Below are 122,223 nucleotides of genomic sequence, written 5' to 3'. Positions count from 1 at the left end.
GCAGCCTCTGTCTGCTTTGGGTGGGGGTGGCCAGGGCCAGTGCCTTGCTCTGCCGTGCCCCAGAACCCAGGGGACACTGGTATCAGGGCTGGGGGGAATGGGGTACCATCGCTACCAGGATTTGGGAGTGAATGAAGCAGAGGAAGAGGTGCTAGTTGGGAAACAGAGTTACAAGACACACCTCCTTCCCTGAAGCCTTTCCGACCCCCGGCACCTACCCCCACTCCACCCTTCTGTCTACCCTGCAATAGATTCAGGGCAGAGCACCAGAGACATGGTCAGATTAGGGTCTGCCTCTCCTCATGGGGACTCCTGAGACCTGCTTCTCTAATGGCTGGCACAAAGTGCCGCCAGAGAGAGGGGTAGGGGCCCTCTTTGGAGCGTTCATTGGGTTAGAACTCCCCTTGGAAATCAGAGCCAGAGAAAGGTCCATGTGGCCCCAGGAGGAAGAGGAAATGTCCTTCCCTCGTTGACCGTGTCCACCCTGGGGACAGGACATCCAGGGTTGGGGGAGGGGTCAGTGCGTGTGACCCAGCCAGGTTTGTCATCTTTCCCCGTGTAAGTCTGCATGTCCACGCATGGAGCACGTCCACGTCTGTTGATAGGTGTGTGCCTTAGTGACCACGTGTGCCGGGCAGTCTCCTGTGTAGACGTCTGATGTCAGGGTTATGTCTGTGTATCCCATACTAGGGGAAAACATGCCTACCCGTATGTTAGTATCCAGGTGACTAGTTGGAAGGGGTGTGTGTGTGTGTGTGTGTGTGTGTGTGTGTGTGGAGGGAAATCTGTATCTTAGCAGATGTGTCTCCAGGCTATAGAATGTCTGGGTGTCGGGACATTGTGTGTCCTGTGCCCCCTGTGTTTATGTTAGGGGGTCACTGGGTATCATGGTGTATTGTGGATCTGGAAACCAGCATCATTGTGTCTCTGTGTCTCCAGACTCCCGTGGTCAGTTTCTGCCTCTGCATTACCATGTGTCTGGTTGCTGTGTGGGCACATGTGTCAGGGTGTTGTTGTGACCCATGTGTTTCCTATGTTAGGGCATTACCCTGTGTCAGGGGCTTAATGGGGGCCCTCCAAAGATTGCCATGTCAAATCCCTGGAACCCACGAATGGGGCCTTATTTGGAGAAAAGGTCTTTGCAGATCTTAAGTTAAGGGTCTTGAGGTGAGAAGATCATCTGGGATTATCCAGGTGGCCCTTAAATCCAGCGACAAGTTTCCTTGTAAGAGGAAGGTAGGACACAGAAGGTGATTTGACCACGACGGGCTGAGATGGGAGTGATGTGCCCAGGGATCCCCGCAGCAGCCGCGAGAAGCTGGGAGAGGTGAGGAAGGGTTCTGTCCTGTGCTCCGGGAGGGACTGTGGTCCTGCTGGTTTTCAGACTGGTAGCCTGCATTACTGTGATGAAATCAGTTTCTGTTGTGTTAAGCTTCCCAGCTGTCATTCGTTATGGAGGCCCCAGGAAAGTAACTCACCTGCGTCCGTGCATCTGGCTGCAGTCCACAGGGCTGAGCCCAGGATTCCCCACCCGGCTCTGGGGTAAACAGGTGTGCTGTCAAGATGCGACACCACTGCCCCCTAGTGGCCCTGTGGAGGCACCTGAACTGGGCACCGGGCACCGCCTCCTCCCACAGCCAGGGGCCCTCCATCCAGGACTCTTCCCACTCTCAGACACCCAGTTGGCCCGAGCCAAACACCACACTGGGGCAGTTGAGAACCAGGTTTATTTCTGGTCTTTGTCAGAATATAAAAAAGCGCAAAACAAAGAAGACAAGACAAGCATGGCAGGGTGGGGGGCAAGACAAAGGAGGGAGAAGACTGCGGCAGTGATAGGAAGGGCCCCCTGGAGAAGACAACGTTGTGATGGCACAAGGCAGGCTGTGGCAATCAGGGTGGCCAGAAGGGACGAGGGGGCTTCCTACTGGGGCCCGCGGGATAGGGGGCACCAGGCCAGTTATCCAAATCCCACTCGGGACCTGCAACAAAGCCACTTCCCATCTGGAGGCTGGCTTGGGGCACAGAGAGGAGGCTGGAGGCTCAGCCTCAATCCCTGAGATTTTCAGGGCTCCCTAGGGGAGTGGGCAAGCAGAGGAGCAAGAAGGTGGGGGCTACCAGGACTGCCCTCACTGTCCCTCTGCTGGGCAGCACCCGTCCCAAACCTTGGGCCCTCTGGCTCACAGAGTGGTTGCTCAGGTGCTGGCTGGGTCTCTGGGGGGCAGGGGTCGGGGGCACAGCCCTCAGGACAGTCTCTTGTGTGAATTCAGATTTTCTTGGGAGAGGAGCAGTGAGAATACATGCCCACAACTGTCCCTCAGAGGCAGCCTCTGCAACCGTGGGAGGAGGGGGGACACCCAAACCCAAGGCCAGGAGACAGCTGGGTCTGATCCCCGTCATAGGGTGCTCATGGTGCTGGGTTAGGTCTTGGGCGCCTGAGCAACCCCCAGACCTCTCTTGCCACAGTTCCCGGGAACAGATGGGGGCGTGGCAAGGGTTTCAGAAATCACGAGGGCACGCACTTGGCATGGTGTGCGTGGGGATGCGGCTGCTGCTGATTATCTGGGTGGGGCAGGGGAGGGCACTCGCCAGAGGGAGCTTCCACAGCTTATTCCGCCTGTCCTCTAGATGCTGGGTGAGGGTGTAGAACTGGACAAATGGGCAGACAGACAGACCTCTTGCCCTGGGGGAGGGCAGGATGCCCAAAGGAAGCGTGATTCAGCAGGCAACAGGGGCACAGACATCAGTGTGGGTGAAGGGAATATAAATAAACGGACTCCCCGGGAGTCTAGGGGGATAACCAGACCCTGCTCTGGCTCCAAGTAGCTGCCCCACACGCTGCCAGCAGCACCAGAGGGTGCATTTGGGCTCAGGTCCTGCAAGGAAGGGCCACACCCAAGCAGCCCGCACCTGCTCAACGGCCCGGAATGCACAGCCAGAGATGGCAATCCTGGTCCCACCTGTCCATCGGGCTGGGCTCAGCCCCTGGGGCCTCCTGCAGGGTCCGAGAGGGGCTGTGTGCCAGCTATGCATCATCCTTGCCACAGGCTCCGGTCACAGTGCTGGGGTCTGGGGTTCAAGCCTCAGGCAGCAGCTAGGACATGTTTCCAAAGGAGGCTACGGGGGTGGGTAGGGGTGAGGAGGGGTGGAGATCTCTGGCGTCTTCCACTCTGCCAGGCACAGGATGGCCCTTACCAGCGTCCTACAGCCGCCCCCCTGAGGTCAACTCACCCACCCTCCTCTTGGCCCCATGGCCCAGCCTCTCCCCCTGCCCCCCCCCCCAAGACTCTCAGGCCCCCCGGCTCCTCCCACTGACCTTGGCTCAGCAGCTGCAGGCTCCGCCCCTCCTCGCGCACCTGCAGGCGCAGCACCTGCTGCAGCACCTCCTGCCGCTGCGCCTCCTGTGCCAGCCCCATCCGCTGCAGTTTCTCCCCATTCAGCCTCAGCAGCGCCCGGCCTGGGAGAGAGGGGAGGAGGGGTCAAGCCAAGGTCAACACGCAAGGAGCATTAAGAGCCAAGGCAGAAGTGGGGGGAGAAGAGGGGGACATAGACTTAAAGAGAAAGAGAGGCAGAGACAGAGAAATAAGGAGAGGAAAGAGGGAGATAGGCAGAGGAAAGGCAAGGACGGACAGAGCCGGGGCAGAGAAAAGCCAGAAAAAGGTAGAAATGCACTGGGGAGGCAATGGCAGATTCTGCAAAGAGACAAACCTAGAAGGAGAGGTTGACTAGAAGGAAACAGAAGACAGGAAGAAATGATAGCAAAAGAAACTGAGGCAGGCTGAGGGGGGCTCTCCAGGGGATCCTTATGCCCCTCACACCCCCAGCAACTGAGGGTACCTGTGATGGCGTGCTGGGAGAAGGCCTCCACGTAGACGAGGTAGTTGTGGGGACAGTGCTTCTTGAGCCACTTGCAGACGTCCTGCTGACTCCACAGAACCACAGGCCTCGTCAGGCCACCCAGTGAGGGACTTGTGTGGTACAGACCATAGTGGTCGGAGTATAGCCGGCCCTGCAGGGGAGATGGGTGGCAGGTGGAGTGAGGTGATGGGGAGGGCAGGGGCTGAGGTGGGGATGCTGGGTGCGTACCTGGGGGGCCTCTGTGCCAGGCTGCTGCAGGAGCTTGACTGGCCGGCCGCCAGCGGCCCTCTGGCTACGGGAGTCGTGCCACGTGAGGCTGGTGCCTGGCGTCCGAGGCAGGTGACAAGGGATGCTCTCAGTGGACACTGTGTGATCCAGGAGGGTTCGGCAGAAGCTGAAGTGTGCCGTGGCTGTAGAGCACGGGTGCCTGGTCAGAGTGGTCAGGGACAGGGCCAGAGGACCCTCTCTCTGCAAACCAGCTCCCTGCCCAGCCCATCTTCCCTCCCAACACAGAGAGCCACCTTCCCAGTTAGAGGTTCCCAACCCCCCAAAAGCAGAAAGGAAGTACACAAGAGCTGTCTTGAGCACCCACCCAGCCCAAGGATGACGACCTAGAAACACCTTTCCTTTTCTGAGTACACAGTTCATACTCTGGGGAACAGGACTGTGCTTAGATTAGAGAGGAAATGTGCCCACCAGGGAGCCTAGGACTTATAGCCTGGCGAGGGGCTATCCTGAGTCGGGCCTGATCTTACCCTTGCCTTGGGCTGACACGTGCTGAACCAGAGTGGGGCAGGGCACAAAGACAGGACCTGCTTGTGAGGGAGCACTGGCCCCTATGTCCTGGGAGAGCCTGCATGGTGGGAACCCCCTGAGTATGCTGCCTGCCCCTCACCAGTGAGGGCACCCAGTCTCTGCAGCCATACCTAGCATCTGAGACTTGGCTCCTGCCCTGTTGTGCTCTGCTCATCTGCTGACCCACCAACAAGAGGCCTGAATGAACTCTGGGTCAGCCAATAACCAGGATGGCTCTCCTCCACCTGCCGCAGAGCCCTTGGCCCAGGACAGCTCCTGGGGGTAGTGGGCTTCCAGAGGGCATGGGCTGCTCAGCATAGTTGTGCAGGGTCCAGCCGTATGCTCAGAGGGTCCAGTGACACCTTGCGCCCTCTATTCCCCACACAGACTTCATTTTACTCTTGAAGTTTCAGTTTCACTCTCATTTCTGGGCTTGTTGCTGACATAGGTCATCGGAGGGCAGACACCCCGATGAGCTCCTCCCAACACCTTGCACAGGTCTGGGCACAAAGGAGGTGCCCAGAAATACTGTGGATTAATGGATGGATGGGTGGGTGGACCAAGGCTCTGTGTGGTATCCACAAGTCAACAGAACCCTAGGGAGAGATAGGGCCCAGGTGTGCCCTCATCTTTACAGCATCCAGGCCCCAACTCAGCAGGCAGAATCAGGTTCTTGGCCAGGGCGCTTGCCCCACTGGCTCTCAGCAGTAGAATGAGAGACCCTGCCTCCCATGGACACAACCTCGCAGCCACAACTGAGGGCAGGGTTTGGCGATGTGCCCAAGAGGTCTCGGTATCGGGGGAAACCCATTACTTCCCCTCCTTCTACCCCTTAAGATTCCTCCGACTTAACATCCCCCCTTCATTCTTACAACGTTCTGGAATTGGATGACACCAGGTGACTCTAAAATTGAGGTCCAGGTGTGGTGTGGCTGCCCCGTTGTGGCTTCTAGTATCGTGGAAAAAGATTAATAAATCTTTCAGGACACAGGTGCCTGTGCCGCTCGGCCTCGCGTCTCAGGGCCTCGCGAGCGGAGCCGTGCAGGGCCGGGGCCCCAGAGCTAAGCTCTGGGCGAACCAGTCGGACGCCACCGAGCGCGCTGCACCTGTCAGGGTACAGCCGGGCCCCGCCCATTTCCTGCCCAGCACCAGGAGGGATCTCCATCTTTCCGTCCGTCTGCCCGTCGTTCCGTCCCCTCCCTCTTAGCCCCAGCGTCAGAATTCCAGCATAAAATGGGGCGGGGGCGCCCAAGCCCGACTGTGGCCTCGGCTCCCTCTCGGCCCCACTGCAAGAGCTGGGGAAGGAAGGGGAGCTCGCGCGAGGGAAAAGGTGACCGCAGGATGGTGCGAGCCTGAGGACAGGAGCCCCAGCCCATAACCTCCTTCCAGCCAAGGGTGCGCTGATCCCCGAGGCCTGAGGCTACCCGTCCCGCCGCCCCAGCTCAGGACAAAGACACCGGAGACCCCGTTCGGCCAGGACGCGCCCCCCAGTCCGCGCCAAGCCGCCACTTGGAGTCCGCCAGTTCCCGCCCCCGTTCCTCTCGGTTCCTCTCGAGCCCCCAACCTGCGATATCCCCGAAGCCCTGCTCACCGTCCACATCCCGGCGCTCCCCGAAGCCGGCGCGCACAGCCCCGGCGCGGCCTCGCGGGGGGCTCAGCTTGGTCCTTAGCTCCGTGAACATGGGGCCCAAGGATCCCGGGCCCGTGCACACGCCCCTCGCCGGGCGCAAGGCGGCCCGTGTGGCCGGCGGGGAACGCGCGCCGCTGCCCCGCCCCAGCCGGCCCCGCGCCCGAGCCGGTCCCCGCGCCCGGCGAGTCTGCGCGGCGAGGCACCTGCCTCTGAGCCCTGAGTGCTGGGCGCGCTCCGGGAGCTCCGAGGTGTGTCGGCGGCGCGCAGGTCTGCGTATGCAAAGGGTGTCTGCCAGGGTAAGGGACGACCTTACGCACCTGGGCATGGCTTCAAGGAACAGTGATTCTGTGCACCTATACGGGATCCCGACGTCTGAAGGGGCTTCTGAGGCAGGGAAATAAAGATGCGATCTTTCGCGCGGGGAAGGAAGGGGTAGGAGGGGAGTATCCTACCTGCTCCTGGGATCTTCTGTCCACCGGAGCCCAGGTCAAAGGCCAGACCGATGCCTTGCAACCACTTCCCTTCATTCTCCTACCTCAGATTACCGACTCACTCCTTTTTTTACGCATTCTTCACACCTATCCAGAGATCTCTCCTCAAATGGGCACTTGCTTCCCTAGACCCTCTCTTAACCCCCACCACAATGTGAACTCCAGGAAGACAGCCAGGGTCTCTCCCCTTCCCTCTGTAGCCCCAGAAGCTGACTCGGTGCTCAGGATGTGGCACCAAAAGGGGGTTGGCTGGGAATGGGGAGGAGAGAGAAGCTCCAAGGAGGCTGCAGCAGGCAGGAGGGATGTGTTTGTTCCAGGACCCCGCTGAGAAGTGCCAGGGTGGGCTGGGGGCTGCCCTGTCCAGAGGCTACCCACTGAGTTTCGCTTGCTCTGCCAAGTCTGAGCACTCTCCCCAGGTATATGTGGGCTGCTGGAGGATGTCCCACAGAATGAGCAAAGGTACACGCGGAGATACAGAAACGTATGCAGAGTCATCATGTATGTCCACCTGAAACACGAGCACAGGTGATCTGACTGGTACCCATGTCCACCAACACACGCAAGTAGAGATCTGCACCGAATTCATCCACATGCTGTGGCCACGCATGCCCACATACCGAATTGTTCCCAACATATCTACTGCCTTTACTTATTTTCGCCAATTGGCCCTGTAGGGGCTGCGCTTCTGCCCTCACTGCCATGTTCAAGGTGTGGTGGGGGTGGGAGTGGAGCCTGTACAGGGACTGGTGCCTGAACTGGAGCCCGGGGAACCTGAGCGCTGAGAGCTAGAACAGCAGCCTGCACCCTGGGGCACGAGCAGACAGGTGTGCCCACGATCAGGACACATACACCGCACACAAGCTGTCCACAACTAGTCAGGTGCAGCCCCGCTCAGATGTGTTAGTTAAGGCCTGCCCCAGGGCCAGGACGATTCTGAAGGGAAAGGTGAATGGCTAGGCCTGATTATGAGCGGTCCCCGGCGGTCAGGCGGACTCGGGGAGGGGACCCATGGGTCCCGCTCATGCAGGCAGGTCTCCTCGGAAATGCGTCGAAAACACGCAGTAAGTAAAGATGCCCCAGGCTGAGTTTTGAGGTCCTGCAGGTTTTTTTCCAGGATGATGTCGCTCCAGGAGGTCTTCAGCTGGGCGATTCGCACGCCTCCCCACTATCAGGCGCCCCGCGCGTGCGCCTGCCACATCCCCGCCCCTTCGCCGGTGCCGGAAGTCGGTTTTCAGGAACTTCCGCCAGAGGAATGCGGAGTGGGCGGGGCTTCGTGCGGCCGGCGACCATTGCTTCCGGGGCGCGGGTGACGCAGGGCCCGGGAGCTCTTCCTGCTGAGGAGTCTGGGACGTCTGTGGTCTTTCTCCTGCGGTCGCGGCCTCCGTCCCCTCTTCCTCTCCGGCGGTGGTCGTCACCGGCGCCATGAACAAGAAGAAGAAGCCGTTCTTGGGCATGCCCGCTCCTCTCGGCTATGTGCCGGGGCTGGGCCGGGGGTAAGGCTGGGGGCGAGCCGCGGCGCTTGAGGGGAGGGAGCCGGCGGCGCGGGCCCCGGGGCCCGGCGAGCAGAGCGGGCCGCGCGCGCTTGGGGAAGAGGGGCTGGGGGCCGGCCCGGGCCCGGACAAGACCGTCCTCACTACCCGACGCTTCTCCTCTGGAATCAGTCGGATTTGGGGAGCTTGGCGACGGGGAAGATTTCTCGAGAGGGATGACAGATTAGGATCTGTGGCCACACTGTTTGCAAGACGTCCCTGGGCTTGGTTTAATCCATGTAGAAGAATGATGCTTTGGGGTGGACCAGAGCTGAGTACCACTTCTGCTTGCTCCCTAGACGACGCGAGGCTTGGGCTCCCTAGACGACGCGAGCCCGTGTTTGGATCTGTTAGATGATCTGTGAGCAGGTCTGCAGTGAGGATTACGGGAATCTTTGGCGGGTGGTAGGAACACCGCGGCTACTCTCCCCAGGCCAGGCAGACCCCACACCCTTGTCGAAAGCATAAGTGATCCTTTCCCGGCCAGATTCCTCTGTGGGGCGGCTCCCAGTGCCCCCTTCTTTCCCCGTGGTGTTGGTCGTCATACACTGGGTGTTGGAACTCTCAGCTCAGGCAGGCAGGGCATCTGTGAGGCTTGTGACTGGGTCTCCCGCGCCTGTCACACGGATTACTGTCACAAGAGGTTGAATAAATGAGCAGTCATCATCATTCTGTTTGTTTGGTTATTCATTTGTTCAGGGAAGCTATCAGGTTGCCCTGTGGGGGGTTAAGGTTGGAGTGGGGAACACACAAGTCTCACTGGCATCATCTTCAGAAGACCTCCTACCAGGAGAGGTGAGGTCTTTGCATTACTAAATATATAAAGAGGAACAGATTCGTTTTTTAAGCCTTTTTTCCCTAAAGTTTATTTGTTTTGAGAGAGACAGAGACAGAGAGAGAGCGTGCATGTACATGAGGGGAAGGGCAGAAGGAGAGGGAGGGAGAGAGTCCCAAGCAGTCTCCACGCTGTCAGTGAGGCATTGGATGTGGGGCTTGATTGAACTCACAGACTGTGATCAGCAGTCAACGCAGGGATGCCTGGGGGGCTCAGTCAGTTGAGTGTCCGACTTCGGCTCAGGTCACGATCTCACGGTTCGTGGGTTCGAGCCCCATGTTGGGTTCTGTGCTGACAGCCCAGAGCCTGGAGCCTGCTTCGGATTCTGTGTCTCCCTCTCTCTCTGCCCCTTCCCTGCTCACACTCTGTCTCTCTCTCTCAAATATAAATAAACATTAAAAAAAAGAGTCGATGCTTAACCCACTGAGCCATGCAGGTGCCCCTAAAAAGGAACAGATTTGGAACTCTTGGGTCCCAGCGGTCAGGGAATGCTCTATCGAGTGGTAGCATTTGAGCCCTATTTGGTAGAAGATTGGGATTTAGGGATGTAGAAATGTGTGTGACTGACACTGTGTGTTGGGTGGTGAAGAAAAAAGGCCTGGTGTGGAGGAAGCTGAGGGACTCTCAAGGGGTCTGTTGGGTGGAAGGTGCAGGGGTGGAGGGGCCAGAGTTCCTGTAGGAGAGACAGAGCCGTCAGAGCGCCATGGTCAGACTGTGCTGAAACGAGAAGAAGGCTAGAGGCAGGGGTAGCGAAGTTGGTTCCCGGCTGTGATGGGAGTCAAGGTTTGGGGAGGAGGGGTTTCAGAGGTAGACTCAGTGGAACTTGGTACTGATGGGATGGAGAAGAAGGCACGGAGGTGAGGCCGGTGGTCTGGTGCCCGCCTGGTACTTGGAAACACCCCAGGGCGGCTGCAGGATAAGCACAGAAAAGGAATTCTGGTTGGGTCACATTGGGGTTGAGGGCCTCCTTGGATGTGTGGGGGACGCGATCAGCAGGTTATTGGAAATGGGAGGCGGGAACCTGGGCAGAGGGAGGTCCGATGCTCTGGTGAGTCTCTCAAGGAGAATGTGGGGCCTTGGTAACCTCCTCAGGGTAGGTCGGAAGCTTTCTGTCCTGAAGAGAACAGACTAGTAACGTTGGCGAGCACAGCGTGCTTGGTTCCTTCCTGCCTGGCGCTTTGGTGCCTTCCCAGAGATGCGAGAAAAAGAGGGGTTATTAAGCGGGGACCGTGGAGGGAGAACAAAGGAACAAGTTCGCCTGGATAAATGGGTGTCTTGGGGTCTCCTGCAGTGCCACTGGCTTCACCACCCGGTCAGACATTGGGCCCGCCCGGGACGCAAATGACCCTGTGGATGACCGCCACGCGCCCCCGGGCAAGAGGACCGTCGGGGACCAGATGAAGAAAAGCCAAGCTGCGGATGATGACGATGAGGATCTGAATGACACCAACTACGATGAGGTGACTCGTGGCGCGCTCCCAGCCGGTCCCCAGAAGGGCCGACCAGCTTCTTGACCCCGTGTGCCCTTGGCATCTCTGGCGACGGGCTCAGAGAGGCCAGTACAGCTAGCGCCTCTGCTGTGCCCAGGGTACTCTCAGCAGAGGGCAGGAAGGGAGCAGGACAGACAAAGATACGTGCACTGTTGTATCTTCAGAAGAGATGTACTAGCCCTGGGGTTTTGTCTTGGCTTGTTTTTTTTTTTTTTTTTTTTTTTTTTCAACGTTTATTCATTTTTGGGACAGAGAGAGACAGAGCATGAACAGGGGAGGGGCAGAGAGAGAGGGAGACACAGAATCGGAAACAGGCTCCAGGCTCTGAGCCATCAGCCCAGAGCCTGATGCGGGGCTCGATCGTGACCTGGCTGAAGTCGGACGCCTAACCGACTGCGCCACCCAGGCGCCCCTTGGCTTGTTTTCAATAATGAAAATTCCAGGTGGAATTGACGATGATTGTCTATTTTGTTTCAGTGCATACTCTCTTAGTTAGTTAGTATTTGGCCAGTTGAGGTTTTCTTCACGTGTGTTCTAACAGGTGGCATTTTTACTCAGGAAAAGATTTTAAAATTTTCAATTCTGAAATGATTTAAAAAAAAAACTTTTTTTTTTTAACGTTTATTCATTTTTGAGAGAGAGAGAGAGAGAGCGTGAGCAGGGGAGGGGCAGAGAGAGAGGGAGACACAGAATCCGAAGCAGGCTCCAGCCTCTGAGCTGTCAGCACAGAGCCCGACATGGGGCTCGAACCCACAGACCGCGAGATCATGACCTGAGCTGAAGCCGGATGCTCAACCGACTGAGCCACCCAGGCGCCCCAATTCTGAAATGATTTTAAACTTCCAGGGAACTTGCAAAAATCACGTGGAAAATGCCTTCACTAGCTTCTCCTCGTCTCATGTGACCTTAGTACAGTTCTTGAAACCAGGAAACTAACATTGACACAACACTGTTGGCTGTGTACCTAACCCGTAGGCCTCATTTGCGTTCCATCCGTTTTCCCCTGGTGTCTTGTTTCTGGTGCACCCAGTCCAGGACCCTGCACTGCACTGGCTGTGTCTCTTGGTCCCTTCCCATCTGGGTAGCTCCTTTATCTTTCATGCCCATGATACTTGTGAGCAGTACAGATGACTGACTTTATTTTCCCTCAGTTTGGGATTGTCGGATTGAGAAAAATTGTTTAACAAACGTTTTACAGCTAGAGGTGTTCTCTGTTTCTGCTTGTGGGGATTGTGTTGGGGGTAAAGCTGACCCTCTAAGTGTGTTGTTGTGTCCTTAGTTTAATGGTTATGCTGGGAGCCTCTTCTCCAGTGGGCCCTACGAAAAAGATGACGAGGAAGCGGATGCTATCTATGCCGCTCTGGATAAAAGGATGGATGAGAGAAGGAAAGAAAGGAGGTAATGTAAATTTCTGCCCTTTACACTGTATTTACCCAACTCTCTTTCTCCTTCCTTTTTTCTTTCTCTTGCTTTTAATTCTATTTATTTATTTTAATAGTTTATTTATTTTGAGAGATAGAGAGAATGTGCATGCGTGAATTGGGAGAATGACAGAGAGAGGGGGGAGAGAGAATCCCTGGCAGGCTCTGAACTGTCAAGAGCAGAGCCTAATGCAGGGCTCGGACCCATGAACCGTGAGATTATGACCTGAGCCAAAGTTGGACGCTCCACCAACTGAGCCTCCCAGGTGCTGCATTAAGATTGTATTGTATTTATTTTTTGACGTTTGTTTATTTTTGAGAGAGAGAGAGTGCAAGTGGAGGAAGGGCAGAGAGGGAGACACAGCATCCAAAGCGGGCTCCAGGCTCCCTGCTGTCAGCACAGCTGGAGCCCACAAACTGGGAGATCATGACCTGAGCTGAAGTTGGATGCTTAACCGACTGAGCCACCCAGGCACTAATCTCTGTACCCGTGGGGTTTGAACTCACACCCAAAATCAGGAGTCATATGCTCACTGATTGAGCCAGTCAGGTGCCCCTGTATTTACCTAACTTTAAAAGAGATATTTGCTTTGACTTACTTCAGATGTGGAGAAAAGTTGCAAGAGCAATGCACGTGTCTGCTCAGCTCTGAGGCCACCTGGATCTTAATTTATGGCAGCCACACTTGGATAAGTGCCAGGCTGTTGGAGAGTAGCGTTAGGGCTGGGGACTGGAGTGGAGAGCTTAAGAACTCTATTGTTTTCCAGAAATCTACAGAATTTGAGGGATTGTTTTGATCACACGTCAGGATTACTGTCTTTGAGAGGGGTGTAGTGATGTTAGTTGATACTTATTAAGTAATTTGGAAGTTAGCTGAAGATGACAGATGAATATGTAAGTCCTTGTAGGCAGGGGCTGTGGCTTGAGAATCTTGGTCCCCACGACAGCACTGGGACTGCGTTGGGACTGTGGGGAGTCAGGCTGGGCAGGTGGGGATAGATGACAGTGAGCCTGGAGGGAGCAGGTGCACTCTGTCCTTGGGGGCCTGTTCAAGAGAAGATGTGGTTTCTCTGTGGGTTCTCAGGTGGGTGTCTTGCCCTGAACTTTGGTTTAGCAAATCTGTTCATTGATGTTACTTCAGTCTCCATTTGATATGGCAGCTTTCTGAATTCCCCGACCTTGTTTCTGGGGAAATTAAAACAAAGCGAACACATAATCTTTTAAACCATAATAAGTTATATTGTTCTGTAAGTTTTTTTATGATTTGTAAAACAAATTTTAAAAATGAAACAAGTTACAAATAAGAAAGCTGTAATTTTTTTTTTACTACTGAAAGAATGTGTTTTCGTTATAGAATATTGGGACAGTGAGACCAAGTATAGATAAAAGGGTTATGTTTGGTCATAAGTCCAGAAAGTGATAGTTAACATTGCTTCTTACACATGCAATTTAGTAACTTCCCATGATGTGTGTAGAGTTTTTATTTTGGAAGGGCGAAATACAGTTGTTCAGGGCTTTTTGTAACGCTTGTTATTTGTTATTACATAGACGTGCGTTATTTTATATACATCTAGTTATTAAGTATATGTGGTTTTGCATATTAAAGAAGGTTGAATTTCAGTCTTCTAGAATTCACTTCAAAAACTGGGGGACATGGATACGTGTAGAAAGTCATCTCATTAAGTGGTTTTGGAAAAATGCTTGACTTTGAAAACTTCTGTTAGGAGTACTTTTTACGATACAAACCAGTGGGACAGTGCAGCCGACCGTGCCCTCGTGTAGTCTCAGCCCTGGCTACACAGCTGGTACATTTGCTTCTCCCACATCCGCTGGTGGTCTTTGCTGGGTCGTGTCAGGGTCAGTTTATCCTCTGCACTGGTGCAGCACCTTTATTGCCCCCAGCAGCATGAACCCCAAAGCTTTATTCCAATGACTACCTGACAGCCAGTCCATATCCGTATTTTCTTAAGAAAAAAAGTTTTTTAATGTTTATTCATTTACTTATTATTTTTAACATTTATTCATTTTCGAGAGTCAGAGGGAGAGCATGAGCAGGGGAGGGGGAGAGAGAGAGAGAGAGAGAGAGAGAGAGAGAATCTGAAGCAGGCTGCAGGCTCTGAGCTGTTTGTTAGCACAGAGCCCGATGCAGGGCTCAAACCCACAAATTGCGAGACCATTACCTGAGCTAAAGTCAGATGCTCAACCGACTGAGCCACCCAGGCGCCCCAATGTTTATTTATTTATTTATTTATTTTTTAAATTTTTTTTTTTAACGTTTATTTATTTTTGAGACAGAGAGAGACAGAGCATGAAGGGGGGAGGGGCAGAGAGAGAAGGAGACACAGAATCGGAAACAGGCTCCAGGCTCTGAGCCGTCAGCCCAGAGCCTGACGCGGGGCTCGAACTCACGGACCGCAAGATCGTGACCTGAGCTGAAGTCGGACACTTAACCGACTGCGCCACCCAGGCGCCCCTATTTATTTTTGATAGAGACAGAGTGTGAGCAGGGGAGGGGCAGAGAGAGGGAGAGACACAGAATCCGAAGCAGGCTCCAGGCTCCAAGCTGTCGGCAAGCACAGAGCCTGACTCGGGGCTCAAACTCAACAACCGTGAGATCTTGAGCTGAGCTGAAGTCGGACGCTTAACTAACTGAGCCATCCAGGCACCCGCATATTTTTCTGCTGGTCTCCAGAACATAGTAGAACTGCTCTTTTCCAAACCAAGATACAATCAAAACCACTCCTCGTTTCCTGTCTCTTAAGTCTGTCCCCTTACCCTGCCTTTTTAAAGTTTTTGTGCCATTGGCTTTTTGAAGAGATCAGTTGTTTGCTGGCAGGGCGTGAGTTATGGAGTGGTTGCCCATCTCCTCGGGTGCCCTTAACCTGCTCACAGTATTCCCTGTGGAGTGGGAATTGGATCCTGAGGCTGCATTAAAATCAGGTAAAACGAGTTTGACCAGAAAAGCTGATAGGGGCAGCTTCTCCCCTATGTGTGTTGCTTTTCATTAGGAGCCATGAGGACTAACTGTCTCCAGCTTCTGGGGAGGTGCTGGTCTTTTCCAATCGCGTCATTTGTCATAACACATTCCCGTGCCTGCTGTTTTCCTCTTTACCTTATGAAGAAAACGTAAATCTCAATGTTAGGAAGTATTAGTTACATGGGTCACATTAACTCTTGTTTAACTTGGTTGATGCTTTGTTACAGTAACCCATAAATTTCTTCCCAGTGCCTAGACCTGGTCCTAAACCACCAGAACCCGGTAGCTCTCTGTCCCTGAAGGCCAGTTGCATGGATTGATGAGACAGCCCATTAGTTCTGGCACATGGAGCAGAAGGCTGTCTTTAGAGGTGCACTGGCTGCTCGGAAGGGAGGGAAGCAGTGACAGGCTGAGAGTCAGGTGAGCAACTAGGACAGTGGTTCAGTTTTCACGGGATGGATCTACCTTTGGGATTTTGTAGAATTTTAAAGGTGTAAATGCACTCATATTCAAATGCAAGTATTTTTATCAGGGTAAGATAACCTGCCCCCTACCCCCCTTTTTTTTAAGTTTATTTATTTTGAGAGAGAGAGTGGGGAGAGAGCATGTACACTTGAACTCATGGGGGAGGGACAGTGAGAGAGAGAGAGAGAGAGAGAGAGAGAATCCTAAGCAGGCTTTGTGCTGTCAATGCAAAGCCTGATGTGGGGTCGGATCTCATGAACCACGCATGGGATCATGACCTGAGCTGAAATCAAGAGTTGGATGCTTAACCGAATCATCCAGGCACCCCAGCTTACTTTTATTTTAGTGAATTTCTGCCTGTTTTCATTTGGTAAATAATTGAGTCAATATAATTATGGATGTATCCATTGATACTTTAAAGTATATTTGATTGAGCTGCTGAGTGTGTGGAATTATTCTTTTGGTGACTTAATGAAGAATAATAAAATGATTTCGTTTCAGAATTGACGTCCAGTATTTCTCTTTTTTTGAGAGGGAGTGTGCATGTGTGAACGTGGGGGAAGGGGCAGAGGGAGAGGGAGAGAGAGAATCTTAATCAGACTCCATACCCAGCACAGAGCCTTATGCAGGCCTCAATCTCATGATCCTGGGATCATGACCTGAGCTGAAATCAAGAGTAGGATGCTTAACCAACTGAGCCACCCAGGTGCCCTGACGTCGAGTATTTCTAATGGATGCACACATTTTACTTTCTAGGGAGCAAAGAGAGAAAGAAGAAATTGAGAAGTACCGAATGGAACGGCCCAAAATCCAACAACAGTTCTCAGATCTGAAAGTAAGTGGATGGATGGCATGCACTTTCTCATGCATCTAAGTTACCCAGCAGAGAATGGGGTAGGATTGATGAGACTTTACTAACTTTGCTCTTTTTTAATTTTTTATCTTTTTAAATATTTACTTATTTATTTTGAAAGAGTGCGAGTGAGCATGAGCAGGCGAGGGGGAGAGAGTGGGGGAGAGAAAATCCTAAGCAGGCTCTGTGCTCAGTGAGGAGTCCGACACGGGGCTCCGTCCCACAACCATGGGATCGTGACCTGAGCCAAAATCGAGAGTTGAATGCTCAACTGACTGAGCCGCCCAGGTGCCCCAGCTTGCTCCTTATTGAATTCATGTGATAGCAGAAGGTCCCTGCTTTAGTGTTTAATTTTATGTATATGTGTGCAAAGAAAAAGTTCTTTCTCCCTCTGCTGAAAAAAATGGGACTTGTGAGCTTATTTTCTTAGTAACTTTAATTCTGTTTGTGCATAAGGTTCTCCACACAGTCCTCTGGGCTTTGACAGAACAATTTACATTTGAGTGAAGTGGAGTAGATCCAAGACATTGAATTTTCTGAGTGAAGTAGATAATTTCTGCATCAGAATTCTTTCTAAACCACGATGAGTTGGGGACCAGGGGTCAGGGAGAACATAGGTTTTCAGGTGCACATGAAAGTCTACCAGAGAATTCATGTTTCTCGGGGGTCGAATGTTTCCAGAGGAAGTTGGCAGAAGTCACAGAAGAAGAGTGGCTGAGCATTCCCGAGGTTGGTGATGCCAGAAACAAACGCCAGCGGAACCCGCGCTATGAGAAGCTGACTCCCGTTCCCGACAGTTTCTTCGCCAAACATTTACAGACTGGAGAGAACCATACTTCAGTGGATCCTCGACAAACTGTGAGCATCTGAAAAGAAGGCGACTAGGTCTTTAGCCTCATTAGAGAGATCAGTAGTGGGAGCCATGGGTGGTGTTAGAGTAAGTGCTTCTGTGGTTCAGAAGCTGAACTGTGGCTGAGTCTGTATAGCTGCATGTATATCAGGCTACCCTGGAAAGATTTCAGAGTGATGGGATTCTTGCGCATGAAAATGCAACCCAGTGTTTTTTGTCCTCTCCCCCTCCTCCCCCAGCAATTTGGAGGTCTTAACACACCCTATCCAGGTGGACTGAACACCCCATACCCAGGTGGAATGACACCTGGATTGATGACACCTGGCACAGGTGAGCTGGACATGAGGAAGATCGGCCAAGCGAGGAATACTTTGATGGACATGAGGCTGAGCCAGGTGAGTCTGTGTTGCGTGGCGTCTTCCTACGATGTAGAAATTGCTTTCTGGTGATCAAACTAACATATGTTAGTGAAAAGTGCATATTTTGAAGTGCTTTGTCACAGGATGCGCAGACCTGTGACGAAGTAGTGTCCTGGCAGGACCCTGCGTCCAGGCGGCCTGTGCATCTGCCTACAGGGCATGCACAGGTGTGGTGCAGTCAGCGCCAGCGGCAGAGGCCGGGCCGCGCGGCGCTCCTGTTCCCTCTCGGGGAGCTGAGGGTGGTCGCAGGTGGCAGAGGGCTGCCTGACAGACTGAATGAAGGCACTCTGTCAAGCTGCGCGCTCTCTGTCAGTGCGGCTCGGTCCTTCCACCTTTATGCAGAAATTAAGTGCGGGTGTATATCCGCGGTGGAATATCACTCAGCCATACTAAAGAGGGAGAGCTGGTCATTTACAGCAACGTGGGTAGGCTCAGAAGATACTATGCTAAAAGAAGTAAGTCAGACAGAAAAGGACAAATACCAGATGATCTCATTTATACGTGGAATTGAAAAAACAACCAACCAAAAAATAGACTCTTCAATACAGAGAACAAACTGGTGGTTGCCAGAGGGAGGAGGGAGGGTAGGTGAAATAGATAAATGGGGCTCAAGAGGTACAAACCTCCTATTGTAAAACAGGTCACCATGATGAAAAGTACAGCGTAGGGAATCGTCAGTAAAGTCGAGGTAGCGTTGTACGGTGGGTGACTGCATTGTGGTGAGCCCCGGGTGACGTATGGAGTTGTCGAATCAGCATTATACACCTGTTATACTTCGTATGGTAATTCTACTTCAATAAAAAAAAAAGTTAAATGTGCATATTTTCTGTCTGCGCTTGAGTAAATTTGTCAGTGCTCTAGAAAACCCAGGTGAGGTGCAAAAACCTTTCTAATTATGACATGCACATCGGAAACCATGAAGGGAGATATTTCCAATTTGATTACGTACCAATGATAAACTTTTGCATGATAGAAAGCACTGTAAATTCACAAGAATGCACAATGTGGGAAGAAGAATCCTCACGTGCTCGACTGCCTGTGTTGCATGTATGACCTTCCACGGTGTAGCCTCACACGGATGCACCTGCACATTCAACGTTTATTTATTTTTGGGACAGAGAGAGACAGAGCATGAACGGGGGAGGGGCGGAGAGAGAGGGAGACACAGAATCGGAAACAGGCTCCAGGCTCTGAGCCATCAGCCCAGAGCCCGACGCGGGGCTCGAACTCACGGACCGCGAGATCGTGACCTGGCTGAAGTCGGACGCTTAACCGACTGCGCCACCCAGGCGCCCCGCACCTGCACATTCTTAGGAGGCGTCCGGGCCTACACCCTCACACCACCAGTGGATGACGTGGGCTGTGCAGCGGGAGCTACTTGTGACTAGAAGTGGCAAAACAGTGTAGTGAACATCTCAACCGTGACTGTTTGATGCAGCGAGAAACTTTCAGGTTTTCAGGGAACTTTTACTGTACTTGAGCTTTTTCTGGTGAGCAAGTATTTTATAATACAAATCAGCTTACAAATCTAAAAAATTACACATTTTTATGTTCCTGGATGTGTACCTACTCTATACTTCATAAATTGGGAAGTAGTTCACTGTTTATGGGTATCGTGATTGAGTCTTTGAGGGACTTTGTGGGCTTTCATTATTATTATTATTTTTTTGCTGTTACAAACCACGCTTTGGTGAGCTTGTTTGTGTATCTTTAAAATGGACTTGTGGGTTTTTTTCACCTAAGTGCTAAGCCGTCTCTCCAGCACACGGCATTTGAGAGCCCACGGCAGAGGCAGAGCTTTTGTGACCAGAGGCTTGCTGCGCTGGCTGAGGGCGGGGCATGCATCGCCTCTGTGGTCACTGTCACCGACTGGGGAGGCAAACCCCCTGCGGCCAGCCAGCCTCCGTCTCGCTTCCATTCTTGCCGGTGGCGTGGCTGCATCTTCTCCTGCGCGTCTCCTGTCCCAGCAGTGCCGTCAGTGCTGCTTCTGGCGCCTGCTTTGTCCGTTTCCCTCTTGTCTCCACACTGCTCTGACGTAAATCGTCATTCCTGTTGTGTGCGTCTTCAGGAGTTGTTTCTCTTCTAGGGTTTTTTATGGAATACAGAATAATTTCTTAAAAATCCTTGATGGTAACTTTTTTGTGGTAAAATATATGTGATAACATTTACCATTTTAATGATTTTTCTTAATGTTTATTTTTGAAGGAGAGAGAGACAGAGTGAGCAGGGGAGGGGCAGAGAGAGAGGGAGGCACAGAATCCGAAGCAGGCTCCAGGCCCCGAGCCATCAGCACAGAGCCCGAGGTGGGACTCGAACCCACAAACTGTGAGATCATGACCTGAGCCGAAGTCGGACGCTTAACCGACGGAGCCCCCCAGGCGCCCCCGTACTTAAGTGTACAGACAGTGGTGTCGAGTGCGTTCATGTTGTTACGTGACTGTCACTGCCGCCCGACTCCAGAACTTCTTCGTCTTCCCAAACTGAAGCTCTGTCCGCATCGATGCTGATTTCCCAGTTTCCACCTCCAGCCCCTCTTAACTTCTTTTCTTTCTGTCTCTACGGATTTGACTCGACTCTTGCACCTACCCTCACGTGAGTGGCTTCGCACAGCATCTGTCCTCTTGTGACTGGCTTTATTTCCATTCGAGTGATGTTCTCAAGGCTCATCCCAACTGTGGCGTGTGTCGGTGCCTCTTTCCTTTTTCGAGCTGAAAAACACTCTGTCGTGTGTGTGTATCGGTCCCGCTTTGTCTGTTCTTTCGACAGACGCTTGGGTTGCTTCCACCTTTCGGCCATTGTGACTCGTGCTGCTGCGGACACGGGTGTGCAGGTAGCCGTTGGAGTCCCTGCTTCCGAGTTCCTTTGGGTGTGAACCCAGAAGTGGGTTGGTGGATCGTGTGGCGACTCTCTGTTTACTTCTTCGAGCAGCTCTGCCTAAGGGTTGCAGTTTCTCCCTATCCTGGACATTTGTTATTTTCGGAAATCCCGGTAGCAGCCGTCGCCGTCGTAGCAGGTGTGAAGGACTGTCTCGTCGCTGTGGTTTTCCCTTGTGTTTCTCTGATGAATGCTGAGGGTCTTTCCATGTGGAGAAATGTCTTTTCATGTCTTTTCCTTGGAGCAAAGTCTACTCAAGTCCTTTACTCATGTTTTTGGTGTTAGGGTTTTATTGACGCAAATGCAGCGTGCACATAAGCTGTCTGTTCCTTTTGTTGGCGGCACAGCCTGGCTTGAGATTGGTGAGTCTCATGGCCGGCGGGGCTGCGCTTTCCACAGCGGTTTTGTGGTTCCTGGAGGGACCCCGTGAGCGGTCTCTGCATCGTAAGATCTGCTGCACGTCAGCAACACTTCGGGCTCCTTGACATCGTGGACGAGGAACTTCCGGAAGCCACTGGGGAGCGTGTGCTTTGTTTTCTTGTTGCTCCCGTAACCGGTGCTGGCCATCGGGATCTGGCCCTTGAACCTTCTGTGCACTCTATTTTCCGTGCCTCTGGGTTTCTGCCAGTTGAGTTTAATTTGACACATGGGTCTGACTGGTGCTGGATGAACTTTTTGGTTCCCTTTCTGACAGTACCGTGCTTCACCTGAGGTCTGAAGGCGGCCACGATGCCGGGGAGTGACAGCACCGAGGACGAGCTGCCCGTTTTTTTTCAAGAGCAGTTTTAGATTCACACCAGAGTTGCGAGAAAAAGACAGATTTCCCGTATGCCCTCTGCCCCCACACGTGCGTAGCCTCTTCTATTGCCAGCATTCCCATCTGAGCGGGCCAGTCTTTCAAATTAATGAACCTACATTTACAAATCATCATCCAAACCTGTAGTTGGTATTAGGGTTCACTCTTGGTGTTGTGCATTTTATGGATTCGGACAAACGTATAATAACGTGTATCCACCATTGCATAGTCGACTCTTGAACAACGCAAGGGTTAGAGGCAGTGACTCCCTGCTCAATTGGAAATCCGTGTGTAACTTTTTACTCCCCAGAAACTTAACTGCTAAAGCCTATTGTTGACTGGAAGCCTTACTGATCACTAACTGTTGATTAACGCCTATTTTCTACATTGTATGTATCATGAACCGTATCCTCACAATAAAGGGAGCTCAAGAAAAAACATTATTTAGAAAGTCGTAAGAGAAAATACATTTACAGTATTATCCTGTATTGAAGAAAATCCATGTAGACCCATGTAGTTCAGCCATGTTGTTCAAGGGTCAGTTATTATATCACTAAAAAGAGGTTCACTGCCTTTTAAGAGATTTAAAAATTCCCCTGATAAGCTCTGCCAGCTCGTCCCTCCCTGCCTCTCCACCTCTAGCAATCACTGAACTTTTTACTGTCTTCATAGTTCTGCCTTTTCCAGATTGGAACCATTCAGGGCGTAGCTTTCTCAGATTGGCTTCTTTCAGTTAGTAACATGCATTTAAGTCTCTTCCATGTCCTTTCTGTTGTTTTTTTTTTAATTCACATTAGCTTAAAAACATTTTTTTGATGTTTTGTTTATTTTTGGGAGTGAGAGTACAAGCGGGGGAGGGGCAGAGGGAGGGGGACAGAAGATCTGAAGCGGGCTCTACGCTGACAGCAGCAAGCTTGATGTGGGGCTTGACTCATGTGAGGTCATGACCTGAGCCAATGTCGGGCATCGCACCAACTGAGCCACCAAGCCACCCAGGCACCCCTCACGTTAGCTTTAATTGTAATAAGATTTGGCATCTTTTTGCATGCTTAGTGGCTATTTCTTTTTAAAAAATGTTTTTAATTGAAGTGTAGCTGACACACAATGTTACATTAATTTCAAGTGTGCTTCTTTATGTCCTTTCATGGCTTCGCAGCTCATTTCTTTCTGTCACTGAGCACTGCTCGTTTTCTGGATCTATTTTATCCATCATCTACTGAAGGACATCTTGATTGCATCTAAGTTTTGGCAGTTTTTTTTGTTTTGTTTTGTTTTAATTTTTTTTTAACGTTTATTTTTGAGACAGGGAGAGACACAGCATGAACAGGGGAGGGTCAGAGAGAGGGAGACACAGAATCTGAAGCAGGCTCCAGGCTCTGAGCTGTCAGCACAGAGCCCGACGCGGGGCTAGAACTCACGGACCGCGAGATCATGACCTGAGCCGAAGTCGGACGCTTAACCGACTGAGCCACCCAGGCGCCCCAGTTTTGGCAGTTTTGAATAAAGCTGCTGTAAACGTTCGTGTGCAGTTTTGTGTGTGTGTACGTGTAATTTTTTAACTCTGGGTAAATACCAAAAAGTGTGACTATTGGATTATATGGTAAGAATATGTTTAGTTTTGTAAGAGACCAACGAACTGTCTCCCAAAGTGGCTGCACCGTTTGGCATGCCCGCCGGCAACGAATGAGAGCTCCCGCCGCCCCACACCCTCACCGGCGTGTGGTGTCAGTGTTCTGGAAATGGCTCGTTCTAAGAGGTGTGTAGTGGTATCTTGTTTTCATTTGCATTTTTCTCTGGTGACATATGATGTGGAGCATCTTTTCATATTTATATTTGTCATCTGTATATCTTTGGTGAAGGGTCTGTTAGGGTCTTTGGCCCAGTTTTTAATTGGATTCTTTTCAGATTATTGAGTTTCAATTGTTCTTTCTATGTTTTGGATACACATCCTTTATCAGATTTGTCTTTTTGAGTATTTGTTCCCAGTCTGCGGCTTGTTTTTTTATTCCCTTGACAATGCCTTTTTATTAAATTTATTTATTTTTTTTTTTTTTTTAATTTTTTTTTTTTTTTTTTTTTTTTTTCAACGTTTATTTATTTTTGGGACAGAGAGAGACAGAGCATGAACGGGGGAGGGGCAGAGAGAGAGGGAGACAGAATCGGAAACAGGCTCCAGGCTCTGAGCCATCAGCCCAGAGCCCGACGCGGGGCTCGAACTCACGGACCGCGAGATCGTGACCTGGCTGAAGTCGGACGCTCAACCGACTGCGCCACCCAGGCGCCCCTTAAATTTATTTTTAAAATTTACATCCAGGGGCGCCTGGGTGGCGCAGTCGGTTAAGCGTCCGACTTCAGCCAGGTCACGATCTCACGGTCTGTGAGTTCGAGCCCCGCGTCGGGCTCTGGGCTGATGGCTCAGAGCCTGGAGCCTGTTTCCGATTCTGTGTCTCCCTCTCTCTCTGCCCCTCCCCCGTTCATGCTCTGTTTCTCTCTGTCCCAAAAATAAATAAACGTTGGAAAAAAAAAAATAAAAAAAAATAAAATTTACATCCAAGTTAGCATCTAGTGCAACAGTGATTTCAGGAGTAGATTCCTTAGTGCCCCTGACCCATTTAGCCCATCCCCCCTCCCTCCCCCCCCCCCCCCCCCAGTAACCCTCAGTTTGTTCTCCATATTTGTGAGTCTCTTCTGTTTTGTCCCCCTCCCTGTTTCTATATTATTTTTGTTTCCCTCCCTTATGTTCATCTGTTTTTTCTCTTAAAGTCCTCATGTGAGTGAAGTCATATGATTTTTGTCTTTCTCTGACTGATTTCGCTTAGCATAATCCCCTCCAGTTCCATCCACGTAGTTGCAAATGGCAAGATTTCATTCTTTTTGATTGCCGAGTAATACTCCATTGCATGTATACACCATGTCTTTATCCATTCATCCATTGATGGACATTTGGGCTCTTTCCATACTTGGGCTGTTGTCGATAGTGCTGCTATAAACATTAGGGTGCATTGTCCCGTCAAAATAGCACAGCTGTATCCCTTGGATAAATACCTAGTAGTGCGATTGCTGGGTCGTAGGGTAGTTCTGTTTTTTATTTTTTGAGGAACCGCCACACTGTTTTCCAGAGTGGCTGCACCAGCTTGCATTCCCACCAGCAGTGCAAGAGAGATCCCCTTTCTCCGCATCCTCACCAACATCTGTTGTTACCTGAGTTGTTAATGTTAGTCATTCTGACAGGGGTGAGGTGGTATCTCATTACGGTTTTGATTTGTATTTCCCTGATGATAAATGACGTTGAGCATCTTCTCATGTGTCTGTTGGCCATCTGGATGTCTTCTTTGGAGAAGTGTCTGTTCATGTCTTTTGCCCATTTCTCCACTGGATTATTTGTGTTTTGGGTGTTGAGTTTGATAAGTTCTTTATAGATTTTGGATACTAACTCTTTATCTGATATGTCGTTTGCAAATATCTTCTCCCATTCTGTCAGTTGCCTTTTAGTTTTGCTGATTGTTTCCTTCCCTGTGCAGAAGCTTTTTATCTTGATGAGGTCCCAGTAGTTCATTTTTGCTTTTGTTTCCCTTGCCTCCGGAGACGTGTTGAGTAAGAAGTTGCTGCAGCCAAGGTCAAAGAGGTTTTTGCCTGCTTTCTCCTCGAGGATTCTGATGGCTTCCTGTCTTACGTTTGGGTCTTTCATCCATTTTGAGTTTATTTTTGTGTCTGGTGTAAGAAAGCGGTCCAGATTCATTCTTCTGCATGTCGCCGTCCAGTTTTCCCAGCCCCACTTGCCGAAGAGACTGTATTCCATGGGATATTCTTTCCTGCTTTGTCAAAGATCAGTTGGCCGTACGTTTGTGGATCCATTTCTGGGTTCTCTATTCTGTTCCATTGGTCTGAGTGTCTGTTTTTGTGCCAGACAATGCCTTTCACAGACAGAAATTTTTTTTTTTTTAATTTTTTTTTTTTTAAATTTTTTTTTTCAACGTTTATTTATTTTTGGGACAGAGAGAGACAGAGCATGAACGGGGGAGGGGCAGAGAGAGAGGGAGACACAGAATCGGAAACAGGCTCCAGGCTCTGAGCCATCAGCCCAGAGCCTGATGCGGGGCTCGAACTCACGGACCGCGAGATCGTGACCTGGCTGAAGTAGGACGCTTAACCGACTGCGCCACCCAGGCGCCCCGAGACAGAAATTTTTTAATATAAGGAAGTCTAATTTATCAGTTATTTCATGGATGGTGCCTTTGGTGTGGTGTCTAAAAAGTCCTCACCAAGCCCCAGATCATCTACATCTTCTCCTATGCTAGCATGTAAGAGTTTTATAGTTTCGTGTTTTATATTTAGGTTTGTATTCCATTTTGAACTAATTTTTGTGAGGGGTATAGAGTCTGTGTCTAGATTCATTTCTTTCCAGTGGGGTTAGTGCCGTTTGTTGAGGAGACTGTTCTTGCTCCGTTGTGTTGCCTTTGCTCCTCTGTCAAAGATGAGTTGACTGTATTTCTGGGCTCTGTGCTCGCCCCCCACCCCCGCCCCAAAGTAAGCTCCACGCCCGACATGTGGCTTGAACTCAACAACCCTGAGATCAAGAGTCCCATGCTTTACAGACTGAACTAGCCCCCTGGGCCCTGTTCTCTACCACTGATCCATTTGTCCATGTTTTCGACAGTACACACTGTCTTGGTTACTGTGGCTTTGCAGTGAGTCTGAAAGTTGGGTAGTATCAGCCCTCTGACCTCTTCCTTCTGCTTCAATATTGTGTCGGCCACTGCAGGCCTTTGTCTTTCTACATAAGCATTAGAATCAATGTGTTGATACCCATGGAATAACTGGTTGGGATTTTGATTGGGATTGTATTGAATCTATAGATCAAGGTGGGAAGAACTGATATCTTAATGATATTGTCTTTTTTTCAGGAACATGGACAGTAGATGATACTTTTTTGTTTTGTTTTTTTAGAATTAAAAAAATTATTTTTAGCATTTTTTTTTTTTTTTGAGAGAGAGAGAGAGAGGGCACAAGCGAGTGAGGGGCAGAGAGAAAGAGAAAGAGAGAGAAAGAGAGAGAAGTGGGGCTCACCTGAAGCGAGGCTCGTGCTCACCCCAAGCAGGGCTCAAGCTCAGGAACCATGAGAGCCAAAGTCAGAAGCTTAATAGACTGAGCCACCCAGGCACCCGATACTTTGTTTTTAATTTCAGATTCCTTTTGTTCACTGCTGATATATGGGAAAGTGATTGACTTTTGTATGCAACCTTGTATCCTACACCCTTGCTATAATTGCTTATTAGGTCTGGGAATTTTTATGTTGATTCTTTGGATTTTCTACATACACAGTCATCTGCAAACAGAGCCTTATCTTTTCCATTCCAGTCTAGACCACTTTCCTCTTTCTCTTGTCTTGCTGAATTCACTTAGGACCCTCTGTCCACATTTCTTTTTTGTTGTTGTTGTTGTTGTTACTGTTTATCATGGTAATTTTAAGGTTCACAGAGAGAATTGTATAATGAACTGCTATTTGCTAATTTAAAGAAAGTTATTGAAATAATCTTTTTACTTTATAATTTCTAGGTTTTACTCATTCATAGGTGGACCTTATGTTTAGCTAGGTTTTTTCCCCCTGGGGCTTTTATGATTTTTTTTTTTATATAACTCTGTTTTATATATATGTGTGTGTGTGATCATCACAAACTGTTGTTTTGAGTTAGTGTTGTTTTTCTACCTTTATAGTGTCCGTATTCACTGGTGGTCAGGATTGTGGGAGGGGTCCTGGGGCTTCTGGGTACTTTGTTTTGGCGTCTTTGACTCCCCTCCAGTTCCTGTTTGACTTGTCCTGCCTTGCAGGTGTCTGACTCAGTGAGTGGGCAGACTGTGGTTGACCCCAAAGGCTATCTGACGGATTTAAACTCCATGATTCCAACCCACGGAGGGGACATCAAGTGAGTGCTCTGTGGAACTGGTGGGAAGGAGTGGGACTCAGGTTGCCTAGAGTGTTTTAGATTTTATTTGAAAAGTATGCAGCCAAAATAGGACGTGGACATTCTAAAAAACGTGTGGTGAAATAGGTTGATTTTTATCTGTACGGTTAAATATGTTGTGGATATGAAATACGTTACAAATCATATTCAAAATTGGTGGGCATGCTGAACTAGAAGGCACCTTGCTAACTGTGTCCCTCACGAGGACCCTCAAGCTCAGTGCCTGCCTGGCGCCTGGAGAGGTCTTACAGCCTGTTTGCACGGGTGCTCCGCAGCCGTCTCAGAAGGGTGCTGGTCGGCGCTTTGAGCGGGTTTTGCCCCTCGGGACATCAGATTTGACAGTTCCTGCACTGGCGTCTTCGTTCTGGGCCTGGGCATCCCCTCGGCCTGACCCTGTGTGCCTTCTGACCCTTGCAGTGACATCAAGAAGGCACGGCTGCTCCTCAAGTCTGTGCGGGAGACAAACCCTCACCACCCACCAGCCTGGATTGCATCCGCCCGCCTGGAAGAAGTCACCGGGAAGCTGCAAGTAGCACGAAACCTCATTATGAAGGGGACGGAGATGTGCCCCAAGGTAAGGCTCGGGTTAGGGTTTTCCTGGAAGGCTGCACGATGCCAGCCGCGGAGGGACCCTGGGTGTCTGTAGCACGCGGGGCGTCTGGGAGAGGTAGACTTGAGGTAGAATGAACCTGCCTGCCTCTTGGTGTCGAGACTCCACACAGCTGGACAGGCCAGGGGGAGGAGGCAAAAAGTGTGAAAGGGCTTTTTCCTGCTTATTTTCACTTAGAGTTTAAGGCTCATCTATGGTTAGTTTAATGGCAGGATAACCTTAACCAGACAGCTAAATTGGTCAGCTTTTCCACCCCACCTAATATAAGAGACATAAAGATTAATTCTCACTCTTAGGAGACTATTCCAGTACTTTTTTGAGAGGTGGGGAGACTAGACAAGCTTTAAAAAGTCCTTTGAGGGGCGCCTGGGTCGCGCAGTCGGTTAAGCGTCCGACTTCAGCCAGGTCACGATCTCGTGGTCCGGGAGTTCGAGCCCCGCGTCAGGCTCTGGGCTGATGGCTCGGAGCCTGGAGCCTGTTTCCTTCTGTGTCTCCCTCTCTCTTTGCCCCTCCCCCGTTCATGCTCTGTCTCTCTCTGTCCCAAAAAATAAATAAACGTTGAAAAAAAAATAATTAAAAAAATAAAAAAAAAAAATAAAAAAAATAAGTCCTTTGAGACCCTCTAACGCACCATACATTTATTGTGCAGATGGGGTGCCCTTGGCAGTGAAAGATACCCTCTCTGAACCCTTAACACAGGACATCAGGCATAAATTAGAACTTCCCAGGCAATCCCACAGCCACATGCTGATACGTCTCCATTTTGTCTGTCGATTGACTCATCATCCCAAAGGGCAGGCTGTTCGTCTCTCGTAGTGTTGTGTGTTTCCCCGACTTGGACACAGAGGTGCTGTAGTGACATTCCCAGGCGTTGGCATTACGGGGCCCCCGGTGCAGGCGTGTTTGAGACCAAGCTCACGGACTTAGGTTTGATTGTAAAACCTGGGGCCATGGGTCTGATGAGCCCAGCCCCTCCTGTTCCTGAGGCTTTCGGGGTCGCCTGCTGCTCTGCCTCAGCTTACTGCCTGCACGGACACTTCTGTTGTTTTGTTTTGCCTCACAGAGTGAAGATGTCTGGCTAGAAGCAGCCAGGCTGCAGCCTGGGGACACAGCCAAAGCTGTGGTGGCCCAAGCTGTCCGTCACCTCCCTCAGTCTGTCAGGATTTACATCAGAGCAGCGGAGCTGGAAACAGACATTCGCGCCAAGAAGCGGGTTCTTCGCAAAGGTGAGCCTCCCTGGGGCTGCCGTCACCAGCGGATGCATCTGGGGCTGTGACCCACGTGCGGCGGGCGCCACCTTCTCCACTCCTGGTGCCCGTGTTCTCCCTCGGAAAGCAGACTCTTCACTGCTTTGCTCAGGCTTTTGGTGGAAACGGGTAGGGAATGGGTGATGTTTTCAGGCCTTTTTCTGGGCTGGGTTGCCTCTGCTCTTGGACCCTCTTGGATCGGGGGGTAGTTTCCACTCTGGATGAGGCACTCGGGTTTATATCCCACACCTGCCTTTTCCCGTTGTGGGACCTCGAGCACGGTAAGCAGTCACGCTGTGGCCCAGGTTTTCCCATCTGTAAGAACAGTGCTCATCCGGAACCTGCTTCTTGGGGCTTGATGTGGTGGTGTCTGTGGGGGGCAAGCCGGGCCAGCCCAGGGCAGGCTTTGGGGTGCCCGTCTTCTCCGCTGTCAGGAGCCTGACGCTGTGGCAGGTAGCATGTCATGGTTTTAAGGCTGGACCAACTGGGTGGTCAGAGCAGAGCTGTGTGTTAATGGGGTCCTTCCCGTCTCCTGAAACCCTTGCTGGGTCACGGGATAGCACCTGTCTTCTCGCCTGGTGCTTCAAGCAGGGTGGCATGTGCCATCGGCTCCTGTCACGGTGAATGGTTTGTATGGCGAGGAGGCTGTCCCCACCCAGGAGTCACTGCCCAGATGGAGCCTGTGTGGTGAACTGTCGTTGTTGCAGAGCTCGCGTTAAGAGCAGCGTTTCTCCCTGCACAGCCTGTGAAGTGGATGCTGCTTCTGGTCTCTGTTCCAGAGCAGATGCGCATGAGAGGGCTGGTCCGGAGTAAACCTGTGTCAGTGGCATAGCTCTACTTGAATTGGTGGTGTGGGGAAAACGAGGTATGTTTTGTAGAATTGAGGGCAGTGTTCGGTGAGAGGTTCCCAGCTCTTGTTTTTAAGGTGGGTGTTTGAATGAGATGTTCAGAGGTGTGTGACCTCAGGCCATGCGAGTGTTCTCACACGGTTTCTGACTGTTGGTTCTCTGTGTTTGATTGAGGCCGGGCAGAGTCCCCCTTGTGCCTGTGTGTGTTCATGCGTGTTTTCCTCTCTTGGGTCTGGTTCTTGATTGCAGCCCTACGACCCGTTAAGTGCTCGGCCAGTCTTTTAAAACGAGGCCAGGAGCAGAAAGTTAGCACCTGTCTTGGTTTATAGAAATCAGCTTGTCTTCTTTTAGCCAGAAAATTAGTTCTTTAATGACAAACATATTGAACTGTGGGTAATTAGCGTTATTTATTTAGGAAAGCTCTACTGAATCTCGCCTGCCACAACTCATGATGAATGGTCAAAATGTCTTTGTGGCCACTCCTTTTTCACCACCACATTACCTGGATTCATTTCCATCTGGCTTCAGATTTGGAGAGGGGAGCGGGCATGGAGGTGGGGCCTGCAGAGCAGTGTTGACTGATGGCTTTTCCAAGCTGTGCTGGATCTCTGGAGCAACGGCTCTCCTGCCTCTGCTTCTCTCAGAGAGCTGTGCTAAGGTAGAAAGAACATGGAGTCCCCAAGCTGGCCTCTGCCCCTAATCCCTGCTCTTGGTCCTGGCCTGCCCCTGGCCTCAGAGTATTTCCAAGAACAGCATTCTTTTTTCAGATGCCTGGGGCAGAGCTGGGTGCTGCTTCAGTTAGCTCTTGGTGAGAATCAAGGTGACAGCTACTTCCATCAGTGACTTAGGACACCTCTCCAGCCCTTAGTTGCTGGCATGGGAGCTCTGGGTCTCAGTTGAATGCAGCTGACCTCTTAGTCCGGTTGTTGGGAGGATTTGAACTTGGAATGCTAGTCTGACACCTGAGTGACCTTGAGCGTGGTATTAGACCTTTGAGCTGGTGTCCTTGTCTGTATAAGGGCAACATGTGGGCCTGAGGCTAGGCTATTGGCTGCCTCCTGTCAACTCGGCTCACTATGATAGACGTGAAGGTCTATGTTACTCTGCGATTAATACAGTCATAAAAGTGGAGTTATTTTACCCTGAAACCGTATATTTTGGTGCATAAGTCATGGCAGCCTCCAGTGGCCGTCACTGTCGGGTCACTGTGAGCAGAGGGATAGCACCTGAGTGTCCTCCCTGCAGGGCCACGGCTGGAGATCATGTTGGCCTCTGTGTGATCCCATCTTCTGCTTGCGGCCATGTCTATTCCAGACTGCTCTTTTCCTACCTAGGCTGCCCCTTGTATACCGGCTGGCTGCAGCCTCTCAACATGGTAGCTGGCCTCTGGGAAGAGCTCTGGCAAGAGCCGAACCGGCCAGCAACAGCTGGCTTTAGCTTTAGTGCTCCAGGCTGCTGACGAGACAGCGGTGGAGGAGTTCCCACTGTCTTCCCAAAAAGCGGACACACACCAGCCCTGGGCGTCGTACCCATCTCTTGGTGAAGGTAACGACCCTGTGAGTTCAGTCCCACTGGAAAGTTCCAGATGCTAGAGACTGAATGATGAAGTTTACTTCCACTGATCTGCAGTGTAATGCGGAGAAGGGAAGCAGGGGCAGAGTAGCTAACGTGTGCCTGCAGGGGTGTACTTGTGTGTCCTCGTGTTTCTGGCTGGTCACTTGGCTGGAGGATAGGACTTTCTTCCTCCACTGCTTGTGCCCTCTGCTAGCACCTTACCTGGTCAGGGTCCTTTCCTGGACTGGGGACTCAAACTGTGAACTCCTGAAGTGGCTAGGTCCTCAGCGGTCTTGCTTTCTTGGGCTGCCACGCTTCCGTTAACTAACTTTGGAAGTGGAAATCCTAAGCCAGGCCTTAGCACTCCCTGGGCTCTGGTCATGGGTTGTCCTTCCGCAGTACACAGTGCCACTCAGTCTCCCCTTGCGGGTGAGAGTTCCCCTCTCCAGCCAGGGCTGGTGCACTGGCCTCCGAGGGCTCGTCTTTCAGTGTGGTAGAGCTGTGGCTCTGAGGCCTCCTGCAGAGTTCACAGGTGGGAACCAAGCTTTCCCAGTGGGTTGTGACCTGTAGTCTGGGGAGCTGCTTGGATGTCACTGCTTCTTCCTAGACCTGTGCGTTTTGGCTGCGTGAGAAGCACCCGTGTAGGCGGTTGCATCCCATGATGTTGAGGCCTGTTGCTTCGGGGTGTTTCTCCCAGCCACATTCGAAATGCTCACTAGTGTCCCATTGTTCTGCTAGGCCTTTGCTGCAAATGATGGGGATGTGGTAAGGCCAAGGGATCCCGCAGTCTGAGCCCTTTGCTGCACGTTTTTCTCTGTGAAATCGGTTTCTTGAGTACGCGGTGGATGTGTGGTGCTGGAAGGGCTCTGGAGTCAGGGAAGGCACTTCCAACCCAGAGAGAACCAGTCCCTGCCGCTCCCAATGGAATGGGTCCAGGGTGTTGGCCCAATCCAGGGGCTGGCTAGGGAATGGTTCCGGGTGAGGAGACTCAGCTCAGCAGTGGGCATCGTCAGGCCACCCTTGGGAGGGATTCCGCGAGCTCCGAATGGCCCTCTGTGATCCCGCTCCGTGTCGCTGGTACGCAGCCCCGTGGATTGGGTGGGGGCGGCACGTCCCCTGAAGAGGAGGCCTGCCAATTGCTTCTGCTGGTGAGGGAGGCTCAGCTCCATTGGCAGGGAGGCCTGCCAATTCATCTGCTGGTGCCCCCAGAAGGCCCCAGTCTGTGCCCTGATTTCAGCGTTTATTTATTTTTGGGACAGAGAGAGACAGAGCATGAATGGGGGAGGGGCAGAGAGAGAGGGAGACACAGAATCGGAAACAGGCTCCAGGCTCTGAGCCATCAGCCCAGAGCCCGACGCGGGGCTCGAACTCACGGACCGCGAGATCGTGACCTGGCTGAAGTCGGACGCTTAACCGACTGCGCCACCCAGGCGCCCCTGTGCCCTGATTTCAGATGAAACCAGAGAGCTGCCTCAGAAGTGCTGTGCTTTCCTGGCTAGTGACCTGAGCTGTGCTGTTCTCCGTCAGCCCACCCCTGCCGGGGGCCTCCCGGAGGGCCTGGCCTCGCCCTCCCCTAGTACTCACGCTGCAGGGCTCTGTGTTGGTCTGCCTTCTGATTTGGACTTTTTGGTAAATTGTGTATGAAGAAAGGGTTCTGTTGCTTAAACAGAGGTTTGGAAGTTTCTGGACTGCACAAAGTTGTAGCCTCTTCTGGGAGTCCGTCCCCCTTCTCTGATGTCACTCCATATGCTGGCTGCCGTGGGCCACCAAAGGAGCCCACCTGCTGCAGAACCAGTCTGTCTGCGTCAGCGCACAGCGCTCCTCAGGGGCCAAGAAGGAGCCCACACCCAGCTGGCCCTCAGATGCACACCAGCCTGGGGAGATGTGTATCCCAGGGCCACTTCTCTTTTCTTTCCCCCGATTTCTGCACACTCACTCACGTGCAACCCGCCCGGCCAGCCCCTCACACGTGGGTGATTGCCTTCTTGTGGTTCTTAACATTGGTTTTCAGGCCTGGGTGGGAGCAGAGATGGCACACAGCTCCCTGTGCCTCCCTCAGTTGTCTGCTGTGTCCTGGCCTTGCTTGTGATTGAAGATGTTCTGCCCTGGGCTTGGCTGTATCTGCCCCAGACTCGAGAGGACCCACATAAAGGGCTGCTCCGCGATCCTGGCCACCAAGGGAGGGATCTTTTGGCCCTGCTGGTGGCAGCGCTCTTTGTGACACAAGCATCCTGCTTCTGTTTCTGCTTTTCTGTGACCTGATTTCTCGTCTGACCTTTCTCAGCCCTTGAACATGTTCCAAACTCGGTTCGCTTGTGGAAGGCGGCCGTTGAACTGGAAGAGCCTGAAGATGCCAGAATCATGCTCAGCCGAGCTGTGGAGTGCTGCCCCACCAGCGTGGAGGTGAGTCTGGCAGGCTCTGCCTGAGTCCAAGCGCAGCGTCTGGAAGTGGCATCAGCTGAGCTTCAGCTGTGATTGCTGGGGCCGTAAGGCAGGGTGAAGTCATACGAGGCCACCTCGTAACATGGCTGCTGGGCAGAATGGCCAGCCTGGCCGTGGTCACTCGTGCTCCTAATGGAAGTGCAGAATGGAATCTTAGCTCGCCTCTGGCCCCTACAGAGAATTCTGTTTTGAGCACTCTTTTGCAAGGGCCTGTCCTTCTCATTCAGCCCAGAGTTTGTAAATGGGACCTGCACAGTGGAGGGTGGTAGAAAATGCTAATGGCGTCTTTCTCTCGGCCCAGCATGAGAGGTTCGTTGCCTCAAACTGGTTGGGTTTCTTTAGTTTCAAACATTCTGGTTCACAGCATTCTGTGCAACGATTTTTAGTGTTGGTTTTATGATATCCAACATGTCCTTAATTATCCTAAGGGGTATTGTGAAATTCTCCAAGCAAAATTAATCTTCATTTATGTAAAAGTAAATAGAGCCCTACACATCTTTGGTGATGAAATGCTGCAGAATGAACAGCCAGGATGTGAGAACCCCAGAAGGCTGAACAGCCGGGTGTCCTTTGTGAAGTCCGCAGTCGCGTCCTGCTCATCTTCTGTGCCACACCTGGAATGAGTCTGGCACAGTGTGTGTACATTTAACTGGTGTTTGAAATGTTTGAGAATCTGTCAACTTCTCGTGTTCACCAGAGTCACTAAATAAGTCAGAAGCAGAACTGCACGGTTAATCAGATCAGGTGAAAAATGTTGCTGTATACGTTCACGGGCCCTGTTTAAAGGATCCTTGAGAGCTGTTAGAAAGAAGTTTGTGCAAGTGCTGCGGCCTGTGAAGGTTGGCTCAACGTTTGACCTGGCGGGTTGCACTGAATGCTGTCCTCTTGTTTGCTGGTGTTGTCTCCCCACAGCTCTGGCTTGCTCTGGCAAGGCTAGAGACCTATGAAAACGCCCGCAAGGTCTTAAATAAGGCCCGGGAGAACATCCCTACAGACCGGCACATCTGGATCACGGCTGCCAAGCTGGAGGAAGCCAATGGCAACACGCAGATGGTGGAGAAGATCATTGACCGAGCCATCACCTCGCTGCGGGCTAACGGTGTGGAGATCAACCGCGAACAATGGATCCAGGTGAGGTCAGCAGGTAGGACTCTCCTCCGTAAGCAGCTGTGTCTCGGTGTCTGCTTTAAACATGTACATTGGGGGGCGTCTAGGTGGCTCAGGTCATGATCTCATGGTTCGTGGGTTCGAGCCCCGCGTCGGGCTCTGTGCTGACAGCTTAGAGCCTGTATCGGATCCTCTGAACCCCTCTCTCTCTGCCCCTCCCCTGCTCTCTCTCTCTTTCAAAAATAAATAAACATTAAAAAAATAAATACAAATAAAAATGCATGTTGGGGGGGTGCCTGGGTGGCTTAGTCAGTCAAACCAAGGCCTGACTCTTGGTTTCTGCTCAGGTCATGATCTCATGGTTCGTGAGTTCAAGCCCTGCCTCGGGCTCTGTGGTGAAAGTGTGGAGCCTGTTTGGGATTTTCTCTCTCTCTCTCTCTCTCTCTCTCTCTCTCTCTCTCTCTCTCCCCCCCCCCCACCTTGCCCCTCTCCCGCTTGCATGTGCTTTTTCTCTCTCTCAAAATAAATAAATAAATAAACTTAAAAAAAAAAAAACCACGTTGGAGTCTCTCATAGGGTAGGGGCTGGTGGATGCTAACTGAGGGTCGTCACGCTGGCAGGAAAGCAGGCATGTGTGGCTTTTCCTTAGTTTTTGTAGAGTTGACACCCTGAGGACACCTGTGGGTTGGATACTCTGAAGAACTTTCTGCACCCAGACACTAGTGAACGGTACCACTTTTCGAGGAGAAATAACACGATCTAAAGAGAACGGTAGGCCTGGGGCTGGTGAAGTCTCTGAAGATCTTCTGGCCCAGCTTCCAGGATGGGTGACCTCTCCTGCCTTCCACTTTCACCACGTGAGCTCTGTGGGCGAGGACGCCCCGTCTCCTGGGGGCCCTGCCTGTGGTGGAGTCGGCCTGGGGCGGGGAGTGCTTCTTTACCACCATCTGCTCCCCACCAAGGGCCCTGTGCAGGCGGCCCTCTTGTTTCGCCTACTGCCCTTGGCATTAGAAGGTGGGAAGGTGGCCTCAGGCCTCCCGCCTCTTCCTTCTTGTGTTCCTGCTGCCACAGGTCTGCTGATAGCTCCAGTTGTCCGCCCGGGGGCCTCTCCCCTCCTGAGGAGGTGGCCCCAGGGATCCCCTCTTGATCAGTACCGCTGCCCTGTGTGGGTGTCATGCCATGTGGCCTCTCTGTGTTTGGGCATTTTTTTTTCTTTTTTTTTTAAATCCTGGCTGCAAGGTCTCACATGTCCCTCTAAAATTCAACCGTTGAGATTCAGCCCCTTTATTTCCTTGGTGTTTTTAGCCACGTTGTTACTTTTCGATGCCTCCTTCCTTTGTGGAGACCCATGGAGACCCACGTTTCCAACTTGTGTCTTCTTCCTTCTGCCTGAAGGGCTGTAACAGTTTCTTATGTAAATTCTTCCAGTTTTTACGTGTCTGGAAACTATTTGATCTGTTTTTGAAAGCTGTTTTCCCTTGGTATAGAATTTAGGTTGACAGTCTTGTTCCGCAGTACTTTCAAGATACAACTTTACTCTCTTCTCTTGTGTGTTATTTCCCATAAGGAATTTGTCATCTTTATCTTTGTTTCTTCATACATATTATCTTCTCTTTCTTTTTAAAACAATTAATGACTTAAATTTTTTTTTTTTTTTTTTAAATTTTTTTTTCAACGTTTATTTATTTTTGGGACAGAGAGAGACAGAGCATGAACGGGGGAGGGTCAGAGAGAGGGAGACACAGAATCGGAAACAGGCTCCAGGCTCTGAGCCATCAGCCCAGAGCCCGACGCGGGGCTCGAACTCACGGACCGCGAGATCGTGACCTGGCTGAAGTCGGACGCTTCACCGACTGCGCCACCCAGGCGCCCCAACTTAAATTTTTTTTTAACGTTTGTTTATTTTTGAGAGAGCGTGCGCGCGCACGTGAGTGGGGGAGGGGGAGGGACAGAGAGAGAGGGCGACCCAGAATCTGAAGCAGACTCCAGGCTCTGAACTCTCCTCACAGAGCCTGATGTGGGGCTCAAACTTAGAAGCTGTGACCTAAGCTGAAGTCGGATGCTTAACCGACTGAGCCATCCAGGTGCCCCTGTTGTAACTCTTACATTTAGATTTATGATCCATTTGAGTTCGTTTTTGGGTGTGGTGTGAAGGAAGGCTTTAACTTCATTCTCCGCGTGCATGGCCGGTGGTCATCGGTGTGAGAGTTTATTTCTGAACTCAGTCCTAGTCCTTGGACTGTATGTCTTTATGCCAGCACTGTGGTATTCGGATGGCTGTAGCTTTGTAGAAAGCTTTGAAATCAGGAAGTGACAAAGTGTCCTTTGTCGTCTACAAGATTATTTTAGGTGTGCTTGATTCTTTGTGTTTCCATATGAATTTTAGGATCAGCTTGTCAGTTCCTGCAAAAGAGAAACTTGGGGGGCGCCTGGGTGGCTCAGTCGGTTGAGCGTCCGACTTCGGCTCAGGTCATGATCTCGCGGTCCGTGAGTTCGAGCCCCGCGTCGGGCTCTGTGCTGACAGCTCGGAGCCTGGAGCCTGCTTCGGATTCTGTGTCTCCCTCTGTCTCTGCCCCTCCCCTGTTCATGCTCTGTCTCTCCCTCTCTCAAAAATAAATAAAAACATTAAAAAAATTTTTTAAAACAATAAAAGAAACTTGGACCAGCTGGGATTTTGATAGAGATGTCATGGGACCTGCAGATTGCCTTGGGGACTGTTGGCGTCCTGACAGTATTAAGTCTTCTGATCCATGAACATGGGGTGTCTTTCCATTGATTTAGGTCTTCAGCTTTTTCAGCAATGTCAGTGTACTAGTATTGCACTTCTTTTGTTTTATTCCAAATATGTTGTTATTTTTGATGCTGTTGTAAGTGGAATTTTCGTGTCATTTTCAGGTGGTTCATTATTTGTGTATAGAAATACAGCAGACTTCTGAATATTGAGCTTGTGTGACCTTGCTGAAATCATTTATTCAATTGTAGTAGATTTAATGGGCTCTGTAGGGTTTTCGGTATGCTAGATCATGCCATCTGCTTATACAATTTTACTTCTTTTTTTTCCCCCCTTCTGGATACTTTTTATTTCTTGTCTAATTGCCCTGATTAGAACCTCTAGTGAAATGTTGACTAGAGGTGGGGAGAACCAACATCTTTGTCTTCCTCCTGATCTTAGGGCGAAGTATCTAGGTTTTCCTGTTGAGTGTGGTGTTTGCTCTGTAGCTCATTGGCGCCTTAGTTATATTTTAAAGAACTTTTCTTCTTTTCTTTCCATTTCGTTTTGGATAACTTGTATGGCTTTGTCCTCAAAGTTTGTTCTTCTGTAACATCTGATCTGCTGTTTATCTCATCTAGGGGATTTTCCACTTCAGATCTTGTAGTTTTCATTTCTGTGAATTTAATTTTGGTCTTTTAAAAATGTCTCACATCTGTACAACCTTTTTTTTTTTTTTTTTTTTTTTTTTTTTTTTAAGAGAGAGTGTATATACGAGTGGAGGAGGGGCAGAGAGGGAGAGAGAGAATCCCAAGCAGGCTCCACATTCAGTGCAGAGCCCAGTGCAGGGCTTGATCATGATCTGAGCTGAAAGCAAGAGTTGGACGCTCAACCAACAGAGCCACCCAGACACCCTTGTGCTGGTATTTTGGACACACAGACTCAATATAACGACTGTTTTAGTGCCCTTGTCTCCTAACTCTGATGTCTTTGTCCATTTGGGATTAATTTTGATAGATTTGTTAATCCTCTCGTTACAAGTTGCATATTCTTGTTTCTTTGCGTGGCTGGTAATGTTCAACTTGTTGCCAGATACCGTGAATTTCCCCTTGCTGGGTGCTGGGCAGTTTTGCATTCCTGTACGTCCTCTAGGCTTTCCTGCTGGACCAGCTGGTGCTTTGGTCCTTTGGACCTTGCTTCAATGCTTTGCTAGGTTGGACCCCAGCAGTAGTGGGTTTGGGACAGTTCAGGGCTAATCCCCCTGTGGAGGTGAGACCTCTCAGTGACCTGTGTCTCTTGGGGGTTTCCCGTCTGGCCATGGAAAGAGGCACTGTTCCTAGCCCCATGTGAGCTCTGAGGAGTGCTCTAACCATCGTGGATGGTCCTTTTCAAACACTCATGCTTTGTTTGGTGCTCAGTGAAGATCCCCAGGTGGCTCTCTGCAGAGCACATCGCCAGGGTTGTCTCCCCACTGCATTTTTCTTCTCTTGTGCTTGATCCTGTGTACTGTATCCTTCTTCATCTTCTGGGGCTCAGCACCGCCTCCTCCAGCATTCCCACCTGGGTCCCCCTCCCTGTTCTGCGGCCTGGAAACTCTCCAGGCGGTGAGCTGGGCTAACATGGGGCTCCCCTTGACTGCTTCTGCGTCTCAGTCCTCACAGCCCTTTGTTACCCGTGTCCAGTGTCTTGACATCGGCTGCTTCACAGGTGTTGTCTGGATTTCTCGTTGTCTCCGGAGCGGGGGCAGGGGGGTTCCGGCTCAGTCAGCAGCTTCTCTGGTTCTCTGAGGGCTTTTTGGAGGCTGACTGTGCACCTGGCAGGCCTTACCTGCTCCAGCTCTCTGCCTTCTCGGTCTCCCTGGAGCCCTGTTTTGCACAGAGTAGGGGCGAGCGCCCTCTGCCCCCGGAAATGCCCACGCACGTCAATTACCATTCCCAACCCCCCTTTTGGGGCACACTGGCTTGGCCACAGTGAGTCCCGTTTCTTCTGCCAGCCTGTGTTTCCATCTTGTCAGGAAGGATTACTGCAGGAGGGGATGGTAGGTGTCCTGTCTCCTTGCTGGTTCTCAGACCAGCTTCCTGTAAACCCTCCATTAAGACACTGGTTTTGTGCAGAAAAATACACAGCACGAGCTAGAAGTTTTTAAAATTTTCCTCAAAATTTGGGGCACCTGGGTGGCTCAGTCAGTTAAGCATCAGACTCTTGATTTCAGCTCAGGTCATGATCTCACGGTTTGTGTGTTCGAGCCCCGTGTTGGGCTCTGTGCTGGCAGCTTGGAGCCTGCTTGGGGTCCTCTCTCTCCCGTCTGCCCCTCTGCCCCTCCCCTGCTCATGCTCTTTCTCTCTTTCTCTCTCAAAAATAAGTAAACATTTAAAATTAAGTAAAAAATAAGCTTTCCTCAAAATTTGTGTTTTGCTGCTGTTTGCTTCTATTTGAATGTGATGAAGGGATCTGAAAGCACACGAGTCTTGCCTGGTCTTTTTAAGGCTAGCACATAAAACGTGTCTTTGTGGTGTCCTGCAAAGAGTGCTACGGCTGAGGGGTTTTGCCCTCTGAGCAGTCACCATTGACTGAGCACCAGACTCTGCCGAATGGGTTTTCTCCTTGCCTTCTTACTTCCTACTTCCCATTCTTTGTGGAACCCAGTCCCGGCCCTGACCCCGGGCCCCGCTGGACACCTCAGGAGCCTCTGCGACAGGCCTGGCTCCACCAGCCATGCCCTCGAACCGTGTCTGCATGTACTCACATGTTTTTCCTTTCGTCCTGCTGGTGCCACTTCCCCTCCTTTGCTGGTTCTCCTTCTCTCCTCTATTTTTTTTTAAATTTATTTATTTATTTATTTATTTATTTTTAGACATTTTATTTATTTTTGAGACAGAGACAGAGCATGAACAGGGGAGGGTCAGCGAGAGGGAGACACAGAATCCGAAGCAGGCTCCAGGCTCTGAGCTGTCAGCACAGAGCCCGACGCGGGGCCCGAACTCACGGACCGCGAGACCATGACCTGAGCTGAAGTCGGCCGCTTAACCGACTGAGCCACCCGGGCGCCCCTCTCCTTCTCTCCTCTAAATCGCTTGGTGGTTTGGCCCTCAGCCCCCTTCTGAGACTTGTCTGTGCTTCTGTGAGGGTCTTGTCTCACCACATTGCCAAGCAAGAATGGCACTTACAGGACAGGAACCCCCAAATGTGGACTCTGCTCTGGGTGCTCCCCACGTCCTGGATTGCACCCCTGCTACCCTGCGTCCCCCAGCGACATGGGGCAGTACCAGGGCCTGATGTGTCCAGCGTGCATCTCCTGGTTTGCCCACAAAACGTGCTAGTCCTCAGCCTTGCTCACCTCAGTATGAAGCACCACCATTTATGCCTCGTGAGTCACTCCTGACTCCTTTTTCTCATACCCCTCGTCCGGCAAGCAGTTTGAGCCTACCTTCCCATCTCTCCCTGGTCCGGGTGGCCTGCCTTGCCGTCTGTCCCTGGTCCGGGTGGCGTGTCTTGCCGTCTGTCCCTGGTCCGGGTGCACCTTGTCACCCAGTTGTGGCAGTCCTTGGCCAGACCACAGCTTCCCCCAGACATGGCAGTGTGTCCTGTTGTGTTTCCCTGCTAATGCTCCACACAGTGGTTAGGGCTGTCCTTTTAAAATGAGACTGATTATGGGACTCCTCCTCTAGTTTAAAAACCTCGTGCCTGCCTGCCCCACAGCAGTAAAACCCAGAGCTCTTGCTGTGGCCTGCAAGGCCCTGGGATCCAGTTAGAGTATTTCCTCCTTTTGTCCATTTTGAATCCTGAGTTCTAGACCAACAGATGCAAATGTTTGTGAGCTTGTCTTGGTTCTTACTCCTTTGGGAGTGTGTTCCATGCAGAGCCTCGTGTGGCCACTGAGCTGTCTCCCACCGTGCTGTGCACACAGAGCTGCTTGTGCAGTGCTTGGAAGTGCATAGATGCAGCCTTGTTAAGTCCTTAGGTATTTGTCAAGCATTCATCTGCTGGGTGGAAAGGAGGGTTACCTCGCCGGGTGGGCTGCAGGAGGGCTCGATGGGCATCAGCGCCTTGGCTGCGCACCGACCTGCAGTGCAGGGGCTGTCCGTCCTCTTCATGTGGGCGTAGCGTGCCCCTGTCGGGCACCTGCAGCTCTGGACTATAGTTTTGTGTCCCTCTTGCAGGATGCTGAGGAGTGCGACAAGGCTGGGAGCGTGGCCACCTGCCAGGCCGTCATGCGTGCTGTGATTGGCATTGGGATCGAGGAGGAAGATCGGAAGCACACCTGGATGGAAGATGCTGACAGTGTAAGTCCGGCTACGTGGGCCTGAAGCACCTGTGGGGAACTAGCTGCAGACGTGAAAGTCGTCTTGATCTGCTGAGTTTTTCAAATGTATTTATTTTGAGAGAGAGCATGCGTGAGCTGGAGGGTCGGAGAGAGAGGAGAGAGAATCCCAGGCAGGCTCCATGCTGTCATTACAGAGCCCGACGTGGGGCTCGAACCCACAAACTTGCAAGATCATGACCTGAGCCAAGATCAAGATTTTCAAGAGTCAGAGCCACCCAGGGGCCCCTGATCTGCTGACTTGCTTAAACATAGTTGTAGCTGTAAGGAGTACAGATTTCTCCTAACCCAGGTTTACCTGGAGAGCCACTCCTTGCAGACCTCCTGATCTGCAGTGCTCTGTGCTCTGTGTGGGCTGACTATGTGCTGTGGACCAGGAGCCAGCAGAGTGGGAGCCCACAGAGCTCTCTCGGCTGTTTTTTACCTCCCCACATCTACCCCCTGGGTTCTTTTATACGTTGCACTTCAGAAGGCATTTTGTATACAAAGCTTTTGCCTACTTTGAAATTATTTCCTTGGAATAGGCTTCCAGAGAAGAGAGCATGGGGGTCAAAATCAGTATGTATTTTAGGTATTCAGTGCCTTAAAGGTGGCTCTCTTTTTTTTTTTTTTAGCTTATTTTGAAATAATTTTAGATTTACAGATGTTGCAAACTGTATGAAGGCTTCTTATATGCCCTTCACCCAGATTCCTCCGAATTTGACCGTTTCACCACATTTGCCTTTCCCCTTCCACTCACACATGCACACACATGCACACACACCCCTTACTGTTTCTTCTGAATAGTTGCGAGTAAATTGCAGAGGTCACGGCCCCTTTCCTCCAAGTACTGCAGCGTTTCTTTAAAAGACGATGTTTTCTTACACAGTCACAACATAGCTATCAAAATGAGGAAATAATGTTGACACAGTGCCATTATGTAATTTGCAGGCCAAATTCCACCAGTTGCCTCCCTAAGTGTCCGTTTCACAGGAAGGAAAAACACAGCTGGTTCTGGTGCAGCGGCCGCCCCCGGTCACAGCCTCAGGTTTCCGCGGCCCTGATAGTCTAGAGAGGGCTTTGGTCTGTCGTCGTTTTTCAGGAGTCTGACTTCTGGCCCCTGATTGACTTTGTGACTTTGTGGCCCCCTGATTTGGGTCTCCATGATGTGTCCCCACATTGGGGTTGGGGTTCTGCATCTTTGTGGGATGTTGTGTCCTGGCAGGTTGTGGTGGTGGGTGCCTGTGCCCGTTCAACTCTGAGCAGCTCAAGTGGCATCCATCAGGTTTCTCCACTGGAAGGTTACTCTTTTTCTCCTTTCTAATTAATAAGTGCCTTGTGGGGAGGCACTCTGAGATTAAACATCCTGTTTCTCGCCAAACTTTGACCTACTAGTTTGCAGGCCCATTAATGATGTTTTTGTCCTGTATCAGTTACTATGGTATTTGCCAAATAGTGCTTTTCTTTCTTTCTTTCTTTCTCTTTTCTTTTCTTTTCTTTTCTTTTCTTTTCTTTTCTTTTCTTTTCTTTCTTAATGTTTATTTTTGAGAGAGAGAGTCAGAGCATGAACGGGAGAGTGGCAGAGAGACCAGGAGACAGAATTCAAAGCAGGCTCCAGGCTCTGAGGTGTCCTCACAGAGCCCAACGTGGGGCTCGAACTCACAAACTGTGAGATCATGACCTGAGCCGAAGTCGGACACTTAACTGACTGAGCCCCCCAGGTGCCAAATAGTGCTTTTCTCAACACCGTTTCTTCTGTATTTTATTAGAGTTTATTAGTTGGAATTCTACAGTAATGACTTTTCCCTTATTCACGTGGGTATTTGTTTCTTTCTGTTAGGAGAGGCCAAGGATCCCTACTCCATTCTGGGAGATTATAGCCCCTGATGGCATCACCGGTGTGGAGCTCACATAACCTCTTGAGCGCCACATGTGCTGTGACCCAGGGCACAGGGGCTGGCCATGCCATGCACTTCCAGGGGCCTGTGGCCTGCCGATGGTCTAGTGCACACCAAATATACCTTGGTTCTTTAGGCGAGTCGAGACACAGGCCAACCATGATGGTTGTTAAAAGCTTTTCATTATGTAACATTTAAGACACAAAGAAGTATAAAGAGTAACAAATATGCTCAGTGTCTGTATCGAAAGGAAATTCCCAAATATGCCAAAGAATCCTAGTTTCTTGTTGTCGAGCCCCTTTTTATTCTGCATATGGAGTTAAACACTTCATTTTATTTTCCTTATTGCTTTGACAGCATAGGAGGCCTGGCGAGGGGAGGAGCGGAGGGGGGATAGACCTTGCCCTATGGATGACAGATTGTGGGAGCAGAAGCCCACGAACCATTGCAGATTTTCTTTTTCTTTTTTATTGTCTCTTGCACGTGTCGTAGAACAACACGGCTGTCTTTCACAAAGCTGTGCAATTCTGGAGTAAGAGCTCGAGTCTCTGTGCTCAGAAGAGCGAAGTGTTTTCGTAATACTCCCACCCCACGGGGCCCTGCCTGGCTCACCCACACCTGAGACCCCTGGTGGGCTGTCACTTGATCCAGTGGGGCCACGGATGCCCGAAAGTCTTTGTAACCGGCCTCCAGGACCTTGGTCAAAAGTCACAAAGAGTACAGACCAGTTTGTATGGGGTCTAATCCTCATCTGGCATCTTCTGTCACTTTTTCAGTCACTACTGGTCAGGACACGCCCGAGGCGGGGCCCTTCTTGGTTTCTGTGGTGCTTGAGTCAGATTGAGGCCACGTGACCAAGAAGGAACCCAGTCTGAACAAGGAGGTCGAAGCTGCATCCCTGTTTTTTAACTCCACACCCATTTCCACATGGTGGTCTTTGTGCAGCAGGAGGCTTATAGCCGTTCTCTTGGAGAATGCAGCTGTCAGTCTGGGAAGTGGCCTTGGCTGGCTCTGCGAGGTGCCTGTCTGGTTCCATCCGTGACATTTTGATGATCGTTGCTGCAAAACTTTGTTTCTGACACAGTTCCTAGTGGCTTTTCACTTACCTCAGAATACAAAACCTCTTTCTTGGTATGAGAACGCTTCCTGCGTGTGCAGAGTGTTTAGGGCGGCACAATTCTCAGGTGGTCCGCGAGCATCTGGTGTTGAGTATGGGAGGCACTGGCCTTTCCCCTGGGTCAGCCCGTTCCAGTGAGCGTCCCTGGCTTGTGACCTTCTCAAGAGATGGCTTTCACAGAGCGACTGGCTTTCTTGTGTTGCTTGATTCCAACCAGGGAATAAAGTCATTCTTTCTGTCTTTTTTTTTTTTTTTTCAATGCTTATTTATGTTTGAGAGTGAGAGCGAGAGAGAGAGAGAGAGAGAGAGCATGAGTGGGGAAGGGGCAGAGAGAGAGGGAGACACAGATTGCAAAGCAGGCTCCAGGCTCCAAGCTGTCAGCACAGAGCCTGACGTGGGGCTCAAACCCACGAACCATGAGACCATGACCTGAGCCGAAGTCGGATGCCTAACCGACTGAGCCACCCAGGCCCCCCTAAAGTCATTCTTCAATAAGGAAAAAAAACATCCAGAGAAAGTAGCAGCAAGTGTTTATGGAAGTTCTGTTTGAGTGGATGGGTTCTTTCTTTCTCTTTTTTAAGCTGCATTTTTTTTTTTTTTTTTTTTTTTTAAGAAGGAAAGCTAGGGCACCTGGGTGGCTCAGTCAGTTCAGCGTCTGACTTTGGCTCAGGTCATGATCTCACGGTTCGTGAGTTCAAGTCCCGCATCAGGCTCTGTGCTGACAGCTCAGAGCCTGGAGCCTGCTTCAGATTCTGTGTCTCCCTCTCTCTATGCCCCTCCCTAGCTTTCTCTCTCCCTCTCTCCCTCTCTCTCTCTCTCTCTCAAAAATAAATAAAACATTAAAAAAAAAAAAGAAAACTGTTTTTCTTCCTTCCTTTCTCTCTCTTTCTTTCTTTCTTTCTTTCTTTCTTTCTTTCTTTCTTTCTTTCTTTCTTTCTTTCAAGTTCATTTATCTTTGAGAGACAGTGCTCTCTGTCTGTGAGGGAGGGGTGGAGAGAGAGAACCCCAAGCGGGCTTCACACTGTGAGTGCGGAGCCTGAACATGGGACTCGATCTCACGAACTCGTGAGATCATGATCTGAGCCAAACTCAAGAGTCGGATGCTTAACCAACTGAGCCACCCAGGTGCCCCGTAAGCTACATTTTTTATTGTGGTAAAATACACATGTCATAAAGTTTGCCATTCTTGCCACTTGGAAGCATGTGATTCCATGGCGTCTAGCACACTCACGGTGTTGTGCGGCCATCGCCGCGGTCTCAGACTCCAGAGTTTTTCTGTTCCCCGCATCAGAGCCCACACCCGTTCACAGCCATTCAGGTGGATAGATGCTTTCTTTCTCTTTGTGCTCATCTGTGTTTTACAGGTTTCTAACGAGCATGGCTTTTATAAGGGAGAACATACACTTAACCCTGAGTTCAGAGAGGAACCAACGTGTGTGGTGTGTGGTCAGCTCTCCCCTGCGGCTGGCGGCTGCTCTTCCCCTGCACCAGCTCCTGCTGTGTATGAGGGCTGGCAGACAGCCCCATGCCGGGCCCCGTGTGTTTTACTCCCCATCCTCCTGGGGTTTCGCTCTCCCGGGTCGTGTTTCCCACGGTGTGGTTCTGAGCAGACGGGCCGTCGTGCCTCCTGCTCTGAGGCCAGGGCTGGGCTGCCCACTCTCACCCTTATCTTTCTGCTCTAGTGTGTGGCCCACAATGCCCTGGAGTGTGCGCGAGCTATCTATGCCTACGCCCTGCAAGTGTTCCCCAGCAAGAAGAGTGTGTGGCTGAGAGCTGCGTACTTCGAGAAGAACCATGGCACCAGGTATGTGCTTGGGCCCCAGGTGCCTGGTGGCGCGCTCCACTCCGTGTGCCCATTGGCCTCCTGACTCCAGGTTGGGCAGAGCTGAGTTGAAACCTCCCCTCCCCATAGGTGGGCAAGGACCTAAACTTGAGGTCCAGTCCTCTGCAACGAGGGACAGAATCTTCTGCTGCACTTGAGACTTTGAGATCTGTCTTTATGGCTCCTTCTGTACCAGATGGGATTATCACTCTTTTATAGTTGAGAAGCTGAGACGCCGAGGGCATTTCTGCAGAAGTGCCTACAGCTGCGTTGGCAGACGCCTGGTGGCCCAAGGGTGCCTGGGGCGAGGCAGGGTTCTAAAGCTCCACGTCTGTGCCAGCGCTGGATTTAGCGGTGTGGGCGGTGCGGCATCTGGGCCCAGGCAGGCATGGTTTTCATTTAAGCTCTGCTGACTTTGGGTTTAGGCTAGTTTTTGTGCTCTGAGGAGGTCCTTGACAATTTTCTCTAATTGTATTCTTTAATTGAAAAAACCTTTTGGGTCTGCCTTATTGGCTGTAACTGCTGATTGAATTAGGTGTTGCAATTTCTGGTGTTCCAGGGGTGCCTCTCCAGGGTATCAGCCTCATGTTGTGCACTCTCCATCCAGGCCCTCTGCTGCTCTTTCCTGTGCTGGGGCGGGGGGACAGGCCTTGCTCATTCCAGCAGGGCTTTTGCTGGGAGCATCCAGCCCCTTTCTCTTTCCTTTCCCGGCATTGTTGAATCTCAGTCCAGTCAGGGTGTTTTCCCATGTGTGTTGCTGAGGCTTTTGTCTCCTCCCCACTCTCACCATCTGGTTTAGTGTTTTGGAGTGGACTCATCTGAGGCTGCTTTGAGATGACCGTGCTGGCTCACCCTGTACAAGTTCACCCGTGACAGTCCCAAGTCCCGAGCAGGGCCTCTCCTGCTGGCTGTGGTCTGTGGACGTGCCTCACTGGCACTGCTCCTCTTGGGTCCTGGGCGTGGGGCAGCCCCCTCCCCGGCTCTGGCACCCTTCCTGTCCGGCTGACTCGTGGCATGGAATGGCACGAAGGGCTCAGGGTCTGGGGTCCTGGCTCTGGTGTCATCTGGGAAGCATGCTGCAGACTCTCTTGGGCTTCTCTCCACACAGAGTGAGTCCTTCGTCTTGCTGCCGAGGCCCAGAGAGCTTGTGTGCCAGGCGGTGCAACAGGGGTGGTGGCCGCCTGAGGGTTGGGGGCTTCCCCCCTGATACCCAGGCTCCGGTATTCTTGCTCGGTAGTGACCAAAATAAGTTTCTTCCAATAAGACCATTTCTTTGGATGCCAGAGAACAGATTCTGGGTCATAATCTTTATCAGCAGATCTGTGGTTAAAGATGAAAAGAGCTCTCCTGTCACCCAGACTGTGAAGTTGTCACTCCCCTCAGGACCCATGGCTATGAAAGGGTCCCTTGAGAAGTTCCTCCATCAGGCTTAGCTATTTAACAATGCATGCTTTGTAGCACCCTCCTCGGTAGTTGATTTTAGAACCTTTATGAAGAGAAAAGATTTCCCCACACTCTCCCCATCGTAAAATTTGGTAAATCATTTATAGCACCGAACTTTGGAGCAGTAACTGTCTTTTCGGCACCCAGGCTGACGCTGTGAGCACCCTGCATGCTCTGGTGGTGACTGTGGCCTTCTGTCTTTCAGGGAGTCCTTGGAGGCACTCCTGCAGAGGGCTGTGGCCCATTGCCCCAAAGCGGAGGTGCTGTGGCTTATGGGCGCCAAGTCCAAGTGGCTGGCGGGGGATGTGCCTGCGGCAAGGAGCATCCTGGCTCTGGCCTTCCAGGTGGGTTGAGGGGTCCGCTGGGCTGCCAGGGGGCGTGTGCACTTGAACCCCCACCTCAGTGCCTGTCGAGGCCCGAGGGCTGCAGCGTGCATGTGCCCTTGAGCCCTCCCCCTGCTCATTGACGGGAGCTGACCCGAGAGAGGAGAAGTGAGTTGGTCCTGACGCACCAGACTCGGCTGCTCTGCGGGCAGCTGGGGTCCTGAGGGGGCCCAAGAGTAGGAGGATGGCCAGCTGGCAGACCTACCTCTTGGTCATGGCCATTCAGTGTAACCGTGGGCCAAATATTCCAGGACACAGAGCACGGGGCAAGCAGGCGACATTCCCCAGGTGAGTGGAGCAGTAGCCAGATACAGCCATTTCTCACAGGAGAGCACATGTGAGAGTTGGATTGTTCCGTCCCTGTACTCTGAACACAGGATGCGCACAGAGGCCACTCGTGGGCCTCCTGGTGCTGCTGGGCCCTTAGGTGGTTGGGATTACATTCAGACGGCTACACCTAGCCAGGCTTCTCTTTGGGCTGGTGTCATGACCCGGGCAGCGTGCGGTTAGCAGTTAGCATGCTTAATGTATTTTAACTTTCGTTCCAGCAGAGCTAACCCACGGTGTTTTTGGTTTTTGGTTTTTTTTTAATGTTTATTTATTATTGAGAGACAGAGAGAGACAGAACATTAGCGTAGGAGGGGCAGAGAGAGGGGGAGACACAGGATCCAAAGCAGGCTCCAGGCTCCGAGCTGTCAGCACAGAGCCCAACGTGGGGCTCAAACCCACAAACCACGAGACCATGACCTGAACCAAAGTCGGACACGTAACCAACTGAGCCCCCCAGGTGCCCCCCCACGGTGTTATGTTAGTTTTGGGAAGTGTGCAGTACAGCGATTCAGCACTTCTCATGTTATTCAGTGCTCGTAGCAGCCATGTTTATAAACTGTTGAGTGCTGTGTAAACATCAGTGTGTTGTTGTAACCCTGACTAGCGTAATTAAGTTTGTCCTTCCCTGAGTAAATGCCACGAGAGGAGCCTGGCTGGTATCTGGCCTTTTGCTTTTTCCTGTCCGTTGGAGGACAGTCACATGTTCAGGACGCTCCTTCTGTCTGAGCCATCACCCGCCAAGCATTCTCCCGCCATCTGCCTGGGCACCGCTGCCAGTCCCCAGCACCACCCTCCAGGTGCCCTGTCCTTTCCCTGCTGGTCACTCTGGGGCTGTTGATGAGGTCTGTGATGCAGCCAGGCGAGTGTGCTTTCAGAAGGCCGCGAGTGTAGCACCTGTGTGTCTGCTGGATTCTGGTTGGTACGTGGCCCAGTCCTAGCCCTTGGGAGCCTTCCACGCCATCAGTGATCCCCTGGGCATCATTCTTTCCTGCTCACACAGACACACCGAGATGGCCAGTCCCTTGTCACCAGGCTTGGGAACAGGGTTGGGTATGGCAGATCCACATGGGTAGAACGTGAGTGAGCCGTTCCGGCTTTGAGAGGCCACTCAGGGAGGCCTGCAACCAGGGGGTGAGCTGGTGCCCCTGGCTGCAGCTCAGGGTGGGTCCTGGAGAAGACGGCTCTCCAGCTGCTGGTGGTGTTGCCTGAGTGCCTAGAAAATGGGCTGGCTTGTTTTCAGGTGGGTCAGCACTCTTGGGCCGGACCCTGCTCTGTCATCTGTTAGCTCTGGAATCGGACTGCCCTGCAGCAGAGTGAGGCCCGGCCTGGTGCCCAGGCTAGCTGCTCTTGATTAAGTATAATCTAGCCCTGGCCACTTTGTTCTGATCCCATCTCTCCCTCCAGGCCAACCCCAACAGCGAGGAGATCTGGCTGGCCGCTGTGAAGCTGGAATCCGAGAACAATGAGTACGAGCGTGCCCGGCGGCTACTGGCCAAAGCGCGGAGCAGCGCACCCACCGCCCGGGTGAGCGGGGCGTTGGGGCCATCCTGGGTCCCTGGGGCCTGTGGTGTCCGGAAGGTGCGAGGTGCCACCTAAAGCTGTGGTACTCTTGGCTTATTGGTTCATACTTGACTGCGAGGTGTATTTGTGTTTTTAATGTTTATTTTTGAGAGAGACAGAGACGGAACGCGAGTGGGTTGGGACAGAGAGGGAGGCACAGAATCGGAAGTAGGCTCCAGGCTCCGAGCTCTCAGCACAGAGCCCAACACGGGGCTCGAATCCACGAGCTGTGAGATCATGACCTGAGTCAAAGTCGGATGCTCAACCAGCTGAGCCACCCAGGCGCCCCGTATTTGTGGTTTTCGACGCCCACCTTGTTCCAAAGGATGTGAAACAGCTTACAGAGGTCCATAAAACACAGCAGGATGAGTGGCATTTAAGGGGAGCTGCAGTGTAAAGCGTGGATTGGGAAGGCGCCGTCCTTCCAGGGCACAGTGCTAGACGTCGCCGTGCCGTCCAGACCGGTGGTCAGGGCCGGAGCAGGGGCTGCTTAACAGCGTGTCTGGTTGTCTTGCAGGTGTTCATGAAGTCTGTGAAGCTGGAGTGGGTGCTGGGGAACATTGCGGCTGCCCAGGAGCTGTGTGAGGAGGCCCTGAAGCACTATGAGGACTTCCCTAAGCTGTGGATGATGAAGGGGCAGATCGAGGAGCAGGAGGAGTTGGTGGAGAAGGCTCGGGAAGCCTACAGCCAGGGGGTGAGCTGGTGCCCCTGGCTGCAGCTACGAGCTGACTCTTGTAGACTGGACGCCTGGCCTCAGGGTGTCGTTACGCCTCGCCTTGCTCAGGAATCGGAGGCCCAGCGGGCAGTGATTCACTTGGGCCCCAGCTGGTAGCGTGGTAGCAGGGCCAGACCCTGGTCCCCTTGCTCAGACCCGTGTTTTTCCTTCCACAGAGCTGTGTGCCCCACATTGAGTCAAGTGCGGGTCATAGCACAGTTAACGTACAGGCGGCCGTGTGTGCGCCCCACACGCATGCACGTGTGCACAGCCACATAGTAAACATACGCTTGTACACAGCACTACCGTGCACCTGAAACCCCACACCCAGACCTGAAATGGGCAGGTGGCTGTGGACATCGGCATCCCTGACTCCTGGCCCAGGAGCCTGCCACAGCTGTCACAGCCCCTCCCTGACACCAGCCAATCCCTCTCTTCTTTGTTGCTGCAGTTGAAAAAATGTCCCCACTCCACCCCTCTGTGGCTTTTGCTTTCTCGGCTGGAGGAGAAGGTTGGGCAGCTGACCCGCGCTCGGGCCATTTTGGAGAAGTCTCGCCTGAAGAACCCAAAGAACCCCGGCCTGTGGTGAGTCCCGGCGAGCCGGGCTGGCCCCTCGGAGGGGCTGTGCTCCCTCAGTCGCTCATGCAGACTCATGCAGACTCATTTGTGCAGCGTTCCCAGCTCAGGCTCCGTGAGAAGGGTGGCAGGTGCTGGCTGGGAGGAAGCACAGTCCCTGTCTTGGGAGGGTCCAGCTCGGATGGGCTCCATTTACAAACAGGCCTGCACATAGTGGGGTGCAGTTTCATTTGTGCTCTAGTAGCAGGCGCCCAGGGGAGCCAGGAGCTAACGATGGGGGATCAGGGATGGATGAGGCCGAGGAAGTGCATCCCACAGCAGAGGCGGCATCTGGACAGGGCTTTAAGGGTGAACAGGAAGTTGTCAGGCGAGGATGGCATTCTGTCTGTAGGAAACAGCGTCGCAGGGCTGCAGTGTAGCTGTTGCCAAAGGAGACCCCAGAGAGTTGGGCAGGTCCTGGATGCCGCTGCTGTGGTGCCCAGCCATCCTGGGAGCACCAGCATGCCCTCGCCCTCCGTGTCTGCTTGTGCCTACATGATGTCAGGGTCCAGGCCTCGGCTAGGGTGGCTGCTGGCAGGCCTGATGGCGGGGTGGGCACGAGTGCCTTGCGTCTCTGGTGGACGAGCTCTGCTTGGCAGGGCAGGTGGCTCTGGCCACGGTGGCTTCCCAGGAGCTTCGAGAACTGTTAGGCTTGCCAGTGGGCTTCAGTGGATGGGGTCTGACTTGTCCTTTGGGCCTCTCTCCTCAGGTTGGAGTCTGTCAGGCTGGAGTACCGCGCAGGGCTGAAGAACATCGCCAACACGCTCATGGCCAAGGCGCTCCAGGAGTGCCCCAACTCCGGTAAGGGACTTCCCGGCTTCCCAGACTTGCCAGGCAGCAGCAGTTCCTGGGGGAGTGGGTCTCGGGGTTCAGACACCCTATTAAAGTGTTTTGTTTGTCGGAGTTTCAGCTGCACCTGATCTTTCAGACATTTGAACTAAATCCCCAGTCCCAGTTGTTGTGGGTTTGACTTCGTGTTCTGGTTCACTACCATTACTTTTTCTTCTGAAACTTAACTTCTGTTATCTTACTTTGCATTTAAATATACGTGCACTGTGAACAGATTTGGGGTAAAAAAAAAAAAAAAAGATATTAAAACTCACCTTTAAGTCACTTTTGACTTATTTGTATTGTCATAACTTGTGTTCCTGCACAAAACCCAAGTCCTGTGTGTTTAGTGTTGTCCCTTGTTTTATTTTGAGAGAGAGAGAGAGAGAGAGAGAGAGAGAGAAAGTGGGGGAGGGGCAGAGAGCAAGAGGGAGAGAGAGAGAATCTCAGGCAGGCTCCACACTGTCATTGCAGAGCCCGACGTAGGGCTCGAACCCACAAACCGTGAGATCACGACCTGAGCTGAAATCAAGAGTCGGACGCTTAACCGACTGAGCTGCCTGGGCGCCCCGGGACTTGTTTTAAAGTTGAAAGTGCCGGGGCGCCTGGGTGGCGCAGTCGGTTAAGCGTCCGACTTCAGCCAGGTCACGATCTCGCGGTCCGTGAGTTCGAGCCCCGCGTCAGGCTCTGGGCTGATGGCTCGGAGCCTGGAGCCTGTTTCCGATTCTGTGTCTCCCTCTCTCTCTCTGCCCCTCCCCCGTTCATACTCTGTCTCTCTCTGTCCCAAAAATAAATAAACGTTGAAAAAAAATTTTTTTTAAAGTTGAAAGTGCCTGTGTAGATGTATACCAGAAATCTACGATGCACCTATTGGTCAATTTGAATCTTTGTTAGTATTTCTGATTTTTTTGTTGTAATAAATCCTTAGATATGAAATTATGGAGTCAGTGGGAGTGAACCTTGAAGGTTTTGGGTACTGCCTACCTAGTCACTGCCAGAACTTTGTCTGGCCTGTGCCATCAGAGCTGCTGTGGGGCAGGTGGTCAGTGCAGCCTTTGCGACTCTCCCCCAGACGTGGGAGGCCGTAGCCGTGGTCTGAGGACACCCCGGGTTAGAATGTTGGCAGGCCCATCTCGGGGCAGCATATGCACGGATGGGCCGTGCCTGAAAGCAGAGGTGGGGGTCTGAGTTGTGGCCTCCTTGTGTCTGAATTTTAGGTGTCCTGTGGTCTGAAGCCATTTTTCTTGAGGCAAGGCCCCAGAGGAAGACCAAGAGTGTCGACGCCCTGAAGAAGTGTGAGCACGACCCCCACGTGCTCCTGGCTGTGGCCAAGTGAGTGAGGGGCCCTTGTGGGGTCGCTGACCATTCGGGACCTGATGGGATCTCTTAGGGTCCTTGGCCACCAGCATTCCACAATGAAGCACTTCTGCTTTGACCCAAGGCAGGCACATCTCCAGGCAGAGGCCATGTGGATAGGTGCCGTCCCAATGGTCTGCGCTGCCCCTGACCCACAGATAGGCTGCTTCCTCTGAGCCCCGCCCTCCTTCCCTCTGTCCTGGGCTCCTTCTGACGGGACTGCTCTCAGTCTGGGCACTTCTTGGTTTACACGTACACGTGTCCTACGTCGAAAGACAGAGACAAACTTGCTGACATTGGTCCACATGGAATTTAGTAAGCAAGACTCCTTTGGCTCAAAGGGCTATAAGCAAGGAAATTATCTTTCTCGTGTTATCGTGAGAAAGCAGACACTTTCACCTTGGTGACCTTGGGGACAATCCAGGGTCCATCAGTCAGGCCCAAACAGTGTGCCTGCAGGTGTGGAGATGGCCATGCCAGAGACCATCTTTCCTTTGGGTTGCATGGTCTCAAGGGCAACAGGAGGTCAGCGAGTGACCTCACACCATCAGCTCATACGTTGGGTGCTGGGTCAGAGGCTCCCTGGGGTGGCCTGCGGTGTGGGAGGTGTGGGAGGGAGTTCGGGGCCTCGGCAAGATTAAGTGAGGTTACGGCCGACGCGTGGGGGCCCTGCGAGCAGGGTGGGGGCTGCGTATGCTCAGAGGAGGCCGGGAGGTGACTGCGTTTGCGGTGGGGGGCATCAGAAGGAGCCTTGGCTGGGCTCCCGGGACTGCTGCTCAGGCCTCCCCTTGCGGAGGTGGCATATGTGCCCAGGAGCCCCTGCGTGCTGTTGCTGCCCGAGCGGGAGTCTGGCCCATCCCGAGGCATGCGCAGGTGGTGTCGGCCCCACTTCCTCAGGTCCTCCCGGGCACCTCCCCTCCAGCTGCTTTGAGGCTGAGGACGCTGCACGTGGAGGCTTCCCTCCGGCTCCTGAGGCCCGGCTTGGGCCCGCCCGGGGCCCCCTTCTGCCCTGGGCTTCCGCCGCCCAGAAGAGCTGCTCTGTTTGATGCTCTGATAGGGCAGCCGTAAAACCTCATAAAAGGCTTTGCTAAAGCAAATAAGTCACTCCTTGCTGTTCCCAGGTTGGTGTCCTGTGAACCTGCTATCTGAGTTTGTGCTCTTTAAGTCATAGTTTATCTAACACCCAGCAATTAAGAATACCACAGGGCTTAAAAAACAATCAAGCTATCAGAGCATGAAATTACTCCGTTTTGTAACTGAGACCAGCCCACACAGCCACCCTGAATGGCGTGTCAGTGGTGTGGCGGTCTGCTTTTGTGCCTGTGGCCACAGAGGGCACTGGGACTGGGCGGATGGTGGAAGCCACTCAGGGTCTCAGCCGTCAAAGAGTGCTGCCCCAGTGTCCTTCCCCACTCTTGCCTTCCGCCTTCCCTGACGTGTGGGGGAGGGTGCTCACAGGTCCTTCAGTGGGTTTCTGGTGTCCTCGCTTGAAGCTTCCAGCGTGGGCCTGGTTTGCAGGTGTCTGCGTCTGCTGTGGGCCCGAGTTCTGGTGCTGAGCCGAGGCCCAGCTTGTCTGTGCTGGCTGGGTCCCTGCCAGGGACTGCATCGTGGGGCAGATGCTCCAGAAGGAATCTATTGAGGAGCTGACTTCACTGAACTTTCCCTAACCAAAGTCTTAACTTTTTGTAAGGTTTCCTTTCATCTTCTTGTATTTTACCCAGAGGAAACTAATAACTTAAAGGAGCTTGAAATTCTTGCTCTGTGTGGACTTTTTTAAGAAACAGTCCGATTAGACCCTTGAAGGACAGTTGCAGGTTAGTGGTGGGAGCGATACCCAGGTAGCCAGGCCCCATTCCTCAGCTCTCCTGTTGGGAGCTCAGGGGCTCGCCAGGGAGAGGATCGACCTGATGTTGCCAGAGCTGGCTCCCCACCACCCCTCAGGCACCATCAGACGTGGCCACTTACGCTGGGTCCCTGAACTTATGCTTGCGGACAGGCTGTTCTGGAGTGAGCGGAAGATCACCAAGGCCAGGGAGTGGTTCCACCGCACGGTGAAGATCGACTCGGACCTGGGGGACGCCTGGGCGTTCTTCTACAAGTTTGAGCTGCAGCATGGCACAGAGGTGAGGTGCTGCTGTGGCTGCCTGCTGCTCTCCACCCCCACCTCTGGGCAACGGGTGGGTGGAGGCGAGAGGCACAGGGGTCCCTCCTGACGGTATTTGCTTCTGCGTCTGCTTTCTCGTTACAGCCTTTAGCCTCTTAACCTGAAATGTAGATGTTTGGGTGGTTTTAGGTGGTCTGTTAGCATCTCTGATGAGTTGGTTGGTGACTGGGGCGTGGGGTCACAGTAGAAACGGGGATGGGATTCAAGCCCTGATGATTGTCCTGCCTGGGCGAGTTCTGTCCTACTGGACATGAGCCTGGGGGGGCCTGGGCAGCAGCACCCCCCCCCCCCCCACACACACACACACAATGCTTAGTGTTGGCCCAGCTGTCCTGGAGTCCCCATGGGAAGTGGAAGCCGTGCCCCATGGGGTCTGGGAAGCTGCTCGGGGTACTTGTGTGAGGCACACACTTGGTCTCGACTGGGCTCAGCACCTGCGTGCCATCAGCGCTGCAGCGGGGCACCTCAGACACCACTTGTGCCCCACTGCCCTCCAGGTCCAGGGCCGTGGGGCTGGGCGAGCGTGGTGGGGCGCGTGTGAGGGGCAGCCTGGGAGGAGCCCCGTCTCAAGTGCCCTGTGGTCCTTGCCCAGGAGCAGCGGGAGGAGGTGAGGAGGCGCTGTGAGAACGCGGAGCCACGGCACGGGGAGCTGTGGTGTGCTGTGTCCAAGGACATCGCCAACTGGCAGAGGAAGATTGGGGAGATCCTAGTGCTGGTGGCAGCCCACATCAAGAACACCTTCTGACCCTCCGGTGCCTGTAGGGGGCGGCCCTCAGGACAGCGCGCAGGGGAGCGTGTGGTAGTGACAAGGGGGTGGAAGGGGCCCTGAGCCACCCATCCTGCTCTTTAATTAAAGGTTTTCCAGATAGCCTGTCGGGGTTGGTGACCTGCTGGTTTTGTCTGCGCCATTCTCCCCTGCCTTCCCGTAGGTGCTTTGGCTGCCCCCGTGTGCTCTCAGGCCGCGTCCTGGGCTCACTAGGGCTCTTGGAGACAGCCTGAACCCTGCAGGGGAAGCCGTGGGACCCCCTGAGATTCTGTGGGAAGGGAGGGGCGGTGCACGTTCTGGGAACAGCTGGGGCTCCCCCGGGCATCTCCCAGGTCTGCCTGCCAGGGTAAGTGACCGTCCTGCGTGAGTGCAGACAGCGGGCCCAACTGCCTAAAGTGGCTCCCAAGTGTGTTGTTAGGGGCTCACGGGGAGGCCCCTCGGGTGTGTGTCGGAAAGAAATGTTACCGCTAAGAGCTTTTCTCATGTTTGCTCGTGGCATTATTTTTATAATCAATAATGTATAATCCATTTTGTTCTAAAGCACCTGTAAGTCCTCGTCTCTGGATTGAAAAATGCATAACCTGGGAGACTTAGCATATTTGCACTGTTTATGCTGTGTGAGGATAAAGGACTTCCTCATACTTTGGACCCCTGTGTGTGTGTTCAACTGGAAACCAGCAGATTCTCTTCGAAGGGGTGTGTCAGCCATGGCTGCAGACATCTGGCCAGAGGTCGTGGGTTGTCCAGAGGCTGTGGGCCAAGGAGAGGAGATGCTACTTGTTACGTATGGTGACGAGGGGAGTAGCTGGCAGCCGTTCCCACACGCTCATGTTAGAGAAGATTCCAGACAGGCTGCTTCGTGCCTCTTGGTTCCTGGTGACACCGATGAGGAGACTGCTGTGGGCATCAGTCACTGACCCACGGCTCAGCCCCCTCAAGGCAGCCAAGGTTAGGGAACACATGCCTCGATGTCAGCACCTGAGGCACAGGCAGCTGTGCCTAGAGAGTCAGGCCCTGCTGGGTCCGCCTCTGGTGTTCTGGGAGCCACAAGGACACTGCCATCCCAGAGCAGGGGAGGGACCACCCCCGTGGCCTGGATCCTACTCCCAGACTCTGAATCTGGAAATGCTGCTTCTGCTTCTCACTTGAGGTGGGCCAGGCCTGAGGAGCAGAGCAGGGCGGTTCACAGGGTCTTTGGGGTTTCCTTCTGTCTCATGGAGGAGGCGGGAGGGATCCGGCCCGGTACATTTATCACATCGAAGAGATACTCCTGGAGTTTTAGGAGGTTGAAAGCCAGCCTATTCCTGTACAGACCTAGAAACCGAGGCCCAGGGAGGAACGGTGACTTGACTGTAGTCACAGGGGCTGCTGGCAAGCCTTCTGTGCTCTGAGTTGGATGTGGCTTCTCCTGGACACATTTCTGAACTCAGTGTCGGGTGCGGCCTTCTGCAGAGCCCTTGGAATGTTCCAGAGCACCTGGATCATCCAGTGTGGATATCTCCTCCTTTGCGTGGGGGTTGTTTGCTTTGAGGTGGTTAAACGACTTTTCTCCCTGGGACAGATGTACCTCAGCTTGTCTCCAGCTGGGATTTCTTGAGCTCCAGCTCAAGGCAAGTCGGGTTCTGCACACTGCCCTTGTTCTGAGGTGGTGCTTGCAGGGTTGAGAGCCCGTTTGGGCGAGTGGCCGTGACCTCCCCCAGCGAAAGACCCCCTCGGCCCAGGAGGGATGAGCCTGGGAAGCCCCTCACCAGGACCAGCTGGGGCAGGACCCGCCCCCCACCCCCCCCCCCCCCCGGGACATCAGGGTGTGGGGGCTGGTGGCTGTGGCGAGTTAGGTCCAGCTCACCTGGTTCTGCTGGCAGCCGGGCTCCTGGGAGAGGCAGCACCTGCTGACCGCTGAGGAAGGCCCCAGTGGAGGGTGCAGACAGGCCCCTGGCCTCTTCTGGCTCCCCTACCCCAGCGGGCCCAGCATTGCTCGCTGGACACCCTCCCCCCCCCCCCCCCCCGCCCCTCGACAGTACAGACCTTCTTGGGCCAATGGCTCAATCCAAGACCCGCTGGATGGGAAGAGAGCCCGCAGCTGCCGGGCTCCAGGGTCAGGTTAATTGAAGAAGCAATTGGATAGGAGGTGGGGAGAGGGAGGGGGTAGGGCTGGGGTTGTGGGGCCTCCCTCCCGCTCCCTCCCTCCTCTGCTCGGAGGAGCCAACTTCAAAAGCCTTGTCTGCCTGCCGCCAGCCTTCCCTGCTGTGTCCTGTCCTGGGAAGCCTGTTGGCCAGGCTTGGAGCAGGACTTGGAGTGGCAGCCACACTCCCTACCTGAGGACCCAGGATCATGTGCAAGGCCCACTGGCAGGAGTGAGGGAGGGCCTCACCCTCAGAGGCCCATGGTGAGCAGCGTGGGGCCAGTGGGGAAGGGGCTCACTCTGGTCGAGGGTTTGGGACCGAGCATAGTCCAGGGGAGGCTGCTTGAGCGTCTGTCCCCTACTGGGAAACCTCCCTTGATTCCCGTCACCTTGGCCTGGAGGGCCTGGCAGGCCTGGCCCTGGGTGTTCTTGCCTGTCCTTCCGGCAGTGGGTGGGTGGGGGGGGGGGTGGGGAGGAGAAGGGAGGGGGTCTGCCCGGTGGTGCCAGGGCTGCTCGGTTCTCACTGGCTGGGGTGGGGGACAGGCAGGCCTTCCTAGAGCTGGGCAGCCAATCTCCCCCATGTGCACGGCTCTCCACACCCACAACTCTTGTTCTTGCTGTGACCTCTGACCCCACCCCCAGCATGCCTGGGGGCAGATTTGAGGAGGGGTCACAGCTAAAGGCACCCACTCCTCCTGCCAGCGCTGCACCCCAGGTCTCCAGCTCGGTCAGGCTCCCCTCCCAGGGCTGGGAAGCCGAGTCGAGTCCTGCGTCTCGCTGGGTTCACATGATTAATTTTCCAGTCGCTGTTTGGGAACTAGCCGGTCTTTCTCTTTGATGTTTGGGCTTCTAGGGGGAGGGTGGTGGTGGGTTTCTCCCCAAGCCAGCCCCTTCTGGAGGGGGAGGCTCGTGAAAGGGATGCCTGGTGGGGCACAATGTGGCCCCTTTCTCCCTTGCCTCTGGGGGATTCCCCAAGACTTCCCCCCCCCCCTCAGAGGGGTGTGGCCTTGAGCTCTGAGCCCTCACCCCTGTCCTGGTTGGGCTGGAGGTGCAAGGGCACCCCACTTCCCATGGCTGTGGGGGTGGGTTAGTTCTGCCCCTGCTCTGGGGACCCAGAGGTGAGCAACGTTCTGGGGATCAGGGGGTGCTCATCAGGAGGAGAGAGCCTGGCTGTCTGGTTGGGACTGATGTCTGGGAGGTGTGGGGTTGAGTTAGGGGATAGCCAGGGGTGTAGCCATACCGGCAGGTAGCGTTTCCCGCTGGACCCCTAGACCTAGGGGTCAGCCCTGCCCTCCAGTCTTGTGAGCCCCTAGTTCCCATGCACACAGAGCACCGGGTGTTCCTGCTCTGGAGCCCTCTGTCTCCTTCTTGGCCCCTCAGGGCTCAGTGGGCCTGCCTTCCCAGCCCGCCTCCCCCCCACCCTCACCCTCACCCCTGGCCATCCTCCAGCCCGCCAGTCTATGCATCAAGCATTGAGCTGTCTGGTTCGCAGGCCTACTGTCCTTCCCTCAGACTTGAAACAGGAAGGCATTTGTCCTGCTAGACCCATGCTTGGGTGATGAATGGCACGGTGACCTTTCGTTTTCTGCTGTAGTTCAGAGAGTCCCTGGTGGCTGTGGTAGGGGGCCGTCCAAAGCAAATTGCCTGGGGGTTGCTGTAGGGAAGGTCTCCCCTGCCCGCCGGGGCACCCCACCCTGACCCCGTGTCCCTTCCAGGTGCCTCCCAAGCCTGCACTCTGGGCGCTCCTGCTGGCTCTGCTGGGGCTCGCACCGGGTCAGGCAGGGCTCCGCACCTGCAGCATCCCTGACGTGCTCCGCCACTACCGTGTGGTCATCTTTGAGGACCTGCAGGCTGCTGTGAGGCAGGTCGGGCCAGGCTCCCGACCCCTCCATTTCATCCAGAAAAACCTGACTGGAGCTGCAGTCCTCGGATGGCGGGATCGGGATCGGGTGGGAGCTTCCTGCGGTGCCCAGAAGGTACGGGGCCGGGGGGGGGGGGGGGGGGGGAGACTCACTCTGTTCCCCTCCGGGGCCTCCCCGTTGAGCTCCTCTCCTCAGCCCCCAGTTTCCTCCCTTCCTGTCCCAGGAGCACGATATCCTGCTGTCCATTGCATCCCTGGGTCGGACCCTGCGCAGGGTAGTGGCCCGGGGCCACCGCCGCGGGGCACTGGAGAAAGCCGCGTGGACTGTAGCCCTGCGCACCGAAGCAGTGATGCGGCGCCACTGCTGGATGATGCGCCAGGTGTGTGGGGCCAGACCCGGGTCCCTCCCCTTCCACAGGTCCCCTGAGCCTTCCACCGTCCCGCGGTGTCCCCATCTGGGAGGGGGAGGGGAGGGCGCAGAGACCGTGGTCACTCGCTAACCTTTCTGCCCCTGACAGCGGAGGAGGAGCCGGTGGCCCAGGAGGCACCCTCCTCGGAGTCGCCGCAGCCACAGCCGGAGGCGGCTCCTCCTGCGTGTCCTGGACACCGTCGCCACCTGCTGGGAGAAGCTCTTCGCGCTGCGTGCAGCAGCCTCCAAGGACTCCTAGCGCGTCCTGCGCAGGCCAGAGAAGAGCCATCGGGTCCGCGGGGCCTGGGAACGAGCTTCATTTGGTGACGACTGCCTCCTCTCCCTCTTGTTGGCTTACTGCTGGGCCCAGGCCCCTCCTTGTCATGGCCCTGGACGTGCTCCAGGCACCTAGCCAGGACTCAATAAACTGCTGGTGCTGCGGTCTGGTCTTCTCTTCGCCTGCTGGGGTGGGGCCCACCACCCCTGGATCTGGGCCTGGGCCAGGAGCGGGCGCTGGGGGCAACAGGCCGCTTGGTAGGGGAACCAGGACTACCCGCCACACCTGGATGAGGCCGGCCCCCACCCCACCCCACCCCCACCCCCCTTCCAGCTGCGCTCCCAGCCTCAGGCAGCAGGGGGCGAGTGGGGACGCGGGATGGGACTCCCCTAGGCTTGGGGGGTGGATGGGGAGGGGCCCTGAAATGTCCGGTTTCCGTCCTGCTCCTCTCTGGAATGGGGGAAGGGGTGGAAATGGAGGGGAAGGGAAGGCTGAGCTTTGTGAACTCAGAGCAAAACAACCGGATAAAGGAAACGGGCCTGAAGGGAAGCCAGAGTCGCTGGCCCTGGCTGCAAGTGGGGCCAGGCCGTTTCCTGCGGCCCTGGGAGGGGTGGCCACGGCCCCCTCTGTGGGCCTGGACAGGCCGGTCAGGGATCCGCCGTCTTGTGCTCTGGGACCGTATGTTTGCTCGGCAGGGAGAGGGTCCTGATCCTGAACTCCCCTGCCCACAGCTGCATAGATAGCCAGGTGTCTGTGACCCCCTCCCCAATCACAGTCTGTGGAGGAGTGGAAGTAGGGCCCGCAGAGTGGCCAACAAGGTGCCTGTTGGGCTCCGCCTCACATACTCCTTTCTGACAGGCAGATGGACCGAGGAGACCCCAGAGCAGGCCTTGCCCCTGGGGTACCCTGGCAGAACAGACAGGGAGGGGATGCGGAAAGGCCTTCATGGTGGGGCAGTCGGCATTAGCACAGAATGAGAACCGGCCCCTGGCCCAGCACCCCGCTGTACGTGTGCAGCAGGGCCTGCTGTCCCTGTTTTGTAGATGAGACTGAGGCACAGCCGGGAAGCGTGAGGGCTGGGGTGGGACCCAGGCCTTGAGCGTGGCTACACCCCGTGTGTGCCCTGTGCGCGGGCCACAGTGTGCGGCTGCCCTGGGGGCCCTGTTGTGGCGATGCAGGGACCGCCTGCAGCGTGGTGGGCCATTCCACCCATCTGTCAGCACCCCCTCCCTGCGGTGGAGAGCAGTCAGGCTGTCCTGGGTGGAGGGGGCAGGTAGGAGGGGGAGCACAGGCCTCAGAGTCCTAGGGACACAATCCCTGAGCCCTGGACCATGACCACGCAAATGGGCAAGGTGCTCTTGTACTCTGACCCCGTTCTTCCTCCCTGGACGCTCCTGTCAGAGCCCATCTGGTAGTGTGTATGTGTGCATGAGCACGCGCACAGGTGTGCTGAGGGGTTGCCCATGAGAATGTGCACACAGCTGTGCGTGCACTCTCCTGTGCATGTGGGGGGGTGTGTCTGTGCATGGGGTCCCTTGGGGTCTGTGCCTGTGTGTCTTGCCCTCCCCCTGCCTGGAAGAGCTCCCCACTTGCGGGTGGCCCTCCTGGAGTCTAACTCTGGTCCTTCCTGGCAAATTCAGCACGTTGAGTCAGGGACTGGAGGAGGCCTGTGGCCTGAGCCAGCAGAACCGAAGTTGTTCTTGGTAGGAGACCCCACTGCACCCTGTCTGCCCGCTGCCCCTTCTCTTCAGACCTCAGACAGAATGAGTGGCCTCCACACTGGGCGGAGGCCCTGCACATCTTTCCGGGTCCTGCCTCTGCCAACATGCTGATGGCAGGCCAGCATTCGGGGCACAGGGACCTGGGCCCTCGTCCCCATATCTCAGACACCATCTGTATGGGTTTCCTACGACTGCTGTAACAAGTGATCACAAGCCATGTGGCTTAACACAATAGAAGTTTCTTTCCCCACAGTTCTGGAGATCAGAAGTCCAAGATCATTATCACGGGCTCGAAGTCAAGGTGTTGTATGTTGTAGGGCTGACCTCCCTCCAGGACAAACCCATCCTGGCTTCTTGCAGCGTCCGGAGGCTCCAGGTGCCCTGGGGCCACATTGCTCCAGCCTGCTGCTGCTTCACGTGGCTTTCTCTTTCTTACGAGGATCTTTGCCCTGGGCTTAGGGCCCCTGGATAACCCAGGCTGATCTCATCTCAAGATCCTTCGTCCTATCTGCCAAGACCCTTTTCCTAAATAAGAATCCCACTCCCAGGTTCTGGGAGGTGGGCATCTCGTTCTTGGGGCCACCATTCAACACACTGTCGAGTCTTTCCTCACATAGGATGGCAGCAAGTGGGGCTTCTGGCTTCTGGGACGAAGTTCACTTGTCCAGCATGGGGATAGCCCAACCAGACCTGGTCTGGGGACAGGTGTACAGCCACACTGACCAGCCAAGACAGACCAGAGGGAGAGCCACGGATGCCCTGCGCAGAACCCAAGATGTTCGCTTTTGTGTTCAGCACCAGGACCCCTTCTGTGGCTTGCGCAGGAACTGCTGGCTGGAACAGACTGGAACCAGTGACGATGGGGTGCTCAACCAGGGACAGAGCCTTTGGCCTCTCCTGCATGAGGCACTGCCCTCCTTGCCGAGGTCCAGGGCGTGTGGCCTGAGCCTGGTTCTTCCCCTGCAAAAAACGTTGTTTCTGGGGCACATGCGTGGTCGGGTTGGGTCCTGCACCCGGTGGTGTCCTGTCCCATACACGAGCCTTCTCAACTGCTTCCAGGGAGGTGGGGGCTGGGTCCCAGAAGGAGGGGCTGTGCCAGGGTGGTAGATGGGGCCGCAGGGCACTGGCCAGGGTTGTGTAACTTCCTGAAACCAGGGAGCCAGACCCCGCCATGTGCAGCACCAGAAGAAGGGGGGGGCAGGCTGACTTTGAAGGGTAGCCTGTGTCCCACGGCCTCCCCAGACTGGGAGCCTTTGAAAGAACATCTGGAACATGGGCGACTGGCAAACTGGTCTCTGGATTTGAAAACCAAAAAGTTAATCCCGACTTTGCCACTTGTGTGTTTCCCACCCCCGCCCACACGCTCCTCTCTCCCCACCCCCTCTTCCCACCTCTGCTGCTTTGCAGGCGGGGGCGGGGCCGTACCAGCCCAGGGTGCTGATCCTTCCGAGGGCGACTGCGGCTCGGGGCTCGCCTGTGCCCTGCCCAGCGCCACCCTCCATGACCCCTCCCTTACCGGTGCGGCCTGATTGAGCAAAGGGAGGTAGTGGGAAAGACCCGGACCCTGGACAGATGCAGCTCCGGTGTCCATGGAGCCACGGCTGGCTGCGGGACAGGATGTGAGTTAGCCAGCCCCTGCATCTGGCGCTGGGTGCTGAGAAGGCATGGGGCCACGCTCAGCCTGGGAGGAAACACCTGCACCCAGACCTGAAGGGTGCGCTGGCCCCGCCTGGCACTTGGCCTTTGCATCTGAGCCTGAGTGTGGGGTCCCCCAACCTGCAGGTGTGCAAGGAGGCTGCCTGATCCATCTGTGGTTGGTGTGGAAACAAACAAGGGCCCCCACTCCAGGAAGCAAAGCACATACTCCGGGGGGTGGGGGGGGGGGGGGCGGTGCCAGGTGCTGCAGCCCATTGTCCCTGCCAGTGGCCTGCAGGACCCTGGGGGGCTCTCAGGGACAGTCCCCATCCTGTCTCCTCCCTAGGAAAAGACCCAGCTTCGTAAACACAGGAGCAAACAACAACCACCATCCCCCCAACCCCAACTAACCCCCACCTCCACAGCCTCCCTCCTGAAGAACCGGCAGGGATCCCACACTTGCTAGGGGAAGTGAGCCCTTTTCTTTTTGGCGGGGGTGGGGGTGGGGGGGAAGGTCAGGACCTTGAGGGGCATGTATTGTGGGGGAGGGCCAGCCTGGGGTTGGATACTGGCCCCTGGGTCACCTCTGTGCGGTGTGTGTGTTTACATTTATTTTTTTAGTAATCTCTCCACCCCAACATGGGGCTCAAACTCACAGCCTTGGGATTAAGAGACGCACGCTCTTTCCACTGAGCCACGCAGGTGGCCGTGGGCTGTGTCTTAACGGGGCTTCTGCTCACATCTGTGGATGGCCACAGCCTGGCTCAGTCAAATCCTGTCACTGGCCTCGTCGCCTCCCTCCACAGCCCGGTTGTGACCTTCGTATCTTGGGGGTGAGGTGGCCGGGGCTCCCCGCCAGGTGAGCGGGCCCTGTCCTCCGGTCGCGCCCTGCGTCCCCTGCCGGGCCTGTGCCGGGGCGTGAGGCCAGGGGTCCCGGCTGTGGCCCAAGATAAGCGCCGCACCCGGCGGCCGCTTCCTGCATTTCCTCCCTGCGCCGCCGCTGCGCGCCCCTTCCTGTTTTCTCGGGTGCGCAGGCTGGCAGGAGCGTGGGATACGGGGCGGGGTCATGGGGTATGGGGCGGGGCCGTGGCGCACAGGGTTGGGTCGTGGGGCACAGGCTGGGTAATGAGGGTCGGGGACAGGGTCGCTGGGCACGAGGCAGGATCGCGGAGACAGGACTGGGTCGTGGGGGCCAAGTGGGGTCGTGGGGTCGCAGGAAACATGGTGGTGGACGGGGAGCCCCTACGATGCTGAGCCCGCCCCGTTGCACCCTGCCTGGCTTCCGTGCGAGGCTGGAGGTGAGGAGGGAGCCCGAGAGGAGGAGGAGCCTCGGCGTTCACACCCCCGTCTCTCCGTCTCTCCAGGTCCGGGGCCAGGAGTTCCCACACACCTGGTCCCTGGGGCCCCTCCGCAGCCTGGGGCAGGAGTGGGGGTGGCTGGGTGGAAGGCTGAGCCTTGGGATACGTGGCTCTAACATGCTGAACCTACTTGCTCGGTCATTAGAGATACAAATCTGTGTAATTTTAATGAAAATGCACGCCACGCAAAACCGTGGTACACCAACGTTCACTGCGGCATTATTCGCTATCGCAGTGGGTGGAAACAATCTAAGCGTCCACCGGTGGGTGAACAGATAAAACGTGGTCCGGTCAGACGGTGGAATGGTACTCCGCCTTACAAAGGAATGAAGTTCACACGCTACAACACGGAAGAACCCAGGAAAGCTGATGCTCAGTGAACAAAGCCGGCCTCAAACCCACTTCTGGTGCGATCCCATTTATGTGAAATGTCCAGAACAGGCAGACCCACAGACACGGAAAGTAGGTGATGTTTCCCTGGGGGCTGGGGAGTCACTGCTAACAAGTGAGGGTTTCTTTTTGAAGAGGTGGGAAGACACTGAAATGAGAGGCATGGTGGCCGCCCAGTCCTGGGACTGTACTAAAACCACTGACTTAGCTGCCAGAAAACCTATGCAGCTTGGGTAGAATGTGGGCTGACACCCTTGGGTCGTTGAGAGCGTTTGTCTGGCCGAGTGGAGGGTGACTTAGGTCCATCCTTGCCTGCCCAGCATGGCCTCGTTGGGATCGGGCATATGAGTGAGCAGAGCCTTGGCCCCGATGTATCTCTTGGTAGGCTATGTGACTAGTTGTCTAGTTGTGTGTGTGTGTGTGTGTGTGTGTGTGTGTGTGTGTGTGTGTTGTGTTCCCAAAGGTGTCCAGGGGATGACCTGAGAGGGAGAGGGTGCCCCTAACCTGCCCCCAGCCCCACCCTCCCTGACCCTCCTCCCCTGGGCTGCTTGCTGGGGAAGGTTCAACACCCCGGCCCAGGTCCCTCCAGGGCCCAGCTGAGTCCTGGGCGTGGGAGCTGTGGCTTGTGCCAGGCAGGGCTGCTAGAACTTCCCGCCAGGAGCTAGGCCACCAGGGTCTGTTCCTGGCCAGCCTGACTCAGCGGGAGCTGGGGGTGGGGACTTCCCTTTTCTGACCCTCGGGGAAGCAGGTAGGTGGAGCCAGGAGGGGGAACGGTGGGAAACCTGACCCAGGGCTGGAGCCGCCCAGGCCAGGGAGGGGGGGGACAGGCTGTGGTTCTGCCTGGGACAGCTGTTCTGTCCAGGCAGGGCAGAGCCAGTCCCCTTGGATAGCTCCCCAGGCAGGGCCCTGGGCAGAGGGTCCTTTGAAGAGACCCCTCGCCACCCTCCTGCGCTGGCCCACCACTGAGGGCAATAGCTGAGGAGCTGCTATTGGAAACAGCTGCGCTCTGTGGGAGGCCCTCTCATGTCCTCGTTCAGATCCTGCTCCTGGAGTCCCCCAGCCCCTGGCGCTGGGGACTGGCTCCAAATTGGGCCCCCCCCCCCCCGGCCTCCTGCCTTGCCACCGTGGGAGGGGCTTCTAGGGGTCCAGCTGCTCTGCTTTTCCCTACCGGGGCAATGGTGTGTGCTGCCCCCCAGAAGCACCCTTGTGGCTCCCCATCCTACTGACCTCAAGGGGCCCTCTGGGTGGCATGGGGGTGGGGTGAGGAGCCCAGAACGGAGGGTGGGAGAATATCGCCCCGGCCTGTGCCAGAAAGCAGGAAAGAGAGACACAACCGGCTGTGTCCGCTTGTCTGGCATCTTCTTCTGTGTGTCCCCGGGTGTCTCTGGGGCGGGGGCCCAGGTGGGACCATGGACAGTGCCTCAGCCCGGGCAGGGAGGCCCTTAGTGGGGCTGTTCACGGTGGCTCCCACCTGCCCTGGCCTCCCTCCCTCCTACCTGCCTCCTCCTACCTGCCCTGGCCAGTGGGTGGAGTGAGGGGACAGGAGGGTCCGCGCCTGGGGTAGAGGCTCCTGGACTCTGGCTGCTCTGGGTCCCCGCAGTGGGGCACGCTTTGGTCCGGCTGACCCAGGGCTCGAGGGGGCGGGCAACCTGACCCCCCACCAGGGGGCAGGCCCAGAGCAGATCAGGAGTTGGAGGACCACGACGGCTGATGAGGTACACTCTTGGGTCACGTGCCCCTCTCCAGGCATGAGTCTGGGACTCAGCACTGGGGCCTCTGAGCAGTCCCACTCCAAACCCGTCACAAACGTGGCTGAACCGGACCACCCTTTTCCCTTTGTGCCTCAGCATCCCTGCCGTGCAGCATGCCCGTGTCCACTTGGAGGGGGCAGAGGGTGTCCTTGTTGTCCTGTGGGCTATTTCTGCCCCTCTACCCACCCAGCGTGTGTCTCTCTCCACCTCTGGGTCCAAATCCTGTCCTGTTCAGCTTGTCTGTCTCTGTCTCAGTTTTTTTGAGCCTTGTTGCTGACGAGGCAGGGATAGGGGACCCAGGTGAAGAGTGTAGCCCGTGCCACTTAATATAGGGGTGGTGTCGGTCTGCCTCTGAGAAGCAGGACACCTACAGAAACAGCCCCACCGCCCGTTTGCCTCCCCACACACACTCAGGCAGCAGCCCCGTGTGTGTGGACACCTAGGTTTACACACTGACACATGCACATGCAGCCCCAGGGTTATGGCACCGTGTGCACACAGACACAGTGAGCACGGATGGTCCCAGTGTCACAGCGTCGCACCCCTGCTCAGAGCCTCACGTACACACACATGCTTGCACACACTGGCTCACACGTGTGCGGTGAGAGCCGGGCTCAGCTGCACTCAGCATCGTACAGAACCCACTTGACTCACAGACGCCCGTGCTCCCAGATGCATGGGAGACTGAGCTAGGACTGACTTTTGCACGTCAGCTCGCCAGGGAGGGGGGCAGAGAAAGGGGCTAGGAGACCAGGAAGTGTGGAAAGAGGAGGCCCAGTTCTGTTGGGTGGGGAGAAGGGCTGGCTGAGAGCTCCAGAATCGGGGCCTGAGCCTCCCTGCTCGGGTCGTTGACCTGTCACCGGGAAGCAGCATGGGTGTGACGTGGGGCTGCCCACTCCGGGGACACTGGTTTAAGAATGACAGGGCCCGGCGGCGGGGGTGGGGGGGTGGGCATATAGGTGTCCACCCTGCCAGCCTCCTTTGGAGAGGAGCACAGTCCTGAGAAGTAGTCCCCAGGTGTGAAGGAAGTTGTATTGATGTATTTATTTTTAATTTAACTTAATTTATTTATGTTGAAGAAAGTTTTAAAAGAGCTGAGGATAATGAAACACAGGTGGAGGTGTGGGGGCATCGCCAACCCCTATTACGCTCGAATTAAAAAGGGGGGTTGGGAGAGGAGGGGAATGGAAGGGGGGGGTGGGGAGTGCCTGCACCTCATGCCTCCCACCAACTCTGTCGCGCATCCTGGAAGGATGGAGAGGTGGGTGTTTTGGGGGCCAAGCTGGGTGGCAGTCTCCCAGGAGGCTCTGGGGAACGGCACGGCCAGGGTCCATTCCCCCTTCCCCCAACAACCACAGACTCGGGTGTGCAGAGGAAAGAGCGAGTCACTTTATTGTGGCCTCGCCTGGCCCGGGGTGGGGTGGGGTGGGGTGGGGGGGGTGCAGATCCTGCGCCTCCTTTAAAGCAAACAAATACTGGTATTCCTCATATTGCTACATTGGTGCTTTTGGTCAGTGAAACCCCTTGGAAGAAAAAGTTTAAAAGTTTAATTAAAAATTAAATATGTTGTATTACGTGTATAAAAAAGGCAAAGCGAAAAATACAGCCTGATTCTAGAAAATACACTGCAAGGAAAGCATTAGACGCTTCAAAGAGTTAACCCTAGCAGGGCCAGCCAACAGGTCCCAGGCCTGGGATTCCGGGAAAGGCCCCAGGGCACGTGGGAGGCACCCCCGCAGGGCGCCCGGGAGTAGCCGAAACGCGCGCGCCCTGGAGAGATGCCGGGCGGGCACGCGCGGCGGCGGCGGCGGCCGCTCAACCCGAGATGCAGGCGCTGTAGTAGACGGCGCTGCTGGCGTCGGACAGCGCGGCGATCAGGCTGCTCTCCTCGGGGCAGGACATGGCGCGCGGGCCCAGCTTGGCCAGCGCCACGTGGTACGGGAGCCCGGCGGCGTCGGGCCGAGTCCGGCCGCAGTTGAGGTACTGGTCGAACTCGGTGAGGTCCACGTCGGCCCACAGGTCGGCGCTGGGCCCCAGCGTCTCGGCGCCCTCGGGCGGGGGGCCCTCGGGGGGCGGCGACAGCGGGCCGGGGAACGGGCCGGCTGCGGGCGCGGCCAGGGCGCCGTAGTAGAGGCCGGCGAGCGGCGCGGCGGGAGCGGGCGCGGTCCTGAGCGCCTCGGCCGCGGGCGCCCCGTAGCCGCCGCCGGGGTCCCGGGGCAGCTCGGCGGGCGCGTAGGGCGCGCGGAAGGCTCGGAGCGCGCAGTCCTCGGGCGCCGCGGGCGGCGGGAAGAAGGCGGCCTCGCCGGGCTCCAGGCCGTCCAGCGGCGAGCGCTCGGGCGTGGGCAGCCCCAGGCCGTCGAACTCGGCGCCCAGCGGGGGCAGCTCGCGGAAGGCGCGGGCCGCGCCGGGCGCCGCGGAGAAGGGCTCGGGGGGCGGCGGCGGCGGCGGCGGCGGCGGCGGCGGCGGGGCGGGGGGCGCCAGGCCCGGGAGCAGGAGGCCGGGCTCCAGCCGCCGGGCCTTGCGCGCCTGCTTCTTGCGGCGCGGCCGATACTTGTAGTTGGGGTGGTCCCGCAGGTGCTGCACGCGCAGCCGCTCCGCCTCCTCCACGAAGGGCCGCTTCTCCGCCGCGCTCAGCTCCTTCCACGCCTTGCCTGCGGACCGTGGGTGCGGGTCAGCGGGCCCCGCCCGGCCCCCGCCCGGCCCGGCCCCGGGTCCCTCCCCCCACCCCCCACCCCCCACCCCCGCCCCGCGCCCTTCCCCGCCCGCCCGCGCCCCTCACCCAGCATCTTGCTGAGCACCGCGTTGTGGAGGTCCGGGTTCTGCTGCGCCAGCCGCTTGCGCTCGTCCTTCGCCCACACCATGAAGGCGTTCATGGGCCGCCGGATGCGCGACTCGTCGGCAGCCTGGCGCTCCCCGCGGCCGGCCGGGCTGAGGCCATAGCGCCCCGGCTCGGGGCTTCGCGTCGGGCTGCGCTGCGGGCTGGGCGGCGAGGCGGGAGCGGCGGGCGCGGCGAGGGCGGCGGGGGCGGCGGGGAGGCCGCGCGGCTCAGCGGCGGCCCCGGGTCCCGGGGCCCATGCACAGTCGCGGCGGGCTGGCGGGTCGTCCTGTGCGCCGTAGCCGGGCGGCGATCTCTGCATTCCAGCTGGGCGCGGCCTGGGCGGAACGGAGCGCGGGAGCGCGGAGGGTGGGAGAGCGGGCACTTCGGGAGCCGGGCGCGGAGGGCAGGGCGGACGGCGGTGGAGACGGCGGTGGCCTCGGGCCGGGTGGGCGCCCAGATATAGCGGCGCGGGGCCAATAGGCGGCGGGGCGGGGCGGGGCGGGCTGGGGCCGCCCCCTCCCCGGGGGCTCCCTTTCTTCTCCGGCCCTCCGGATTCCACCGCAGCCTCCTTCGCGCGGCTGCCCCCGCACCCTCTCTGAAGGAGGGACCGCCACCCGCCCCCCTCCCGACACACACACACACAGTGGGAACGGGCCGCCGATGTGGGCTGGAGCTTGGAAGGGGGCGTCCTCGCGGGGACTGTCAGACTTTCAGAGACGAGGTGCCGTCCCCACCCACGGAGTCAGACCCCCGGACGGCAACGGGGGGAGGCTGGCTGCCCACCCCCACTCCCCCCCGTGAGTGGGTCATATTTTAACCCCACGTTCCTGGGAAGCGTCCCAAGAACGCTTCCTGGGGTCTAGCTCAAAAGTACCGGGCACTTTGGGAAAAGCGCCCTGTGTCTCGGGAGAGCGTGTTCCGGATAACCCCGGGGTATCGTGGCCGCCACCCCTCCCGTACGTGTGGAGTCTTCACGACTGGGGGCTTCGAGCTCCTCCTGCCTGTCCATGGAGTTAAAAGAGTCGGTCTTCGTGCCCCCTCCATCACTCCCAAACCCACTGCCAACAGGTCAAACCTCAGCAGTAGGCGCCCCGGACGCTTCCCGCAGTGGGAGGGAGCCCAGAGGGCAGAGGAGCCTCCGGGGAAGGCGCTGAGCCCGCAGCCTTGTTCCTTGCTCCTCCTCCCCTCCGGGACCCGTTGGGGTCAGGGGGTGGGACCAGTGGTAACTGGTTGCCCTGCCCGGCTGGGGCCACCGCTGCCACCTTAGAGTGAAGCTGGATCCAGGGCTGGGGCAGGTGGGGGGGAGCGGGGGAGCCCCTCCCCTGGGCCGCCAGGCCTGCGAGCGTTTCCAGAGGAGCTTCCTGGCAGTCCAGGAGGGGCTTGGGCTCCAGAAGCTGAGGAGTCGGAGGGGTCTCCCTGAGGGCTGTTTCCCTACCCTGCTGCTGAGGGGCGTTCTCTTGGGGGTGGGAGGAAGTGTGCTTTCCAGCTCTGGGGTGGGATCTGAGTTTTCGCTCCTGCACGACTGTTTGCAGCCTGGGAGCTCGGCAGCCCTCCTTCCCGTGTCGCGGAGCCTCTGCCCCAGGTGCTGGCAGCTCCGTGGCTCAGGGCCACGGGTGTCAGCGACCCTGGGCTAGGGCACGTAGGCAGTGCTTGTGAGTGGGATGGCTCCCCCCATTGCCTGCTCCTGAGCTTTCCCCCCCGTGGGAAAGGCCCACAGCCCGACAGGGGTCCCTCAGCCCGAGGGCTGTCGGATGTCCGTCCTGTCCCCTCATCGGGTTCTGTCGTGTAGGGTCTTGTCCGCTGGCCGGAGGACTGGAGCGTCGTGCGTCCCAGACTGTTTTCCGGATGCCCCGGGCCCCAGAGCTTAATCCGCAACGTGGAGCCTGTGCTGGCGTGTACTGGGAGCAGTCAAGGCGCCAGAAGTGGGTTCTCTGGGTCGAGGAGGAAGGTTAGCAGGAAAGAACATGGGGTCCTGGGGTGGCCCCACAGGCCTCCCCAGCCTGGGAGCCCACAGGCCCACAGGCCTCTCCCGGCAGGGCCAGCTCCCGTCCGGCCAGTGTAAGAGGGTGGACTGGGCATCCTGACGGGAGCGGCGATGCGCGAGGAAGACTGTGGGTGGAAGGATGGGTCCCGGGAGCCGGCACCCGGCAGAGACTACCTTTGCCCTGCTGGGTGTGGTCCGGGCTTCCCAGGGCCTGGCTTGGCGCGGGCAGCAGCTCTCTGGGATGACGGCCACCGGGGCTCCGGGAGGAGGCCCACTGGGTCCTCCACTGCGGCCTCCCCCCACATCGGGATGGATTTTCAGTCCCCCCACCCCCACCCCGGGCCCTGCCTGGCCCTCTGCAGCTCCCGAAAGCCCAGGTTTGATGGAGCTGCTCCAGAAGCGGTTACCCAACAGCGGTTGCAGCGCCCAGCGAGCGCTACCTCGCCAAGGCAGTGCCCCGCATCCCCCAGGGCTGCCGCCTCATCTGGCGCCAGCCGAGGACCCTCCCTCTTGGCCGAGTAGCACCTTGTGCTGCTCAGGGGGTGCCAGCTGTCGTGTCCTGTGGGCCGGGGCTGGGTGGGGCAGGAGGAGAGCCTCTCAGGGTGCCCCCTACCTCTTTGGGGTCAGGCTACCCTCCTGTGTGTGCTGTCTGGCAGGGGTGAGGACCGTGGCTCTGGCCCACGGTCCGGACGAAGACAGGGGCGGAGGTGGGGGTGGGGACTGCAGTCGGGGTGGCCCTGACCTCGGAGGAACAGGGCTGGGGGACTCCCCCAGCGCTGTACAAGGGCTGGTGTGGGTGTGGTCAGCTGTTCTGGGGGGAGGGGCATCAGCTGTGCGTGCTTGTGTGTTTGTGTGTGGTCTCTGTGTCTGCGTGGTGGTGAAGGTCTGTGTGTCTGTCTGCCTGAGTGGGGAGTGAGGTTGGCTCTAGTGTTGGAGTCTGCCCAAGGCCTTAGGAGCCAGACAGAGGCTGGACCCTGCCGTGAGATGGGGTCCCACCGGGTGTGGAATAGGGGTCCTGCTCAGTGAAGGCCTCACCCTCAACACCTACCAAGGGAGGGGTCCCCAAGACTTCTCCGGAGTGGCCCCAGCTCTGTCCGAGGTGGGGGTGAGTCGTGAGTCCGGGGCATTCCTCTGCCTCCAGAACCCATCTCTGTCTGACCTGGCCCAGCTTGGCTTCTGCTCACCCTTGTGGGGGCCTTGTCTGCAGCCCCCAGCTCCCCAGACAGAAAGGGGGAGTAGAGGGGCAAGCTTTCCCTGCAAGCGTGGGGCTGGCCCGAGGGCCGAGTGGACACTGCCCTCCCCGCCCTCCACCCACTTCCTCTCTCAGCCAGGACCAGAGAATGCTGGGCAGTCCCCCTCCGTGCTGGGTGGGGGGTTGGCTGGGCTCTGGGAGTGGCAGACCTCCCAGGCGCTGCCCGGGGCACAGACCTCACAGGCTCCCACCCACCCAGCCCTGGCTGCTGCAGGAGCAGGGAGGCTGGGACCAATTACCCAGTCCCTTGGGGCCGGACCCTCCTTCTCCTGGAGGGTGGGGGTGGGGGTCCCTGTTAGACACAGGTCCAGGTAGAAGGGACTCTCTTGTCTTCTGAGACCTTGGCTTTACAGCCAGGCCGCTCGCTTCAGATCCCACCCTGTGGTCGTTGAGACCAGGGCTCTGGGCCCGGCCCTCGTCCCCGTCCTCCTTGAGGCCGCTCCAGGGGCTGGGGCGGGGGCGGGGGGTGGGGGAGGCAAGGCGCAGGATCAGCCTCAACCTTGGTGCAGGGCTCAGGGCTTCTGAGGAGGCTGCCCGATGGCCTAGTACCAAGCGGGCACGTGCATGTGCACGGGGATCCCTCGCCCAGCGACAGGCCTGGTTCAGGTGGACATGGGAGCTCATGGCTGAGGACAGCTGGCTTGCCCCGCCCCGTGCCTTCTTGCTCTCGGCCCTGGGATGCTGGGCCTGCTGTGCACAGAGCCACGGGGGTTCTGAACTTTGGGCCTTGCCCCTGGGAGAAGGTGGGGGTGGGGGTGAGGAAGCAGGTCTGGGTGCTCAGGCTCATAGGCAGCAGCCCTCGAGAGTGTCGGCTTTGGCGTCACAGTTGGCCGCAGTCGTGTGGACCTGACTCCACAGGCTGGGCTGGGTGTTGTGGGAACGAGGGTGGCAGCGTGCTCTGGGGGGTGTCGGACCGGCTGAGGGTCTCGAGCCTTTTGGATGAGCAGAGGGGGTGGACGTGATGGTGTCACTGTGGGCCCTTCAGGTGCTTGGGGAGGGTCTGCCCCTGAGTGCTGGGGAGGGGGGGGGGGCTGGCAGGGCTGAGCAGGTGGGGGGGGGGCGCTTCTCTGGGTTGAGAGGCACAGGGCCTTGTGGGTGTCTGGAGGGCGACAGATGAGCCTTGGGTCCCACGTGGGAGGAGTGACTTCCGTAGACGGTCAAGGTGCCCAGGCTGGGGTGTTGCGCCGAGTTGGGGTGTTGGGCTGTGTGAGCCCTGGGGGGGGGGGGCGTTGTGTGGCCATGTGTGTCCTGGGGGTTTCTGCGAGCTGTGTGGGCCCCACTCAGGCTCAGCAGGGGCTCCATGGGAACCGGGCTCTAGGTTTCCGTGGCAACAGCAGGGAGGAGCCAGGAAACGCCAGCTCAGGAAGGAAGGCCACAGCTGTGAGGAGGGAGCCGAGGGCCAGGCTGCCTGAGCAGGCGCCAGACACTCTGTCTGTCCGGTCGTCCGGCGGGCCAGGCCTGGAGCTTCTGTCCCACTGTGCCCCCAGTGCCCCCCAGTGAGGGCACAGGGCAGCTGCTGGCATGGCTGTCTTTATTCACATCAGCGTGGCCTGGGCCTGGGTCTGCTGGTGTCCTAGCCCTATAGGACTTGTGCCCTGCACCCCCCCGGCCCCCCAGGGGCTCTTGGAGAAGCAGAGGGGGTTGCTGTCTGTGTGTCCCGCGTGGGGAGGGGGGCTGCGGGTATCCTGGGCAGTGCCCACCCTGACCTCTCTGCCCTCGGATGGCTGGGCCTCTCTCCTGCCAGGGTCTGGTGACAGTCCTCAGCTGTCCTGGGAATGGCGGAGAGAAGGCGCAGAGCCCCCCGAGGGCCCTGCAGCTATACGTCTTTGCTGCTGCCGCCCCAGCTTTGCTGACAAGTGGCTTTGACAAGTGGCCCTCACTCAAGGGCAAGGATCATTCATTCATGCATTCATTCGTTTGTTGCTATGTGCCTGCTACGAACCCAGCTCTGTTCTATGAGATGGGGGTCTGGCAGTGGACGAAACAGACCCAGGTCCTTGCCCAGGGCTGGGGGTGCGGTTTCCTGTTCCGACAGAGAGGGACAGACCGTCAACAAATCCACGAGCAGGTTAGAATATGGGGTGCCAGGCTGTGATGTGCGAGAAGGGTGCTGGCAGATGTGGAAGAGGAAGGAGGGGCTGTGTCGGGGGGGCTTGCGACCTGTTGTTCCATGAGGTCACTTTTGAGCCAACCCCAGAAGGAAACATGTGAAAGAGATGAGGGGATGCACAGAGAAGAGTGTTTTACACAGCATGAGCAGCACGTGCAAAGGCCCTGGGTCACAGAGGTGTGCCGGTATGTAGGATAAGTGGGGAGTGCAGAAGGGAGGGGACAGGTTGCTGTGTGGGGCCTGGGAGGGTCTCTCTCTCTTTTTCCTCTGAAGGAGAGTTGGTCACTTTAGGAGGGTTTTGAGCAGAGGAGGGGTGTGATGTGACTTAGTTCTCACAGCCTCAGCTCAGCTGCTGTGTGGAGATGTGCGGCTCAGGAAGGATGGACTTAGCATCGGGAGAGAAGGGGAGGGGGGCGGCTCCTGAAGCAGGCCTCGCTCCTCAGCTGAAAAGTGCCTCCCTGGGGAGTTTCCTTGGTCCCCCTCCAGGAGGGCAGGATTGGTGTGCCTGGACCCCTGGGAGAAGCTACCTTGGGGCCCCCCGGGTTTGGTGCCCTGGGAGTGAGACTGCCTCCTTTCGCCCATGGCCCGTGACCACCCCCGACACCCCCACCCCCCACCCCCCGCCTGGGGCCCCTGGGGATGGGGAGGGTGGAGTGGCCGCCAGGCTGGCTGGCAGGGCAGGGAGGCTGCGTTTCTGGGAATTGTGTGGGGGGAAGCACATTGTTAGAGCCTGGAGCAGGCCGCCAGGACTGCATGTGGCCTCTGGGGGATGCCTTCTGCCTCCCCCAAGTGCTGCCTCTGGGGGAGGGAGCTGGGCCTGGGCCAAGGTTATGGGCTGGACTGGGGACTTTCCTATAGATGCTACCCTGGGTGGGCAGCTCTTCCCATTCTGCAGACCGGGAGACTGAGGTCCAGAGAGAGGGCTGCTGCAGCGGCAGAGCCGAGATATCTGCTGGTGCACGGGATGAGGCCTCTTGCTGGGCATGAGTCTCTGGTCACTGCCCTGCCCGACCTCAGAGGCCAGGAACTGAGGGAAGCCCTGCTGGGGTTGGCTGGGGTCACGGCCCCGCAGTGACACCGTGGTGGCCGCCCTGGCGGCCTGGGGGTCTGGTGGATGTAGAAACAGCTGGTCACCTAGGCCCGGGGAGAGCTGCCTAAGGGTAGTGGACAACGTGTGGGGGCTTCTGGGGCTGCAAGATGCCCCCACACCCCGTGGCCATGGGAAGCAAGAGGTGGGGCTTGATGTGAGTTCAGTTGGTTGGGCCTTCCCACTGAGGCCCCTGCCTCAGCCAGAAAGGAAGCACGGATGCGACCTGCTTGGGTCATGGCCGGCTTTGGGCGAGCAGGGGGCGGGGGACACGAATAGAAAAATAAATGGCCTGAGCTTCCGATGTTTCCGGACTGAGGATGGGGGAGGGGCAGGCCTCTGGGCCAAAGGTGTGGTCCAGCCTATGTGTGGTGGACCCTGGGGGTGTCGCTGGGGTGTCCCCAGGTCCCTGTCAGGGCTGTGCCTCCCCCCGAGCCCCCAGGGTAGGGCCGGGCCCCACACAGAGGAGGGCTCCTGAGGGCGGGCCCGTGCATCTGTCTTCTCTGGGGGCTGCCCCATGGCGCCGTCTTGGGTACCATCACTTCCAGGCGGCCTGCGGAGGGTCCGGGAGGGCCTTCTGGAGTAAGACAGGCAGGGTGGGTCTGGGAAGGAGTGCACGCTGCCTTCCATCCCTTGGGGGCTCCTCTCTGCTTCTTGCTGGTTCCCCTTCACCTCTGACCTCCGATCGGGAGCTGCTGGACCTCCACCCACACGTCTACGTTTTCACGGCTCATGGTCTCCTAACCCAGCCCAGCCCGGACCTGCCTTGGCTCAGCTCTCAACTCTCTGCCCCCACACCCCCTCCCCTGCTTCAGCCCATCTTAGCAGGAGATGCTGGGAGTCCTGGAGGGAGGGCCCCATCTGGTTCTAGATCTGTGGGTCAGGCCTTCAGCCTAAAGCAGCAGGAGACATGAGCCCTGAGCTGGCCCACCAGCCCTGAGCTGGTGGGGGTGGGGCCTGCCTTTAGGGCTCCCTTGCTGGGTGGTGGCTGGTAAGTGTGGGTCTCCTACTGCCCACCCACTGCGGGTTATTGTTTTTTCCTTCCTTCACGAAACACGTGTTTACTGAGCAGCTATTAGGTGTCTTGGGCTGAAGATGCGGGTGGAACGAAGGCCTGGTTTTCCCAGCTGACGGTCCTTGGGAGCCAGCGCGTGGACAGTCCCAGGGGGTTTGGAGTGTCTGTGCACGTGCGCCCTCAGGTATGGCCAGCGTGTGCACACGTGAGCAACTGTCTCCCCTGTTGCGTGTGGCTCTACGGGGGAAATGAAGTCCTTCGTTTGCAGAGGGGTCAGGGTAGGAGGCCTGGACCAGGAAGGGGACCACGAAGGCCCCCGCCCTGGAGTCCCCTAGTAGGGGTACCCCCCTGGTAGGGATACAGCGAGCTTTACATACCACTCCCCCCGGGAGAACCCCGTGGTTGTGACGCTGCCCTCTTTGACCAGTTTTCTGAGGGTGCTGGATGGCCCCAGGGGCTCAGGCGGCTTGTTGGGGAGTAAGTTCCCAAGGTTGAAGAGGGTCCACGAGGGGTCTGCGGTGGGCTGTGATCATCCTAAGCAAGGTTCCAAAGGTCGTGAACTCGTGAGGGGCCCCGTGACCAGGAACTTCTGAAGTGGAATACTGAGAATTTTGGGGTTGGTGGGTGCTGCCCTAGCGAGGGTGGGATCCACCTACAGGCCCCACAGGTGAGGGTCTCTCTCCACCACTAAGCACAGCCCCACTCTGGCCACTTCTCAGTTGTGGCCAGAATTGGCCTCCGAAGGGGTAGGGTGGTGGGTAGCTGGCTGGCCTGCTGGTCTGTGGCTCCCTCCCGCCACCTAGAGGCCGCTGCTCGTTCCTCAAGGGCCACAGAGGCCTCCGGGCAGGATCACCCTACTTGGTCCCTGGGCACTCATGCATGCAGCATGGGGCCATACCCTGGACTGCACCATGGCTCAGGGCTCCTGTCACAGGGGAAGGGCTGTGGCCTCCAGGTCTCCAGCTTGGGAGCACCCTGCCTTCTCTGCCACCCGGCCCCACCTAGTCTGTCCTCCTCCCCAACACCTGCCCCACCCTGGGCCACCCCACTGCAGCCTTGCAGCCCAGTCTTTTGCTGGAGACCACCTGGCTTCTCGTGGGGGAGAAAGGGCCCAAGGCAGGAGGTCCAGGATTCCCACTGTGGCTGCGTAGCGGAAGGGCCCTAGTTCTCAGCTGACAGCCTCTTCTCGGGTCCATGACCTTACTCTGGTGCCATGTAATGGGGCCCGAGCAGAAAGTAAAATGCATAGGGTTACAAAGGAAACCAGGTACAGTGCAACACAGCTACCAAAAGATTTCCTAAAACGTGTGATACAGAAACCTAAGCGCTTCTTTACTGCTGCAGATTCCGGCAGCGGTGACCACCTGGGGCATCGGCAGGATGGCCGTGGAGGGAAGTGGCTCCCATCTTGTGCTGTGGCCAGTCCTGGCACTGCTGTGAGATGTGGGCCATCGCTTCATTCAAAACCAAAGGGACAATGCGCTTCCACTAGAGGTCAGCGGGAAGGACGTGAAGATTCCTTCCCACCTGGTTTCTTCCTGACAGGGTGTTGGTCCCTGAGCCCCAGGTTGAGACTGCGTCCTGCTCTCCCTGCCACCCCACCAAGTCCGCCTCTTCAGCTCCGAGACCTGCCCCGTCTCCCCCTAACCCCCCACAGTCCCTGTCCTGTGACTGCCTCTGTTCTTCTCAGCAGCGTGGACAAGGTCACGGAGCTGGGCACAAACTCCAGACCACCAGCCACCTCCCAGTCACGGCTCCTCTGCACCATCTGCACACTTGGAACCCAGCCCCCCGGCCTCCTGAGCCCCTGCCCGCCTCTGGGTGCCCACTGTTCAGAGTCCACCCTGGTTGGCCACAGTTCTGTGCTTCTGCCCCTGTGGACAGAGGGCAAAGACCTCAGGGCCCCACCCTTGGGTTACAAGAAGCAAAGGTCTTCATTCTTCACCAGCTCCCTAGGTCACGCGTTAGAGTCACATTTTTTTTAAGGTTTATTCATTTTTTGAGAGAGAGAGACAGAGCACGTGCAAACGAGCAGGGGAGAGGCGGAGAGAGAGGGAGAGACAGAATCCCAAGCAGGCTCCACACTCACCATGGAGCCGGACGCAGGGCTTGATCTGACAACAGAGGGACACCATGACCTGAGCTGAAATCAAGAGTCAGAAGGTTAACCGACTGAGTCACCCAGGCACCTGGTCTCGCAATTACTTGGCCTGAAATTTAGCGAATGTGGGGCCCACAACGCTACAGACGTCAGTTCTCTGGCTTCTACCCTCTCCCTAGAACTGTGCCCTGTCCAGCAAACCACTCAGCATCTGCATCACTGAGGAAGGGGCAGACATCTGGAGGGGATGCGAGCTCTGCCCCTCCCCAGCCCTCTCACGGCCAGCGCCATCCCTCCGACTTGAGTACCGTGTGGCCACTCCCAGGGACCTCCAGCAGCAAAGGTGACCACTGAACTGCTCACGCTGTGTCCCCTGATCTGTTGTTCTCAACGCATGATTTGTATCAACTCACATCGTCCTGAGAGCAGCCCTCTGAGGCAGACAATGTTACCATCTTCGTTTCACAGATGGGAAGACCGAGGCGCACAGCGGTTAACGACTGGTCTCAAGGGCAGAGCCCGGGATTCACAAGCCGGTAGCTGACTCCTGAGGCAGGAGCCTTGCCCAAGCGGCCTCTCCAAGTCCCCCGGCACCTTCTGAACCGCAGCCCCGGCTTCTTCCAAATCCTGCATCCGGCTACTGCTCCCTCCCACCTCCGGGCGCCCCGCACCAGGGCTCAGGGGCCAGAATCCAGGCCAGAGAGCGCAGGGGGTCCGCGCAGGCTTGGGGGTGGGGTGGGGTCGGGGGGGGGGGGGTCTCCCGCCGGGCCCGGCTGTCCCCGGACGGCCGAAGGTGGAAGAGGAGCGTTCGAAGCGGATGGAGATAGGGGACGGACCCCAAGGTGCCTTTGTGGGTCCCACGTATCTGGACCCCGGGCAGCTCCCGGGCGGAGGGCCGGGGTGGGACTTTCTCGGGGTCGCGCAGGGGCCGGGACTCACGTTCCGGCCTCGCGCTACCGCAGCGCCCTCCGCCGGCTAACCGCCTCGCGCGGGGGCTCGTGGGATTGTGAGTCCTTCGGCCCCGTCGTCCTCCGGCGACGGCCCGCGTCAGGACTACACTCCCCAGGAAGCCATGCAGAGCCGCATGGTTTCTGGGAGTTGTGGTTCAGCGCGTGGCGAGCGCGCGCGAGGCGGGCGGCCGCGAGAACTACATGTCCCAGGACGCAGCGCGGCGGCCGCGGGGGCCGGGGGTTTGAACGGAGGGTCTCCCGCCCGCGGCTGGGCTGCGTCGGCTGCGACGGGTGCGGGAGGCGGCGACGGCCGGGGCAGGGGGTCTAGGCCCGGAGGCTGAGGCTGGCGCGGCGGGCGCTGGGGGCCCTGCCCCCGTGTCGATGATGGGCAAAGAAGAGGAGATTGCGCGGATCGCCCGGAGGCTGGACAAGATGGTGACCAAGAAGAGTGCGGTGAGGGGCGCGGGCCGCCAGGACCCCGGGACCCCCGCCCCGCCGACCCCTGCCGAGCCTGCCGAGCCCCCTTCAGGGTCGGGGAGACCATCCGAGGGGCAGGACGAGACCCCGCCCCAGCAGAGACTCCCGGGACGCGGGGAGACCCCCGTCGGTGGCCGAGACCCCTGCCCTGGGCCAGCCCTGCCCTTCACTCCCGCACCCACGGCAGAGGCCGCAGTCGGGCCTGGACCTTGTCCCTGGAGCCGCCCTCTCTGGACTCAGACCCCAGCTACCAGGCTGAGATCCCGCAGACCTGAGACCCGTCTCCTTACTTGCCCCCTAACTCCGGACTCCCCCACCCCACCCCTACCGGGGCCGGCCAGCGGAAGCATTCCTCGGTCCCGCCCCTCAGGCCTTGCGGAGTCCCCAGCCCGTTCAGACCTTTCTTATTGGCTGCCCCGCCCCCCCTTGCCTTCCTCCTTCTCAGCCTGGGCATCCTCGCAGTTTCCCTCTCGCTCTCAGGACTCTCCGCAGACAGCTCCCCCCGCCCCCCCCCCCCCCCATCCCGACTCAGAGCCCTCTGCCCCACCCTAGGTCTCCCACATCCTTTCTCAGTGTGCAAGAGTTTGGAGTGTGAGATTGGACCCCCTTTTCTCCTGGAGCTACAGCGCTTAACTCTGTTGGGCCTGGGGTTGTGGCCCTCATACCCCTTCACAAGCGGGCCAGAGGCCTTTCCTGGTGGAGAGGCCCCCCTTTTCCTCTGTATCTGTCCCTGCCCTACAAGAACCAGATTTCCCTAATAAATTCTTTCCCTTCCTTAGCCAGGACTCAGCCAGCAGCAACTGGGGAGTGGGTAGATATGTAGAGACCCCTGCTTAAGACCCTTGGGAGGTCTGGTGAGCCTGGCCTGGGAGTGCTTTGGTGCTAGAGCCCCCCGCCCCCGCCAGCTGTGCTCGCTATGCTGCCTGGCCTCTGTTGTCCTGTGGTCAGTGAGCCTTTGTAGGAGGCTGTGTCATGATCCCTAAGAGGAAGCAGGTAGATGGGGTTCCAACTGCAGCCCCTCTTCAGCTTTGAGATTTTGGCAACCTGTGTACCGTCACATGGACGCATCCTTAGTGGGTGGCACCTGCCTTTAGGATGTTGGGAGGGGTCCTGGCTGGCTTCCCGAGAGGCTGAATAAACACAACCTGCCCTCCCCTGCAGACTAAGAATAGGGAGGTGGTGGAGGAGGCTCAGTCACGGGCCTGAGATGCCTGCACAGCCGCCCCAGGGCTGTCTGCCTGCACTGGTGCTTCGGGTGGTTTTTGGGATTAAGCAGGCTCGTCCTGGGTCCCCGGTGACCAGGTTCTGGACAGGGGTCTACACTGGGGCCAGAGGGGTGGCTGGCTCCTACTCATTCATTCATCCAGCAGGCAGCACCCCCTCCACACACATTGTCTTCATACCCCTGGGAGGCCGTGGGCAGCACAGAGCAAGGGTGTGGGAACAATCTTTAGCTGTTTCCAGAGATGACCAGAGAAAGAAGCTGCTTCCTCTCTTGGAAGGAGACAGCACCCCCCAGGTGGGGACAGAGATGGGTTATAGAACCCATGGAGGGCTGGTTGGGGCCAGGTAGAGCTGGGAGGAGGGTGTATCCAGGTCGGAAGCACAGCCACAGCTTGAATAGAAGCTCCAGGGGAGATTGAGGAGGGGGCGTCGACCACCCTCTAGACTGGGAAGGCAGTCTAAGGGGTTTGGGGGTGCTGTGGCATGGGCAGTGAGAGCCAGCGGCGGTTCTAGTCCCTGTGAGGCTTCTTGGGGATTTGGGAGCCATGATGGGAATTGTGTTTATGCCTCTGGTCTGGAGCCCACGACAAACTGACCTTACACAGCCCAAGGCTCTGTCTCAGGGAAAAAGATCAGTGAGCAGCACTGTGTCCTTGGCTCTGACAACCATCTTCCTTCCCTGAGGAGATCACCTCAGGGCTGGACTCTGCACAGGCTGAGGGGCAGAGCCTGCTGGGGGTGACAGGGAGGGGGCTGCAGAACAGAGGTGCCACCCAGATTGTGGGCGGGTGGGGGGGCCGGGGGCGGCTGGCAGTGGGGCCAGCCCTTCCCACGGCCTGTGCTGCAGGACATGGGGCTCTCACAATCTTGGGTGGCTGGTCAGGTTACTTCTGTCCCCTTCATGTCAAGGGAGAGACCCATACATTAAAACACACCGGTGTGTTAAAAAGTGAAGCATCTGTGGAAGAGAGCAAAGCAGGGGAGGAGGATGGGGGTGTTGCATGGGTTGTGATTTCAGTTTTAAGTAGAAGAGGTCTTGCCAGGAAGGTGTCATCTGAACAAACTTTTGAAGGTGGGAGAGTACAAACCTGTAGATATTTGGGAGGGATTTCTATGGCAGTGGGGGCAGCAGGTGCAAAGGTCCTGGGGCAAGCAACTTGGCACACTTGAACATTAAGCTGAGCCTCGAGTGGAGAGAATGGCCCATTTGGGCATGGCATTGGCATGGGAGAGAGCTTTGAAGAAACAAAAAGCTGTGGGGTGGGAGGGGCAAGGTGGAAAGGTGGCTGGCCTGAGGGTTCAGGGAAGGCCTGGAGGGCTTGATGAAGGGCGAGGCCACAGGACTTGAACCTGGACATGGTGTCGGTGTGGGAGTAGAGCGTTTGGCCTCAGCAGGGGCCACTGATCCTGCTTGGGTCGCCCCCTCTGAGCAGGTAGGGGGGCCACCTCAGGGTATGCTGCCAATCCACCTGTCCTGAGACCGGACAGGACAGCGGGTACCCCTGGGGCCCCACACCGGCACCTGGGTGTGGCACTGCTGCCAGAGAGGGGCTGAGGTCCTTGACGGTGTTTCCCAAGGCCGTGGTTTGGTCAGTGACCCAAAGTGCTGGGATTGAGTGTACAAAGACGCTTTCCTTCTCGTCCTGGCCCTCCCTGGGCACCTGACCACAGGTGGATCTCCGTTGTCACTGTTTGTGCCCCCCCCACCCTTGTGTGTGGGAGGAGGTGGGATCATCCCACCAAGACCTCGAAGCCATTTATGAAGGTCCCCTTCTCCTTCCAGGAGGGAGCCATGGACCTGCTGCGGGAGCTGAAGGCCATGCCCGTCACGCTGCACCTACTGCAGGTAGGGCCCTGCCCGGGACAGCTCCTGGGCACCTGGCAGGGCTTCCTGGCCCGTGCCCTGGGCCTTGGTTGGCACAGGCGTCTGTCCCGGAAGAGACCGTCCCTGCCTTTGTTGCTGAGGAAGACGAAGGGGAGTCCACAGATAACCCACCCTGTTCCTTGCCGAGGCTCCTGGGTTCCCCATGGGACAGTAGCCCTCGGAAAGGCCGTCCACCTCACAAGCTGGTCCCCGCCCCCTGCCCTGTGGGAGCCTAGGAGGGTCTGCGAGAAGGGTCTGACTGCTGCCGCTCAGCCCAGGCTGCTTGCCTTGCAGTCTACGCGCGTCGGCATGTCCGTCAACGCCCTGCGGAAGCAGAGTTCTGATGAGGGGGTCATCGCGCTGGCCAAGTCGCTCATCAAGTCCTGGAAGAAGCTCCTGGGTGCGGGTCCAGCAGCAAGGCTGAGAGCTGGGGCGAGGGGAACCCTGAGAAGCGCCGGTCAGCACTGTGTAGGGTGCTGGCAGTGCTGTCCCTGAGCCAGGGCCACCTGGGAGCGGGGGTGTGACAGAACAGGTCCAGGAAGGCTTGGGGCTTGGGGGGAGAGGTGTTCCACGTAGAGCAAGGAGAAAAGAAAGTTCAAGATAGGAGCAGGACTGCATTGAGGGTGGCTGGGGGGCCCTGCAGGGGCCTGGCACAGGCAGGTGGTCACACTGAGCGGTGTCAGGGCGGCTAGAGGGCAGGGAGCTGGAGGAGATGTGGGGGGAGAGGAAGAGGGGAGAAGGTTTAGGGGGCAAGGGAGAGAGGAGAGGGGGCACAGCCACTCCGCACAGGGTGACTGGGGGTTGCAGAGATGCCGACTTTGGGACCCTGAGGCCCCCCCCTCCACCCCCCACCTTCCCAGCCTCTCCTGGGCTCTATCCCAACCCTTGCGAAATAGGGCTTTGTGTCCTGGGTCTCTTCTACTCCCGCGTGGCCATTAGCCCACGTGTTGGACAAGTGTGTTTCTCCTGGTGGTGTGGGGGCTGCTCCTTATCCCGTGGGCCGGTCCCCAGCACAGGCTAGGGTTTCAGGAACCTTGTGGGGGCGTGCTCAGTGGATGGCAGTTCTCTGTGACCCCCAAGGCCCAGTTGAGGAATGACCATGCCTCATCATGCTTCATCTGTGGGGGCTGTCACTCGGGGGGCTCCATACTCAAGGGTCACTTTGGGCAGATGGCAGTCCTCCCTGCCTGGATGGGCAGTGGGGTAGACCCCAGAGAAACCTTACAGGTGGTCTGTTTGAGGAGGGGGGTAGGAAAGAGGGGGGTGGGGGCTGTCTTGGGACCTTCTGAGCGGGGAGAACAGAGGGCCCCAGTTGTGGAAGACTCAGCAGCTAGGGGCCCCGGTGGGGTTCGGGTTGGTGGCCTAGGGCTGGTGGTCTGGCTAAGGCTATGTCTTCGTGGTGATCCGCTCCCTTCCCTGGCCTGGGACTCCCCTCTGGCTCTGCCTCTCCCTAGCCAGCCTCCCCCTTTCCTGGCACCTGCAGATGCTTCAGACGCCAAAGCCAGGGAGCAGAGGAGGGGCGGACCTCTGCCCGCATCGTCCTCGAAGGAGGCCCCTGAGGCCCAGGATCCCAGGTAGCGTGCATCTGGAAGGCAGGTGCACACCCTCCTGCCCCCTGGGTGCCCCGTGCTCGGCAGATGAAGGTGCTGGTTTCCCTGTGCCCTGGGTCTGCTGAGGCCATACGAAGGCATCAGCCCTTTCGGTTCCTTGGAAGGGAAGGGACTTTCCCCAGGGAACCTGGCCTGGTCGGCCTCTTGCTGCACACTTCTCTTCCAAAGCTCCTCTGGAACTTTCTAGCCCCAAGCGTCTGAGAGGTGAGGCTGTGTCCACCTGGCTGCATGGAGCTCCTACGTGTCCTGAACAGGCCTGTGTGTGTGTGTGGGGGGGGGGGGGGGTGCTGTGCCACCCCTCTGCCCCAGCTGCACATCCACGTCCTGGGTCTGGTTCTCACTGGCCCGCTCTGGCCAATCCCCCTCAGCCTGGTGTCACTTTGCTTCTGGACTCTTTTTCCCTTGGGTGCCCCAGCCTGCAGCATGATGCGAGTTCTGGGGGCACTGAGGTCTCGCTGCTGCCACCCCAGAGAGGGCAGCCATGGAGACTGGGGGTCCTCTGGGGGTGGGCTGTGGCCAATAGGCTGCTTTGCGTCTGACCCCACTGGGCAGAAGGGGCGGGGGGCCAGGAAGGGCTGAGCCCTGGATTTATAGCGTGGTTGCAGGGCCGTGGGTTCGTCTGCTCCCCCTGCACGTGTTGTTATTCGTCCAGGAGGCCCCTGCTCCCACTGACTTAACCTGGGGGCCGCAGGGTCACTCACAAGATGTAGGGCTGTGAGGAGAGAGGGCTTGGTGGATGCAACCTGGTCGTCAGGTAGCTCGTAGGGAGTGCCCAGCGCCTCGAGGGGCATCTGCGCTGGGCACGGCCATCCGTGGTCTCGGGCAGCCACCAACACCCTCTGCCTCTCCCTGAAATGGCAGCTGGTCTTGAGCAGCGTGGCCCTGCGTCCGGCCTCCTGGAGGGTGGAGACCGTTACAGGTGATGCGGCCCCAATCGTGCCCTCGTTGGGAGAGTACACCCCACCCGGTTGGCTTTACCGCCTCTGACCAACTAGGCAGAGGGCATGGGGGCATGGGGGGCTGGACTGCAGGCGGGAAGGACCGTGGGCTGCTGTCAAGGTAGAGCGACCAGGATGGGGGGGATTGCGGCCGTATTGCTGGCTTTCCTGGTGGGGACCGGAGTGTCATGGGGGTATGCGTGGCCCGAGCGGGCCTGTCTTTCTCCAGCCGCAAGAGGCCAGAACTGCCCAGGATGCCATCGGCCCCGAGGATCACCACGTTTCCCCCGGTGCCGGTCACCTGTGATGCCGTGCGCAACAAGTGCCGTGAGCTGTTGACCGCCGCCCTGCAGACGGACCGTGAGTGCCCTGGCGGGCGCCGCACAGCCTGCCTGGGGGTCCTGACTCCTAATGCGCACCCAGACTTCCGGGGTGGCCCGGACTCTGCCTGCCCCCAGCGGCCTGCGTTTAGAGGGACCGTTGAAGCTGGCCCCGGGTGGGGGGAGGCAGGGGGTCTCTGGGGTCACCAGAGCAGCCGGATCCTGGGCGTCAGGTGCGGGGCAGGCTGGAGGTGGTGGAGCCAGGGGGGCGGCTAGTCAGGGCTGCTTCTTGCAGATGATCACATGGCTGTCGGTGCAGACTGCGAGGGCCTGTCGGCCCAGATCGAGGAATATATCCTTTGCGCAGGGGTTTGGGATCTGGGGCTTTCTGGTCGAGCTGTGAGGCCAGCCAGGCCCTGCTTCCCCTGGGGGCCACCACCCCAGTGTCCTCACCGGGTGGTCGGTCAGTTGGGTGGGCTCACCCCTCTTGACCAGGAGGGCCCTCCCCAGACCTGCTGAGGGATGGATTCTGCCTGCTGGTGGGGCAGGGGTCACTGGGGCTTTGAACCTGCAGCTGGGCCTTAGCCACGGGGCGGGGAGGGGGTCTGGTGGCGGCCCCGCCCGGCAGCCCTTCCCCTCACTGCCCGGCGTGGGTGGGTACTGAGTTGCTGGGCTCCCCTTCCCCTCCCAGCCCCTACCCCGACAGGGCCCCCACGAGGAGGCCCTCACTGGCCTCCTTCGGCTGGCCCAAGGGGGTGGGTGGAAGGCAGAAGCACTGGCCTCTGGATAGGTCCTTAAACACCTGCACGTATCTTCCGGGACGTGGGGAACACGGACATGAAGTATAAAAACCGTGTGCGGAGCCGCATCTCCAACCTCAAGGACGCTAAGAACCCCGACCTGCGGCGGAACGTGTTGTGCGGCGCCATAACGCCCCAGCAGATCGCTGTGATGACGTCAGAGGTGAGTCCTGCGGGAGGGGTGCGGGGGCCGCCCCTGTGAGCAGCGGGTACGTACACGGCTTCTTGCCCAGGAGATGGCCAGCGACGAGCTAAAGGAAATTCGGAAGGCGATGACCAAGGAGGCCATCCGAGAGCACCAGATGGCCCGCACGGGGGGCACGCAGACAGACCTCTTCACCTGTGGGAAGTGCAAGAAGAAGAACTGTACTTACACGCAGGTGAGCTGCCGCTGGCCATCCTCCCGGGGTCCCAGGGACCTGAGGGCAGCAAGAGGGGTGCCCGCACCTGCCCCCGGTTCTGTGGGGCGGGGACTGCGCTTGGGTCCGGACACATGCGCTGTGAATGTGTACTGACCGGGCCGGGGAGAGGGATAGCCAGCTTTGGGACCTCCTCCTTGCCAGCACCCTTGGTCCCCAGTAAGCAGTGTCTCAGGCGGTGGTTTGCTCTGGGCACTAAAGTTGGGCGGGGGCGGGGGGGGCTGGCCTCAGCCAGCACGGAGGGGCCGTGAGGAACGTTGCACTGGCAAGGGAGTGGGTGTGGTAGGCTGCCTGGCGGTGGCCACAGGACTGTGCTCAGGCCCGTGGAGGTGGACACTGATGTGGACCTCGGGACATGTCAGGGGTCCCTGGTAACGGGAGAAGGGTTGGGGTGGCTGGAGGGTTGGAGTTACTGGCGCAGCCTCAGCACAGGTCACCCACAGGGGCCTGGGGGCTGCGATACCGCCCCTACCCCAGGGCATGGGTAGCCTCCCCAAGTTGTCACTTGATGGAAGGCTTGCTTCTTGGGGCTTCTTGCTATGAGTGACTGACCCCTGGGCCTGGGGTGGGGGGGCTCTCACAGGTGCAGACCCGCAGCTCTGATGAGCCCATGACCACCTTTGTCGTCTGTAATGAGTGTGGAAACCGCTGGAAGGTAGGTGGGTGAGCCTTCTCCGGACGCGGGTGTCTCCAGCCTGTGTGGGATCTGTGTGATGTGAAATGGGGGACAGCTATGCCCAGCCAGCCTCCCGGGACTTGAGAGGCGGTGGCTGGAGACCCCAGCCCTGACTCTCGCCCTGCGGGGGTCACGGGGGCTGCGTGGTTGATGCCTCTCCCGTCTGCTGCAGTTCTGCTGAGCCCTCGTTGACATGTCTGAAGCCTTGGGCCGTGCCCAGTGTTGGCCATGGCCTTCCCTGCGTCCTCTGTCGACAGACATAGCTTCTGGAGACCTGCCCTGTGCCTACCTGAACTTCCTCAGAGGGCTGTGCACCCTGCCTCCCACCCTGCCTGCAATACACCTTTCTTCCTCTTTCCCCCAAATTATTAAATGTTTCTTTTTGCCATGGTGTTGTTCCTGGCCCTTGGTTCTGGTGGGCCATGCACGGTCTTGGGCTGTGACCTGGGCCGCCCTTGCCCCCCCACCACTGGGGACAGCCCTCCTCCCTGGGATCAGGTGACACTGAGGTTTGGCCCTAGTGGAACAGAGGTGGAGGGAAGAGCCCGCTGGCCTTCGGAGGGGCCTGGTGATCCCGGGAGGGACCCAGATTCCTGCCTGTGTGTGCCCATGGAGGAGGGACAGGTGCAGGGGCGCACAGCATAAGCATGTGCAGGTGGGAGGGGGCCTTAGGACACAGAGGATCCAGGGTCTCATGAGCCTCCCCAGCCACTGTAGCTCAGGGCCCAGGGCTCGTGGGCAGGAGGCTAAGTCTGGGTCTCCAAGCCATCCACGATCGTCTGCTCCAATCCGATGGAGCGGATTGGGTGGACTCCGGGCCAGAGTCTGTTTCCTGGATCTGCTGCAGGTTTGAAATGTTCTGCCTCCCAGAAATGTAGGGAACAGGTTGGCAAGCACGTGCCTTGCCCAACCCTAGCTTTGGTGAGACACTGTGGGGGTCGCCCTTGCCAGGGGGCATGGCACCCTCCCAAGGGCAAGGCTGAGCACAGCTGCCCCCCGGGGCCAGGTGTCCTTGGAGCCCGCTGCTCCCTGCTCTAGGTTTGGGACAATTCCTTCTCTAATCTCCCACCCCCAAATGTGGAAAGAAAGGAGAGACTTTTGTTTTAAAAATATCTTCAATAAAAGATCCTATTTTGGATGGAGAAGGAACGGAGATAAATATGAAAACATCTTTTTCATTTTTTTGATAAAATACAGTAAGGACATGTTTCCAGGTTTAAAATTAATGAAAATATAAAAAAGAAACTGGCTCCTGTTGCCTCGAGCCTAGTTCTGAGGTTCTGGGTCTGATCCGGGCGCAGACAGCTTGAATTAGAGGGTCTGTCTCCTCCTGTCACAACTAGACACACAGAGGCTCTACTGCCCACCAAAGGCATTTCTCAAGGTCCCTGGCTGCTTGGGGAGGAGGCCTAAGTGAGGCCGGTGGGTCCACCAGACCCCGTGGGAGGTCTCCCTCTCCCCCACGCAGGAGCCCAGCGGGGAGCTTTTTGGGGAGAGACTGCCTGGTGTCAAGAGGCCCTCACGCCTCCCCTCAGCAGGACCTCCGGGTCCCAGGTCCCCGGGGTAGAGAGGGGCTCCTGTCTGGGACTGCCCTCGGGGGTGCTGGGCCCCGCTGGTGTGCGGGACATCCGCGGACGCACACTGGTGCCGGTAACCGAGTCTGTGCCCACCACAGGGGTCCCACGTCTGTGCCGCTGCGGTGGGCAGCCTAGGCCTCGTTGGAGGACTGGGAGCTTCCCTGGAACAGCAGGGCACGGTAGGTGGGGGAGCTGAGGAAGCGCGGGTAGGAGTCCCGGTGCATGAGGGTGTAGATCTGCAGCTGCGCATCGTCGAACGTGTGCGCCGAAGGCTCCTGCATCTTCTTGTTAATGCCTTCCCGCACTCGGGAGTCCAGGCTCACCTGTGGGACAGGATGCCACCGTCAGGGGCTCAGGAGGCGCCCCCCCCACCCCCGCCCCCGCCCCCGCCCCCAGCCCTGGTCCACAAGGCGGTGCACCTCCTTGGGGGACAGGATGGACACGTAGTCCTCATAGATGAGCCTGGCTTTCTCGTCCACCACGTGCTGGTTGGCCTCGGCCTTGAGCTCCTCGCAGGCCAGCCAGAAGAGCATGTTCTCCTCGCTGTACTCGGTGCGCAGGAACTCCCGGAACACGCTTCGGCCCGCCGGGCTGTGCATCAGCTTGTCGAACGACTGCGCCCAGCTCCGCACCTCCTCCGGGCTTGGCGTGGCGCTGTGGGCATTCCCCGCCAGGCCAGGTCAGGCGCGCGCCCCCGCCCCCCGGACACGCGCGCGCGCACGGCTGGCCACACCTACCACGCCTCGCAGCTGGGGAGGGGCTGCAGCTTGTTCTCCCGGGAGGCCCGCCACGCTCGCCGCCGCTCTTCGTTCCTAACCGCAGAGGGAAAGGTGGCGCTGGCCTCCTTGGCACACGTGGTCTTGGCGCGCGCGCGCGCGCGCGCGCGCACACACACACACACACACAGATGTGTTCCACACGAACGTGTGGCCTGGGGGCTCTCGGCCCGGGTGTAAACCCCCTGCAGGTAGGCAGCCCTGGAGTCTGCTCCCTTCACACCCTCCAGGGAAGGAGTGTCTGCACGGGCTGCCCTTCGCCCCTCCCTCCGGTCTCTCCCCTGGGGCCAAGGCAGTGTCACCGGTGCTGGGGAGACCTTTACCGTCTTGTAGCCTTTGGGACTTCACAGATTCCTGGTGTGCCCCTCCCTTCCTGGCCCGACCTCAGCCCCGACTCCTTTCTCCCAGAGGCCCCAGCTGATGCAGTAGGAAAGCCCCAGCCTGCGAGTGTGACTGCAGATTCTCCCCAGGGAGCCTTCTCCCCTCCCTTGGCTCCTCACTGCGTCAGTGCTGGCTCCCATAGCCATGCCTCCAGCCAGATCTCTGTAGGGCCAGTGAAATGTCTAACGGACATCTCAAACCCAAACATCCAGACAGACCTGCCCTCTTCCCTTCCCCTGCCTGCTAGACCCCAAACTCTCCCTTGACCCCCGCAGCCCAATTCTCAGTGCGTCCTAATTCTTCATGGCCTCCCACCTCTGCCCTCAGGCCGCCCCTCTCCCGCCTCGGGCCGGAATTGCTCACTGGTCAGCAGATCCCCCCCTTTGGGTCCACGGCGCTGGCCACTCAACAGCCACGAGCTGGAAGCCTGAATAGGACCAGGCCTCTGCAAGGTGTGAAAACTCCCACGAGCTTCTCTACACTAGCGAAGCCCGTTAGCACGGGGAGGCCCCACAGCTGCCCTCTGGCATGGCCGCTCTGGAAGCCTGTCCCTGTCATCCCTGGGCCGGGTCTCTGCCCAGTGTCCCCCCCGCCTAACAGTCTGTAGGACCTGCTTCTGTCTTGTTCTTCTGTAAGTGCCCAGGGCCAGCTTAGGCTGGATCACAGCGGCCTCAATAAGCATGTGCTGAGTAAGCGGACAAATGAGTGCACACACATGTGGGTCGGCCAGGTGCTTGCACATGGACACACCCTCAGGCACACACCAGGCACGAAAGTCACACGTACAGAGGGGTTGGGGCATCGGTGACGGGTCACCAGGGCCCAACAACCCCTATAGAGAGCTGTGGGCAGCAGAGGCGTCCTGCCTTCAGGTGACCCCTCAGAACCCATCCGAGGGTCCAGCGGCAGGACCCCGGGCCTTATGTCTGCTCAGCCCACCTTCCTTGCTCAGTCCCCTCCTGTATTACTCCCCCTGCCCCCCCCCCCCCCGCCCCCATCCCCACGTACCAGGAACAGCCGCAACAGCAACACCAGCACAAGCAGCAGGGGTTGCGGCTGGGGGCAGCCGGGGGGGCCGCGTCATGACTGGACATCGAGGGGGGCTGGTCTGCCTCCTCTGGCCCTATGTGCTGGTGAGATGGGGGCTTCCTCAGCTCCAGGCCAGAACCCAGGGCCCCGCACACACCTCCTCCCTGACTCCCCTCGGTGGTCGCCCTCCCGGCCTCCCAGGTGTTCAAGGGTCTCCCCCGCCCCCGATCCCACAAAGGGGGGCAGAGACAGGGGTGTAGGTGGTGCACCTGCTTCTCAGTCTCATGCGGGGTGGGCATGGGTGGGTGGTGGAGGCTGCCCCGGCTCCGTGGTGCTGGCTCCGGGACCCTCTCACCACAGCCTGAGAGTCTGAGAAGAGAGGTGGAGGTTCTCCCTGAGAACCTGTCCCCTAGAAGGGGTCCTGAGAGTCTCTCCCTCCTTCCAGGAGTCCTGGGGGGAGCAGCCGCCCGCTTTAGACCACTCTGTTCAGGCTCCTACCTCTGCCCCCAGCCTACAGCAGGGCTGTGAGAAGGGGCAGGGGCAGTGAGGGGGGGCCCCAGACGAGATCTCCACAGAAGGTTCCGGGACACCCCCATTTGCTCTGTCCCTGGGAAGCCGGAAGTCTGGGTTCCTCTTTCTTGGTTTCCGGCTCCTGGCCCCTCCCAAGGGGCTGGGGGCCCCCAAGAGTCTGGGGCTGTCAGGTTAACGCAGAAGGGTAGCGGTCAGACATTCAGACCCCCTTCCTCAGCTCCCTCTGTTCTGGGTTTTCTGCAGGAGGATTGCTCCCCACTAGGAGTCCAGATTTGCCAGGTGGCCCCGGGGGGGTTCCGACATGTCTGCAGCTGACTAGGCCTCCAGCGTGAAGGATCTGACTGGGGCAGGATTTTCTGAGGGTGTGGGAATGCAGCGGGGCATGGGTGAGGAGGGCCTGGGGGCCTGTGGCTCCTTGGTCCTGGGCGCTGCCCCTGGCACCCCAACCCTAGCTGGCACCTTACCACACCCAGGGTCTCCCGGCCTCCCTTCCCCGTCCCCTGCCAGGCTGCCGAGGCCAACCGGGCCTGGTGTGCCGGTGGGGGAGGGGAGCGGGGGGGGGGGGACAGCAATGGGCTGGGCTGTCAGAGATGCAGGGTCCCTGGAGGGGGTGAGGGCCAGCCTCCATGTCAGCGTCCACACCCGTGTTTCATGGGGGAGGCGCGCAGGGGGCACTGGGCACCAAAGCCTCAAGTCAGGGTTAGGAGTCTGATCCCCCCCACCCCCACCCCAGGGGAGGCCAACCATAGATCCCAGCATCAGTGCCCTTGGGGAGCAGTCTTAAATGCCTTTCCACCACTGCATTTGCCTGTGTCCTTCTTGGCCTAGGAGAGGACCCCCAGGGCCTGGGGTGCTCCCCGGCACAGCTGCCAAGGGCCCTCTTGAGCCGTCCGGTCCCACCCCCACACCCCCATCTTGGTGGCCAGGAGCCTCGTGACTTGCTTTCACTTTATTTTCTCATTTAACTACCATCCTCCCTGCTGCCCCCCTCCCTCAGCTTGTGGTCTTTTTATCCTTGTTTGGCCCATCTTGGGGTCTCCCAGGGTAGGGGGAGGCGGACGCTCTAGGGTAGGCATCACAGCACAATCAGGTCAGGCAGCTCTGGGAGCAGAGATGCTAGGACCGCATGTGAGCGGCCATCTGAGGCGACAGTGCCCGAGGTAGGCACTACTTAGGGCCCCCTTTCCTCCCGGGTGCGGGGATGCCGAGGCCCTGCCCTGACCCAGAACTAGGGTAAAGTCTAGGGTCCCACAGACTCCCAGCGAGCAGATGGGGAAGCAGCAGCCCCACAGCTTGCCTTTCCCTCAGGGGTCAAGCTTCTAGGGAAGGGAAGGGAAGAAGGGAAGGGAAGGGAAGGGAAGGGGTGTGGCAACTTCTGAGGTCTGGTAGCCAGGCAGAAAACTGCTCTTCCTCCTCTGCGCCCCCACCCACCGTGAGTGGGGGCAGGGCTCTGTCCCCACTCCACTCCCTAGCACCCGAAGGCTTGGCTCTGAATTGGAGGAGGGGCCCTGTCCGAGGGTGCAGGCCCACGTGCTAGGGGCTCTGAGGCTGGAGGCTGACTTTGGGGTCAATGTCTTCTCTCCTAGCTGCAGGCCTGGGCCTGGCTCCCTGCACCTTCCTGAGGCTGACTGGGGCCACCTGTTTCCGTCCCCCCCCCCCCCCCACTCCGCTCCCCCCGAGGTCACATAAGGCCTGAACTAGGGTCCCTGCCCCTCCCTCATCCTGGCATTTTGCTGGCACTTCCCAGCCCCTTAGGCTCTGGCCCCCAAGTCTGGGATGGGAGGGGCTGGACAGGCAGCAAGCCTGGCCTCTGGGGACAGAGAGGCTCCCTTGGGAGCGGCTGCTACTCTGCTCCACAGAAGGAAAAAGAACGTCCCCGAGCCCGCCCAGTCCAAAAAAAGAATAAGAAAATGTGACAATCCCAGAAAAAAAATGCCATAACCTTTGGGAGGAGGGTGGACAAAGGGGCTCCATTCCCTGCTTCTGATGGTACTCAGTACCTTTCCTAGGCTACCCGTTCAGCTGGTGGGGGAGCCCCTGCCTGGCTCCTCCAAGGCTGGCCAGGTCTTCCTAAGCCTGATGACCCTTGCCCCCACTGCAGAGGTGGGGGCGACCCATTTCTCTCTCTCTCTTCCTCTCTCTGCTGGCAAGGTCTGGCCTGGTAGAGCTTGTCTCGTTCAGGGGCCCCTTCCTCCAGCCTCTGACGCCCCCACCCCTACCTCAAGGAACTCGCCATGGCGCCCCACTCACCATCGACCCAAAGGCGAGGTGGGGGCGGGAGAGGCCAGGTTCCCTCTGGGCCCCACCCTGGCTGCCGAAGGGGCGTGCACTGCAGCAGCCGGGACTCAAGTCAGACGGCAGGAGGTACTCCTGCGGCGTTCTGGAGGGAGGCCGGCGCCGGGAGCCCCAGATCAGCTGGGGCCGGGGGCGCAGTGCCTCCCCTGCGCCTCGCAGGGTGAGTGGCTGCCAGATCCAAGGGGGCAGGGGTGGGGACGGACAGGGTGTCCCGCCTCGGCCCCTCCCCAACAGGCTGGGCGGGGGGCGGGAGACGCGGAAACCTGGGTTCTTCCGGCCCCCCCCCCTTTTGAGCAATCACTTCCCCAGGCTTTGAGCTGCAGAAAAAGGGGAACCGGTTTGCAGCGCCCCCTCCCCCACGCGCGGGGAACTGGCTCCCGTCCCGCCGCGGCCCAGGATCCACGTGGACCCCGCGGCTGGAGTCCGTGGGGGTGCGGATCGGGGTGCCGGGTCCTGAGGCTCCCGCCCGGGACGGCCCCCGGGCCCCAGGTCGGGAGGGGCAGGGCCGCCGTCCTCGGCGCCGCGCGCGCGCGCGCACTCACCGGCCGCGCTCCCGAGCCGCTCGCGCCGCCGCCGCCGGCCCGCGCGCCCCGAGGTCCGGCCCGATAGTCGGGGAGGGGGCGCAGGGTGCAGTGCGCAGGCGCCTCGGCTGCACTTCCCCAAAGCGCGGGGCCGGGACTTCCTCGCGCGGGGAGGCGCCCGGCCCGCCCTGCCAGGCGCGCCCCGCCCCGCGCTCGGCTGGCCTTGCTCCCCACCCGCCCCCTCCCCACGTCCCGTTAGATTCGGCGGGGCACCTAGGTGCCCACCGTCGCTTCGGGTGGCCCGTGGAGACGAGGTGCTAATGACGGGGCCTCTGGACGCAGGGCGGCCTGAAATGGCACTGCAGTAGATGGGGGTGTGGTCGTGTGCTCCACTCTGTTCAGGGGGGCCGGTCCAGCTTTGCCATTCTTGTGGGTGCCCCTGAGACTCTGGTCCAGTGCCTGGGCACAAGAGCCCTTAAGAGCCTGCGGTCCTCTATGCTCCTTGCCAGGATGGAAAGGACTGTATAGTGGTTCCTCCAGGCCCAGGCCTAGCCTCCCTGCGACTATGTGCTGTCGCCTGTAAAGTGGGGTTAAGAGCTCACTGGCACAGGGTTCCAGGGGGCTTCCCAAGAAAGGGGGCGTCCTGTGCCCGGGTGCTGGTGGATACTGGCGGTATGGGTTCCTACATCTGGAGTCACCAAATGTTCCTGTCTGTGGGGCCTGAGTCTTTTCCAACCCCTCCAGTTGCCCTGAGATGTCCTCAAGCTTAAAGCCACACCCTCCCTTTTGCAACGAATGCCCTGTCCCTTCTCTTTGGCTGACTGTCCTGATATTTTTTGCTCTGTTACAGCTGTCAGTTAAATTTCTTATCCTGGCATGCGTTGGGCCAGTGCCAGAGCAGCCCTGACGCTGCTCTGGAAATGGGCTGCAGAGTGTCTGCGTCCCCCTGGCCTTGGACCATGTGCATCTCCTGTCCCCAGTGCAGGGACTCAGCTTGGTCAGTTCCTGATGCCTGGGTCCCGCTCACAAAATGCCTTCCAATTGCACAAGCCGGTATGCACACGCTTTTCAGAACTCTTCTTCAAGATGTAAAGGGAAGTGGAGATTTTGTACGTGCTCTTCATTCGGCGATCATCTGGGTGCTCCCTGTGCGCCAGGCAGTGGCACCTAACAGTACGTCAGATAGGCCAGCCCTGGAGCAGACAAGAAACAGACTGGCAGACTGGGTGAGAGGTGAGGAGGGCTAAGGAGAGCCATACAGCCAAGGAGGGGGGTGTCCTTCAGCAAAGGACGGTGTTGGCAGGACAGCAGTGCGGGGGCCTGGGAGAGTGGGGGCCGCGCTGGAGGAGAGGGTGGCACAAGGTCAGGGAGGCGAGAGGGGCCCTGGGGGCTGGGGTGCCTCTTGACGCTGTGTGCCCAGAGGCCTCGGCTGGCATGGCCACAGAGCTATCTGGCTGACGGGCTGGCCAGGGGAGGCCAGAGGCCAGAAGCTTCTTATTTAACCTAGGTAACAGTCCTGAGAGGTAGGTCCTACAAGGACAGGTCAGCACCTGGTCAGTGTCACACAGCTACACGGATCCCACTGTGCTTGGTGTGGAGTCTCCACCCACCTCCTGAGAGATGTGTGGGGCAGCTGACCAAGTGTGGGGTCACACGCTTCTCCCTGCACTCATGCCACTCTACACCGTCTCTGCCCTCCCAGCCCTCCATACACTGTACCTCCTCTGGCCACTTGGCTGTGCACCCTGTTCCCCTTGCCCTGGCCTTTCTGGGTCTCCTGCACCTCCTCCGGTGAGCCTGTCTCAACAGAGAGTGCCCCATATTCCATGGGAGGGATCCAGATGGGCTGGGAAGGAACTGGTTCAAAGCCATGCAGCAGATAATGGTGGATATGGGACTTGAACCCAGCACTCGCTGTCCAGAGCATGAGCAGCATCCCAGCTCCAGGACCAACCTGATCCCTTACGGTCCCCAGGACATTGAGTCCTGGCCCACATGCTGCACTCTCCCATAGCAGAAGCCTCTTCCGGGCCCGGCAGAAATGTCCTCAGCCACTTTCCCTGGATTCCTCTGCAGAGCTAGGGCCCCTTCCCTGGTGCAGCGATCCCCCCCCCCGGCCCTGTGCCAGCTCGATGCAGAGCTACCTGTGAGGCCACCCTCTTGCTGGTCTTCTCAGGGCTTTGTGTGTCTGTCTTGTGCCTCTGTCCTCTTGTGTTTGCCTGATGCAGAGTGACCATACCCTTATGGGACACTCACTGTGTTCACTCACAGCCCGGGTGAGACCCTCCAGATCTCTATTTTAAAGATAAAGAAATGGAGACTCAGACAAGTGACAAAATGAAATACGTGTTTACCTAGCAGAGGAAATCATCCTAGGTGATCAGCACATCCCCAAGGGACAGGATGCTTGGGTCCATATCACAAGGGGGCTTGGCCAGGGGAGTCAGGGCTGGCTATCAGCCTCCTCGTTCGTGTCCGGGTGTAAGTAAGTGGCCACCACTCCTGGACAGAGATGTCTGTCCTCAGCCCAAGCCACCTTCTCTTCCCCTGTTTCTCCTTCCCCCTCTCTGCCTAAAAGATCAGCCCCCACCCACAGCTGCCACACACAGCCCTCCCCTCCCTCCCAGAGCTGCCACAGAAGCCAGCTTCCACACACAGTTCTGGGCTTGGATCAAGGCCAGGGCAGCAACAGCCCAGAATGGGTGAAGGGTCAGGTGCAGGGGGAGAAGGGCTTGCTGAGGGCTCAGAGGGCCCACATCCCCACGAGGCTAGGTCCCCGTCCTGAGCCGGGTCAGGGAGGGGCACTCACCACCACTGAGCAGGAGTCTTTGCTGGACCCTGCTCTGACCTCTGTGGGTAAAGCATGACCCCCCCCCCCCCCCCCGCATCAGTTCTTTGCTGTGGGCCCGCTCAACGGGAGGCCCACTCAGACATGACCTGTCTGAGTTCTTTCAGCCCCCACCTCTGGAGCCAGCTAGGGACCAGGAGGGAAGAAAAGGGAAAGGTGGCCAAGTTCCAGGCTCTACAAAGAGCTTGTGTCTGGGAGAAGAGTCAGCTCTCTAAGGGGAGACGTATCCAGAAACCTGGGAGACTCTTCAGAGTCCAGAGGGTTTGCAGGAAGTGGGTTTGTCAGAATGGGACCCGGGGGGGGGGGGGGGGTCCTTCCCGTATGCGCGCGCGCGTGTGTGTGTGTGTGTGTGCGCGCGCGCGTGTGCGCGCGGCGTAAGGGGGATCCGGCAGAACTGAAGAGGTCATTCAGGATGGTAAGGTGCTTTTCTGTGGGGTAGTGCAGGCCTCCCTGAGGGGGTCTCCCCTTCCCCAGTCTCCGTCCTCTGGAGGACCTCCTGGGCACGGCTGCTTCCAAAGACCACCTTTGGCTTGTGCAGTCACTCTCCCTGCCCAGAAGGCCACCCTCCTCTCTGATCCCTGATGGAATGACCCCCAACCCAGGGTCCCACTTGGGCCCCACTTTCTCCCTGAGGTTGCTCTTCTTCTGGAGGTGTGACCGTTGCCCATCAGATCCTTACTCCTGTCCCCTCAGACTGGGGGCTCTCACAGACTTGCAGGGCACCAGGTTGCCGGATGGGGACAGCTCCAGGGCTTGAGGGATCCTCAGCGTCCTCTGCTGATCTGACGCCTGCCCACTTGCACACTTCTACTTTGTTGGAGGGGCCCCACTCTGTGTCTCCCGATGTCTGTGACATCGGACGCAGAGAAGGCGGCATCCATACCCGCCCCCCCGCTCCCTCCCCGGGGAACCTGGAGAGAGGGGTCTTAATGACTAGGCGGCGCTTGAACCGTGAGAACTTTATGTGGAAGGGTGGGGCCGCGTCAACGTGGGAAGACGCTGCCGTCAACTTTCTCCTCCAGGATGGTCTCCACGCGCCTCCTCTGTGGGCGAGAGCGGCTGGGGCCAGGTGTGCGGGGACGCGGGCCGGGACTCACCCCCCCCCCCCCCGCGCTCCACCCCCTCCCGGGCTTGTGGGCACCTCTTGACGATCCAGGGGGTCCGGGATCCGCGTGGGCTTCAGCTGCGGCGGTAGGAACAGCTCCAGCCGGATGGCGGCGCGCGCGGACTTCTGCTGCCTGGTGAGGAGCGAGATCTCCTCCGCCTGCGGGTCGTGGGGCGGGGGTTCGGGTCTCCAAGCCTCCGCGATGTTTTGCCCGAGCTCCGCCCGCCGCCTCCTGCAGGGCGCCCCCCACCCCCACCCCTTTCCTCGGGGCACCCGGGCTGGTGTCCCCTCCCCGCCCCGCAACCCTCTCGCCTGCGCGCCCCTTCCTTCCGGCCCCGAGCCTCACCCGCATGCGGATGTAGCGCAGCCGCAAGGCGCGGATTCGTCCCCGGGCCTCGGCTGCCTTGAGGACGCCGAGGAGCCGGTCCTGGCGCACGCCGGGCGGCTCCGGTGACTGCGTCCACGCACGCGGGTCGGGCATACGGCTCCCCAGCTCCACTGACTCGCGCGGGAAGATAGAGGCGGCCGCGCCCACGTCCTCAAGCTGGTCACCGAAGAGCAGGTGGCGGTGACGCTGCGCGGGGCTCATGGCCGCCAGCCCCTCCAGCGTCAGGGCCCACCCTGGCTTGGGGGGTTGCGCCGCGGGCGCCCCCCGGGCGCGTTCCTCAAGGGACCCCTTTCCGGTTCGCTCCCGCGGGCCCCGGAGCCCGGCCTCCTTCTCTGCTGGCGACTGCATGCTCGGCCCGCTCTACCGAGGGAAGAGTGAGTCCCACTGGCACCGGCCCGGCTCCCCCGCCCCCCCCCCCCCCCCCTCGTGCGCTCCCAGCTCTGGCCCTTCTAGATTCCCCGCAGCTGGCCTTAGGTCCTGCCTCTGCAGACTCAGCACCTTTGCGCGGGCCTAACACCCGTCCTCCTTACCCCTGCTGTCAACCAGACATTTCTGATCCGCCGAGTTTCAGGAAATTCCCTTCCTGCCCACCGGCTGGTTCTCTGTCCACTGAGAAAATGCGGAGACCTGGGGCCCTACCCAGGGTAGAGAACATGTTAAGCTTGGCAGGCCCTCCCCCACAATTCTGGGACCCTCAGTCCCTCAGTGTGCCCCAGTCCCCCATGTCTGTGGTTGGCGGTCAGTCAGCAAACCCCCAGTCTCCCCCCGCCCCCGCACTGCAACCCCGGGAGCCGGGGGGCGGGTTGCTCTACTCGGCCTTAGTGTTAGGGGCTGGAGATGAGAGTAGGCGGGCTTCCGTTTTGCCCTGGGCAGAGGACTCATGTCCTTCTGGGAGGTGTGTGTCTGTGGGAGGCCGAAAGCAACTTGGACAGTTGCTGCCCTGGACGTGTTTGGGGGGAACCCGGTCTTCCTAGCCTGTCCCCTGCTGGGTCTGGATGACAGCAGAGCCCGCGGAGGTGATAGGGCGGGGAGGGCCCACGAGAGAGGAGACGGGAACGCCCAGGGCGCCTGGTTCAGCCCTGCAGGACTCCTTCCTTCCGAGCCCACAGCACCTCAGGCCCCGGACCCTGGGCCAGGTTCTGGCCCACTGTGGGCCGCAGGCAGAGCCACACAACATGGCATTTGCCGGAAGCCATCACCCTCCCCCAACTCATTCTTGCTACATTGGTCGAGGGGCCGGCTCTTGTCCCCCATCGGTACACCCCATACTTTCCGCCTTCCGGGGTCTGAGCCTCCAACTGAGCCCTGACTCTCCTGGACTTGTTGACGCGGTTGCCTGGCAACCGGGAGGCCCGCCCTCCCCCTGCACGGCGGGGGCGGGCCTGCCCCTGGGGAGGGAGGGGCACCGGCAGAGTCAGGATCCAGGTGCTTGGAGGGCGCCCACCTCCGACGGGCGAAATCCCTGCAGCAGACCCGAGGAGGCGACCGCCAGTTTTTCCAGCCCGGGTGCCCTTTCTTTCCTTTCTGGGAGCCCCAAACGTACTCTTCTGGGAGCTGTGGTCCCAGCTTCCCGGCTGGAGAAGTCTTTGGGGACTGGCTTTGGGGGCAGAGGGCGTAGCAATGAGACCTTCCTGTCTGATACGCGTTCTCCGCTGCTGGACCCAAAAGGGCTCTCACCGCCACTGTCGTTCACAGGGAAGGGAAACCGGGGCAGAGCTCAGGAGGACACCTACCCTCTTCCAGGGCAAGTTTGGAGTCTCAGGGGTCCCGCAAGACCGGAGCCAGGTTCTCCCAAACTCTTAAATTTCTGGGTCCTGGGTCCTCTATTTCTGTAATGTATTTGTTAGTGTCATCATATTTCATAACTAACTCACTTCTCAGTTTATTAATTCTATAACTCATGCATGCACTCATCAGTTTATTCTAGAATTCATTAATTCAGGGGCCCCTGGGTGGCTCAGTGGGTTAAGCATCTGACTTCACTCACAGTTGGTGAGTTTGAGCCCTGCATGGGGCTCTCTGCTGTCAGCACAGAGCCCACTTCGGATCCTCAATCCCTGCTCGCTCTCTCTCTCAAAAAATAAATAAAAACATTAAAAAAAAAAACAAACACCAACCCTTTAGAACTCATTAATTCATGTGCTGGTGCTACATTAGGCCAAAATTGTTGCATTAAGTCCACAATTCGTTATGGTGCATGCACAACTCTCCCCTTCATTCACGGTCGTGTGCCAAGGACGATGATGCCTTTTTGGGGGTTCAGGACCTGGAGCCCTGAGGTGGGAACTGTCCTGGGGATGGGGTCTCAGCTGAGACCTGGCCTTTGTGCAGGAGGGTGTTGACGGTTCACCTTGTTTTTGGGAGCTTCCTCTGGCTTCCTGGTGAAAGGGTAAACTATGACTTTGTGCCCCTGTACATCAGAGCCTGCACCAGCCCCAAGCTCCATGGAATGACTGTCCATCCTTCTGGCCCCCAAGGCTTTGCACAAGCTGTTCCTGGGGTGCTGCCCCTTCCCGCCCAGCACGTGCCTTTGGGGTGTGGTCTGGGCCTTGAGATTCAGCACCAGCCTTGGGGCTTGTTGAAGACACAGGCCTCTGGGATCCAGAAGCAGCAACCGCTTAGGGAGTCTGACGTAGCAGGCCACTTCCTCCAGGCAGTCCTCCCGGATATCCACAGCCAGGCAGGGGCTGCCTCAGGTTCAACTCTGTGCTCCCACCCTGGTGAGTGCTGTGAGAGGGGATCTTGGCCCTCCTCTCAGCTTCCCAGGTCTGGGCCAGGAGCATTCGCAGAAGGGGAGTTACTTGCTGGCTTCTGGCAGTGGAGGGGGGTTTATAGGGCCAGTGGGAGCTGCTCTCCTGCAAGAAGGGACTTGTAACTTTCCCTCTGTTTTTTGTAGGACTGAAAACCTTTGATACCCCTCCTCCCTAATCCTTGGAGGGCTTGGTGCCTACACAGCTCATATTCCTGAAAGCAGCTTCTTCGGGCTCCTCCTCTGCACGCCCTGCAGTTTCCTGGGGAGGGGGGCGGGGAGGGGGGTGGGGCGGGGATCCCCAAGTGTCTAGGGCCCAGTAGCTGTGCGAGGCCACCAGGTAGGTGTCTCCCACCTATTTCTGTGCCCAGGACTCGTATGTTTTTCAAGGGCTGATGGGAATGCTGGGATCTAAAAGCATTTTGACTGCTGCCAAAGCCTGAGAATAAAACTCCAAAAAAAATTAAGACGCTTGTGAAGTGACTACAAAATTTAACATTATGTTGAAAATGTACAGGTCAATTCTTTTGTTGCCATATATAAATATTATAAAGTCAAAATCACACAAAGTAATTTATTATGATGAAACTCACAACCGAAAAAATCCTTCCATTTTGGTTTTTTCTTAGGGGCACCTGGGTGGCTCAGTAGGTTAAGCATCTGACTCTTGATCTTGGCTCAGGTCATGATCTCACAGTTTGAGGGTTCGAGTCCCACACTATCAGGGTGGAGCCTGCTTGGGATCCTCTCTCTCTCTCTCTCTCTCTCTCTCTCTCTCTCTGTCCCTCCCCTGCTTGTGCTCGTGTGCACATGCACGTTCTTTCTCTTTTAGAAAAATGGATGAATAAACTAAAAAAAAAAAATATCCTTGGAGGCGTCTGGGTGGCTCACTGGGTGGCTCAGTCTAAGCATCAGACTCTTGATTTCGGGTCAGGTCATGATCTCTGGGTTTGTGGGATTGAGCCCCGCGACGGGCTCCCCACTGAGCGTGGAACCTGTTTGAGATTCTCCTTCTCTCTCTGCTCCTTGCCTGCTTGGGTGTGCACTTTCTCAAAATAAATAAATAAATAAGCTTGAAAGAAAGCGTCCTTTCACTTTTAATTTAATTTTTTTTTAGGATTTATTTATTTTTGAGAGAGTATAAATGGGGAAGGGGCAGAAAGGGGCAGAAGATCTGAGGCAGGCTCTGTGCTGACAGCAGTGAGCCCTGCATGGGGCCTGAACTCACAAACCTTGAGACCTGATCTGAGCCAAAGTCTGATGCTCAACCAACTGAGCCACCCAGGAACCTGGGTCTTTAACTTAAGAAAAAAAAAAAAAATTTTTTTAACGTTTGTTCAGTTTTGAGAACAGACAGAGACAGTGCATGAGCAGGGAAGGGGCAGAGAGAGAGACACAGAATCCGAAGCGGGCTCCAGGCTCTGAGCTGTCAGCACAGAGCTCCACGCGGGGCTCGAACTCACCAACCGTGAGATTGTGACCTGAGCCAAAGTCGGACGCTCAACTGCTCCACCGACTGAGCCCCCCAGGTGCCCCGAGGGTCTTTCGCTTTTTAACAGCACAAATGACCTGGGGACTGAATTCCCCGAGGGTAGCTGTTCCCTGTTAGGCTCTGGTGACTTTGCTTGGATTCCTGTGCCGCGCCCAGGGGTAGCAAAGCACCCAGAGATGGACGGAAGCGGACGGCGAGCCTGCCCGAGGCCACGAGTAGCGGTGTTTCCGGGCTGTGACTCACTGGACAAGAGTGAGGCGCATTCGCCCCACTTTGTGGGTGGAAATCTCTCTGGGACCAAGTCCTGCCACAAATTCCCATGACTCCTGAGTGCAGCCCAGGCAGCTACAACCATGATTTGTGGACATGCGTTCTGTGCCGTCATTCACGTCAGCCGCGTGCCTTGGGCTGTCCCTGGTGCCCCTGTGTGTTTCGTTTTGCCTGCGTATGATGTGAGTTTGAGTTGTCCTGCTTTGATACCAATGCTGTCTCACATAACGTGTCCCCTGCTGTCCCATGTGTGACACATGTGTTCTGTGTCTTACCCTGGCTGTGCAGGGGCTATTTCCTCGCTGCTGCCAGCTCCCTCTGTGGGAGCCCTTTAGGGTCCAAGGCTGGGCCGCTGTCACACCCAGGGAGTATAGTCAGCATTCCGGCCTGACCCCCCACGGGCCAGGTGACCAAGCCTGGCCTTCGGCTGAGACTATCCGTGTGAGGGGCCAGGTATCCGCTTCCAGCCGTCCTTAGCACTGGGTGCATAGGGTGCACGCTCACGGGATACCTTTCCAGCCCAGCCTCATGGCCCTTCCTTCCCCTAGTCTGTGCCGGAGCTGGGAGGCAGCTGGAGGCCATTACGAAACGGGCTCTGTGGGCCGGTGAGCAGGCAGGTGGGCGCAGGCAGCGGGGGCAGGAGGGGCTGGGATCGGCTGCTCAGACCTCGGTCAGCCCGGCTGGGGGAGGCTGCAGGGGGGAGGCTGCAGGAGGCCGCGCCTGGCCTCCTTGGGTTCCTGCCCCTGCTGGGCTCCCGAGGTCAGCAGGATCATACTTCAAGCTTCACCCGGAGAGTGTGGTGCTCGTGTGTGGCCCCTGGGTGTCTGAAGGCCTTGGCCTGTGTGTCCGCCTGTTCTGTCCCGTCTACTCATGTGCCTTGAGTGCACGCTGGCGTGGGTTCATGTGTGTGTGGTCCGTGTGTTTGTGCCTGCGGGTGTCTGTGCATTTCGGAGCATGAGCTTGTGTTTGTGTGTTCACTCGTGTGCCTGTTTGGGCATCTTTGTGTGTGTGCGTGCAGGCACGTGAGCCTGTGTCCTGAGTGTCCCTGTGGGTGTGCCCCGTGTCTCCACACGTGTCCCTGAGTCAGCCGCAGTGAAGATGCAGAGATAAGCCCTGGGGGACAGCTTAGGATGCTGAGTCCTGGGGCATCTGCCTGCCCTGTCCTCTCTGATTTGCCAGGTATCCTAGCGACGCTGCTGCCAGTCGCCTAGCAACCAGGTCCCCATCCTTGGAGACGGATGCTCCAAGCAGGGTCTGGGCTATGCGAGGAGAGCCTGTGCAGGAAGAATGACCCCATGATTGCAAGGCTGGTAGCTGATCGGAGAGATCTCCCACACGGCACGTGACCCCAGGGCTGGGAAGGAGGCAGCCCCACCGGAGCCCTTTGGCTGCGTCCGTGTGGGGGCCCAGGCTGTGACGGAATGATGCTCAGATGTTGCCCTGGGACCCAGCTGTGGCGAGACGCCCTTGGGGTGTCTCAAAGCTGCAGGTGGATCTGGGTTTGAACCCTGTCTCTGCTACTTTGACAGGTGACTTCACACCTCTGAGGCTTAATGCTCCCGTCTGCACGAGGGTGATGCTGATGACAATGAGCCGGTATGATGGGGACGGATGAGCTCGCGTTCATGATGGACGTGCGGGGCACACAGCAGGGACACAGGGTGCACAGTAGAGTCTAGGCGTCTTGTCTCCAAGGCTCTGATCCGCTTGGGGCTGGCTGGGCGGGGGCACCGTGTATCCACCTACCTACCTATTGGCCTGCTGTGCCTCAGTTCCCCTGGAGCCCAGCTGAGGGTGCTGTTCTGGGCACAGAGTGCAGACGGAGGCTGGTCTGAGCCTGTCCGAGGCAGTGTCTCTGTGTGTTAGACAAGCCCCCATGTCTGTGTCCCAGTCTGTGTGTGCACCTACCTGTGTCTCCATCCCGTGTGTCCGCTCTGTCTCTGTCCCGTGTCTCTGTGTCTGTCCCCCGTGCCCGTCCCCGAGTCCCCGTGCGTCCTTGTGTGTATGTCTGTGCCCCGGCTCAGTTCCTGTGTCCGTGTGTCGGAGCCCGTCTGTCATTCATCTCTAAGTGTGTGCCCTGGTCCTTTGGTCTCTCCCCATCCAGTGTGGGGCCTGGTGACCCCCGCCTTCCCTGCGGCCCCCTCCTCCACCCCGCGTGGCCCCTCCCCCTCAGGAGCAGCAGTCTCCTCCCCACCCCCCAGCTCCGCGCTAGGCTGCTGCGTCTGGTCTGGCAGCTACAGGGAAGGAGCAGCCGCCTGCCGCAGCCCTGTCCAGATCCGGCGCTGAGGGCCGTGGGATCCCAGCCCTGCTCTGCCAGCGCTGACGGTTAGCGTCCCCACGGTCTTGGCTCCCACGGAGGTTGCTAAGGTAAGGCCTAAGCTGCTGGGGGCCGGGTGCGGACAGACTGCAGCTCTCAGGCAGGACTGGGGAGGGGTGGGAGGGAGCTGAGTGCTCGATCAGCCTCGGTCCTGTGCTGCAGGTGTTTCTGGGTATGTCTCTGACCCTCTTGTGCCTGTGCGTGCACGAGGTCAGCTTCGGACACCTCTGTGTGTGATGTGTGCACACGGGTGGCCGTGTGTCCATGCGTCCCTGTGGGTGGACACGCGTCCCGGAGTGTGGGAGTCTACAAGTCTGACGAGACTTACACGCCTCTCTGCGTGTTCCTATCTGTGCATACGTGTCTGCTTGTCTCCGTTGCTTCTGTGTGTGGATGTATGCCTCTGCGTCTGTGGCTGCCTGTGTGTATGTGGGGGGGGTCCACGTGCCTGCGGGGCCCCACGCACTGTGCTCAGAGGCCTCCGTTGGGTGGGTGTTGGGTGCTGTGGTCATGTGTCCCTGTCCTCTCCTAGGTGCCAGGTGGCTTTGCACGCAGGGAGGTGGCATGGAGTCCCTCTTCCCTGCCCCATTTTGGGAGGTCCTCTACGGCAGCCACCTGCAGGGCAACCTGTCCCTCCTGAGCCCCAACCACAGCCTGCTGCCCCCCAACCTGCTGCTCAATGCCAGCCACGGCGCCTTCCTGCCCCTTGGGCTCAAGGTCACCATCGTAGGGCTTTACCTGGCTGTCTGCATTGGGGGACTGCTGGGAAATTGCCTCGTCATGTATGTCATCCTAAGGTAGGCTGGGGACCTGCCAAGGTTCCCTACTGGTGAGTCCCGCATTGCTGCAGAGGGGAAACTGAGGCAGGGGGCTGTTTTGGGTGGGCCTGGCAGGTGGGGGGGTTCCCACTTCTCCCATTCCATTTCTGGTCATCCTGTCAGGCAGGGTCAGGGTCAGGGTCAGTCCCGAGGTCCTGGATGCTCCGAGTCCTCAGGGTTGGGGCACCTGACCAGCGGGGAGAGGGAGAGGAAAGGATCAGCCCTGCTCACCCCCGTCCTGATGGGGGCAGAGGGTGCATCCGTGCCCCAGACGGACTGTCGCTCTGACTCCTGGCAGATCACACTCCCTGACCTGAGCCGCGGGCCAGCTTCCTGGCTGAGCCGCGGCATGAGGCTCTCCTGGACCTCACCGTGCCCCTAAGAGGCAGCTCTCGCCAGCCGGTTCCGGGGCCCGTGCCGGGGCAGGTGCCGAAGCCCTTGCCTTCAGCTCCAGCCTCGTGTTCGCTGCTGCCGTCTGGGCTGACTCCGGCATGTTTGTGCTCAGAATGGGAAAGCCCCTGTGGCCAAGAGGGGTGGCCGGGAGTGGGGTCGGGGTCCGTCGTAGGGGAACAGTGTGGGGACGGTGTGGGGGGACAGCGTGAGGACGTGCGCACGTGTGTGTGTTCACGGGTGTTCACATGCCCAAGAGTGTACAGGCATGCGCGCACACAAAAGGTGAATGCGCACGTGCAGGAGTGCACACAAGTGTGAGCCACACACATACATGCGTGCCTGTGTACATGTATGTGTGGGAGTGGGTGCGCACGAGTCAGTGTGCTGTATGTGTGTGTGCACGCGTGTGTGGTTTAAAGCGGGGTAGGCATGCACAGCGTATACGTACGAGTGTGTGTGTGCACATACGAAAGCATGAGTGTGTGTACGTGCACGGTTAGGGTTGTCCGTGCACGTGAACAGGTCCATGTATGTGAGCGTGTGCACGTGTCAACACTGGCATGTGCACGTATGCGAGTGTGCGCACGTACGTGTGCGAGGTGCATGGTGCACGTGCTCACACAGGGGCCAGGAGGAGCAGCTGGCTGTGCCCGGTGCGGGACCCCGCTCACTGGACTCACACACGTGCCCCTCCGTGGCTGGAGGGTGGGTTGTGGGTGACAAGCGCAGCAACCTGGGGTGGTCTTTTTTTTCTTAAGTCTTATTTATTTTGAGAGAGAGAGAGAGAGAGAGAGAGAGAGACAGACAGACAGAGAGGAAGAGAGAATCCCAAGCAGGCCCTGGGCTATCAGCGCAGAGCCCAACCCAGGGCTCGAACTCATGAACTGTGCGATCACGACCTGAGCTGAAGTTGGAGGCTTAACCGACTGGGCCACCCGGGCGCCCCGGGGTGGTCTTGTTCACTCTTGCCGTCGTCACTTCTCTGTGTGTCTCCTCCGCACTGTGGCATCAGGACTCTCAGAGCCACATCCTGATTAGAGCAGGCAGGGAAGGTTGTCTTGTCCACAGCAGTCCCCAGAGACACTGGTGTGTGGGGCCTGGTCCGAGGATTAGCACAGTGTATTCTGAGCCTGTGGACTGGGGTGGACTGCCTCTGGAGTCCCGGGCCCCAGCTCCAAGTCCTGCTCTTTAAAAAAAATTTTTTTTAACGTGTATTCATCTTTGAGAGACAGAGAGAGACAGAGCGTGAGAGGGGGAGGGGCAGAGAGAGAGGGAGACACAGAATCGGAAGCAGGCTCCGGGCTGTCGGCACAGAGCCCGACGCGGGGCTCGAACTCACGAACCTCGAGATTATGACCTGAGCCGAAATCCGACACTCAACCAGCTGAGCCACCCAGGCGCCCCAAATCCTGCTTTTTTTACCGATACTTTATTTTTAGAGCAGTTTTAGATTCACAGCAAGATTGACAGGAAGGTACAGTGATTGCCCATATGCCTCTGCCCCCCAACACGCATGGTCTCCCCCGTTACCAACATCTCCACTAGAATAGTACACTTTTTTTTTTTTTTTTTAATTTTTTTTTTTTTCAACGTTTATTTATTTTTGGGACAGAGAGAGACAGAGCATGAACGGGGGAGGGGCAGAGAGAGAGGGAGACACAGAATCGGAAACAGGCTCCAGGCTCTGAGCCATCAGCCCAGAGCCCGACGCGGGGCTCGAACTCACGGGCCGCGAGATCGTGACCTGGCTGAAGTCGGACGCTTAACCGACTGCGCCACCCAGGCGCCCCTAGAATAGTACACTTTATAACGAGTTACAACTCAGTTTTACAATTGAACCTCCGTTAACACATCATAATCACCCAAAGCCCATAGTTTACATGCTGGTCACTCTTAGTGTTGTACATCCTGTGGCTTTTGACGTGTATCTACCATCACAATATTACACAGAACAGTTTCACTGCCCGAAAAATCTTCTGAGCTCTGCCTGTTCATCCCTCCACACCCCACAACCCCTGGAAGCCACTGACATTTTTATTGTCTCCTTAGTTTTGCCTTTTCTAGAGTGTTGTGTAGCTGGGGTCATACAGCGCGTAGCCTTCTCATGCTGGCTTCTTTCACTGCGGAAAATGCACTTAAGTTCTTCCAGCTCTTTTCATGTCTTCTTATCACTGAGCCATATTCCATTTTCTGGATGGACCACAGTTTCCGAATCCGTCACCTGCTGAAGGGCATCTTGGTCACTTCCAAGTTTTGGCAATTGTGAATAAAACTGCTATGAACATCTGTGTGCAGGTTTTTATGCAGATACAAGTTTTCAACAACTTTGGGTAAATATCAAGGCGTGTGATTGCTGGACCGTATGGTAAGAGTGTGTTCAGTTTTGTAAGAGACCAACGAACTGTCTCCCAAAGTGGCTGCACCGTTTGGCATGCCCGCCGGCAACGAATGAGAGCTCCCGCCGCCCCACACCCTCACCGGCGTGTGGTGTCGGTGTTCTGGAAATGGCTCGTTCTAAGAGGTGTGTAGCGGTATCTCGTTGCTGTTTTCACTGGTGAGGTGTCTGTTAAAGTCTTTGTTTTCTTATTGTCGAGTTTTAAGCCTTCTTGTGTATTCTGGACAGCAGCCTGCATCAAATGCATCCTTGGCAAATCTTTCCTCCTGTCTGTGGCTCGTCTTCTAGTTCTCTTGATCCTCTCTGCTTTTTTGCCAGCTCTTTTCAAGGCCACTTAGATCCTCTGAGCCTAAGGGTCCTCTTGCATAGAGTGGGGATCAAAATAGCATTTTTGAAATTAAAAAATATTTTAATGTTTATTTATTTTTGAGGGAGAGAGAATGTCAGAGCATGAGCAGGGGAGGGGCAGAGAGAGAGGGAGACACAGAATCCGAAGCGGGCTCCACGCTTGAGCTGCCAGCACAGAGCCCGACGTGGGGCTCGAACCCACACACCGCGAGTTCATGACCTGAGCCGAAGTCGGACGCTCAACCGACTGAGCCACCCAGGCGCCCCTAGTCATTTTTTTTTTTTTTTTTTTGAGAGACAGAGACAGAGCGTGAGTGAGAGAAGGGCAGAGAGAGAGGGAGACACAGAATCCGAAGCAGGCTCCAGGCTCTGAGATGTCAGCACAGAGCCTGACGCGGGGCTCGAACTCACGGGCCGTGAGATCACGACCTGAGCTGAAGTCGGACGCTTAACTGACTGAGTCGCCCAGGCGCCCCGCATCTTTGAAATTTAAATGAGATAAAATCCATGTGAGAGCTTGGCTCAGGTGTCTGCCACTGTGGTCACTGTTGCTGTTATTTGGTCATAATTAAGGTCTATTTGTGCTTCTTTCTAATCCTTCTCTGAGAGGCAGAACTGACCCCCAGATTCCCTTATGGCAGCTTAGTTTACAGGGAACACTGGTGTTCCTGGTGACGGCAACATCTCTGGTGTTGTGCGACCACCACCACCACCACAATCACCACCACCTTCATTACCACCACTGCCACAACAATCACCACCGTCACCACCGTCACCAGCATTCTCTCCACCACCATCCCCACCACAATCACCACCTCCATTGCCACCATCATAACTATTGATTCATTCAACAAGCATTTATTTGCTATTTATTATTTTTTGATAGTTTTTAAAGTTGATTGATCTATTCTGAAAGAGACACAGACAGTGCGAGTAGGGGAGGGGCAGAGAGAGAGGAGAGAGTCTCAAGCAGTCTCTGCACGGCCAGCGCAGGCTTGATGCGGGGCTTGAACCCGTGAAGCCATGAGATCATGACCTGAGCCCAAACCAGGAGTTGGATGCTTAACCAACTGAGCCACCCAGGCACCCCTATTTATTATTTTTTAAAATATATATTTACTTTTGAGGCACAGAGAGAGAGAGAGAGGGAGGGAGAGAGAACGAGTGGGGGAGGGGCAGAGAGAGGGGGACAGAGGGTCCCAAACAGGCTCTGCGCTGACAGCCTGATGTGGGGCTCAGACTCATGAACCACGAGATCGTGACCTGAGCCAGTCGGGCACTTAAGTGACTGAGCCACCTAGGTGCCCCGCTCGACAGGTGTTTATTCCGTAACTATGAGGTCCCCAGACCTGTCCCTTGGATACAGCCAGGTCTTGTTAGCACACCTCCCATTTCTGGTGCCGTTTCCTGTCTCTATGGCCGGACCACAGCACGGACCGGAAGGCCTCGGATGTGCTTTTACGGCCTCTGGAGCCCTCAGGAACCTCTGGTGTGTCTGGGGCCAACGTCGTAGTCCGTGGACCGTCTTCAGGAAGACTTGGAAGGCAGGGAGGGGGACTGGTCCTTTTTCTGAAGGTTCCTGTCCCCTTGCTCCCACGTGGAGTCACAGGGGTGCTCTGCTGCCTGACATCCCAGCCTTCCCAAAGCGGGCCGGTTTGGGGGTTCGGAAGCCTTCTGTGTGTGCCAGAAGCACAGTTTTGTGCCCCGAGTCCCTCGTGCCGGGCCCGGGGGCCCGCCTTCCCACAGGGCTCTCGGGGCGGGTGCTCCTGGTGGTGGCAACAAGAAAGGCCCCCGGGCCTCCGCCGCCGGGTCCGGCCAGAGGGACTGGGCCAGGTCTTCCTTCCCCCTGTGCTCTCCGCAGGCACACCAAGATGAAGACGGCCACCAACATTTACATCTTTAACCTGGCTCTGGCGGACACTTTGGTGCTGCTGACGCTGCCCTTCCAGGGCACAGATGTCCTCCTGGGCTTCTGGCCGTTCGGAAATGCCCTGTGCAAGACAGTCATTGCCATCGACTATTACAACATGTTTACCAGCACCTTCACGCTGACCGCCATGAGCGTGGACCGCTATGTAGCCATCTGCCACCCCATCCGCGCTCTCGATGTCCGGACGTCCAGCAAGGCCCAGGCCGTCAACGTGGCCATCTGGGCTCTGGCGTCTGTCGTGGGTGTTCCTGTCGCCATCATGGGCTCGGCGCAGGTCGAGGACGAAGGTCGGTGGGTGGCCCCCCTCCCCCGTGCTGTCGTCCTCTGGCCCCAGAGGGCCCCGTGCCGGCTCGCTCACCCTGACCCTGTGTTTCTCCCTGCAGAGATTGAGTGTCTCGTGGAGATCCCCGCCCCACAGGACTACTGGGGCCCCGTGTTTGCCATCGGCATCTTCCTCTTCTCCTTCATCCTCCCCGTGCTCATCATCTCCGTCTGCTACAGCCTCATGATCCGGCGGCTGCGTGGCGTCCGCCTGCTGTCCGGCTCCCGGGAGAAGGACCGGAACTTGAGGCGCATCACGCGGCTGGTGCTGGTGGTGGTGGCGGTGTTCGTGGGCTGCTGGACGCCCGTCCAGGTCTTCGTGCTGGTCCAAGGGCTGGGCGTTCAGCCGGGCAGTGAGACCGCAGTGGCCGTTCTGCGTTTCTGCACGGCCCTTGGCTACGTCAACAGCTGCCTCAACCCCATCCTCTACGCTTTCTTGGACGAGAACTTCAAGGCCTGCTTCCGAAAGTTCTGCTGTGCTCCTGCCCTGCGCCGGGAGATGCAGGTGTCTGACCGTGTGCGCAGCATTGCCAAGGATGTGGCCCTCGCCTGCAAGACCTCCGAGACAGTACCGCGGCCCGCATGACTAGGCGTGGACCTGCCCATGGTGCCTGTCAGCCCACAGAGCCCGTCCACACCCAACACGGAGCTCACCCAGGTCACTGCTCTCTAGGCTGACGGCAACCTGAGCCCTGGGCGTCGCCGGACTCACAGACTTCACCGTGGCTTCAGAGGGCCCGGTGACATCATGGGACAGGTCAGACTACAGCTGCCCTCCTGGTTCAGGGTGGAGAGGGGACGCGAGGACCCACCGGTGAGCGTGCGTGACCAGAGCGCACGCCAACTCTCCTATGCGCCTCGGGACCCTTCTGGCCTCTGCCCCGCCGCACCCTGTGCGCTCTTGGCGTGCACACACCCGGAGGCGTAACAGCAGCGTGCCCACCCCGTGCCCCCGTGCGGCGTGCCGTCTGCGTGGAGCCCTGCCGCGTCTCCTTGGGCCTGGAACTGACTGGAGGGCTGGCAAGGTGTCCGCGGGCAGCGGGGCTTGGAGCCGCTGGCACGGACTTGCCTGTGCCTCAGCTGCTCCCCTTCTCGTCCCCCACCTGCCTCTCAGAGGCTTTTCCCTCCAGAAGCGCCAAGAACTGTCAGCCTCAGATGTGCTGCCCGCGCGTGCGGAGGCGGCTCAGAAGGCCTGTGGGCTGCTTGATCACCTCAGGCCGCTGTTGCTTTTTTAAAATGTCTTCTTTAAAAATTGCGTTTCTCTTTTTAGAGAGAGAGAGAGAGAGAGAGGACGCAAGGCGGGGAGAGGGGCAGAGGGGGAGAAAGAGAATCCCAAGCAGGCTCAGTGCAGAGCCCGACGTGGGGCTCAATCCCACGACCCCCGGACCATGACCCGAGCTGAAATCAAGAGTCAGATGCTCAACGAACTGAACCACCCAGGTGCCCCCACTCGTGCGTTCCTGGTCTTGGCTGCTTGGTGCTGGGGAGGGCTCTGCTATGCTCCGTCTGGGGGTCCACGTGCCCTCCCCGGCTCTCTTGAAATCAGAGGTCAGCAGCTATGCAGCTGGCGGGACCCTGCGCCGTGTTTGGATCCTGGTGGCCTTGGAAGAGGAGTGTGGCAGTGGGGAGGGGGTCTTCTTTGCCCCCCCCCCCCCGCCAAGTGAGTGATTCCTGCTTCATTTACAAGCCTCCCAGTGTCTGTGGGGCAGGTCTGAGCTTCCTGCTGCCGGGACTTACCCTACCTGGGGCCACATCGGGATGGCTTCGCATGCAGAGCTGGTGTAAGGGGTGGGGCTCGACAGGGCCTGCTTGAGCCAAGTGTGAGGACTGTCCAGCTGTGGAAACACTGGAGGGGAGGGTGTCTCCCTGCTGTCGTCACCAGAGAAGCACCCTCCCTGGTCTGCAGATGTAACTGTGGTTGGGTGACTTTGCAAACACTCTTCCTGCAGAGAAACTGTTGAATACTCCCAGCGCTGGACAGACTATTCTGCCTCCACCTGTGAGCTGAGCTGCAGACCTCAGCCAGGTGACCTTAAGCACCTGCAAAGAACATGAAGCACTGACTTTGGGCCGACTCCTCCTGCTTCAGGGAGCCCTGGCCCTGTGGGGTTGCTCCTGGAGAGGATGGGGCTGTGCTGGCTGCAGTGGAGGGGGGGGGGCTCTGGAGACTGGGGCTGCCTCAGCTGGGGCACTGTCCTGCCAAGGCTGCAGGATTTGTGAATTTGTGCTGGTGTGACATGTATCTCCATGTATTTATGCATGCGACAAGCATGATTTCCCCTACATGTAACCAACCTTGATCATGCCTCTAGGCCCATGGAGGGCCCTAATAAACCCTTGCCTCCTGAGCAGGTGTTTTGGGCCCCTGTGGGGTGGGGCTGTTGGGGCCGTGAGTCCTTCCACTCCCTGTGCTCCTCACCTGGCCAGGCTCTGGCTTTGAGAAGGGATGTGACCAGTCAGTTCACGATGCCCTGGAGGTCTGTTGCCTTTCCCCCAGCACAAACCGTTTCTCCCTGAACGACTACTGTGCGTCCATCCTGCCCCGGCTGCTAGAGGTTCCCTGCGGGTCCAGTGTGGGGGGGTGCTCTTCCCACCTGGGTCACAGGTTCAGCAGACCCCCTGCCTGCCCCAGCCCTTCCCCCTCCCTTGAGCAGGTCTAAGGGGGGTCTTGATGGAAGATGAAAAGAACAGCCTCCCCTGGTGGCCCTGAGATGTGGATTCGCCCCCCTGGCCCCTGTGGGGACCCTGTTCTGCCCAGGTTGACTCTAGTGGCCGAGGACCCTCTCAGAAAGAGGCCCTCAGAGGGGGTAGCGAGGGCGAGCTCAGGCCGAGGTGTTTGGGCACAGGCAGATGCGCCAATGTGTGGTTTGGCACAAGTTTTAATGACAGGCACTTTGCTGTTAAAACCAAAAGTAAGCGTCAAGGAGGAGTTTGGGAGTGACCGGCCATAGGGCGGAGGTGCGTGAAGAATGCTCAGGACAGTTGTGGTTCTGCTGGAGGAGCTCAAGGTGGGTCCGTGCAGGGCCGACCCCGCAGTGAGCACCCGCGCGGACGGAGCACCACGTCCCCACCTCCGTCCCCTCCCGCGTCGGCCGCGACCCTGCCCCCCCCCCCCACGTGCCCCCCTCGCCTCCGCCCCTACCAGCCCCCGGGGTTGGTTAAGTCTCCTGGTTCCCCCGAGCCTCAGTTTCCTCACCTCTGCAAAAGGGACGGCTGAACCTTCCTTGCGGGTTCGTGGGGGAAGGCCCAGGTTGTGGACCAGGCCGGGGCTGCGGGCAGGGGTCAGCGGCCGGGTTGCACCTGCTAGGGAGGCGGAGGGCTCGCCTGCCCTCCGGACTTTGCGCTGCGGAGCCGGCCCGCCCTAGCTGGGAGATTTGGAGAGCCGAGGGGAGCCCCGGGTCCTCCCCTGGACGACCAGCTCAGAGGTTGGGGACACTCCTTTCTCTCCCCCCACTCCACCTCAGGAAGTCACAGCGGAGGGTGTGGAGACAAACCAGCGCCAGCGGGGGAGGCGGGCGGTTGGCATTTTCCTGGGGACCCAGCAACTCGCTCGGGTGGAACCTTGGTGAGGATTCACCTGTCCCCTCATCTCGGCTGGCCCATGGCCACCCCCTCCCCCGCCCCCGTCCTTGGGGTCTCCGGGGGGCCTGGCGTGAGGACCCTCCCTCCCATCGGACATGGGGATGGGGCGGGGAACTGCGGGCTGCCTGGCTGATTCTGATTGGCCTTGGTCCCTGCCACGCTGCCGCCCATCCTCCCAGTGTTGCTGGGGCCCGGGGGCGAAGGGGGCAGGGTCAAGTGTTGAGGAGTCTCTGAGCAGCGCCACGCCCCTCCCCGCCCCTCTGTTGCCACCGCTTGTCAGGAACGCACCCTCCAGCCTTTGTGACTGCTGTGCCCTGTTCACTCACTCATTTGCACCTCACACCCTCTCTCACCTCCACGGTCTTAGAAGACGTGTCAAGAGCCTCAGCTCCTCTCCTCAAGAAGCTTGCACGCAGGGCCAGTGCCGAGGCACTAATTGGGGCTGCTGCTGGCGGAGGTGTCCGCCCTGCAGTGACCAAACAGGTCCCAGAATCTTCCAGTGAGAGATGTGGGTGTTAGTAGTGGCTTAAAAAATGTCCACAGCCCCCGAGTGTGGGCTGGGCTTAGTGGCTGACTTCTGATGATTAGAATGTGGCAAATGGCTTCCAAGATAGTCTTTTAAAATTTATTTTTATTTTTATTTACTTATTTTTTAATTTTTAAAATGTTTTTATTTATTTTTGAGAGAGTGAGCGAGCGAGTGAGCGAGAGAGTAGGGGAAACGGGCAGAGGGAGAGAGAATCTTAGCCAGGCTCTGTGCTCAGCAGGGAGCCTAATGTGGGGCTCGGTCCCATGATCCTGGGATCATGACCGGAGCCGAAACCAAGAATCAGACACTCAACCGACTGAGCCACCCAGGTGCCCCCCAAGACAGTCTTAGATGGTGTTGAGGCCTCTTCCTGGCTCCCACTCTCCACTGGTTCACCCTGGGGGACCAGCAGCCACACGGGGGCAATGTCCAAGCAGCCCTGGGGAGAGTCCATGTGGGGAGGACCCGAGGCCTCGTGCGCCGGGCCGTGTGAGGGGCTCCTTGGAAGCAGCGTCCCCAGTGTGAGTCCAGACTTCAGGTGACCAGAGCCTCACCCAACAGCCGGACTACAACCTCATGAGAGACTCTGAGCCAGAACTGCTCCAAAACGTCTCTCAAATTCTTGAGCGACAGGAGCTATGAAATAATAAAATGTTGTCTTAAGCTGTTAGGATCAGGGGAAATTCATCATACGGCAGTCGATTCCGGTGTCGTCGGGGACGAGGCAGCACAGAGGTGGCTGTAAGTTGTTTCAGGCTGACAGAGAGGAGGGGAAAAGGGTGTGGGTCTGAGCTTTAAGGACCACGTGACTGGAGAAGCTGGAGCATGTGAAGGGCGGCAGTCACGCCCCCCGGGGGACACCTCATGGATGGTAAGTGGTGGGTGTTGCATGCCAGCTGGACAGACAGCTCAGAGCTCTGTGCCATGAGGACTGAAGCCGGCCGGGGGCGCCATGAGCTGAGGAGGGGCCTGGGAGATGCCAGACGATGCACAGAATGGCACAGCTAGAGCGCCAAGCATGGAACCAGCTGGGAGGCGCGGGGCTAAGGGCGGGGGAGCCTGGCTGAGGCTTCAGGTCTCTGAATAGCCAGCAGCTAAGTGTCCCCACCCTGACCCCAGAGGTTCAGCACAGGGCTCCTGCTGGCTGAATCTAGGCCCCAGGCCACAACCCAGGGAGGAGGGGTCCGGATGTCAGCCCATCCAAGTACCAGATGCCCCCTCTAGACCGTGGGGGTCCAAAGGTCCTGGAAGAAGGGTCCTGGTGGCCACAGACTATGACACGGAGGGCACGAAAGGGGCATGGGCCACACAGCATGCAGGGTCAAGAGAGGACACCAAGTGGGCATAGGCCTCCTGGTGAAATGCCGCCCAAGTTTCAAGCTATGAGAAGGCATTCCGTGGCCTTATTTGATAGTGGAGTCTGTGGCCTTTGCACCTGCCCCAGGTGCTTGCACTTTTGCCGTCTCAGCACTGTCTTGGGAGGAGCCAGCCCAAGGGTGCCGAGCGGGGAGCGCAGTGGTGGCCCCGGGCTGCGATCGCAGTGTGGGTTTCTTTCCCTCCAGATTGTGATTGTCAGGGAAGACGCGGAAGGAGCCTCCGGGGACGGCTTCTGTCTGCCTCTCTGCAGGTGAGTAGAGTCGGGATGCCTGTTGCGCCCGGGGTCGGACAGGCAGGGTGGGGCCAGAACCTGACTCCCTGCGGCTGCCTGCCCAGGGGCTGTCCAGGTGGCAGAGACCTGGGGAAGATGTCGCGGTCGTCTCTGCAGGTCCGGTGGGCGGCCTTCACGGGTCTTCCTCTCTCTGTGTGGAGAAGGTGGCGATGGGACGTGAGCAGGTGAGCCTTTCCTCCAAAGGGAACAGCGCTTTTCCTAGCAGACACACGGGGGCTCTGCGGAGGGCGCAGCACCGGAACGTGCTGCGGAAGCTGTTTTGGAAGTTCTCATCCAGGAGGGCGTAGAGGAAAGGGTTGAGACAGGAGCTGGCATAGCTGAGGCTGGTGACGATGTAGGACAGGCCGCTGACCAGTGACGTCTGGGGCACGTCTGTGGTCAGGGCCACGACGGAGGCCAGGTGGAAGGGCGTCCAGCAGAGCGGGCCCACGGCCAGCGCAGCCAGGACCGGGGTGGTCACCTTTCGCTTGGCTTTGCCCAGAGCTTTGGTTCTGGAGTGGAGCCGCAGGGCCCGCAGCCGACGCAACAGGTCCACGTAGAGCACGCAGAGGGGACACATGGGCACCACAAAGCCCAGGACTAGCACGTAGATGCGGCTGGCCTTGAGGCAGGCCCTCTCAGGCCGCGGGGAAATCAGCCCGCAACTCGTGACCTGCAGCTGATTGCTGTAGACGCCAGCAGAGGAGAAGACGGGCAGGACCATGATGGTGCCGCCGATCCAGACACAGAGGCTGGCGACCTTTGCTCCGCAGGGGGTGCGCTGGGGCACCCGGCGGCACTGTGTGGTGGCCAGCAGCACCAGGGAGCGACCCACACTCGTGGTGGCCGGGGAGTAGGTGCTGGAGAAGATGTCGCAGTGGTCGACGGCCAGCACCAGTTTGCAGAGCGGCTCCCCGAAGGGCCAGCGCTGCAGGAGGTGCTCCGTGATGCTGACGGGCAGCACCAGCGTGAAGAGGCCATCGGTGATGGCCAGGTTCCAGGTGAGCACGTTGCTCACTGTTTTCATCTTGGGCACCCTCCGAATCACGTCGATGATAGCTGTGTTACCCGCCAGCCCTATGGCACAGATCACGGAGCACACCGTTGGCAGGAGCACGTAGAAGGGTGGCAGCGGCTCGGGGAGGGTGACGCTGTGCCCGGTGCCGTGGTCCCAGGAGAAGTTGGCGCCCACCGCGGCCTGGAAGGGGAAGCCTCTGCTTTCGAGGGGATCCAGCTCAGCAGCCTGCATCCTGAGGTGGGACTGATAAGGGTTCGCTCCCAGGGGCCGGTGGGAGGTGCTGTGGAGTTGGGAGTCTGGGCGGGGCCTCCGGGGGCTGGGTTCTGAGAAAGAGAAGAGAAACTCTGGGATCTGGCTGTTGGCTTGGAACGGCAGCTGCCTCAAGTTCTCTGGCAGAGGCTGTGGCCACTTTGCCAGGGTTAAGGACACACAGGGCCTCCCTCCCTCCTCCTCTGTCCCGTCTGCCCCCCATGCACACTCTACATGGGATCAAGGCGGTGCCTTTGCAAACACACCTCCCACACTCACCCCTGCCCCCTTCAAATCCCAGGGTCCTGAAGCCAGAGCCCTCCGAGTCACAGCGCACACCCTTCCTGCCTGGCTACCTGCTTTTTTTCCCGCTGACCTGTCCGATGACACGGGGCCAGAGGTTGGTGGCCTCTGCGGGCATGCGGAGGAGGCCAGTTCAGGCTGTGGCAAGGGTGGAGGAGGGAGGTGTGGCCCCCGTGGACGGGT

At 57.4% G+C, this 122,223-nt stretch overlaps 9 protein-coding genes and 1 long non-coding RNA gene across 20 annotated transcripts; 5 read left to right on the top strand and 5 right to left on the bottom strand.

Moving 5' to 3' along the window:
* Window positions 1-1,709: 1,709 nt before the first annotated feature.
* SAMD10 (sterile alpha motif domain containing 10) lies at window positions 1,710-7,967 on the bottom strand. Its single transcript, XM_045443860.1, has 5 exons — window positions 6,242-7,967; window positions 4,084-4,265; window positions 3,835-4,006; window positions 3,314-3,454; window positions 1,710-3,114 (listed from the first exon to the last, which is right to left on the bottom strand). The coding sequence occupies exons 1-5, from the start codon at window positions 6,603-6,605 to the stop codon at window positions 3,092-3,094; spliced, it is 882 nt and encodes a 293-aa protein (XP_045299816.1). The 5' UTR covers window positions 6,606-7,967; the 3' UTR covers window positions 1,710-3,091.
* A 63-nt stretch (window positions 7,968-8,030) lies between these two features.
* Window positions 8,031-57,166, top strand: PRPF6 (pre-mRNA processing factor 6). Its single transcript, XM_045443859.1, has 21 exons — window positions 8,031-8,264; window positions 10,427-10,595; window positions 11,905-12,023; window positions 16,245-16,323; window positions 17,023-17,199; window positions 17,431-17,586; window positions 27,110-27,204; window positions 27,661-27,817; window positions 28,917-29,079; window positions 33,787-33,905; window positions 34,857-35,075; window positions 41,922-42,044; window positions 46,759-46,880; window positions 48,547-48,685; window positions 50,459-50,578; window positions 51,132-51,308; window positions 51,781-51,914; window positions 52,654-52,745; window positions 53,990-54,104; window positions 56,125-56,251; window positions 56,885-57,166. Exons 1-21 carry the CDS (start codon window positions 8,194-8,196, stop codon window positions 57,035-57,037), a joined length of 2,826 nt encoding a protein of 941 aa, XP_045299815.1. The 5' UTR covers window positions 8,031-8,193; the 3' UTR covers window positions 57,038-57,166.
* A 122-nt stretch (window positions 57,167-57,288) lies between these two features.
* Window positions 57,289-61,893, top strand: CA3H20orf204 (chromosome A3 C20orf204 homolog). The gene is made up of 4 exons (XM_045443861.1): window positions 57,289-59,444; window positions 60,896-61,156; window positions 61,266-61,421; window positions 61,560-61,893. The coding sequence occupies exons 1-4, from the start codon at window positions 59,442-59,444 to the stop codon at window positions 61,707-61,709; spliced, it is 570 nt and encodes a 189-aa protein (XP_045299817.1). The 5' UTR covers window positions 57,289-59,441; the 3' UTR covers window positions 61,710-61,893.
* An 8,221-nt stretch (window positions 61,894-70,114) lies between these two features.
* SOX18 (SRY-box transcription factor 18) lies at window positions 70,115-72,044 on the bottom strand. The gene is made up of 2 exons (XM_045443858.1): window positions 71,362-72,044; window positions 70,115-71,233 (listed from the first exon to the last, which is right to left on the bottom strand). The coding sequence occupies exons 1-2, from the start codon at window positions 71,717-71,719 to the stop codon at window positions 70,398-70,400; spliced, it is 1,194 nt and encodes a 397-aa protein (XP_045299814.1). The 5' UTR covers window positions 71,720-72,044; the 3' UTR covers window positions 70,115-70,397.
* A 10,104-nt stretch (window positions 72,045-82,148) lies between these two features.
* Window positions 82,149-90,615, top strand: TCEA2 (transcription elongation factor A2). 2 transcript variants are annotated; one of them, XM_045443851.1, is made up of 10 exons: window positions 82,149-82,352; window positions 85,384-85,446; window positions 85,759-85,864; window positions 86,948-87,038; window positions 88,242-88,372; window positions 88,628-88,684; window positions 89,141-89,295; window positions 89,366-89,512; window positions 90,135-90,206; window positions 90,400-90,615. In XM_045443851.1, the coding sequence occupies exons 1-10, from the start codon at window positions 82,281-82,283 to the stop codon at window positions 90,406-90,408; spliced, it is 903 nt and encodes a 300-aa protein (XP_045299807.1). In that variant the 5' UTR covers window positions 82,149-82,280; the 3' UTR covers window positions 90,409-90,615. The 2 variants fall into 2 exon arrangements, with proteins under 2 accessions (XP_045299807.1, XP_045299808.1); XM_045443852.1 differs by having other exon boundaries at window positions 82,153-82,352; window positions 89,369-89,512.
* A 714-nt stretch (window positions 90,616-91,329) lies between these two features.
* Window positions 91,330-97,485, bottom strand: RGS19 (regulator of G protein signaling 19). 3 transcript variants are annotated; one of them, XM_045443854.1, is made up of 6 exons: window positions 97,359-97,485; window positions 94,260-94,359; window positions 93,970-94,091; window positions 92,542-92,616; window positions 92,224-92,458; window positions 91,330-92,127 (listed from the first exon to the last, which is right to left on the bottom strand). In XM_045443854.1, the coding sequence occupies exons 2-6, from the start codon at window positions 94,287-94,289 to the stop codon at window positions 91,936-91,938; spliced, it is 654 nt and encodes a 217-aa protein (XP_045299810.1). In that variant the 5' UTR covers window positions 94,290-94,359; window positions 97,359-97,485; the 3' UTR covers window positions 91,330-91,935. The 3 variants fall into 3 exon arrangements, with proteins under 3 accessions (XP_045299810.1, XP_045299811.1, XP_045299809.1); XM_045443855.1 differs by lacking the exon at window positions 97,359-97,485 and adding an exon at window positions 96,772-96,885; XM_045443853.1 differs by lacking the exons at window positions 92,542-92,616; window positions 97,359-97,485 and adding an exon at window positions 96,741-96,838.
* Window positions 96,877-116,040, top strand: OPRL1 (opioid related nociceptin receptor 1). Of its 8 annotated transcripts, none has more exons than XM_045443842.1 (6): window positions 96,887-96,976; window positions 98,323-98,510; window positions 107,719-107,785; window positions 109,039-109,335; window positions 114,322-114,677; window positions 114,774-116,040. In XM_045443842.1, exons 2-6 carry the CDS (start codon window positions 98,393-98,395, stop codon window positions 115,295-115,297), a joined length of 1,362 nt encoding a protein of 453 aa, XP_045299798.1. In that variant the 5' UTR covers window positions 96,887-96,976; window positions 98,323-98,392; the 3' UTR covers window positions 115,298-116,040. The 8 variants fall into 8 exon arrangements, with proteins under 8 accessions (XP_045299801.1, XP_045299798.1, XP_045299800.1 ...); XM_045443844.1 differs by lacking the exons at window positions 96,887-96,976; window positions 98,323-98,510 and adding exons at window positions 105,990-106,308; window positions 107,369-107,452; XM_045443845.1 differs by lacking the exon at window positions 98,323-98,510 and having other exon boundaries at window positions 96,877-96,976.
* LKAAEAR1 (LKAAEAR motif containing 1) lies at window positions 101,130-103,171 on the bottom strand. The gene is made up of 5 exons (XM_045443856.1): window positions 102,948-103,171; window positions 102,209-102,313; window positions 101,637-102,038; window positions 101,327-101,449; window positions 101,130-101,228 (listed from the first exon to the last, which is right to left on the bottom strand). The coding sequence occupies exons 3-5, from the start codon at window positions 102,024-102,026 to the stop codon at window positions 101,169-101,171; spliced, it is 573 nt and encodes a 190-aa protein (XP_045299812.1). The 5' UTR covers window positions 102,027-102,038; window positions 102,209-102,313; window positions 102,948-103,171; the 3' UTR covers window positions 101,130-101,168.
* LOC123579832 lies at window positions 101,224-103,579 on the top strand. The gene is made up of 2 exons (XR_006702974.1): window positions 101,224-101,426; window positions 103,374-103,579. It is a non-coding gene; the product is annotated as an uncharacterized LOC123579832 (long non-coding RNA).
* Window positions 116,041-120,603: 4,563 nt separating the features above from the next.
* On the bottom strand, window positions 120,604-121,719 carry NPBWR2 (neuropeptides B and W receptor 2). The gene has a single exon (XM_045443807.1). The coding sequence runs from the start codon at window positions 121,717-121,719 to the stop codon at window positions 120,604-120,606; it is 1,116 nt and encodes a 371-aa protein (XP_045299763.1).
* Window positions 121,720-122,223: the final 504 nt, after the last annotated feature.

The sequence above is a fragment of the Leopardus geoffroyi genome, chromosome A3 (assembly GCF_018350155.1).
Source record: "Leopardus geoffroyi isolate Oge1 chromosome A3, O.geoffroyi_Oge1_pat1.0, whole genome shotgun sequence".
Lineage (NCBI taxonomy): Eukaryota > Metazoa > Chordata > Mammalia > Carnivora > Felidae > Leopardus > Leopardus geoffroyi.
The sequence above is the reverse complement of the archived record's forward strand: the minus strand, read 5'-3'. Positions and strand labels throughout refer to the sequence as shown.

Excerpts from the sequence above, each read along its gene's own strand:
- SAMD10 (XM_045443860.1), bottom strand. The coding sequence starts at position 6,605 with ATGCCCAGGTGCGTAAGGTCGTCCCTTACCCTGGCAGACACCCTTTGC. Across the intron at positions 4,266-6,241 it reads GGAGCGCCGGGATGTGGACG|CCACGGCACACTTCAGCTTC; the intron begins GTGAGCAGGGCT and ends CGTGCTCTACAG. Across the intron at positions 3,115-3,313 it reads CCTGCAGCTGCTGAGCCAAG|CCTCCTTTGGAAACATGTCC; the intron begins GTCAGTGGGAGG and ends CCACCCCCGTAG.
- PRPF6 (XM_045443859.1), top strand. The coding sequence starts at position 8,194 with ATGAACAAGAAGAAGAAGCCGTTCTTGGGCATGCCCGCTCCTCTCGGC. Across the intron at positions 27,818-28,916 it reads GGACGGAGATGTGCCCCAAG|AGTGAAGATGTCTGGCTAGA; the intron begins GTAAGGCTCGGG and ends TTTGCCTCACAG. Across the intron at positions 51,309-51,780 it reads GGGAAGCCTACAGCCAGGGG|TTGAAAAAATGTCCCCACTC; the intron begins GTGAGCTGGTGC and ends TTGTTGCTGCAG.
- CA3H20orf204 (XM_045443861.1), top strand. Across the intron at positions 61,157-61,265 it reads CTTCCTGCGGTGCCCAGAAG|GAGCACGATATCCTGCTGTC; the intron begins GTACGGGGCCGG and ends TTCCTGTCCCAG. Across the intron at positions 61,422-61,559 it reads ACTGCTGGATGATGCGCCAG|CGGAGGAGGAGCCGGTGGCC; the intron begins GTGTGTGGGGCC and ends TGCCCCTGACAG.
- SOX18 (XM_045443858.1), bottom strand. The coding sequence starts at position 71,719 with ATGCAGAGATCGCCGCCCGGCTACGGCGCACAGGACGACCCGCCAGCC. Across the intron at positions 71,234-71,361 it reads GGTGCTCAGCAAGATGCTGG|GCAAGGCGTGGAAGGAGCTG; the intron begins GTGAGGGGCGCG and ends CACGGTCCGCAG.
- TCEA2 (XM_045443851.1), top strand. The coding sequence starts at position 82,281 with ATGATGGGCAAAGAAGAGGAGATTGCGCGGATCGCCCGGAGGCTGGAC. Across the intron at positions 82,353-85,383 it reads TGGTGACCAAGAAGAGTGCG|GAGGGAGCCATGGACCTGCT; the intron begins GTGAGGGGCGCG and ends TTCTCCTTCCAG. Across the intron at positions 87,039-88,241 it reads CCTGAGGCCCAGGATCCCAG|CCGCAAGAGGCCAGAACTGC; the intron begins GTAGCGTGCATC and ends GTCTTTCTCCAG.
- RGS19 (XM_045443853.1), bottom strand. Across the intron at positions 92,459-93,969 it reads TGCTGTTGCGGCTGTTCCTG|CGCCACGCCAAGCCCGGAGG; the intron begins GTACGTGGGGAT and ends GAATGCCCACAG. Across the intron at positions 92,128-92,223 it reads CCATCCTGTCCCCCAAGGAG|GTGAGCCTGGACTCCCGAGT; the intron begins GTGCACCGCCTT and ends CCTGTCCCACAG.
- OPRL1 (XM_045443842.1), top strand. The coding sequence starts at position 98,393 with ATGCACACGCTTTTCAGAACTCTTCTTCAAGATGTAAAGGGAAGTGGA. Across the intron at positions 98,511-107,718 it reads CCAGGCAGTGGCACCTAACA|GTGACTTCACACCTCTGAGG; the intron begins GTACGTCAGATA and ends CTACTTTGACAG. Across the intron at positions 107,786-109,038 it reads ATGCTGATGACAATGAGCCG|GTGCCAGGTGGCTTTGCACG; the intron begins GTATGATGGGGA and ends GTCCTCTCCTAG.
- LKAAEAR1 (XM_045443856.1), bottom strand. The coding sequence starts at position 102,026 with ATGCAGTCGCCAGCAGAGAAGGAGGCCGGGCTCCGGGGCCCGCGGGAG. Across the intron at positions 101,450-101,636 it reads TGCGCTACATCCGCATGCGG|GCGGAGGAGATCTCGCTCCT; the intron begins GTGAGGCTCGGG and ends CACGACCCGCAG. Across the intron at positions 101,229-101,326 it reads ACCCCCTGGATCGTCAAGAG|AGGAGGCGCGTGGAGACCAT; the intron begins GTGCCCACAAGC and ends TCTCGCCCACAG.
- NPBWR2 (XM_045443807.1), bottom strand. The coding sequence starts at position 121,719 with ATGCAGGCTGCTGAGCTGGATCCCCTCGAAAGCAGAGGCTTCCCCTTC.